Below are 143,412 nucleotides of genomic sequence, written 5' to 3' on the forward strand. Positions count from 1 at the left end.
TCTGATTGGGTGGGTAGGACCTTCGGGTCCTTTTTGCCAAAGACGAACGGACAATCCTGAGTGTGCAAACCCCCACTCAATCTGGACAGGTCAGTGGGGTGAACAGGACCCAAAGCGTGGTGGGTGTTGGCTTCGGACACCAAAAGCTGTAACGCTTCATCGTGGGCTGGAGCCCATTCCCAAGCTGCTCCTTTTCGCAGCAGGCCATATAAGAGTCGTGCAATTATTGCAAAGTCTGGGATGTGTCTTCTCCAAAAGAACAATAAGCGTGAGGCATGCTGCAGCTCCTTTTGATTTTCTGGAATTTTTACCTGCTCTAGTGTTGAGAGGGTGTCCTGAGGAATACAGGCTGAACCTCCTCTCCACCGTATCCCTCAAAATTTCACTTCATTTGCAGCAGTTTGTATCTTTCCCTCTGGTACCTGGCGTCCCAGAGACTCTAAGTGCTGTATAATCAATCTTTCCTTGTGTCACCTGTACTGGAATAATTTCATCCCCTCCTATCAAAACATCATCGGTGTATTGATAAACTCTAACTCCCTGTTCTGGGAGAATTTGGGCTAATTCTTGTGCCGAAGCGTGACGTGCTAAGGTGGGAGAATGTTTATATCCCTGAGGGAGGCGAGTGAAGCTATACTGCGGTCCCTCCCATGTGAAAGCAAAACGATCACGGTCCTCCCCTTGCTGGGGACCCATGACAAACATCTCTTTCGCATCAGCTGTGGCCATCACCGCATGAGCCTGTTCCTGGACGAGTGAGATGAGCTCAGCTCCCTTAGGCACTGCTGCTGTCAAGGGACCAGTGTCTGCATTAAGTCGACGATAATCTACAGTCAGTCTCCACTTCCCATTTGATTTACCAACTGGCCACACTGGGGAATTGTATGGGGAGTGGGTGAATGTTAAAATGCCCTGGTGTTTAAGATCCTCGGTCACAGGAGCTATCCCCTCCGGGCCCCTAATGGCAAGGGACAGGCTGTCACATTAGTCATCCTGGAAGGGGGGAGGGTAGGTGCTGCTTGCAACAGGCGCTCTTCTGCCCAGGACGTTTCAGCTAATTCTCTGATCTGAGGCGTGCCAAAGGACCATGAATTCCCCTGGGTATCATACCACTGCCTGCCCTTCAGTACATCTATGCCCAAAAGATTTGTCGGGAAAGGGCCTTTTGCAGCCTGGGTGTTACCTGGGTCTGCCTCCCCCGGCATCCATAATGTTACCAAGGCCACAGGTACTGATTGAGTTTTCCCTAAAGCATTTAGGACAATTGGGGTTTTAGACAAAGTCAAAATTCCACATTGCTCTGCCTCACTCTGCGTCAGTGCAGTGATTTGTGCTCCTGTGTCAAGATTGGTTTTTTCTGTGTTCCAACGGCCACTGTAATCATTAAATCTCCTCTCAAATTTAAGGTGAGTTGCCTAATAAACATTCACCCTCCCTTCCCCCCCCACCTTCGGGGGATGGAGGATAGTTTCTTCACTTCATCAGCTTTTTCCCCGATGCCTATTGATGGTGGGGCACTAGGGGTTGGCTTGAAACTAACTTTGTGCCCTGACCATGTCTGTACAGATTTCTCCAGTTTCTGGGTCGGGAGCCCATCCATTAGATCCCAGTGAATACCTCTCTGGAGCCCCAGCTGCCACCATTCCTGTCGGCTCAGGGGTCTCCCTCCCCTAGGATCAGTACATCGGACCGATTTAGAATTCTGACTTCCCTGAGCCTGTGCTAAGCGTCCCTCAGCTTTTCCCGCAGTTCTGCGGCTCTCATTTCAGGTCTTTGCCAGGATCCACCAATGGGACCGTATTTTGTCCCAAAGTTAATTAGCTCTTGAGCAATTTCCCCTCACATAACTCTGCCTGATATGGGGGTATTTTGTATTTTCCCCCGTAGCTGGATCCCAATGGGTTTTAAAGAATCAGGAAGTCCTCGAATTAGAAGAGTCATCCCTTCTGGGTCCACAGGCATCGTCATGGGGGAGCCCTGGTGAGATTCAAGCCTCCTGTCATACATCATCTGCAGACAAGCTGCCTTTTGTACACTTTCTACCAGCTGATCCACCGTACCTGTTATGGCTAGGGGGTCTCCCCTTCCAGAGGGTTCACTCCCCCGGCCCAATACGCTGCCCTCTGCGTTAATGACCATGGGGCCTGATGGTTGCCAGCAGTTAGAAACACACCTGGGCCCCAGTATCCTTCTGCTTCCTTCTCTGACAACAAAATCCCATCCCCTCCTGACAAGGACGCTTTCCAAACATACTCTGTTTCAGATTCTTTTGGAGTCTTTGCAAAATCCTTCCTTAATTTTACTAACTCAGTTGCTGTAAACGGAGGCTCTTTAATAACCATTTGGGCACAATTTGGGCACAAGTGTCGTTGTCTGTCTCATATAAACACTCAGTCTTAACTAGGGGATACATGTGAGGAGGGTTTTCTGCTGCCTCTTTTTCCCCCGGGCATATATTTGTCTAATCCCTTTCTCTGTTAACTTCAACTCCACCTCCCCAAACGAGTCACTTTGTTTCCACAATTCTTCTCTTAATGTGTCTTTTAACAAAGCATTCTGGTTTCTCTCCTGCTCTAATAGCTGTTTGGTCTTTTCTGACTGCTCTGGCGGTGTTTTAACTGCCATTTTCAAGGAATCTACCACGGCATCATCTTGACACAATCTTTGGCTCCTATCTTCTATGGCTGCTGCAAACTTGCCCCTAAAACTGCACAAATTATGGATCTTTCCCTTGCCAGGCCTAACTTTAGCTTCCTTCTGCAATATTGTGATCCTATCCACTATACTCTGCGGTTGGAACCACTGATTTTTTGCCCATTCTCACCCTCAGGCAGCTGGGCGAGCATGATAGGTTCCCAAAAGTCATCCAGTTTATAGAAATCTTCGCCCCATACTTCAGTGGGGGAAACATCATGAACATCTGTAGAAGTGTGGGCACACACTTCACCAAAGAGGGGTTATTTCATCCTGAGAGGGCCTCACTGTAAATTCTCTTACCACTTCCCACCCCTGCCGCCGCCCTTCACTCTCAGGAGGTCACACTTGTAAACTTCTTTAGAGACTCATCTCTTGTTCAATTCTATCGCTTTGTCCTTCGGCTGTTTTCCTCACGGACAAACAGAACCGCGGATCCAGACTCCGCACTCAGTTCGCACCAAGGCACATCTCAGGCGCACACACACACAGACACAGACACAGACACAGACACAGACACACACACACAGACACAGACACAGACACAGACACACACACACACACACACAGACACAGACACAGACACAGACACACACACACACACACACACAGACACACAGACACAGACACAGACACAGACACAGACAGACACAGAGATACACAGACACAGACACACACACACACACAGGTACACACAGAGACACAGACACACACGCATGCGCACTCACACACACACACACACACACACACACACACACACACACAGACACAGACACAGACACAGACACAGACACAGACAGACAGACACAGAGATACACAGACACACACACACACACACGCACAGGTACACACAGACACACAGAGACACAGACACACACACGCATGCGCACTCACACACACACACACACACACACACACACACACAGACAGACACAGAGTCAAGAGCCAAGGAACTTTATTTGCCTAACAATAAATCTGCAAATGCAAAGGGAGAGAGCGCGAGAGCTAAAGTGAGAGAAAGGAAGGAAAGAAATAAGGGAAGAAAGAGTTCACGGCAATAGCTACCACCCCGGAGCTGCAGCGTCCCAACAGCCTGATTCGTTTCCCAGTCCGGTGGGGGAACGTTCTGTCCCATGTTAGTTGGTTCCATTTTTTATGGAGTTGCTATAAGCTGTTCTGCTTAACCACACCTTCCACCCGGCAATGGTGTACGTGCCCAACATTCCTCAGGGGCCTCTGGGCACCCTGACCCCCCTGACCCCAAGTCTGGGCACATGCACAAGGGTTTGGTTTGGTTGTGCAGGATCAGCCTCCCCCGTTGCTCCATGGTGTCCGTCGGTTTCCTCCTTTAACAATGTATAGACCAATCTCTGCGGTGGCAGTGGTGTTACCCTCCTGCCTTAAATCCCTTCTGTGCCAGTGGTGCTATCTTCCTGCCTTAACAATGTATTATAGATCATTCCCTGTGGGGATGGCATGCGTTTCCTGCCATAGCAATGCTGAGACAAAACATCTGCTGTGGCGATGGTGGGTCTCAGCAGCACAGTCTCTTACACCCAGTCAGAAGGGGTATCTTGAAATTTAATCTAGGGCCCAATATGCTTTTAAAAATTATGAAATTAAATTACAGTCTTGTGAATTTACAGTAACTTTTAATCCATAGTGGATAGCTAGATCCCTGTATGTATGTGGTGGAAAGAAAGCACTCAGGAAAAGTATTTGATGCATTATTGAATTATAACCACCCTGAAACTATTTTCATTGAATCAAACCTGTAGTGCAGTCCAGCTAAAAAATAGGTCATCCCTGAAAGTTAATATTTTTTATGTCATTAATTTACTTTGACTCATTTTAATAAAGTAGGAAAAATAAATGGGATTGAAACCAGAATGTGGACATAGAGTGATGGCCTTGTATCAGTGATACTAAACCAGAAAGCTAGAGGATGTTAGTCCCCGGAGGAGGAAGAGCCTAGGGTGGAAGCTCAGCAGGTGTGAAGGCTGCAGATGTATCTTGACTCCAGGTGAACCGACACTGCAGCCAGCGTAGCAAAAGTGTTGAAAGTGGTGAAAAGGTAAAACATAGAGGAAATGAAGCAGAGCTGAATTTTGGGGAGGAAAAGTTATTTCTGGTGCTGAGGAGGTACGAAAGAGGACTGGAATGGAGAAAGAGCACCACAGATTACCATTGTGTGCTGAGTGGGGGAATGCCAGTCAGTGGGTGTCAGCTGGCTGGGGCAAAGGATCTCTGCCGATTCCCACCGATTGTAGAGATGTAGCAAAGCAAATGTCTCCTGGGAGATGAGGAGTAGTATTGTCTACAAAAAGCCTGTGCTTTATGCTTTCTGATGGAAAAGTACCCTCAACAAAAAAAAAATAACTCCCTTTTCAGACTTGAAGGCATTTACAGTGGTTCTGCCCACTGTGGCTGGATGACTGAGCTGGTTCCTTGCGATATGTGAAGAGCCCTGCTGAGGTAGGAAAAGGGTCATCATAGTCCATAGTGCTCTTGGAAACTGTCTTTTCCTGCAAAAAGCCTAGATTAAAGATTCAATCAATAACAGACGATGTTCCCTAAAATCCAATGAGTCCTTGCAGAGTAATAAACCAATTTTACTAAAATGAGTAGGGCAGAGAAAGGTGATGCTAAGGACAAGAAGAAGTAATGCTGAATTGGAGGTAATTGTCATATTCCATTAAGTTTCCTGCATTGCCCTAGGCTGGTCACTTCCTCCTTTTGTTTGTTTAATAGAGATCATGGAGTGAAAGGACGAGTCTTGATGAGTACTGGAAAAGGATGCCTCCAGTGAAATGACTGAGTTGTCTTATAAAAAGATTAGTTACATTCATTTGTTGTGCATGAAGCAATGCAGGAGCCATCTTCTGTGGTCCAAGGGCAACGTCCCTAGTTGCAGTCCATGTGAAGTGCCTCCATGTCCACGTATGTGCTACCAAAGTTCTTCAAATACTGCATGGCCTCTTGGATTGAAAGAACATGGATTCTGTTTTGAGGACTTACTCCAACAGTGGAGAATTTCTGTATGACTCAACCTTTGCTATCAGCTATAGCCTGTCATCCTGAGTTCCTGGAGCATTTATTCTTCAATCCGTTTTATAAGTAAAGCAGCTGAGAGACACACTGAACACACTGTGCTAGAGCTGAAGATACAGTACAGGTGGTTCGTATGATTTCTCATGGCCACTGCTGTACTACTTCCATAGCAAATGTGGTAACATAATTCCACCTCTCAGTCTCTCCTGCAGAAATCTGCGCTCTGCTAAGAATTTTATTCTGCAGATTCATACAGAAATGATCCTAAATGCCAGGGTTGAGTTCTCTGTGCATTGTTAAGAAAGAATTTAATTAATTCCACAGTTAATATGACAAACACCAAGCCATGAGCTGTTGTTCCTTTAGGAATTAAAAGACAACAACAATGAAGGCACTTCTGAAGAAGGTAGAAGCCTTGATTGAAGAGACTTGGAAACTACGAATGTGAGTCACGCCAGTGAAACGTCAGGACGGTTTGTGCTTGCCAGTTACATTTGGTCTGTGGTGCATTTTGGCACCTGTGCATGCAACTCTACTAATTTTTACTAATTGTGTCCTTATTTCTGCTTTCTAGCTGGGGAAACGGCAGTTCCTTGATTAGAATCACAAAAGTAAATCTGTGGATTGTTTTTATTTTAAGTGGAAGAGAGTTCTTCAGTCACGGTAAAGATCCAGTAAAGCTGTGTCACGTAAATCAGTCTTTGCTTCCCTGTTGCTTAAATAATAAGACATACTTCTTATATCGGGTATGCACAGACAAACCGCAAAACCTAGATGTGCCAGAAGGTGCTATCTGTGTGGACCAAGCCTTGAGGGAGGGAGGGAAAACTTGTACCAGGCTTAGGTTAAAAACATATGACAGAAGAGAGCAAAGAGCCAGGCATTTGTCCTGGAAGTCCTGTTCTAACAGCCTCTTCCAGTGTGCTATATTCTGTCTTGGGGACCTTTTCTGGGGCCTTTTTTTTATAGTAGTGTTTAGTTATGGCAGAAATGCTGACATTTCTTCCAGTAGCAATGTTGTCCCTGAAGAAAATAAAAGCTTCACTGACAAAGGTGGAAATGAAAGCTGAAAACACAATAGCATTCAGACTTTTGCCAAGAATTACTTGCTAGCACTAAGGGCCGGACCTCACCCAGGCGGTAATACCTTCCTTCCTGGAGCCTTGCAGAACGTTCCAGAAACTCTGGAACTTGAGTGGAACAACGTGCTGCTGCCGTTCAGCCTTACATCAGGCACGGTGCTGCTGAACGCCAAGAAATTTCACTCGGTGCTGAACTCCTTGTCTGCTACTTGCACTTTTTGATAAAAGGTGTTCATTACTCAAGGGAGCACAAGGGCATGTGCATACGCTGGTTTTGTCCACCAAAACAGCTTTCCTGGTTGTCCCACCACCATCTTTTTGTTTTGTACTTTAGTTTTATCTTTAGTGTCAATTTTCTCAGCAGTGATTACAGTGCTCTGCATAGAAACAAGCGGAGATTATACAGGCGGAGAAATGAAAGAAGCTGGATTTGAAGTAGTGAAATCCACAAAAAGTAGAAGCAAGCAGAACGCAAACCTGTTGAATGTGGACAAAGTTAGGTTTTAGAGCAGTGCCCATTATAGGGAGGTTTTCTCTAACACAGATACAATTATTGTGCATGTCATTCATATTACAAGAAATACTGAGCAATTGTGAGAAAACATTCCCTACCAAGAAATATTTTAGGGCACTAGAATTTCATATGGAAGCTTTCTATCATCAAATGTTATTTTAAAATGTTGGTTCTTGCTTTGGATTTTTGCGCTTAAATCTTTCGGAACTCTCACTTGTATAATTTCAGACTTCAGCTCTGCTTATGATGCAGATGGAAACCTACCTGTGTGCAGATGAATGCTGTGACGTTTCTGTGAAGTGGCCAGAGTTGCAGGTGGCATATGGCAAGAATCTGCAGTATTTGCACTGACGGAACATGCAGGTGACGTAGTGCCCTCAGATACAGGGGACAGATTGTCAAAATTGCATTTAAAACAACATGCATGCAGAAGACCAGGAAAAAACATGCAACAGTGAAAACCTATTTACAACCATTTCAAACTCATTCACAGCATTTCCAATGAATATAAGCAGTTCTTGCCAACTGCCACTTAAATACCACTTCATCTATACCATTTCATGCACACAGACCAGGTTTGGGGGGGTTCTGTTCTGCAGCAAGTTGCAGTGCCGAGCAGAAGCCAGGGCAGGAAGCGATTATGGCTAAAGAGCCGATGCTGATTGAAAGTGTGTGATGCTGCAGAGGGAATGTAACACTGTAGAACCTCAGCTAGTGTGGAAATAGATTTCAAAACCAGGGCACATGAAGATGTAAACAGTCAATAGGACTGGGGCCCACCTTTCTCCTAACAATCAGGTCATTAGCAGGAGGAGTGTGCAGAATGATTTCCATGATTAAACTGCAAGTGCAAAATGCATGGAAGTGCGTGCTCATCAACGCTGAGCGGAAACGGCCTTGCTTTTTGCCATGTTTCTTCTCCTGCTTGTTCTAATTCATCCTGGATACGAGAGTCAGGCGTAAGGGCAGCTTATGTCTAGCAAGTGCAAAGAGGCCTTTGAAAAGGCTTAAGATTCTTCTGTGTAACTATACTGGGGAAGCATTGGGAAGAACTGTGCTTCTGATTTTCAAGGTTGCTTCCCCGAAAAGTCATCAGCTCGCATTCAATTAAAATTGCCAGGATCTGAGTGGAAAGTGCCTCTGATGAGAAATGGAACAGAATTCAAATATTTGGTAGAGTTAGCTATTGTTATAATGTAAGTGATGATTGTTATATGGGTGAAGGGGACAGCTTCCTTTTTATTTTGAGTGTTATCTAACTTCTGATTCCACCATTTTTTAGAAGTCCGGTCAGTGTAGAAAGCAGTAAGAAAGACAAACTTCAACCTGGGAGACCTTACTTTTTTTTTTTTTTTTTTGTAAGATGTGTATGATGCTCTACAATCACATTGTGTACGTCAGCAGCTTTGCTTTTCTGCCAAGTGCACGTGCCAGTAGAATTGCTCATAGCCGAAAGGGAATTGCCAGGCTACCCTACTGCTAATGCCATGCTTCAACACACAGATGTACCCAGGGCAATGCCCTTCATCACCCCGGGCCTTTAAGCAGCTGAGCGCTATTTATGAAAACACTGAAGTTTCCCTGCACTCTTCCATGTACCATCTGAGCCACAGTAACTTATTAAAGTGAAAAACTTCTAGAATGACAAAGGTTCTACTACAGCACCAAGAAAGGCTTAACCAGTGAAGATAACCTAGACATAAGGACGTTTAGGTAAATTGCAAAAGCCAGTGATCCATCGTTTTACCCCTGCACTTCTGGTACCTACTTTTCTCTTGTTTGCTCCTGTCTGTATGCCCGTAACATCTACACATCTTGTCTTCCATGTCCAAAATGAAAGCTGGTCTTTCTCACAGTGGCTCGGGCCCCTCCTATGACAGATGGCAAAATACAGGTGCAGGATTTTGTTGCAGGGATGAAGCTGGAATGTAATACAGCCAGTCATTTATAAGGCGAAGATTAAATTCAGCCCATGTTCAAAGTAATTTCTTCCTTGCCCCAAAATAGATGAGTCAAAAAATCCCCCAAGTATGTCCTTTTCTTGATGGGAGAAAGCTCAGCGCCATTGTGGATGCCAAGAAACAAACCAGGTTTTAAACCCCAGCTTCTCTGAGATATTGATGTATTTCTGGGAAGCAGCCCTGCAACTCCTGAAAATTAGAGGGCAGCACAAAACAATTAGAGTTTATGAACAGTAAATACAAAGACACATTGTTGATTAGATTGGTCTGAAGAATTATGTGGAAAAGGGAGCTGGAATGGGCCTGTGTGATTTAGGATTCCTTGGTAAATAATTTCTACTGTGGCTACCTAGTTGCTGTGAAAGGACTGTTAGCTTTGGACAGGGTTATTTTTGCCTTGATGCTCCAGAAATAGGTAAGCATGATGCTGTTTCATGAAGAGCCATTAAAGAGGAGCATTTGAGCTGGGTAATAACTGTCTATTCATTCTTGCAACAGGGAACGCAGTTTTATGCACAGGATTTTGATAATACAGCCGGAGGTTCAAAGTGAACTTTCTCTAAGGCTATGGCCAATTGGCACTTCACCAGCAAGAAGGTGACTGGCAGTAGTATTCGTGTAGATGCCACGGGTGTTCATAGATGTGAAGGAAGCTTGCTTGCTTGTTTGTTTATAAAGGTGCCTAGAGCTCCATTCTGCATGAAGGTATTGCTGTAGACATCTGGGGGTGGGCCTGTGAGGTGGGAGCAGAACTTGTACTCAGTTTCTACAAATAGAACAGAATTTGCAAGGAAGAAAAAAAGTGAATATTGTCCTTGTTGTTTGTGATACACAGCTGTGCTCAAAAGGCCCAACTAGTGTGTGGTCCAGATTATCCTGAATAAAACATGGACTGTGCTGCTTGTCTTCCTAACAGTCACTGTCCTTGTTGTGCTTCTAGCAGTGATTAATAGTAATAACTAATCATTAATAATTCATCATAGTTAACAGGTAGTACAATGATCAGCTATCACAGTAGCCTCAGTTAAAGTAGCGCTTATGCTTGGGGAAAGGCGGTACTATCAATGAAAAGCAATTTGCAAATTCAAGGTTGACTGTGTCAAGAAATACAATTATAAAATCAACTTCATTTGCAGGTGCAAAGAGCCAACACCATCTGCTACTGGCAATATGTAACCAGCGGGCGAGAGGAGGCATAAATCAAACCGATGGTACAGTAAAAGCTGAAAAACTGGTTGTCCACCCCTTGTCCTAGGGGCCTTCTCTAGGTACCCTGATACCTCCCCGCACCTGCACCTTGTGCTGCCATGCTGCTGGCTGTCATGTAGAGGAGCTCTGTTTGATGGTGGTTTCCATAGTCTTCTCAAACTAGCTGTGCTAGGAAAAGGCATGCAAAGACGTTATAATTATAAGCAGATTAAGAAGTTGTCTTTCACACTGCTATTTCTTTAAGCCTTCTGTGATGTTAACCTGTTTTAGAAGTGAAAAGAAATCAGTTAGCCAACAGCAATGTTAAGTTAACAGACACTGGTATGAGGAGAGATTGGGACAGCCAAAGGTCGTCTTGCCAATTTCTTGGGGGTTTATCGGTAAATAACGGGTACAAGTGACACAGTGTGAGAAATCTGACCCACATGAATGCTGGAAGGTGTTGAGGCACTGAGGAGTTAAGTCTTGGGTTACGTGAGAAAAGCTGTTCTGCTTGCCTTCACAAAAGAGACAGGGAGACCGTGGTGCAGGTGGGGTGGGACACGGAGTAATACCCTGCTCCAGCTGACCCAGGCCCATCAGAGGAGCTGCCAGCTCTTCAGAGGCCCATCTGCACCAGCTCAGGGGAGCAGAGAGGCCCAAGGCTGGGCGGGAACCCAAATGAAGGACTCAGAGGAAGGGGCTTGCCAAATCCAGTAGGCTGCTAGAGAGATCCACGCTGTGTGTACCTGTATCTAGCTAGGTATCTCCGTCTGCAGACACAGCTACAGGCACGTATCTTCGTATATAGAGCTATACATGTTTCTGCACTGTCACATCCTCAACAGCCTGCTGGATTTAGCAGTAGAATGCCTGACACTGTGGTCTGGAGCTGAAGGTGTGATGGATAGGAAAGAAACCAAAGCTCATGTTAGAGAAGAAGCTCCACTAATAGGCATAGTTGAAGAGATGTGGTTTGGTAGTGGGAAACATCTCTTGGCATGCTGTTTGTTCAAAGTCTCATACATTTCTGCCTTGCTTAAGAAAGGCATCCTTTGTCTGAACTCCTTGCTCCAGAGTGCAAGGAACACTGGCAGTGGGGTGCAGGAAAAAGCTGAAATTCCCTTGGTCACATGCAATTTGCCTGCACTGTTTGCATTGTGCGGCGAATGAAGAGACGGGACGCAGCTTGATGCAAGCAAATGTCAATTTATTGTACAGAAGCACGAGTTTCTATGCACTTTCAGAAGCTGCGCGTTTGAAACAGATTGGTTCCTGAAGCTAAGCCTTGCATACTAGGCAATCCCTGATTGGTGGTTAACTACCAGCAATTAACAGCAAGGTGTTACCTTTCCTTGGCGCCATCCGTCTCCCACTCCCCTGTGCTCTGCAAACATGCCTCATCATGTTAATTGCTGTCTAGACAAGCTCGAGCACATTCCCCTCAGCTAACCGATTGCCGCGCATGGTCCTAGCTTCCAGCCCGCTCCTGCAGCATTGTACAGACAAAATGAAAAAAAAGCAAAACAACCAACCCTCAGCATGCACTCGCTGTGTGCGAATAGTGCGTGGCCAGGTACTACGACGCTAGGTAACTGGTCCAGACGCTTAGACAGAAATTATGCAAGACAGACACCTGCACAGAAGATCAGTTCCCTGCTTTATAGAACAGGATACAGCTCTGCTTCAGCATGGTGAGCTCGGGTATTGCCAGATGTGTTAGCAGCACGTCCTGGTTTCAGCTGGGATGGCGTTAGTTATCTTCTTAGGGGCTAGCGCAGTGCTGTCTTTTGGCTTTGATGTGAGGCACTGCAGTTCCTCAGGCCTCGTTAGCAAAAAGGCTGGAGGGGCGCAAGGGCTGGGGAGGGGAGACTGCCAGGTCCGCTGACCCGAACCAACCGAAGAGGTATTCCGTGCCATGGGACGGCACGCCTGCTCTCTGTGTGCCTGGGGGCTGGCTGGGCAGGGGGCTTGTTGCCTGGGGACTGGCTGGGCATCAGCCGGTGGGCGGCCAGCAGTTGCGTTGTGCACCACGTGCTCCTTTCTTCCTTTCCCTCTCCCTTTTCATTATAACTATTACTGTCATTGTTCTTGCTATCCTTCCATTTTTATTCTGTTTCAATTACTAAATTGTTCTTACCTCAGCCTTTGAGTTTTGCGTTCCTTTCCAGCTCTCCCCATCCCTCTGGCTGAGGGGGGAGCGAGCGAGCGGCTGCGTGGCACTGGGTTACCAGCCGGGGTTAAACCACGACACCGCACCACTTGCAGGGTAGCTGGGGCTGTTTCCAACAAGCAGCAAGGAGCAGCCACCCACATTTGAGAGCAGGTTTTTCACTGGCAACCAGGAACAGACACGTCATCACTGCAGTGAATGACTGGACTGGGCTTTCCCTTGCTGCTGTGCTCGATGTTAACGCTGGTTTGCCCAGCAGCCGGTAACCTCCGCTTCTCGCTGGGAGCCAGCAGTAAAGCAGCATTCACCACTGGCTTTTCTAGGCACACAGAACGTGCAGCTTCTTTGTTTTTAGCCACAAGTGCTTTATCTCTATATCCAGGGAAGTGTGGCGAGGGGTACCTCTGAGGTAAAGGCAGGATGAAAACAGGACACAGGTGGTCAGCATGCTTACAGGATAGATACCAGAGTTAGGTTCCCTCTGCAGAGCATCAGCGGAACAGAGTGGCAGCGATCAGCAATGAATTATAAGCAAACGCCTGGATGTTTCAGAAGTCAGGACTCACTGGGAAGACATACTAGTGCTGCAGCAGCACTACTCAACCACTACTCTGCCACTGAGAAACTGAAAAACTCGTGTTTTGTAGCCACCATTCAACATGGTATTTTCAAGACAGCAAAACCTGGGAAACTCCTGACACATTTGCTCATGAGGAAAAAGCAACTGGCATAATAAGATTTTCTGGAACAGGATTGTTTATTCCATACAACTGATTGCAAAGATCTGCAACCTGCTTGGAGCTACTGACCCCAAAGGGTTTCTAATGTACCTGAGCAAAGAAATCAAGAAACACGCTTGCTTTCTCCTTTGGAAAGAGATCAGGAAGCTCCTGAACCTGAACTTGACTGTTAGGGCACAAGCCAGAGAAAGCCTTGCTAAAGCCAAGGTAAGCAGCACGCACTGCTCTTCCTCTGTCCACTCAGTTACTCACACATCGCTAGAAAGGTACCAGGTTAGTGCGGCATGATTTCACCCTGTGCAAACCCATGCTGACTCCTCCCTACCAACTTCTTGTCCCCAGTCTTCGGAAACGGCTTCCAGAGTACGTGCTCCGCCACCTTCCCAGGCAGCACGGTGAGGCTGCAGTTCCCAGCTCCTCGGGCTTGCCCTTCTTGAAGATGGGACAGACATTCCCTGTCTTCCAGGCCTCAGAGCCTCCCCTAAGTGCCATGCCCTCTCCTGCTTCATCAGGAGTGTCCCCACAGTGACACCGGGGACGGACTTTCGAGCGCAGGAATTGCCTGGCCTTCTCTGTACCGCCCTCACGCCTCATCATAACTGCTACCAATGCCGGTTATGGCAGATGCCAACACCGAATTTCTGTTCTGCTGCTCCACCAGCCAAGAGCTCTCCCCTCTCACTAAGAGCTGGCAGCAGAGAGCGGTGAAGAAACTTGAGCACAGGTCACGTCTGAGTTTATCACAGTGACTGACAACACAACGTGAACGTCAACATGTTCTGTCCCTGCTTCCTCTGTGGAGACACACTAGAAAGCGGCAAAAGCTGAACTTCTCTTTGACCACTCTGGTGCAGGCTGGAGAAGTTTTGTTATGCCTTTTCCCTTTGCAGCTACAAATTGGCTGGCTCCCCACGGGATCAAAACCTGTGGGATTTCCCAGCCAGCAGAAGCCCACCTGCTACCTTCTGCCCAAACCACAAGGAGGATTGCTCTAAAATACAGGAAAAGTCTGGGAACTGATCATGAGCAATACCACAACATACAGCATGCTGGCCTTTTGCCTGGCCTCCAGGACAGGCTGAAGGTGCAGCGGCGAACAGAGCTGAAAGGAGCAGAGCGCTCTGGAGAGCTGTACGGTTAGGGAAAGGGGTAGAAAGCAATGTCAAGAAGGGGAACGATAAAACAAAGACATATACTAGATGACAAAGTTTATTAAATTTCAAGTTGAAACAGAATATCTGAATTAAATACAGTGCATTAACTTCACAAATATGTATTCATATAAAAAGGAACAGCGTCACAGCAACATTCATTGCTTTCCTCACTGCCTGTTAACCCAAGTCCTTGAATTAGTGGGTAAAACCCCCAATTTTTTCCAGTCTTAATTGATCTCGGAACAACCATTCTTCCTTTCCCAGAACTGGGACTTTGTTCTATCATCTTCTGATCACTACTGACTTCTGTGGACAGGAAATGACAACGCAGATCTTCAGTAACAGGTAACTCCCTGAAATAAGTAAACCTGCTTCTTTTATTGACACAAATGTCCCAGAACACTGGCTACCATCTGGGCTACAGCCACCACATCATCAGCTGCTAGCAGCAACAAAAAGATTGGCTGCCCTATCATACAAGGTTTGGAAAGTACTGAGGAGACTGGAAGTTAGTATTTTAACATTCATTTTTCCCGCACATGAAGTGTTTCAGGTACAGCGCAGCTGCTGATGTAGTAACTGGGAATGTCTACAGCTGCAGCGGCCTTTAACACAAACCCCAAGATGAATACCGTGAGGGGCCACGGGCACAAACGGAAACACAGAGGGCTGGGGCTGAACGTCAGGAAATGCCTCTTTCCGATCAGGGTGACTGGGCACTGGCACAGGCTGCCCATGGAGGCTCCATCCTGGGAGATACTCAAAAGCCAGCATGGTCCTGGGCAACCAGCTCTGGGCGGCCTTCCCTGAGCAGGGGAGCTAGAACGGATGACCTCCAGAGGTCCCTTCCAACCTCACCCGTTCCGTGGTCCTGTGATCCAAAACAAACATACCAAACCCACCACGTAACTCTCTTGGCACTGCTACACACTCACAGTAATGTTAAACCTAAGGCGCATAAGGTGACAGCAATGTGAAGTGCCCCGTCCTCCAGCATGACCACTGGTAAAGATTTCACTTTATCGGCAGAAGCAGTCACGGCATCTGGACTGAAGCAGCAGGCTCAAATCACATCAAATGATGTCCTAAGCATTAAAGTAACACTGGAAACATTAAAAACACACAGGGTGAAAGGATTAAGCAGAACAAAGGGAATGCTTTTGTTAAAACACAGAACATCAGTGGAGAAAAAATAATGCTTCTACGTTGATAAGAAACATTTTGACAATCCTGTCAAGCTCAAGAATCAAGGTGAGTCATTCTGCTAGTCCGACAAAAACAGGTGTGCTTCTTATGGCGAGTGCAAAATAAAACACCTATGCATCAATAAGCCAACAGGCAAGTGCAATGTGCTTGACATCCATTTGATAGAATTCACATTCGGACTGCAATAAACACATTTGCACATCTGAACTGTGGGAGGAGAAACTATAGACGCACTATGTAAACAAAATCCTTTCCGGAGCTTTTTCCCCAGCATTTTGTTCAAATCAGGTAATTTTTGGTTAAAACATCACGGTACTCCTGTACTGCCCTGCAAAGGGGATCCTGGTCAACGTGGATACTTTTTGAAGATCCATCAGAAAATACCACGGGAGAAGCTCCAGCAGATCCAGCTTCAAGTTCAGCAGTGGCTAGGGAGAAGAGAAACAAGATTCCCGTGTTGCTTTTACCCTAGACAGGGCCAAATCAGTCACTATAAAAACATTATGGATAACTGGAGAGACTACAGTCCAGAAAGAGATTTAAAAACTTCCAAGGGATCGTAACAATCAAAGGGCTAGGCACAAAGGGAGAAACAATCTTTTTCCACATTTGCCTACCAGTCAACAGTATTTCTAAAGCCAGCGAAAGAAATTCTATAGGCTACACATTGAACATCTTCAGGGAATCCACAAATGACTCCTGCTTACACCAGTGCTAAACTGAGCCCCCCTGCAGACCTCTCGAACCTCCAGCATCTGTTTTCCTTGAATGTTCAAAGCAGTGATTTATTGGAACTCTGCTCCTAAAAACCAGCTTCTGCCTTCTCTGTGACAAACTTAAAAAGAATCCGCCGGTGAAAACGCAAACGCCTTTGCAATGCAGTCAGGCCAGGACAAGTCTCCTAGCCTGGCACTTTCTTTGAGGGGCGTCTTTGTAACTCACCCTGGCAAAACCCTCTTTCCTCCACAAAAACACATACTCAATTGATGCAAGCCCACCTTTACTGTTCTTCTCCAGCCACGTTTTTCAGACAAGGTCCTGAAACCAAGCGCACTCTATGACACCTAGCAGACGCACAGTCAGGTTCAAAATGCACACGGATGAAATGCAACGGCTTTGTGTCCATTCGGACACATGGAACGAGCTGTGAAGCTACAGCTGAACACTCTCTGTATTACCAAAAGCATGCAGGAACAGAAGGAAATTCTCGCAGGGGCTACCTGCTTTGAAATAGCACCAGTCACTGCAAAGCAAAGCAGTGACTCTGGAGGAACGACTACCCTGAAATAGGTGGAATTCCTCTTTGGACACCTGGCTTCATCATGCTATGTGTTAAAAGCATTCAACTCATCTTATGTTTGCCTAAGTGCTACTAAATAATTTTTTCCTAAAGAAAGGGTATCTTTCATCACTGATTCTATTTTCCTTGCTTATTCAAAAAAAGACTGCAACATCTAAGCTACAAATACAAGCAATGAATAAGAAACAGCAAAAATCAAGGTCCAACAGCAGAGAATGTGCACGGTATGATTTAGTGCGGAATGCAACTGATGCACATGGAAGAAGCAGTGATGGCTGAAGTCTATAAACATCTTCTCTCAGGGCTTCTTTTACGTTTGATGCTTGTGCTCAAGGATTCACTCTAGAAAAACGTGACTTCAGCTTAAGCCAAGAGCCACCCGTGTAGAGGAAGTGGGTTAGTTTTCTCTGCACTTGTCTTTTTCAGGCAACTGCATAACATTCTACACAATCTTTTGGTAAGCAGGAAGTTTTCACATTCAAGTCTAAACTGGAAAGCTAGCAGAAAAACCTCCCTGTGCTTAGCACAGGAACTTGACAGCTTTCAAGCCATTATGTTCAAGAGTTAGGAACACTCCTCTTTTTCCTTAAAAATGCCCCTAACATAGTGACACATTACCTTGTTTAAGTTCTTTAGCGATTCTTTCATCTAGTTCCTGCCGTACCTAGAATTATACAGAAAATATAGTTAATATTTTAACAGTTACGTTTTTCTAACGTTAAACTTCTAAAACATTCTTAAAACCCACACATAATGAGAGAAAACCTAAAAATATAATTCCAAATAGACACATCTTGGTTTGGGGTTTGATTTCTACTGAAGAGAAACTTTTGGTCAGTCGGGCTGCAGCTGCCTCATTGCTCAGCAACGTTAACAAAACAATTTGTAACTCGCCAGCTGGATTATTACTGGGCATTTAACAAAATACACAGGAAGAAAGCAAGAAAGCCTAGCGCAGTTATTGCGGTGAAGGTATGGCTGAAGTTTATCATCAAACACACGAACAGAATGTCAGCTACACGCCGAGATATGTACAGATGCCACCCACAGGGACAAATCAGCCAGTTGAGGCTGGCTTCTGCAACTTCACAGAGAGAAGGGCTGCACCAGCAGCTGCTGCAGGATTGACATACACCATTTGTATAGAAAAAAGCGTGTGCCAATATTCTTCTTTTCTCCACCTTAAGATGGGAAATTGAAAGAGCTCCTACAGATGATGCCAAAACTTTTATTGTTATTGCAAATACCATGACACACATTTATAAAAATATAAAAGCACACACAATTTTTTCTTGCAAACTGTGTACTAAGACAGACAACCGCAGCTACAGCTTCTACGCAGCGAGTGCTGTGGGGTTTATTATGTAGCTGGAATCAGCCTGGATCACTGCAAAGGAGCACTTACGCCTCTTCTCCCCTAGAAAGTGGGTATTGTTACCAATTAAGTTATTCTCACTTATGATTCTGCCTTCAGAAGCCTTCACAAGAAGGAATCACATCTCTTAAATTAAGAGTCACAGTCCAAGCGCTATATGCTGTTGTTTACATTTGATGATACTTGCTACTCCTACATTTTTCCCATCAAATTTGTGACACACAGGAGTGAATTTCCAAACGGATACCATACAGCTTCCAGGGCTACGATGGCCATGAAGATGCTGCAGGGCTTGGACCTTGTGAGCTCTATGGAGAGGCTGAGAGCTGCAACTGTTTCTTTACTGGAGAACAGGAAAGCTCAGGGGGACCTTATCTATGTGTATAAATACCTGGTGGGGGGAGTACAGAAGATGGAGCCAGACTCTTCTCAGCGGTGCCAAGCAAAAGAACGGGAGGAGAATAGGCACAAATCCAGATAGAGGATATTTTAACATAAGGATTTTTATAATTATTATTTCTTAAAAAATTGTAAGCATGGACAGCCACTGGAACAAGTTGCCTGGAAAAGGTTGTGGCGTGTCCATCCTTGGAGATGTATAACACCTGGCTGGACAGAACAGTGAGAAACCTGCTACGGCTGACCCTGCTTTGAGCAGGGGTGACGCTGGACTAGATCATCGCTAGAGGCCCCTTCCCCTCACTCCTTCTGCGACTCTCTTGATTTTAGTACTGAATTCCTGGGGGAAGAACCATTTATTTTATGAAATGAGCAGACCCACCTAGCAGCGTAACAACAACAAGAAGAACGGAAACACTGCACAGGGTACTCAACAGGACACAGAGAGCAAGAGCCTCAGGAAGGAAACCACTCTGCTGACCCTCACAAGAGGAGCAGTAACAGGCAGTAACTGCAAGGGTCAAAGGAGCGGGGCTGTAAACCAGCGAAGCGGAGGGAAGGGCTCTCTCTCCAGGAACACAGGGAAAGCTGGGACCAAATTCACCGGATCCTGCAGGAGAAGCACCCCTCCGCGATACTTCATTGAAATACTCTGTGCCAACAGAGCCGCATGAACAATGGAAAAGGACCCCCCAAATCTCTAATTGTTTTCCAGCAGGTACAAGCAGAAGCAAAATCCCGGACGAGACACAGGTAACAGAGAAAAGCAGGAAAACTAATGCCTAGACCAAAATACAGCCCAAACCCAGGACCAATCCCAAGCAAATAAGTAGCAGTTGAGGTGTTAGAAGAAACCACTTTCCCTCGTTTCTGGAGTCTTCACAATGACTAAAAGGTCCACAGGACCCTCCGCAACATGTACGAATCAATCAAGAGAAGAAAAAGATCTTGTTTTCCTCTTATTCATTCCATCAACGTCTTTGTGATTCTCATCCGTGTCTGAGGGAAGAGAAACAGGCGGAAATAAAGCCAACACGCTGATTTCTGACAAGGGAATGAATGAAGAGCCAGGCAAAATACACCTCCGAGGACCTTAACTTGCCTCCACTTTTCTCCTTCTCCCCAAACCCCTGGGAAAGGCATCACAGCTGAGTGTCCCAAACCTCCTGAGCAGGTACTTCTCACCTCACTGCACACCTCTTCAGGCGGTAACACACCAGGTGTTCATTTGCAGCAGGCACCTTCTCAACAGTTCTTTTTCAGAAAGTGGTGTTGACTTACTACTTAGCCACACAGGCTGCTTTAGTGCAGAGTAAGCTGGATCCTGTAAGACTCCGTGAGATGATGCTCAACTTCAGAACAGTACTGGTACTCCAGACACAACTGTTGTGACCACCAAGAACTTTTTGAATACCAGAACTGGCAAGGAGGGTAAACCAGCCTACTCCCAGAGCTCAAAGAAGTTCCATTGTAACAGATTAAATCCATAGACTATCATCTCACAGATGGTTAACTACCACAGAAGCCACTGCATTACAAACACATAAAGCAGAGAAGTCCCCTGCAGCAGTCATTCTTTCCCTTGGACAAACTAAAGTTCAAAATATGCGCAGTGTTAGGAAAATGTGAATACATCAGTAAGTTTTAATCAAAACCTAAGAGCATAAATAGACAACATTTCCAGTATAAAAAAATACCACCCAATATTAAACAATGCTGGCTGCAAACCCTGCCATGTATCTGGCTGCAGAGAAGAGAGAGACGGGCAGGTTTTTGATGAAGGAGCTGAAGAAGAAAGAAAAATGGCCTTAAGTTCACAGGTCTTCAGCGAGAAACAAGAACGTGGCCTACATGTAAATGAAGAAAGTAAAAAAGCTAACAACAAAGACTGCTACAAGAGTGCAGAAAGCCAAATCAGAAACGGAACAGAAATTGAAAGATGAAGTAGGAAGCAGACATTTCCCTTCCCACATTAAACTGGTTTCATTTACCCACTGATTCACCCTGGTTGCAGAGTTCACTGCTCTTGTCTGTCAAGACACCCATGTTCATTTTCACCAGCCTTTGGCACAGCTCTTAGGATTTAAGCTTGACATTTGTTAAACCTAACAACAGGACTCCAGTCCCAAAACCTCCTTGCAGCACTTGCAGGAGACGTTCCTTGCCTTAGGACTAAGGGAGCAGGTCTGAAATACTGAATTGCTAGTTGCTACGGTCACTGTCTAATGACATGCACAGAATTTGTCAAGTACTTGTAATTTATTCCACATCACTGAAGCTCTAATAAAAATAAAAACCACCAAAAAAACCTGAAGACATTTGCATGGGATTGGGATTCTGCTGGTTAATAAGCTTGTGCCAATATGAACTTTTTGGTATTTTTAAAGATCCTTTTGCACTTCAAGGTGATTCTTTTCTGTCGCGTATATATTTGATAAAGGGGAAGGGGCTATACTGTAATGGAACACATTTCTTTATGCTTTTTTAAGAATAACATGCTCGGTTTTTGCTGAACTTGCGACATGACCATCTTCAACATGTACGGCTCTATGTGTAATCACTGATAGTCATGCCTCATGTTTAGGAAAACGGTGCAATCTTTCAAGCCTTTGAACACCAAATTCCTTAGTTAAGTCTAAAGAAGAAACTGTGTCCACTTGCTAGTGGAGCACTCCTTCCTCTTGTCAGCATCATTTACCAGTGTTTCTTCCAGCAGCTGCAGGACCAATGAACACCATCATTCTGAATAATAGCAGTGTGAACTATTTTCACCTCTTTGCCCCTGAAGCTATTTCAAAGCTTCTGCACAAACGAAATGTACACAAACATCTTCCTCTTCAGAATGGCTGGCATGTTCCCTACTTCCAATAGCCCTTCTCACCTTGAGGAAGCTACTACAAGGAACACCAAACCTGCAGAGAGCTTTGACTAAAAAAAGCGGTGCAAAAGGACTGCCTGAGGCACACTGCAATTTCAGCTTCTTAACTCCCTGTCATCTAGAGCTTCAGTGGCAGAAGCATTTGTCATCTCCAGCCAAGGCAGCACTGCGCATCCTGAATTTAAAGGCAAGGCAAATTCTGTAGAAGGGAACCAGGTTAGTGGGAAAACAAAGCTGAGGCATAACTGAAGTAAACAGTGAAGTGAAGAAAAGGCTTGGAGTCAGAGAAATTCTTCTGCTTTGAAACAGTCTGGTGAACAGACAGAATACTAGGCAGCACAACCAGCAAAGCATTTCAAAGTAGACTAACACTATAATCTCTGATTTCTTCCCTCATGCTCCAACTTGCCTCCTGAATGGCACGGGACCCCTGTGGAAATGACTGCACAGACTGTGCATCTGGTGATTTTGCATTTGGAAACTGATTGAGATTTGCCACCCATTATTGTATGCAGAGGGATACATGCAGTTTTTCCCCTTTTGTTACTTCCTGACTTCAAAGTCTTACGTTCCAATTCAATCCTCTTTTCTCAGATGCATGCTATGCACGTGACATACTGCACCCGACTGAGAAAAATTAAGCCCGCAGCTCTAAGCGAAATACTCACTTAGATGCACGCCCTCCAGCAACTACTGCACCTCTGAGAACTCAGTTCCTTTCTTCTGAAGGACTCCAGAGAAGATCAGGTTTTAAGACTTCCCTGAATACACTGAACGTCAGGTGACTTGAGGCTACAAGCAGCGCCACTACAATTAGTCTCAGTCGTTCCCTAACTGGTGATTACAGGAAGAAATATCATAAAGAGATGTGCAGCTGGATTTAGTAACAGGGAGGTTATTCTTTTTTTCCTGTTTCTTCTTCAAAAAAAGAAACCACAACTGTTAAACCCTTTTCTTTTAAACTAGGACAGCTTTTTTCCTAGAAGCGGGATGGTTTCCTCCTTTGCCTTTTTCTTCTTGTAACATCTCGCTCCCATCTCTCTCTCATTTTCCCCTGCCCTCACTTGCTCCCTGCTCCCTGTCCCTCTTGTTCCCTTGTCCTGGCTTTCTCCTTACTTCAGTTTTGCAGTGGATCCCTGAATTTTGCCTCCTTTCTGCTGCTTGCGTGCAGAATAATCCCTGCAGATGGTACAGTACTAATTGCCTCCCATGTTCTTTATGCAGCGTTATGTCCACCCCTCTGACACAAAAAACACATTCGCAACGATACAGAAAAGTTCATCTCTAACTGCCGCTGCTACGCACTACCTACACACCGCTTTGTCCATTTTTGTTTTGTTGTTTGGTTTGGTTTTTTCTTTTTCTTAAACCAGGCACAGTATGCAGACACGCTATTTAAATGGATTCTTTCCAGTGTAGGTGGGACGAGCGAACCGAGACAGACTTAAAAGTGAGCGAATGCTTCTCACATCCATTCAACAACAGAATATGCGAGGGACAGACACTGACTGAACAGGCAAGCTTGCCCATGCCTCAGTCCTATGCTAGGTGGGAAACTGATTACAACGACTGACATCTGGTTTCCAACTCTCATGATATCACGTTTACCATTCTGTGAGGGATGTGCTAGCATGCTGACTGCTAATTACAGGGCATACTTTGACCAGAGGTACGCAGAGGTTGCAGCTTTTGTACAAAATCAGAAAGCTCTGTAGACTTCCTGAGGAGCAGTTACATATAACACCACATAGCAGGACCCCCAAAAACAAATGCCTCCTATGCACAGCATACGTCCCGCACTCCAGTGAGAAGTTACGTGTCCTGTTCATGCCATCCTACTTTTGAAGCATCCCTTTGTTGGTATTGCACTAAAACAAGTTCCGGTGAAGAAACTGCTAAAATGAAGATCAGGGAAGAAGGAAAAGGTGTCTCAAACAAAGATGTCTGATGGGATTTTGCACTCATCATGAAGTTAGCTGTTTTAAAAAAGGTCATCCACAGAATGGCTTGGGTTGGAAGGGACCGTAAAGATCATCCAGTTCCAGCCCCCCTGCCATGGGCAGGGACACCTTCCACTAGACCGGGTTGCTCCAAGCGCCACCCAGCCTGGCCTTGAGCACTGCCAGGGATGGGGCATCGGCACTAAATTTTACTGAAGAGCTTATTTGGCAGCTTCCTATGCCACAGTATTCTTTATCACAGTTTCTCTTGCAAAAGAATGCTGTTACACAGTCCATCATTTAGATCTCAGTATTTTTTGGTCTTTGAGCACTTCTGGAAATTTGTATAACCCTGATGACCAAAAGTCTTCGTTTCTACCACCTAGTTGTGTACTGTTTTGATGAGCAATTTGGTTTGGCATATTAGAGCATATGGTTTGGAACTAGAAATGGATTCTAACTTTAGACTGAAAAGCACAACCTTGCTTACAGATACTCTTCAACACTAGTTGAGAACAGTATTTAAAAACGCTTACCTTAGCCACATAGGCTTCAACTCTGTTTCTGGATGGTAACGTATTCCCGGTCGGGGTTAGGAAGCTTCCTCCTAGATTTAGACTTCTATTCAGTGCCGGATTGTTGCTAATATGTCCCAGTTCAGTTGAATACAGAACTGGACCACTGACAGCGCTGCTTGCAATTAAAGGTTTGCTTCTATGGCACTCCTGAAGGAGCTCAGCGTTGGCTTCTGCTAGTCTCTCATTAGCTCTGAAACATTCAGAAGCATACAAAGAATTATCTTTGGTAATAACACTTCCACAAAGTTACCCTCCAGGTCTTTGACTATTATCTGACTTCGGAAAGTGGAAGGGATTAAGAGAGTCCAAAAAAATCTCCATAACTGGATCTGGGGGTTTTCTGGAGAGCCTATTTCTAAGTAGTCACTCTACCTGCAAGAAGCAGCAAGAGTTAACCAATACTTTGGACTTCTCAGCATTAAGGCCTCAAAGCAGTCTGTGCACACCGTGGGTTTACATAGCTTTTTCTGAAAGGTACATCACCTGCGTAAGAACTCTGGGCTACCCTTCCCTTCCCAAAGAAAGCTGAAACCTATGACATGCGGCTAAAATGGAAGCCAAAAGATTTTTGTTGTTCTTCTTCATAGCACCAAATGCCGTTCTCTGAAGGGCCTATCCTTATTCAAGCAGTAAAGGACGTGACATTCTCTTTTCTGCCATACTTAGAAGAAGCAGCGCAGATTAGAGACTGGCAAAAAGGCTGCCTGTTAAAACAAACTCAACTTCAAAAATATCCTATTAACGCCCATGATCGGTGGCGTTACTGCTGGAACACTGAAGAGAAGCGAAGATAGTTCCAATGAACAGGGGGGAGCCTTAAGGTACTTTCATCACAAATATGCTATCTTATGCATAATGCTGACCAGATGTAGAAAAGGTATTTAATGAAGAAAACTGCTTGAGGAAAAAGTAGTATCTTATTATCACCCCAAAAGAGCAGGGACTTACCTTTCCAGTTTTTTTGCTAGGCACCTTCCATTTTTAACTTCCTCCAGATACAGGTCTTTGTACTTTTCCACTTCTGCCTGTGCGGATTCTTTTTGAAAAGTACTGTCTCGCTGGGTATTTTTTATCCTGTCTAATTCACGTTCAAGGTCTCCAATTCTCTGTTCTAGCTGGCTTGTCAGCAAAGCGTGATGACTGGCTCTGATTTGTTCTAATCTGTCCTGGGAGGCTGCCTGCATCTGAAGTAGATACACACTTTCAACCACCGCAAAGAAAAAGAGAACTCCCCTCGCCAGTCAATTGCACGTACCCAGTTTCAAGGGCCCAGCTCTATTCAGCGAGGCAGCTGTGCCTCCTCACTGCCATCAGCGACCAGGGCAGAACCCTGGAACTACCACACTGAATGATTCTTTTCATTCAGAAAGAACCCCCATCTTAGCACTATTACTCATCAAAGCTACTGATGAAGAAACACTATCTCTGTAGGACAGGGCATAGCATTCCTCAAAGAAATTATGGAGATGCCGCACCCCCACCCCGCACCCTGCAGCTTTGGTGACTTCTTTTCTGAGCGTTGCCCCTTGTGCAATGACTAAGGAAGATGCGTATGCCTGGCTGTGACAACTCTAAGTTGCAATACCCATTCAAGGATAAACAATGAGAACAAGACCAGTGGACAGTGATACCCCTCCAAGAACTGCAAAATGAAAATCCACACCTTGGGCAAGTTTTTGATTCAGGGCCTGCAGGCACACTGCACGCACATGAAAGCATCTTGCCCAACCATATTCCCTTCTCCCACTGCCCTTCAGGAAAAACAGAAGTACAGCGTAACACATGGAATCAGGCACCACCACCACCCCTAAAAATGACAACCAAAACAGAAGTCTATAACAGACACACATAAGAAATTAACTTACCTGCAAAATCAGGTTGACTTCTTGCAGTTTTTGTCTTATTTCTTGTGCAGCTCGTTCTTCCACCTCTCTTTTGTATTGTTCTATTTGGCTGCGATCCACCATGTTAGTCTCCATATGGTGTTTGAGATTAGCCACCTCTTCTTTCAGCTGGCTTTTGCTCTTCTCCAGTTCTTCATGGTTCCCACGCATGGTGGACAACTCCTCTCGCAAATCATGATTTTGTGCTTCTAGCTGCATGCCTTTTTTAGACTTTATCTCCAGCTGCTGGGAAAGTTCATCAACCTGTACACAGGAAAGGGGAAAAAACCAGGGAACTCAGAGGGATCTAAAATTAGTCAGATCTGTGAAAATTGGTAAAGGAGTTGGCCATCAACACTGTATTTACCATCTGCTGATTCAGTGTTAAAACAAAAGTGAAACCAGGCTCTTCTTTCAAAACAAGAACAGCTTTCACATAGTTTCTGACAGCATTCCTCAGGTTCCCATCCTTCCTCAGTTCTGCAGTGGGTCACGGACCGAGAGGTACCAAACCAGCGGCATGACACCCGCAGGGCTAGGCTGAAAAGCACCAGGGCTATTCTTCTGCGAGGTGTTCATACGATCATAGGAAATCAAACACACCCATACCCAGTTACATCACAGCCACATTCTGGTTTCATCAGAAAAAAACCATGTGTCACGCTTCAGAGGAGTTGTCACATGCTCTCACACGGTCAAAGCTTCGTCACAGAACTGACAAGACAAGAAACGGATACCCTTTCCTTCCATTACGCTAATGGATCTGGAAACAGTGGTTCAGAACACCGCTTTTACAGCACTGGTGGCAGAAGACAGTCTCTTTAGGTCAAAGCTACGGTTTGTTTTCAAAAGATTTCCAGGAAATATCAGACTTCCCATAGGTCCCAATGGTCAACTACAGCTTCTATCCCCTTCTTTCCCCCTCCAGAAACATCCATTGTCTATACCTATTAACCATAAAACATGATATCCCATCCTCTTTTGTTTTTAAAAAAGTGGGGGAAACCAGCAGAGTCAACACTTGAAAGAGTCTCTAAAACAAGTAGAAACTTTACACTTATTTAAAATTGCCCAAACGTAATTCCATTCCCTGTCATTCAAAATAACTCTTCCAACAGGAACACAAACATGCTGCTAACCTGTGAACTAAAAATGAGCCACTCTCAAGGCAGTTGACTCATTCTACAATATCATCTTCTAAAAAGGAGCATAATTTTGAAACACAGCTACTTTAGCAACAAATCTCAGTAATGAGCAGAGAAGCAGATAAAAGGTTCCATGCTACCAAACAGCCAGAGCAACCTCAAAAGCGTTTCTGGGTCTCCAAGACCAGGAAAGACGGACTGAGTCAGCTACTAGTAAGCAATAAGTTACTGCAGTCATTTTTTCTGCATCACCTCACACTGCATTGTGCCCTGGGAAGCAAAGACACCATTCCGAAAAGCAAACCCCCACCTGCCTCCTGCTCAACTCGTGCCTGAGACAGGCTTCAGGGGGTGACCTTGGGCAAGGCCAACTGCACAGAGCTGTTCCGAGTGATGGTGGCGTTACTCCCCTCTTCCGAGAGGGAATGCATCCGTCGGAGCCCGACGATGCTGCCACGGCCTCAAGCTGCAGCCAGGCCTGCGCTGGGCCTTCACTGCTCTCAGCCCTGACCCTCACCCATGGACGTGACGGCCCAGTAGAACTGCAGACCTGCCCATCCCTATGGACCGGCCTGGTGATCTGCACTCTTGGAGCACTCTGCTTACTGTCCCCAGAACTCTTCTGCTCTTCCTGGTGAGAGCCTGTGGGGCTGATCCCCGGCCTGTGTGGTCACAGACCCTGCCAGCCTTGCTGTGGCTCTTGCTTTGCCCTTCCTCTGCACGACAGCCTGCCCTTGACGTGCCCTCGCAGATACTGCTGTATACGTAACACTTCCATCTTTACCCTTAGGAACTACATCAGTATCACAGCCGTCTACTACTGTGACCATAGAGGGAACATCAAAAACCAGTCAAATCAATTCAGAAATACAGCCAAGAAAACAAAAGTCAAAATCAACAACATGAAAAGAAGTACAAAGAAAGAACAGAGGTTCCAAAAGAAAAACCACCACCACCAAAATAACCCAAACAAAGCAAAGCTCACCTTTGTTCTTAATCTGTCAGCTTCATTGACCATTTCAGAATACCTGTTCTTCATTTCTGCCTGCAAATTAAGCTGGGACAGTCCCCCTCTCTCCTCATACACCCTTAGTTTCTTCGTAGCTCTGCTCAGCAGCCTCTTCAACCTGCACAGCAAATGAGTCACAAAAACAATGAAGCAAAGGAACAAAACTGGACTTTTTCACATACTCTCATGTAAACAGCACAGACACCGCTTGCTTCATCTTTAACGTGCTTGACACACCAGGAATTACCAGGAAAAACCAGTATTCCTGTGCCACATACACTTGGGGAGTCCAGATTTCACCTGAAAAGAGGAATGAAAGACTCCCTTTTTCCCAGGAGAACCGCAGGGCAACCTGCAGCTGCAGTTGTTTTGGCAGCTATTGAAAACTAGGGGCTGATGTACAGAAGTACCTTGCAAGAACTAGCACGAGGCCGGCATCTGCTCACAGTTAGGTACACCTATTTTTACACTAAAGTTTAATAAAACGTGACTTCTACGCAGGGATACCTCTTCACCATGCTAAAAAGCCATACCTCTTACAGTCTTTCTGCAGATCGAGGTTTCTTTTCATTTCTTGGTCCAGACGTAGTTCAACTGGGTGTTTCAACTCTACCAGCTGCTTTCCTTCCTTTCTTTCACTCTCGCACTTTCAAAAGAGAAAAGAAAGATGTATCACACACACAGAGCACAGGAAAAATACCTACGTACAGTCTGTGCATCTAGCGTTCTCCACAGAGAAGCTGCCGGATGTCTCTATCCGTTAGCCACGTTCCACAGAATGGCATGGGACAGAATTCCTGAGGATATTCCATCCCTTCAGGTTTCACATCAAACAGACCAATACGTAACTACAGAAACAGATGCCCTCGCTGAAGCAAAGGCCATCCTCTTCTAGACAAAGAGGTGGAAAAGATGCTGGAGAACACTTTTGGCAGTGCCTCTGCTCACAGTAGGATTACGTAGGAATGCACTTCATGGGACAACGCTGACCCATCTAAAGCTTTCATGGGATCTCCCACCAACCAGCAGGCAGGGGCTTCTAGAGGAATCTGATCTTTTGGAGTTCTTCAACATTTTATGAACTAAGTAAGAAGAATCACCTTTCCTGATCAAAGCTTAGACTTGGATACCTTTTTTCTGTTCTCTGCTTAGATCTGAGGACTAATACCCCGTTTGCCAAAACCTTCCGCAATTCCGAGAGAAACATAACAAACCAGAACAAATCGGTATTCTTTGGTCCCATGCACATAACATACCAGGTGCACTGTAGAAACAAAATAATTTCAAGAACGGACAAACTTTAAATTGTTCTTTCTAAGCATATCCTTTACCTCTCTTTCTACTTTGTCAGTCTCATATTCGAAGACTTGTTTCCTTAAATCAGTACTCTTGGCATTTAAATCCTTGTTCTGCTCTTCTATGAGATAAATTTGCTTTTCCCTATCAGCTCTGAGTTTGTTCAGAGTATCATTCAACCGGTCCTGCACATCATTCACTACTTCTTCTTTCATGATCCTCTTGCTCTGTGCATCTTCCAGCTGCTGACGCAGGAAAAGGTTTTCACTCTGGAGCTGGGCCAATCGCTCCTGCAAGGACTCCTGTTTTATTACAAGTTCGCTTACTGGATCTTTCTCAAGTTGTTGAGCACGATCACATTCCTTTGCCTGACGCTGGGCTTGACTTAACTCTTTTTGTGTCATTTCTACAAGCAAAGTTTTTTCTCTGAGGGTTTGCTCCAACTGGTGAAGCTCATTTTCTAGCCTATTAGCTTTGCTTTCAGCTTTACACAGCTGCTGAGACAAGCTCTTGTTGGTTTCTTGCGTGTCGGAGAGGTCATGATGGAGCTTGCCTTGCAAGCGATGCCATTCATCACGTTCTCTGTGAAATCTTTGTTCAGCATCCTTTTCTGATGACCGATGACGTTCAAGTTCTTGAACAGCAGCATTCAGGCGGGAATGAAATGATTTAATTTCTGCCTCTAGTCTGTCTTTACTTTCGTTTGTCTGCTCAAGTTTGGAAGTCAGCACTGCAGATTCTGTCTTTAGGAAGTCCAGCTGCGCATTGTACTGAAGAACCGTTTGTGTTAATGCTTCCTTGTTCAGTTTAAGTTCCTTTTTGAGAGCTTCATTTTTTTCTTTCAAGGTCTCATTTTCCTCTAAAGATTTTCCTTCTTCCTCCTGGTGCTTAAGTCTTACTTGATTGATTTCTAGCCTTAGCACAGCAATCTCATCTTGTAGTAACTGATTCTTGTACAACAGATCCTTTTCTCTCTCAGTGTTGGATTCCTGAATGACAGGGAACATGAATAAAGAGCCAATTGGGAAACGAATCTACAAAAAAAACTTCAGCAATAAACTGCATTTTAACATTTCTAATACTGAAGGGTGACTTCAAAGATGAAGTTTCAGGCAATAAGCTACTCTGTGAACCCACGCGCATGTACAATGTACGTACACAACGGAAGTGTAACATCTCCTTAAAACCTAAGTGAACATCCCAAACACACAATACCCCCTTAAACCTACAACCAAATAATAAAATTATTTAAAACATCTCAAGTGTAAAGCTTTTAAAATGACAGTGCTTTCTTGTATGTGCATGCCTTTATAATATTGCCTTTAAGGTTGAATTACTTGTGCTACAGATCTGATAAAAACAAGGCTAGAAAGGGTATTTTCCTTCTCAAATGTCTTCTGAACACTTATCCTTTTGTGTTACTGGAAGTTAGCTATAAAACTCAATCACCCCCAGAATGCAATAGTCCTGGATATTTCCTCTTTATTGTATGTGTAACTTTTTTCCACTTGAACACATTCACCCTACATTTATTGGGCAGCACAGCCAGGAACAAACGAGGCTTCCAAGCACTGCACATTCTTAGGAAATTCAGTAAACTCTTTTCAAGATCTTTTTTAATACAGTGTTGATGGTTGCTTTTTCTCCTCCAGTTACTCTAACTCCTACAGAGAGTTGAATTCATTGTTGATATTCGATCATAAAATTTCAGTATGTGGAGGTGGAAAAGAAAGGCATACTTGAAGTAAGTAAGTTCAATAAGGGAATAACTAATTAAAAAAAAAAGCAATGGAAACACAAACACTGTCAAACAACTTTCTTCCTGGTCAACCTTGACATAGGTAGCTAGGTGTCTCGTTGCTAGAAACCCTAAAAAGTGATAATAAAATGTCTGTGAAATGACAAATAACAGATAGGTTACGAAACGGGGTAAATAGTGTGTTCTATTAGTTTCCGACTTGCACAAGTCATTCAGGTCCATACAGGAGTGATGCTGCTTTCCAGAACTTTTAAAGACATAAGAGAAAACAGGAAAGGTATTTACACAGTTAAGTTCCACTGGTAAGTTGTAAATAATCCGTCAAGAAACACGGAAAGTTATATAAGATTTATGATGACTTTAAAACAAACATGGTGAAATCTGACTTATTAGAAAAAAAAATATCTGCTTACCTCTGAATTTTTTCCTATAGATCTCCTTGTCTCTTCTTCTAGTTCCATTTGTCTCCCAAGGTGGTTGTTCAAAATTCCTTCTTGAAGGGCTCCGGCACTCTTTTCCTGAGAGCGCTGTGTCTGTGTTTCATCACGTTCCTCTTCAACCTACAGTAATACAACTGCTTGCATCTCGAGAAAAATCAGAGCTAGCAATACACCTTCCCACTCTCCCCAGAATACTTGAAAAGATTTTTGATTCCCCACAGCTATGATAATCCACCTATAAAGAATAAATTTTAATTTTCTTCTGAAAATATAAGAAGAAGAAATACAGGATGTTTTGTAGTAATTTAGAAAAAAGTCAGGCTTTGCCCGAAATACAAATGAAACCTAAATTCTGAAAAAGAAAAAAAAGGATTAATAAACTGCAAAGCCAAAAAAAAAAAAAAAAAAAAAAAAAAGAACAGACCAATTGTGAACCAACTGTTCTCTACTGCCCTCAAAATTTGGCAATAGTTATCCAATGCCTCTTCCATGAACAAAGCCCCTCCTTCTCTAGGCATACTGGAATACAAGTGAAAAGAAGCAGAAAAGAAAGTGTTTAATTCATTATTTAATATACCCGTTTCAAGAGCTTTCTCAGTGTTCTTATCTCCATTTCTAAATTCCTTGAGTGTAACTCAAGTTTCTGTTTCTCCTCCCTTTCTTTACAATATTGATCTTCTTTCCTTTGGAGTTTTTCTCTCACTTTCTCACAGAGCACTTCTACTCTGAGTCTCTTTGCTTCTTCTTGTTTCAAAGAACACCTGGGATTTAACAGAGTATTTGAGAAACAAAAGCACTGATATAAAAGTAGATGTTCCACATGATGAACTTGCAGAGACAACTCAAACCATAAAAAAACTTAAATGTTTCCAGATTCCATATTTTCACTGTACTTTTCAACTTTTTAAAGAATTCTAACTTCATTCCATTGTCCATGATATCAGTTGTACAAGATACGGAAATAAACCATTGATTGATGTACCAGTTTTCTGTAAGGTTACACAGGGAAACGCACACAGTGTGTACACTTCTATAATAAAAAAATAAATCCTCTTCATATTAAAGCCATTGTGTTGAAAAAGGAGTTTGTTGTCTCATCGGATCAAAGCATCATAAACTTTTACTATGGTTAATATACATTTTCTTGGTATACTGAGGCTACATATTACGGATTCAGTGACTAGAAGCAATACTGGTGAATCAGCACGCCACTTACCTATGGCAGACCCAACAATTTTTCAGCAAGCCTTCTGTAAGGCTGCCCACAGACAGAACAAGCAGCTTCTATTTACTCCAGAAGGATGTCAGTGTTCAAAACCAGATTCAGAAATGCATGGGGTTTAAGCTGGATACGATTAAAACCAGTTTTAAACCTCAGTGGATCTACCTCTGGGAGAAACTACAGCAATTTCATTTTGAAGCTGATCTATAAGGAAAGCCTTATGGAAGGTCAGCTTCTTTACCAACTGAAACAATCAGCAATGAGCACTGACATGGTAAAAAATGGTCCATGGTGTGCCCACGGTACCCAAACAAGAAAGCAGCTTTGTGTTTGATCCTTATTTTGACTATTTTTTCCGATATACTTGCAATGATGAAGAAAAAAATAAAAACCAAGTACCAACGTAAGGAAAGAACTGCCAATTGAAAGCCTGCTTTAGAAATTCTGCAAAACAAGAATCAACCACCACTAAAATTACTTGAAAGACTGACAGAAACATTTGTATTTGAATGGCGTATATTGCAAGGAAAAAGCTTTACATATAATTTCTAGCGTAATTTCACAAAAAGTGTAACTTTTGAAAGTATAAATTTAACGCTGCTTGGAGAATTCACTTAGAATGAAAATACTACTTCTTTATACTTGACAGATGCTTGAGGATTTTGAACACCTGCTGAAGTCAAACCCAGGCCAAGCTGGGACAGGCCTCGTCTTCCTCGTACTCCCCTCCCCCGCGCTGGGAGGCCCAACTCCCCCAGGCCCAGCTCCCGCAGCCTCCCCTCACAGGGCTGGTGCTCCTGCCCCCGCGCCAGCCCGGCATCTCCCTGCCGACCTCACACGGGCTGGGCAAGATCTCCTGGGCTGGGCGGCCAAAAACCGGACCCCGGGCTCGAGACACAGCTCAGCAAGCCCTGAGGAGGGGTGGGCACTCCCTGCCCCCAGTGCCCTGGCACTGCTGCCCCCCAGACAGCCCAGGCCGCTGCGGGCCGCCCCAGCTGCCAGCTCACGGTGGCTCCTGCTGAGCTCGCTCTCTGCCTGGGCCGCCTGGCCCTGCTGGGCCAGCTCCCCAGCCACGCCATCCCACCGGGGATCACCACGAGGAGATCTCCCCTCCCAGGCCAGGGCTCTGCAGTTGTCCTTGCTCAACTGCCTACGGTGCCTGCTGGCCACCCCTGTCTGACGTGATGTCAACAGCGATGAGAAACCTCACACCTCCGGGTCTAGCTCAGGAGTGTGGGGAAAGGGGCGATCCCAAACTTGACCTTTCCAACAAACAAACAGGTAAGCAAACAAATGCTCTAAGCTCTGGTTTGACTTGCACTGGGTGGAGTTACCAGAAATCCTAGTATTATAGGCCAACTGAAGCCGCGAGGACAAAATGAAAAAAAAAACCAAAACCCAACCATCTCTCAGATCTCTCTTATAAATCCGATTTCCCCATACACACTCTCTTGTCCTCTTCTCTTGCTAGAAAACAAAGTTAAAACATCATCCAGAACATTGTACATGGAGCTGATATCCGGCCATTTTTCCCCTCTCACATTATGTACTTCATAGCATAACTGGCCCACGGGATTCAAAAAACCCAAACCCAAAAGACTGGAAACTTCTCACCCTGTTGCCCGCACCATCAGAGCCTTTTGGAATAAAACCACTGACAAGATAATACATTATCAGACCACAAGTTTACATACTTAAGGCTTTGGATGTCACTTTTCCATTCTGCTTCTTGGTGAGCCAATATGGATTTCAAATCTTGAGTCTTCTCCGCTCTGAACCGTGACTCCCTCTTTTCACCTTCCAATTCCCTTACTTCGCGTGAGAGAGCTGTATACCGATTTGTCCCACGTTCTATTCTCTGTTCATATTCAAGAAGTATGTTTTGCAGTTTCAACAAAATAGCAGAACCTGCTTTGAGACAGAAAAGACACAAAGCTGCACAAATACTGCCCAATGTATAAGCTGTTCAACGCTTTGCTGCATTAGGTGCAGGTGGCAGGTCTCGGTAGTGGGAAGGTCCCTCTGAGAAGCAGCCAGGGGTCGCCCCGTGCTGGACATGGACGGTTTCGATGGACCCACCGCAGGGCACAGCTGAGCCTCTCAGCCGTGCTGGCAGCACCTCAGGAAAAACAAATGCAGGAAAGGGCGAAACGGGCAGAGAAGGGGAAAAGCATGTGAAAACCAGCCCCGCAAACGAACACCCAGGTCAGCGAAGGAGGAGGGAGAGGTGCTGCTCCAGGTGCCAGAGCAGAGATTCCCCTGCAGCCCCGGAGAGAACCATGCTGGAGCAGATACCCACAGCGCAGTGCTGCGGAGGACCCCGTGCCAGAGCAGGCGGATCCTTCCCGAAGGACCTGCAACCCATGGAGGGCCCAGGCTGGAGGAGATTTTCCCCAAAGGACTGCAGCCTGGGGGAGGACTCACACTGGAGCAGGGAAAAGGGACGAGGACGGAGCAGCAGAGAAACTGCTACGTCCCGACTGCCGACCGCAGCCTCCCCGCGCTGCCTGGGGAGGTGGCAGGGAAGGAGCGCAGCAGAGCTTGAGCAGGGGGGGTGCCGACGTGTCCTTCTCAGGTTTGGGGTCTTTGTTTCTCACTATCCAAATGTATTTTAATCGGTGGAGTCTGTTTTGCCAGTGACAGTCACTGGGAAGTGACAGCCCTGCCTTCACACTGACCCACAAGCTTTTTCGCCCCATTTTGTCAAGGAGGGGCAGTGGCAGCACTGGGGGGGGAGTTTGGCCTTCAGCCAAGGTTAACACTTGCCTAATGAAATTTTAGCATAGTTTAAGAGCCCTAGTAAGTGATGCTTATGTTTATATAATGCCTTGTGCATATATGCAAGCATCTTGATTCCTGTTATACATGTATTTATTTATTATTTTTAAGCAAAGCCATTATTTTGCTGTACTCTTTGTCATTAGCTGTTGAGGGGTGTGCTGGTTGTGGCTGGGATAGTGTTAATTTTCTTCGCAGTCGCTGGTACGGGGCCATGTTTTGCAGTTGGGCCGCAAACAGGGTTGGTAGCACGGGGATGTGTTCCTTATGGCCCAGCAGCGCCCACACAGAGCCAAGGCCTTTTCTGCTCCTCACCCCACCCCACCAGCCAGCAGGCTGGGGGTACGCAAGGAGCCGGGCCGGGACACAGCTGGGACAGCTGACCCAAGGGATGTGCCATGCCACGCGGCATCATGCTCAGCATATAAAGCTGGGGGAGGACGAAGGAAGGGAGGGACATCCAGAGTGATGGCACTTTGTCTTCCCAAGTATTTGTTATGCGTGACGGAGCCCTGCTGTCCTGGAGATGGCTGAACACCCGCCTGCCCATGGGACGTGCTGGATGAATTCCTTGCTTTGCTTTGCTTGCGTGCGTGGCTTTTGCTTTTGCTATTAAACTGTCCTCATGCCGACCCATGAGTTTTCTCACTTTTCCCTTTCCGATGCTCTCCCCCACCCCACTGGGGTGGAACAAGTGAGTGGCTGTGTGGTGCTTAGGTGTTTTGGTGTGGCTGGGCTTAAACCACATCAAGGGGATATAAAGAAGAAAAAGCTCTTGCTGACTTTTGATGACCCCATTAGAAGGAGCTGAACTGTACTTTGCAAGAAGCTGCTTCTCCAGCTCTGACTAGACAGAGAACCAATGATAACATAAGGGCACATCGGCTGGTAATGCAGGCAACGTCTCAGGTCAGGTGACAGTCTCACAGCTTTTGAGGGGGATCTCTAATCATAAAGAGATATTATATCAAAATACGAAACTAAAATACTTAGGAATGCATACAAAGAAACCATGTTTTAAGGGGAACTTGTAACAGCTGAAGACGGTGACTTGAAAACATACCCGTATGATCCACACGAAGCTGTTCTAACAGCAGCATAGCCTCCTTGTAGGTTGAAGTTCGTAATTCCACATCCTCTGAAGTTGGGTCAGATGAGTGAGTTAAACCAGGGTCATCAGTTACTTCCGTGGGTATGCTGACCTACAAAAAATACAGTACTTTCTGTAATTCCACTGTCTAGGATTACAGACCATTACAAATGCAGGAATGATTCATTCTCTCCTTCACAGCCCACAGATTTGTCTCAAATACAATAAAGCTGCGTACCAGCAGCAATCCGTACATCTGGTTGATCACTACATAAACACTGCTCCCATCTACGTGATTAAAAGTTGACAGAAACTGTTTATCAAGAACTTAGTTTACAGTACCTTGCTCTTTTCACTCCCAGTTGTTGCTGCAGGTCTAGAAAACAGAAATATATTTCAGTACTGGAATGCTTACATTGCAGTATGAATAATACCTGAAGTTTGTTTGAAAACTTCATTTCAGAAGTGAATTAAATGAAAATCTAGTATAGTAACTTCGCTAGATATAGATCAAGACTGAAACAATTATTGTGTACTATTATGTCTATTGGAAGGCTATTTTTTCCGCAAGATATTAAGCAAATAGTTGAAATAACTGTTCTCTCAGCTTCACACAAAGTGACAGAAATCTTACAGCTACAGACATGGAGCTATACGGTTACGTGCATTCCCTGTTTAACACCAGGGGTTTAGCTCTCTTCAGTACCGAGAATCCTTCTCCTACAGGTCAAAGAACTGTAATTTTGGATTCTCTGGTGTCCTGGGTCTGGCTGGGATGCAGCTTATTTTCTTCACAGCAGCCCACACAGCGCTGTGTGTTAGATTTCTGACCAAAACGGCGTTGATAACACACCAGATTTTTAGCTAGTGCTGAACAGTGTCAACAACTTCTCTTTCTCACTTTGCCACAACCCACACAAGTAAGTTCAGGGTGGGCAAGAAGTCAGGAGGGTACACAGCTGCAAGAGAAAAGGTGGAGCGGGGAGCAGGGCAAAAAATCCCGAGACACCTGCAGTGAAAGAGTGATGTTGCTTTTCTGTAAGTCTCGCCTCACCCTTTTTAAACACATAAAATACTTCTATGCCTGTGCACACACTCATGTAATTAATCAGAATTTGTGCACAGTGACCTTATCATTAACTTGGCCAGCATGCTCAAAGCACTCTAAACAAAAGCAAAGTGTTTGTCAAAAGCAAAGTGCACCAGGTAGTGTGGTCACAAGAAAGAACAAGAATCTTCATATGCATCAGGTTTACAAAAAACCTCAACACACAACAAAAACCCAAACTTGCCTCTAGCTCTTAGGTCAACTTACATCATTAAGTAAGTTTTTGTTTTCAGCATTCCTTATATGCATACCTTCCTTCATCCTCAGATGTTTCACTGGAAGTGCTCTCATCCCGTACTTGACCATGATTGCCACTGGAAGAGCTCATCGGCTGATGAGCCTTCTGCTTTGAAGGCTGCCTTCTACTTTTCTTTGCAACTTTGGCATTCAGGGCCATTTTACTGCATTAAACAGAAAGGGGGGGGAAAAAAAAAATCACCAAGTGAGTAGGCTTACAAAAAATATCTCTGTGAAACAGACATAAGATGATGTCCAGAAACGACCGAGACAAAAAATATCTACTATAAAAACACAGACTTGACTGCAAAGATCGTGGAAGATACCCAAGTACTTAAAACACCTGCCCCTAGGAGTGGGGGGGACACGTGGAATCTGAGCTAGATCCAGGTTAAGCTGGAATACCCGTAATATCCATGTTACAGAAAGCATCTAGAGCAGAGATTCCTTTGAAGGACAGACAGGAAGAAACTCCTGCTTTAGGTTTACATAAAAATACGTGTGCCTTCTTTAGGCTTTTGAGATTGGTTTGGTAATATCATCTTTTCCCCTCTCCCGACAAAGGGCATATTAACTTAATGAAAAGGAAAACACCAACTGCACGGAGATCGCTAAAATCACCTAGAAAAGGGAGTAGCAGCAAACCCCAAGTTCCTACTTTTCTTTTCTAGGTGGCCATTTCCTACAAAAATAACTGCTTTTTCCAGTCTTCAGTTCTGGTTTTGAAGATGCATTTTGCCTCAGTATTGACAAGGAAAACACAGCAATTTGGGTGGGGGGTTTATTTTTTTTCCCCTTTTCTTTTTTGTAGAGCAGGCAATAAATTTGAATATCGTGAGCGTCGTGTTTTCTAAAAAGACATTTTCTTCACTTTTTGAGAAGCAGTGGACTACTCACTATGGCTTTCACCACTGAGGAAACTACTTCAACTACTACAATATTAGAAAACCTAAGACACTTACGTAGTACTACAAATAAGAATTAGAGATTATTTCCTTAGCTTACCATTTCATTGGCATTTTAATCAATTTTGAGCTCTCCTCAGATGAAAAACTCTTTTTGTCTTTTTCTTCTAGAGTGTTTTCATTCTCCATTTTCAAACAGTCATTCTTCCTTACAGTAATCTTTTGTTTCATTTGCCGATTAGTGATGTTGTCTGATGGTATATTTAATTTACCAAGACATTCCTGTTTTGCCACCGCCTGCACTTTTGAAATTCTTCGTTTGCTTTTTTCCTTCTCAACCTATAAAAAGAAAGTTAAGCTTCATGTATTTCTTAGTATTTCTAAAAGACAGAAACACCACATCCAAGACTGATTAATTCAGGGTTTACCCCTGAAATAATATAAAATTAGAGAAGCATTTTCACAAAATTACACTACAAAGCATATTATGTCATTGAAAGTACTTTGAATTCACTCATGATTAAAGATAACAAGAATACAGCCCTTAGAAAGAAAACAATGGCGTCTCTTAAAACATGAGAACAACAAAAAAGGGAAAGCATTACTGATGGACAAAGAGTTAGGAGGACTGCACAATGTCAGTTGGAACACCGCCAGAAAAGAATATCAAGTGGAACTGTACTGGGCTACTGCTCCCTGAACAAGGGGAGGAAAGAAAAAAAAAGATCCCAAACCCACAAACACAAATGGTTTCACAGGGAAGAGGAATTTTAGTGAAAGGCAATGAAGACACACCATGCAGATATCACAGCACATGAATTATTAGTCAAGACCCTGTTCAGAAGCTATTTTCATTCTTTGATTCAGAATCAGAACAGACAGAATTGTATGGATTTCTTTTTAAGGCAATGTAGTGATAACTACTTGCACTGGAACCAAGTGCCACCTACTGTTACACTGGAGCAATAATGCATTCCGTTTTCCAAAAATGGGGAAAAAGACAACTCTCCACTGCTCCCTTTGTTCACCAGTCACCTATTTCCATTAGAACAAAACCCAATTTGTAGGAAGCATCCTCCTTCAATGATGAATAGCTAAAGTGAACAGGACCCTTGATCCAGAGCGAGATTAAAGAATAAAGAGCAGCAGGTGAACTACCTCTTCTGGCAGCTGTACCTTCTCTTTCTCCAAAGCCAGGAATACTATTTGCAGCATTCCTACCTCACCCTTTCATCTTCCCGTATCTTGTTTTAGTTCTTCATCAAGATTCCTTTTCAGCATGACGTATGATTGCTGAGCATTTGCAAAAAGACTTCCCATTTCTGCTTCTCCTGTTTTGTTGATAAAGCAGTCCCTGGGAAAAACATCACTAAATCCAGAGTCTTTTCCAAGTTCCCTCTCTGTTACAAAAAGTCCATTTTCACCACGTGGAGAAACTGTCTTATTGTAGGAATAATATTAGAAATGTCATCCAAAAGACTGGGTTTTAAGCTGTATCTCGGGGAGTATTCAGGACCTCCCACTACGTTTCTACTGCTTCCATCTGCTAGAGGCACCTTCGTATCATCCATATTATACGTGCAATCTTCTTCATCTGTACTCCAGGTATCTTCCATGTTTGCATTTCAGTTATCTTGACCAGAAAGGACACCAAGACTCGGATTACAGTTTCCATTTTGGGTACTTTTCCACCTAGCATAAGTTTAATGTCTCCAAATTCACCTTTACTTTCTAAGCTGTTACTTGATTCTGTTGCATGAGATGAAACAACATGAGAACTCTTCAACTCGGCACTGAAGCCATCTTCTGACATTTCTTCCACAAGGGAAGGAGTTTTCCCAGTTTCATTAATTTCACCAAGCAGCTGCTTTAGTTCTGCTGTAACGTTTTTAAAACTTGTTTTCAATTCCCCCTTCTCATTTTCAACCCACATTCTTGCATCTCTTTCTTTCCAAGGTTTTGGACTTAGAACTGCTTGTCAGCACTGGGCAATTCCTCATTTTCTGCTGTGAAATTTCTGCCTTATCAGTGTGATTTTCATGTGCTGTTTTTTCTATCAAGTTGATAGTTTCTAAAATATATTTATCCTTAAGTAAACAGGTACAGACAGAAAGATTATCAAGAAAAAAATATTACAGTTGATCTATGCAACTTCTGTTGCAAACTCATCATATAATAGAAATAAGGCATTTTGAAAGCCATTTTTATAAGAACAATCAAGGGACGCTAAATGAAAGGTTCACTGCATCACCATCTTCTTAACAAGAGAAGGACTCAGAGACAACAGTTTCTTGGGTTAGGTTTGCCTAGGCATTAGGGTTGCTTTTACCTTTTAGCCTGCTGGCTTTCTGTAACTGCCGGCGCTTGTCACAGAGCATGTTTATTTTTCACGGTTTATCGCTGTAATACCGTTTTTCATTAAAACTGCCAACATTTTTCTCACCCACCCTCCTCCCTCCATCGCGCTCTACCGTCTGGCATTGCACAGTCCCCGGCCACCTAAGCTAACCCAACGGGAATGAACATGACAAGCTTCTTACCGTTCACCACACAGAGAACTGGCTAAGGGAGGATTATTTCTTCACCCAAGCTTCAGAAATAATAAATTCCACTCCAAGGTGCAAAGGAAAGGATTTATTAGGGAAACCTGCCTGCTCCTGCCCTCATCCCGGGAATCAGGAACCCAAGCTCGCAGGAAAACCGCACCACGCCTTAACCCTACCCAGCCCCCTCAAGTCCCTGTCCCCACGCTCTGTTTCTGCTTCTGCCCCGTGTCACAGTCCTGCCCACACGCTCCTTCCCCTCACGGTGCCTTCTGAACAGGGCCTGCAGCCTTGGTGTCCCAGCGGGCTGAGACCCTCACGCTCCTCGCGCTCCTCTCTCGTCAGCCAGGCCCTGTTCTCCCGCGGCAAAGACCCCTCCGCTCACAAGAGGGAAGGAGCACCTCAGCCAGACACCACCTGTCTCACCCTCCCCCTTCCCAAGCTCACTGGCCAACTACTACCACCTTGCAACAGGCTTAAGTCCTGCGCTTTGCCTCCTAGAATTAGGCACGTCCCTCTCTCGTGATGCCCGGCTGTGGGGTGGAAATCATTTGCTACGCTGTCCCTTGGGTGTTCCAGAGGACGCCAGACCCCCCTGTGCAGCCCTGCCCCGCACGCCCAACACAAGCAGGACGCCTGCCTTATTCCCCTCTAGGATACCCTCTGAGAAAACCCTTTTCAAACACTTCACGTGGCCAAACAAGAGCGTATTTTGCAGAGGCTGGGGAAGCCTCAGAAAGGTCACCACATTTCAAGGTGCTCTCTTTGATCTTTGTCTTACAAAGAGGAAGACCGGCATGTTTCATCAAACAGATCAGCATATTACAGACAAATCTCCCTCTTCACTTGAATGTGCATTTTGCACAGGCAAAAAAAAACCCCACATGTGGCCGCACATTTGTTTCTCAGCAGTGCACAAGAGGAAAAACACCCCTCAAAATTTAAGCAAACCAACTGAAAACAAATCAGCATAACAGCAAGCATCCGACATAGGGACAAGGACTTTACCCCACCATAAGACGACTGTATCCAACTTTCCTTCAGACTGTAACGCAGCCTTCACCTACAGGACTCTCCCTTCAGCATTATTCACAGACTGGTAAGTTTTCTTTACCTTAGTGTATAATACAACTTACTGAATCAGACTGTAATCCAAAATATTTGGGCTTACATACCTGCACCCCATAATATTCAATGGCATCCTTCACGTTGTCTTTTTCAGCTGATGATGACATATGAAAGGTAGATCCCGAGTTCTCACCTGCAGTGAAAAACCACACATTTTTATAACCAGCACGACTTAATACTACTTATTTACACCTAGAGTGCATCTTGAATCATCCTACTTGTGACAAAAATCTTAACATAAAATAAATCCCCTCAAATTTGTGCACTCCGAGAGAAAATTATCGTAACACAGATTTAAGATGCATCTGGGTGAATTCCTTTCTTCCAAGGCATTCTACCTTTTAATGTATAAGGGAAATGTGCTGAAAATCACTACACATTGTCACAAAGAGGCCATTCCTGTTTCTTAAACATGCACAACAACTCTCTCTCATACGCAGATATACACCTCTGTATCTCTGACACACTGTGCGCCACACAGTATTCCTCCCGCAATTTCAGTTTCCCTATGTGTTGCGCACAGAAAATCACGAACAACAAAGCCACAGGCTTGAAATCTTGAAGACCCCAGCTTTATTCCTTGCACGACACAAATCTGTCTCTAGACATGGATCTAGACAGAGTATTTCAGTCAAACTGCTGCCCCATCTGTCCCAGAAGACATGGACGGGCTGCTGAATGAAAGACAGGCTTGTGAAATGTGGAGAAATCACCCACGATCCGGATGTTTTTACCGTTGAAAACTGGATTCCATCCTTTCCTCTCTCAGAATTTCTACGTAATACTGGACAGGTCACAAACTCCTCGGAAGCAGTCACTCACTCAGTCTGGGCTCCCCATTCTGGGGTGCCTACCTTGAATCTCTGTTATATCTGAGAACTGGACTCCAGATAGTTCCAGACACAATTTAGAAGCAGCAACTCATTGTATTGTTTGTGTGGAAGGCACACGGAACATTTTGAAGGAACAAGTATTCAGAAAGAAACAAGTCCCAGCAGGTCAAGTGTGGCATCTAAAACCAGAGATGGATTCTTTTCACCTTAATCACTCTGCATCTCCTTTCCTGCTCCATCATCCTATGGCTTCTACCTAATAGCCTTTCAATACACAAAGCTTCGCTGCTGGAGAGGGACACAACATTCTTCCCACAAGAAAAGCGAGCAAGACAGGAAGAACATAGATAAAATCACAAAAATACAAAAGGGCCCGCTATTTATGAGTCACAAGGCCAACCTCACTCTTGGCATTTTCTCCTGTAGGTGACTCCTTTTACAAACTTTCATTGTCTACGTGCTACTCCTAGAAGCCTCTCCACCCAAGTACAGCAGCGGGTGGTCAGTCGGTCAGACAGACGGGGCTGCTCCTACTCTGCTTCCATGAAGGTACGCTTACCAGATTTCTTCTGTCACTTCACCAATGTTCACTCAGGTCACAAACAGCAAAAAGCAGGCAGCTTCCTACCATACAATTTGATATGCGCCATCACCCCCATCATGTAACATGGGCACCACAATTTTGCTTAGAAGATAGACTTCAATATTTTGTGGATGCAGGAGAGCTGTGACACCTCTCCGGTCTGCACAACACAGACTGAATAAGCTTTTCTGCTCAACTGTATCTGCCTGAAAACTGGATAAAAGCAGACCTGCGAGCACCCAGAGTTTTGTACTGCCCTTCTAAGGCTGCAAGTCACATTCTCTGTTCAGAGTACGTAGGCGTCTTCGTCTTTTGGATTCTGTTTCAGAGTGCAGTCACTTTCAAATTAGGCACCATGCTGCTAGAATGAAAAGCAACCCTAACTCCTGTTCAGCCTTGCCCATCACAGTCAACAGGAAAGATTTCAGCAGCAGCTATTTGAGTCTGATGTCTCCCTTTTGAGGTAAGATTTTGATAACATTGGAGCCCCTAAGAACCCTTTTCCATAGGGTTTAATCAATCTTGACATTTCTGTATGATGGGTACAGAACAAGGAAGAAGCAGGAAAGGTGAAAGGCTACAGTGTTCTCCTACCTGCAAAATCCCCGTTCTCATCGCGTCAGTAACTCTAGTCAGTAATTATTTTTCCAACCACTGGAAAAATAACTCAAAAAACATCAACTAAAAAGCTAAGGACTCCTCCCATTAGCTGTTGCAAGTAAAATTTCTTCTTTTCTTGGAGCAGTAATTCACGAGTCTATTTTCTGTGTTATTGGCTTCTGTCAACACTGTGAAAGAGGATGACTCCTCATCGTCAAGAGTTCTTCACTTTTAGCACAGGGAGAAATTCTGAGTTAAAACACTGGTAGAACCCTACTCCAAGGCTTCTGAAGAGCCCGTCATTCAAAAAAATGTATATAAAAAATTCACAGGGTAAACCAGATTCCAGTATTTTTGCCTGTCATTCCCCCACCTTTTACTCTGTCTGCTCTCTAGCTAGCACTGAAAGATGACTTCTAGTCATCGCCGTTCTTTCCACTTAGTCTTTACCTCTCCACTCTGTTCTGAGACTTCCCTCTTCATAAATTGTACATAATGTACATAACGACTTTTTGCAGATTACAGTGGACAGCACCTACTTTGCTATACAGAAAACATGAGAACACCGCTATTTTGTTTTGACTCAAAAATAATTTTAAGAATGTATTCCTATGAGTCAGTAACAAAGTAAATAGAATGGGAAATTCCATCTCTCATTGGATATTTAATTATGCAAGATACTGTACCTGTTCTCCAGATTTATCAAATAAAGTTGTCACGGATGGCATTCAAGCCCTTTAGAGTCAGAACTATTTGTGCTGCAGGAATCAGGATGCTTTGCTGAAGCAATCTAAATTGCTTAAACCCAAATCCCAACATAAAATGTTTGAAAGAAAGAAATTTTTACATCTACTTCTTAGCACCTGACCTTCAAGATAACATATGGGTAAAAACCAGCATGACGCAAATGAATAAAGCCACACAGGAAAAACAGCTGACATGAAACGAGCCATGAAAAGGCAACCTTTCCTTTCTGTGTTTGTAAAATTGTAACGTACTGGTCCATTATGGGGCTACACTCCACATTACTGTGGAATACAGACATAACCAAAACTCACGTTTTAACTGAACAACCTCTAACAATATCTGTGTGTCTTACCAGAACACCGTCAGTGCAAAATAAAGGGCAAAAGGGGACCTGTTGCTTACCCATTGCAAACACATGAAAGGGAGAAGAGCGAGAGGAGAAGGAGGGACATACTTCTAGAGAGAAGCTGCACCTCTATTATTGTCAAAAGATCAACAATCCTTTTTTTCTTTCTTCCCCTAAAGCGAAGATGCCAAAGAACTTGGAACTATTTGTATTCTATACTTAGAAGTTACAAGTCCACTTACTTGTCTACATATCTGTTCACCTCTCTCTGGTTTATATTGTCAATAGCCAATTGTAGAAACTCTAAAACCTGAGTGGCAAATTGTTTCTCATCTGATTAACAAGTGTGATTAATACAAAATACAACACAAATCATCAAATATGCAAATTGATAAACATGAGAACAAAGACATTAAAAACCCATTCAGGTTACATATCCTCTCTCCAATACATAGCCGACCAGCTAGCCGCTTCAACTTTGGCCTTGTTTCCGAAGAAAAGAGAATTCCTGAAACACGCTGACACTCATTTCCTCCCGTCTTGTCTCTCTTCCTCACTTCCTTCCCCTGCCTCTGAGCCTGCTGGTCATTTTCCATGAAACAAGAGAGGGAAGCCTCAGAGGAACGTGTTTGTACATGATTCAAAACAACTGCCAGGCAGGTAGAGAAAAGCCAGGCAAGTAATAATTCCTGAAAACTACAGCTACGGCACGAGCCCAAGAATTACCCTTTGTGGCTCACCTGCAGCTCCTGGACAGCCTAGCCTACAGATCCCTAGCCTGGAATCAGCCACAGCACATGCTCAGAGACCCAGGAAAGGCAGGAAGGGGGGGGTTGAGAAACTGAAAGAGAAGCAAACTTCAGGACTGCCTGAAAAGGGGAAATGACAGCAAGTACGGTGTAGGAAGCGTACATCATAGAAGGGTATGGACAGTGCGGAAAAGCAGACGAGAGGAGGGAGCAAACACATACACCGAGGTATATTTCAGTAGACCACCTGCTCCCGGGATGCCTTGCTAGAGCCATTAATTTAGTATTAGAAAGAAAATTGCAAGTACAATGGGTCTGTCCATAAAAGAACACTACAAAGAGATTGTTATGAATACCTTCAACATCTTCTGCATCTCCTAAGCCGAATTCCTCCAAAAGATCTGCAAAACAAATCAGATGCCTTAATAAATACTCCTGTCTAGAAAGATTATGAAGCTAAACCCAGAGCCACATGAAGTGAACATTACCTGATTTCTGTTGCTTTTTGTTAGGAGAGGTTTCACTCCTTTCCAAAACAGATTCAGGGGCCTTCAGCTATGAAAGACAATCCAATGACAAAAAAAAAAAAAAAAAAAATCAATCACACTTAAAGTAACTCCATAATATTTAATGAGCAGAACAAGCAGTCAGTCTGACATGAACAAATACTTACCTGGGAATTGTTGGGTTTCTCCAAAAAGCCTGGAAGTGAAAAATGTTTCAGAAAGTGTTATTTTATTCAATTTTTATTTAATGTATAAACTTTTTACTCCATTCAACATCAGTAGTTTCTACAACTAAGTATTAGTTGCAAGCATTATTTCATCGAGACTGCGATACTTAACACTCAATTTACCTTATCCTCCAGCATTGGTATCGGTATACAAGAAAGGGACAGTGCATGCTTCCCATCATGCACCTTGGATTTAAGAAATAATACTCACAGAACTAGGACAATCCATAGGAAGCAATAAGGATTTGCTTGTTAACAAAACAAGATCAAAATACTTATTTGGAGGAGCTGAATCCTGCTTTCTACAAAGATTATTTCAAAAGCCAACGCTGGTCTGCTGTAATGAATTATCATAAAATAACAGCTCTATGACCCTGATGTTGAGGGATATTTTCCTTTCCATCGATAGGACAGAGAAAACATGGGTGCAGACATAGAAATCTCATACACATCATTCAATGAGGAAGAATCAAACTAGTTCTTATCAGGTTGTTCTGGTTCAGCTTGCAAGAAAAGAAAAAACCCAAATGACAATTGGTTGTAATCTGCATTTATAGCACAGTTCCAAATAGTTTCATTTTTTTTTAAGATTCTTTTCCAACATTAAATCACTTACAAACCCACACAATCTACTGGCCCACCTATATTTTTCAGGTCCTCTGCTTTAGCCATCTTACAGTTTGAGTCCTCTCATGAAAGAAGTGTATGGAACGTTATTAAGAATGGCTCCATAGCAAAACTTTTGTATTTAAAAAAATAATTAAAAAACAAACAGCATTTGATTTCAGGAAACTTGGTGGTCTAGCAGTATGGAAATACCTTAGCAAGATTATCATAATCACCTTTTATCCCCTTTTTACACTGATTTTAAACTCATCTTAGTAGATTCATACAAAGCAGACTTTCATGACAACTACTCGACAAGTAGATTTACAAACTCCCAGGAGCTTTTAAAGTTTTGCTTCCAGCTTACTGGATTAGCTTCTTCAGCTATTCTATTGTACTTACACTACAAGCAGGACTGACCATCTAGTAAAAAAGAAATCCTTCAGATGAGAGTTCTACCCCAACAGCAAAACTTCCCTGCCATTCTACACTCCAGATGCTCAAGAGACAGCATCACAAAGTACAGGCAGAAACCCTGAACTCACATTGTAGCTCCTAGGCAAAGCATAACAGAAAGGTATAAAAAAAAATTAAGGCGGGGGGAAAAAATGCTTGGCCAGATCATAGCTTTCTCCTGCTACATCATCATCCAAGGATGTTTAGGTGTTCAGACAGGTCAGCCCTAAACCACATACACTTTCATCACTATGCCACAAGAACCTGAATCCAAAAAAATAAAAACACATCCAAAGAACACACATCATGCAAACAAGGTAACTTCCTTTACAAACTTGCCAGCAAGCGCCGTGGGAGCTGGTGTTAATTAACAAATACTAAGCACTTCATTGCTATAGCGCGCACCCACACCGTAAGCGCATTCCTAAGGCAGACATCGATAAAAGCTCACTTCAGCCTATACGTGTTTACAGACAAACATTTAGTCCACCAGGAAGTTACCAGTCTGGCGCTCCCCTGAAACAATCCGCGAGCGTGCTCCGTGTCTGTCTGCAGCTGGAAGCAACACACCAGGTGATCCTTCCTCCGGGCTTTCAGAATCCGTCTGTGTAACATAAAACACGGGCGTGAGCATCGGTACAAATTCTCAACTCATTTCTACGCAAAATGTTCCTGCTAAGCCAACTTGCACAGCATGGAATCACAAAAGCCTTTGATAAGCCCCTTGGAAAGGGCACGTCAAGACACAGTCTATTGGAAAATCACAGCAGACTTGTGTGTTTTCAGATCTTAGGCAAAAACCTCACAACTCATCTAAACTATTCTGTCACGTTGGCAAACTGCACAGCCGCAAGAGAGAATTAACACGGTAACTCGAGCTGTGGGTTGTAACTGCAGGTCTGGGGGGGACCCAACTTTCGGACTGAACTGGCACCCGACACTCAAATTTGTGCTGATGTTCCCCAGGCACACATCCTGCAGTGGGGAGCGAACACGTTGCTACTCCCAGTTGCACGGGCTGAACAAAGACGAGCAAGACAAAGCTTACAGAAACCAAAGCTACCTAAACCCCCCCAATAATATTTTAGCCTTGTATTTGTAAGAAGGAGATGGGGAAGAGTTCCTTCTTCCTCACAAGAAAAGTCAGAGGGGGTAAGCTACAGACTCTGCTCGTTTTCTTCTAACCCATTACCACAGACAGGAAGAACTAAAAGGGCCAACACAGCCAGCACGTGTGGTATCTCTGTTGAGCATTACTTTCAAAAAGGGCCAAAACGGTAGAAAGGCTCTTTTCCGAAGCAGCTAATCATCTAGGCTGCAGACCCTAAGGGCAACCACTGAACACGTCAGCGGAACAGAGTTGTGTGGTGAAAAAGCAACAATCCCGCCAGCCCCCGTGAGGAGCTCAAGAGTATTTTAAGCAGCAAGAAACTTCACTGCCGCAATACTGTACTAGAAACCCAACTGCAAGGGCCAGTTGCCATGAGACCCAAATCATTAGCTCGACCTACCAGCATCCCAAGCCTCGCTGAACAGCTAGCACACAGCACAAGTATTTCAAGGGCCCCCAGTTACAAACATACAGCAGAACCAGGAAGAGAGGAAATAAGCCTCAGCCGCGGCCGGGCCCAAGCTCCGAGTGCTTCTGGATCTCACTCCCCACCCCCACCACTGGGAACCCTGGTCTCCTTCACAGGAAATACCTCAGAATCCCAGGGAGATTCAGCATCTTCCTCTTCCTCTGCTCCCACTGCTGTCAGGGCACCTACAAATGCAGGAAGAGGGGAGACACTGAGCCCTTCTATTTCACTCTGCTTTTCCCCATCACCCCTGCGCCCAAAAGGTGCACAGCGGTTCTGTTGCTGAGGACAAACTAAGGAGTGAGTGTTATTCAAGGGTTTCTTCACACCCAGCACACAACATCATGGTATTTCCTTTAGATCGCCACCTCTCTTGCCTCCTCTCCAGCAGAAGATGGCTATGCACAACAGCTGACACAGCTACAAGCAGCACTGAAGACGTGTTTGGGTCACACTCAGGAAAAGGCTCCAGCACGCTGCAGCCCTGTGGCATACGGAGTTTAGGTCACCTGCTCTCCAGTCCACAGCTCCAGAAATTGCCATTGACTACCACCATCCACTGTGCAAGAAGTACCATAGAAACACCACCCGACACATCTTCATGCTAAAATCACCAAGAAACAATGCTCCTTTTGTAGCACTACCAGAAAAGATCTTCCTTGACTAGCAGTTTTTACCCTGCACCTTCCCAGAAGGTAGACACCTAAGCATTGCCATTTAAAAAGAGGAGAGGCTCACAGCCCAAAAACTCACCCCAAACACACAACTTGTCTCTGTCTCAGGGGCTAACATCCCAGTCTCTTCTCTACTAGACACACGCAAGGCTCAGTCTCAGTAGGTTCCTGGCCAGATTAAACTATCTTCATTTCTCTGTTTTAAGCTAGTCCGTTAGGTAAAACTGATTCAGGATTCGCTCTCGTGGAGACATGCGCACAAAAAACGGGAAAGGAGCTAGAGACCAGTGAGGGCACCCGTCCTAGCAGAGGGGAACTGCTGGTTCCAGCCTCAGCTAGGACTACTTACACTGTGCCAAACGCAGGCTTATGCTAAAATGCACAGACAGAAGAGCATGTATAGGCACAACACCTGGAATACAGCAGGTTCTGCCAGGCCCGCTCTGTAGCATTTGATCAGCAGCTACACACGCTCTGGTAACACCTACCACACCACTCTACTCTCTGGAGACAGAGAGTGGAAAGTGTGCCTTCTCCTCCTGCTCCAAGACCTGAGGTGAGCACCAGAGTGCTCAGCCCTGACTGACGGGGCAATGCTTTCAAGCACACTCAAGCGTGGCACTGGAGAGACTTTCTACGTTTTAAAACTGGACAAGGTGAGGCACTGGAACAGAACAGCTTTCTCTCAGATTGACTCAAATCTTTCCCAGGCTTCAGCCAAGAGCAATCACAACTTTTCAGTCTGACAGCACGGGCCAGAAAGGGCAATACTACTGTCACACCAAGACACTCTAATCCTCCTCTTTTTCAACTGTGCATTTTGTTCTGATCGCTTCAGGGAGAACACAGCAACAAAACCAAGAATGACACCTGCTCCATTTAGCATCGTTTGGAATCCAAGGCCACAATTTGTTCTTCAGGAACGAATGATAAGGAACAAAAGCTACTTTCCTCCTTGCCAATGCCCACTAGGGTTCACAGGCAAGGGAAAGACTTACTGTTTCAGAAGTCAATCACCATTTCAGTTCATTTACTGTGCATTAATATTTATAGAGGAAGAACTGGGAGCAGTATTCACTAACTCACTTCTCTCACCAGTGTTGTCTTTGGAAGCACTGTGGACTTGATGGCTATCATTACAAATAGAGTTTTTCACACCCTCAACAACTGCAGTTTGTAGCTCTTCACCAGCGTCTTCCTTTTCCTGCTCCTTCTCCTCTTCTTCCTGTTCAGGTGATTTTTCCTAAAAGAGATTGACCAAACAGCTGGAAATAGCAGAAACAAGCACCTTCTTAGCCACCCATCGACAACAACTTTAAAAATGCTTCTCCTGTGTAAGACAACAGGGAAACTTTGTTGAGCTTTGTTTTACAAGGCCTTCAGTTTTTCTGGGAATCTCTGAGGAGACAGCAATGACATTAGCCCTAAGTCATTAGCCCTGGCTCTGCAAAGCTCCTGAGAAGCAATTCTTCCTGTCAGCCTAACTCTAGCTTTCATTTCAGTTACATTGTTTTGGAACACGCTCCTTTTCCTCTACTTTGCTCCAGGAAAATCACTAACTTCCTGCTCTCAATCTGACTCAAACTTTTTGGTTCCTCATTTTCAGCCATCACACCAGGTATTTTACTAAATGGCAATAAATCTTGACAGATAAAAACTGTACATACAACTGAGAAAAAAATTAATTTATTTCAGAAAAATTATACTGCCTATTTGTTTTCCTGCAAAACCACTGCAACCAATAAAAAAAACCATTGAAAATACTGCCCAATATTATTCTTATACCTAAGAAACTGCTTTGGTTAGGAGTAAAGGCATTTTCTATTATAAAAAAAGGATGATCAAAAGATGGATATACGTGAAATATTAACAGAAATCCAGTTTACCTTTTGGTTCTTACCTTTATCACCCTTAGAAAATACCTTTGTGATTGAATCAACCTTATATAACTTACTTTGGTGCCTGAGTGAAACGCTGCTCTTACATTTTCGTCATGCCTATTCAAGCACAAGTGTTCCCTTTCTTGTTTCAGTGCTTCACAGACTTTATTATCTACTTCACATTGCTCTTCTTCTGTATCTTCATCATCCACTTGTTCAAGACAGACAGAGTTTGGTCTTTGACTTTCAAGCCTTGGGCTTTTTCCTGCTGACAAAGAACTATTATCACTTTCAAAGCCATTACTGAAGCTTGACTTTTTCTCCTTAAGACCACAACTATCTGAGAGAAGCTGAGGTGTCTCTTTTTTCCAGTTTGTCATCTTAGATTCTGCAAAAAGGGAGTCATCATTTCTGTGAAACTTTGCCTGAATCATGCTTTTCTTGTTCCAGCTTTCTTGTTTATCTTGCAAATTATTTAGATTCTGAAAGACAGTTTGCTTTGGTACCGACTTGCAAGATACTTCATTATTCACCGTCTTTGGAGACATGGCACTTATGTCAAAACAACAAAAGGAGTTATGGGAATGGCAACAGGCATGTTACCAGATTAACGGAGTAATCTGGGAATGTCTGGAAAAGGAACCAAGTCAAGGATGGGCAGGATGGAGGAAGGACTTCGCCAGGGACAAAGGCTTAGGAGAGGATTAATACCTTCATTTTAACAACATGACTTGTTTTTTCTGAAATGCCTAAGTGCAGTGTTTTCAAAGTGCTACTTTTCTCATTTACTATAGGAAAAGAATTGTTTAAAAAACTACTTAGCAAATCTACTTTTATATATTAGTATACTATGCAATCTTTTCCAAATAGCTTACTGTTTTTCCTGAACTGCTGGGAAACATTCATTAACAATGTCAAATTTGGCTTCTGCAGCTTCTGTAAATAAATGATTATTTTCTTTTAGAACACTAACGACAACAACAAATCCTTTGGTCACATCAAACCTTGAACACTAAATGTAATCAGGCTGTCCTTTCGACAGCGGTCAGGTGCTGGCTCCATCCTATACTTCTAACTACAAAAACACTCCTCACATATGCAATTCAGTGAGTATTTCACCCCCAAAATACCATGCAGGCACCCTTCTGAAAATTGTTTCCAAACCTATGGTTACATGCATAGCAGTTTGAAAAATCTGGGTTTAATATTTGTAGTACTTCAGTAAAACTCAGTTATATTTAAGATCGCAGCTTCTGGATGCTTACCTGCAAGTGTGCACAAGGGAAGTAACTGTTAAGAACCCTAGGTTTAATGCATTAATTAGTCCCTGCAAGTACACTTACCAGAATATCCTGAAATTTCAAAAACATGCCAAAAAATGCATAATTTGTATTTAAATCGGTGCAAGAAAATGAAATCATGTTAAAACTGAACATGCTTGCACCTCCAGTATTAGAGTAGGTTGAACTAGAACACTGGTTCCTCATCGCTGCAGAATCCCAGAGCAACAGAACAGATGCTCCAGACATCACTGCAGAAGTTAATAATGCTTCAGAACACTAGCAAAAAAAGCAGGCCTGAGAGCTTGTAGCTGACAAAAAGAATACTACCTAAGCATTCAAAAAAAGGAGGGAAAACATGCAGTGTGAGATTGCATGCAAGCACAGAATGCCATCTCAATAGAAAAAAAAAAGATGACCCATTTGAGTAACTCATCGGCTGAGCACTCTTGAGTAACCTGATGAGGAGGAAAGGAGAACTAGGTGATGAAGGATTTCAGTACATCTTCATTAAAAAGTGCCCTTTATCGGTTAGGATTCTATCACGAAATTTACAGGAAACATTAACAGTGTTTGGGGAAGAACAGAACAGGTTATATTAGTAACTTATAAACTTAAAATCTGACTCAAATGACCAAGAACAAATAAAACTGTGGCGATTTATCTCGTCGCCTATTGCTCTTTTGCCTCAAACCACAAATCTACTGCATGATCTGCCACAGCTACAGGTCTTTTAGGAAAAACTCACAGCAGAAGAAAGGCTGGCAGGTCAGAGAGTGCTTCTAAGGAGAAAACAATATTGGCTAGAACTGTAGTTTCTTTCAATCCCCCAGAAAACTTGCCTTCAGATCACTTATTTTTATAGGACATTTACTGTAAATACACCGTACCTCGGGAGTAAAATCGAGTTCTTCCTCAGAAGTATGCCAACTGACATCGCTCCCCTCTTTCTCCAAGCTTCTTAAAAAGTAAAGCAAAATGAGTACCGTGTCTCTCCAATCATTCCTCAGGTATGTGCTGTGTATGTTTAAAGTCTTACCCGATTGAGTCTCCTTGCGACAAGCCGTCTATTGCTGTTCAAACACGAATTGACATGTTGAAATTAGATTTGGCATGCTAAAAATTAACCAGCACATACAAACATTTAACCTGGACAACTCTACATGTCATAACAGAATGAAACTTTGGGGAGTCAACTTAACGTAAGACAGCATGAATGAATGCATGCATTTCCAAACAACTGCTTTTTCAAGCCACACTGAATTGACAAAACAAAAAAGACTAGAGTTTTAGATCCTTTGAACTTTTATACCTAAAAGTTTAAGAACTACCTCTAAACTAAAAAAGCCCAGCATAGCATGAATATGCTGTGTTAATAAACAGTTATAAAATACTGGTGCTTTAGCAAGACGGTAAATAAATGAACTGCTGAAGTACTCATACTGCACACACAAGCACACCCTGTTGACAGAGATTTTACTGGTTTATATACTATACTAGCTGGTGCTCTACCCACTTACACGTTATCCTGAAAAGGTAAAAAACATCAAAAAGCATAACCAAGATCTAAAGCTTATCCTCACGTAGAAGAATCCCCAGCAGTTCTCTACGCTGCACCAAAAAGGGTATTCAACAGGCAAAACAGGCGTACCCAGGGCACTCTATACTACACTCCAAGCTTTCATCCATGTTAAGACAGCAACTGGCACATAGGATCACAGGATAAATCAGGTCACAAGGGACCTCGGCAAGTCTCTCAGCCAACCGCCTCCTCAAAGCAGGCTCGGCTCTGAGGTCAGATGAGGCTGCATAGAGCTTTATCCAGTCTGATCTTGAACCATTCAAGGAGGGAGACTGCACAACCTCTCTGCTTTACTGTTCTCACCATGGTGAAGCTGCCCACATTCCGTTAGAAATTCTCTTCTTTCCATTTATGCCTCTTGTACCTTTGCTTCATGTGACACACCACTGGGAGGCACCTGTCTCTGTCTTCTCCTCACACGTACTGGAAGCTGCTGCTGGGTCCCCTTCAAAGTCATCTCTTCTCTAGACTGAACAAGCCCGGTTCCCCCAGTCTCTCCCCCAAAGGCAAGGAGTCCTGCTCCTGGCAAAGCTTGATGGCCCTCCACTGAACTCGCTCACGGATGAAAGACCACTCTCTCTTGCACTGGGGGCTCAAAATTATACCCAGGGAGCTGGACACAACCCAGGGACTGCCAAGAAGCGGTGTACAATCCCCTCCCTCAGTCTCCTGGCTACGCTGCTCTTCATACAGCCCAGGACACCGTTAACCCTCTCAGCCGGCAGGGCACCCTGCTGGCTCATTCTCAGCTCACTTTCTGCCAAGACCCTCTGGCTATTCCCAGCAAAGCAGCTCTCCAGCCAGGCAGCTCCAGCACGTGCTGTAGCAAATGGTTGTTCCTTTCCATGTGCAGGACTTGGCATCTGCCCTTGCTGAATTCTGTTAAGACAGGCCTGACAGCCCATTTACCCAGCTTGTCAAGATCCCTCTGAACGGCAGCGTGGCCCAGATGCACATGTTGCAAACTCAACCATAGCGCACTCTAGCACACCACTGATGTACTAAAGAAACCTGAACTCTAGGAATCCAGCCTGAAGAGTGCGAAAACCTCTCAATTATCAACACCTAAGATGAAATAAAAGGCTTCTTCAATTCCCAGGACAGAAAGGAAAAAACCAAACAGAGCCTCCACATCGTATCTATTTCAGCATTCCTCAAGTCCTCGATAATTAGTTCTCGTTAACTATCATCACAAAATGAAGTTGCTTATAAAGAGGAGATTGGTGGCCTTCCATAAAGTTGTATGATGACAGCCAAACCGAGGTCTTAGACAAAATCATTAAACGGAAAAGAAAACAAAGGGCATATCATGTTGAGTAAGTTATCTGAACTTTTGCTTTCCATGGATAGTAACTTTAAGCAAGGATCAAAACCAGTTCCCATTCTCCTTTAAAAAAGCAAGAGAGAAAGTTTATGAGCTAGTTTTCAGACAGATCTTGATGCCCTACTGTAGAAACGGGATCTAGAAAAGTAGTATCTAGGGATCACTTGTTTCTACTTTAATTGAAGTCCATTTTCATTTTGGAGTAACAGAAGAGCATATATATTTTTTTTTAATATTATTTACTATCACTAATGACACAAAGCAATCACTCAATTCAGTAATTAAGGACCCGTGCAAAACACGCAAACAAAAAGCACCCAAAGCCTGCTCTCAAACCTAATTTATAAAACCAAAACCATCAGAATAGAGACCTCCAAGATAATAAACATCACAGGTGTGTTAGTATTTGTACATCACACAGCATGTTCCATAGTTGAAATGCTACTGTATAGAATACCTTTCTTTGGTTTTCCCGTTCTTGATGTCTGGCTAGGAGATTGTGGCATTCCTATATCCATTTAGGGAAAGGCGTGTCAAGGACAGACCAAACAAGGGCACCAGAATAAATGTGAATCCCCCGAAATTTGGAAAACATAACCAGTACATTAACAAAGCTATAGCAATGGGAGAATGTACTGTGACCATCAGCCTACTCTACAGTTACAAGAAGTAGAAGCCAAACCTATCACAACCTACAGAACTCTACTCTTAAGGGACAGTGTCAAACACTGTAACTTAATTTACTTGCTCCATTGTAGAATACCTATATTCCAATATTTTGAAACACTGAAACAGATTCGTGGCAGTTTACTGTACTGCCAACTTTGCATTTCTCTCAGCTTGACTAGTCCTTGCCCAGCACTGACTGCCAATGCAATTCCTTCATATTTGTAGAGTGTTTTATACGTACGGCACACGTAAAATCCCTCCGTCTAAGCATCCCAAAAATCTGTAGGTGCCAACAAACTTTGGAGGTACACTAGCCAGTTGTGTCAGATGGTGCCTGATGCAGACACAGCCCCCTCCTACCTCAGTTTGAAGGTAAAAGCCCTGCATATATTGATTTGACCATGCTGAACTGCTCACGTAGAGAAGCTACGCCACCAGCCAGAACGCAGGCTTGACAAGCAGTCGGAGTGAATACCCTGTTCCCCCAGGGCTATAGGGCAGGCCACAACTGGACCAAAACGGGTGCACTGACTGCTGTGAGTGTCATGCATGTGTGCTTGTGTGTGTACGCGTGTCTATGTGCTGTGGAACAGAAGCTTTAGAATACAAATCACCATCCACCTGCTCTACCCATCCTACTTAGTAAAATGTTATTTTTTATATCAATGAATGGTGTGGTTCTGTTATTGCAGCTACCCAACACCAAATGTCTGTGTGACAAGGCCGTAACATTTGCCTCAGAGCAACAGGGCGTCCTGCTTATATTGATGTTACCACAAATACACGGAATGGATGTGGCAAGAGGACTCCTATCAAAAATACACATGTAAGAGTTAAAAAAGGACCTCAAGATTGTTTCTCATTCCTTCTCCATTTCTCAGTTTTCTTAAAAGGTGATACAGCAGATAAAAAGCACACTGAAGCACTCGTTTCTTTTCCAAGAGCTCTATGATGAAAAACCAATGGTTTCTGTAGGAACAACACACCAATACGCAGTGCAGCAGCTAAAAAAAGCTGCCACTGAAGACATACTAGAAATCTGAACCCTCGCTTTTAGAAAAAATACATAATTACTTTTTGCCAAAGAAATTCCAACTTCAAATCTGAAAAGTCTGTCATTCGATATGCTAGAGGTGGAAGCCATTCATTTGGAGGTTTTTGCCAGTCTGTCTGTAATCACAAAAAGGTTCATGTTCTGACAAAAAGTAAACACTCAAATAAGCATGAGCCAACTTCTTAAATGTACCGACTTGCTCACTAGAGGCGAATATTTTGAACAATGTTCAACAAGTGCAAAAGTAGCAGCAAAAGGAGGAAGGACTACATTGAAGATCCCAGAAAAACAGGAATGAAGAGCAAGATTAAAACAAAGAATTCAAAGTGGGTATTCCTCCGTTGTCCCACGATCAGTTGAGCTTCTCCTCTGACAGGGGCTTCAAAGCTTTTACTGCAGCCTGTCAAAGGGACTCATGATGCAGGACCTGCGCTTTGTGTGTGCAAGCAAGAGACTGCAGAATCAATGCCACTAAGCGTTCCCTGCATGCTACTAATCCCTCTCACTCAACAGGCCGGGGTCATTTTCCAGGAAACTGAGCACAAGGAGAAAAAGATTCGTACTACTCAAGAAAAACAAGCCCTACTATAAACAGTTTGAGAACACAGCACACTCTTTCTCCTCCCAAGTCCTTAACCCACATAAATATGCTCTTCACACTTCCTATGCCTCTTCAAGTGAGGATTTCCCATAACGTTGTGGACTTATGCTAGTAGTATTACTGTCTTCAAGGAACTGAGCAAATTACTTGGTTCAAGAACCCATATTTCCCTGAGGGCATATTAATTTTGGAATCACACAACAGTATTATTCTTCAAGCCACATATTTTAAAATAACCCAGGCCTGCCAGTCATCACAATGTGGTACCACAGCAATTATCTATGTGCACAGGAGGCAGCCACAGAGTGCTGCTTGGGTAAAAGCAACATTTTGTTGATTAAACTACCTGTACCAAGCCCTTTCCAAAAATAAAATAAAATATAAAAACCTCCGCATCTTCCTTCAGTCTATCAAGAAACTTTACACATCGCTGACTAGATCAAAATAACTAGTCCTAAGTCAAAGGAACAAAGTTTGGCTCTAAACTAAATTCCCCTACCTGGGAAAAGTGAACTCGGAAAAATATCTCACGTTTTGCTCATATTTCACGACATATTTTAAAAAGGAGTAATAAACTGTGTTTGAACGCTGTCTGCTGCCCATTTGCGGCAAAGTTCTGATGTAACACCCTTAAAAAAAACCAGAAAGGATAGAACTTCCCACTGTAGGGCCTGAGATGTAAAGTACAAGAAGTTCGATCTATATTAAAAGATTAGTTTTCTAAGATTCCTCTACGGCTATATGAGCTCATAAGCACAGACTGGATCTTAAAAATTAAGGAGTTGTTGTTTGGTTTTTTTATTTTAAAATGAACTCACTGAAGGAGCTAATTTTTTGATAACAAGGCAATTCAATTGTTTTTCTGGATCACAAGTTAATATGGACTTTTTAACGTTTATTTCATACAATTACTGGAAGTAGAAGTGTTATTTATTTTTACTGGAATCAAACTATGTCCATGAAGATACAGTACACACAGAAGTTGCATTATTGTTCCTAACCAAGTGACTTTTCCAAGACGATTTTTCCTAAGTATGTCTCTACAGCACCTACACAGAAACAATCGTAACTGATGCTGAGAAATAAGACAACTCACTAAAAGCAGCTTAGTGCAGGTGAAACTATTAATATTAAAACACCACTGCACAAACTCAGTGGCTATCAACAAGACATGTACAGTCCTGCTAACTCATCTGTTGCTTCCCAGCTACAGGAAGATGCACAACTACTCAGGATGAACCTACTGCTTTTGCAATTCATTTTCACAATCTGACTGGCCATCTACAGGTACAAGTACACACCCCAAAACCAAAACCACTCTCACCTAGTTCCTTCCCTGTCCCCCTTCTCTCTCGGTATGAAAACCTATACAGATGGGCAATCTGGCAGGCAGAAGGCAACAACCCGGTACGTGGGCCCGTAGCACACAAACCGCAGCTGCCTTCACCCCTGACAAGAAGCACCTCCAACCAGCAACAAGTCAGCATATTCACAAAGCTTCTTGCGCTACCCCACCTGATGCCTCCACTAAAGTCAACGGTGAACACAGCGAGCGCTGACAACACAAACCCCCTAAAGAAAAGGCCACAGCGATTTTCCTCGTGAGCTCCTGCGTGATTAAAGATCCTACCTCCTCTGTCCACAGCAGGTGCACCCAACGTCAAGCCAGCAGCTCCGGCCCGGTGAGGAATGCCAGGTACTGTGTCGCCTTGTGCACCACCCTCGTCTCTGTCTCCCCGGAATGCGTATGCCACCAGTTGTTTACAAAGACTATATAGGGAAAGAGAAGAAACGTATTTGGTAAAAACAACCACATACTTGCTTATACAGTTTAATAGAACAGTTAACAGCCACTTATCCACCCTACACGTATTCACAGCCGTAGGAATTCATATGCTTGTATGCATTCACCGAGAGTAATACACACAGAACTTACTGCACGGCTACTACCTACTTCAATATTCACTACAGTCACGTTCACTCTAGAGGTGCATATCCACACCTACGAAGCCATTAGCTCCAGCTCGGCACAGTATTTTCAGCCTAGCTGTTAAGCACACATAACCACCTTAGAGAAGGGATACGCACAGGTACAAAGCTATCCATAAGAGGGGTGAAACTGCTTAAGACTTTAACAAAAGGGATATGTTAGATCTCTGAAAGAAAAGGCTGGTAGTTCCTGCTCATTGTAGTGGAAGTCAGTAAGGACAATGGTGCTGGTCTGAGGAGAGGACCGACATGCATTTCAGTTTGCCACGTTCTACCTCTGGGTAACTGTAGGATACAGACGTGTTTTAGAGTTTGTATTGGGCAGGTGCAAGTTTAGCATCAAAACTTGACATCTAACAGACCATTCGGGGCGGAAATTTTCTTCAACATCCAGATTAATACTAGACACAGGGAACGATACGTATCAGAAGACGTCACTGAGCACAGCTTCAGGACAGCTTTCAACACACCATTAAACCTTGCTGCTATTACCAAAACCATTCAAAAGCCACACTGACAACTGACAACCTATTCTAACAATAAAGTCAAAAATTTACCTAGAATATCCATGAGTAACAGCATAATCCTCAGCTGTCCATCCGTTAGTGTCTTTATGGAAAAGATCAGCACCATATCCAAGAAGAACTTTTATTAAATTAAGCTGTCCACCAGATGCTGCAGTCATAAGTGGGGTTCTGAAACACCAAAAATATGTTACGAAGTAGATCATTTGACACAGACACTGTAATTATTTTTATTCCTGTTTGCTCTCAAAAACTACTGTCCTCATTACTGAATGAGCAAAAGAAAAAGCAGTTTTCATTAAATATTAAGAGCAACCATAAAATGCAAGAGGGAGTCAAAACAACCAAACCTTCAATCTTCAGACAAAGCTTCCACATAGACAACACTCACGTACAAACTACGCCACTATGCAGGAGATGTTTTTTTCAAATCGAGGCAGTGCTGCTGAGCTAACAGCATGTTTCCTGCCAGAAGGGACACCACAGGCAATGCCTTCTTGTAATCCTCAACGAGGAAAGCACCCACTGAGGTATGACAACAGCCAAGCGCAGATGTGCTTTCACAAGCCACACAGAAATAGCTGCTATGTGGCTCCCCGGTTTTTTTTTTTCAGAGCTCACTCTCATGCCTCTGATTAATCCAACCTAAAGAATACTAAAGAGACCCATGCAGAGTTTTGACAAACCACTCACCTTTCACAGTGATCTCGAGCATGCACATCAGCTCCTTTCTGCAGAAGAAACTCTGCTATATCTTCATGATGTTCAGAGATAGCAAGAATAAGCGGAGTGTTTCCCTCCTGAAAGGGCAGATAAATAAATTTAAAAATAAAAGTAAAAAAATAAAAAACCCTACAAGAGAAATACTAATACAACTTTTTGAAAGAACTTCTTCAACAAATACAAAAATTTACCTTATTCCGAGCATCAATATTGGCATTATGCTCAAGTAACAGCCCCGCTACGGTTGTATTAGGAGATCGGACAGCAAGGTGAAGGGCAGTGTTGCCGTCAGCATCCGCCAGATGGGGGTTGGCACCGTGCTCTAGCAGAATAGCTACACATTCTTCTTGCTGGCACTGTACTGCCTGGGAACAACACGCAAAAAAGGAAGAACTGCCAGCACTCTGTTACAATTGCCCCGGCTTCCCAATGCTGGAAAATAAGAGCACCTTCAAAGCTGAGCTAACATATGCCTATTCCACGCTGATTACCAGATGCATGCTTCTATGCAGAGCTGTGTAAAGAATCCTTCCAGCCACCTCTCATTTAATGCACAGTTGACAAGCCCCACTTGAAAGAGCATGACATATTCCACATACCTTCATCAGTGGCGATCTGTTATCACTGTCAGTAAGATTTAGCTTACACTTGTTTTCTACGAGATATGTAACAACATGCACATGGCCATTCGCAGAAGCAAGATGCAGCGGTGTCCTAAAAATTAAACATATTAAATTAGCACAGACAACTAGAGAAATAATTTCAGTCTCTGATAAATTGATATGACCACAAGTTTCACTTTGCACAAAGCAAGCTTAAGAAACGATTTCTCATTCTGTTACCAGTAACAGCAGTTGTGCACCAAACACCCGAGACTGGCCAGCAAAACCCCTCCGCAGCATCTGCTTAGTAAGGTGCCATTTCCTTCACTCTAGAACTTAATCTGCACAGATTCCCGTGCCCAGGTGGTGGTCACTGCCTCCAGCAGGACTACACCTGTGACACAGCAAAAAAGACCAAAGCTTGGGAATCTGAGAACTATGGCAAGCAACCCTCTAAGTTCTATAATTATTCATGTGCCAGAAGTATCAGAGATGTAGATGGGCTTTATATAAAGAGTATCAGCGTTTCCCTGCACTTTGAGGATTTCTGCTTTTTCTCTAGCCTGCTTACTACTGCAACAAAACCAAGTACTCACTTGCACCAAAGTGCCCCCCATCACATGCAGCAAACCAGACAGCAGAACACTGTAATCCTGAGTACAGGAAAGTAATACCTGATCCTTCAGATATGTATAACTATGATAGTCATAATAAGCCTACTACAGAGGAAGTCCTCTCCAGGGACGGAATACTGTGTTTCCATAATACACGACCAGCATAAGAAAATGAAACTCTTTTCTTCAAGTTAAAGCCTTGCCAGAGGAAAAAAAAAAAAAAAAAACCCACAAAAAAACACCCCAAAAAACCCCTCCTTCAAACCACAGATCATCTTAGGTCTGATGTCAATTAACCAGCCTACTTATACTGAAAGAAATTGCCCAGAAAGTCCTTGCATGTGTTTCCCCCTAAATCAGAGGCACAAATCAGCACAAGCTTCACTCTGTGCAGAAGCAAAGCACCTGCTGCTCTGCAGGACACCTGTCCCAACAGAGCAGAAGACAAGCTAGAAAACAGCTGGGACCTTCCTCCCTTGAAGGTGATGCAGTAACAATCCCACAGTTCCTCAAGAACTGAGGGGAACACCAGCACTGGTTCTGAACCACATCGCTGCAGGTAGGTCCTTCTCTGTATTTAGGAAAGCTCAACTAGCCTTGCAATTGTTTGGGTACCTTGCTGAGACAGGAGCACAACAGCTCCCTGGCTAAGTGGGAATGGAAAGGGAGAGGTACACAAATGCAGTGGCAGGTGATGCAGAAACACAGTAATCTGTAACACAGATACTTGCTACAGGGCAGCTGACATCCTCCTCCACTGCAACAAAGATGAGGATGAGAGAAATACAGAAAACTTCAAAGAATTTGTAATGTCTTGCTACAGACAGGGAACAGACTGGAGCACTGACAGAGGAGTAGCTCAAGAGCAACTACCACCACTTTTTGAGAAATTCCCATGGAAACATGCGGGATTCTTCATCTCTGAAGAAATGACTGACTCAGATTATCTGAAAGCTAACCAGGACCGGTTATGAAGGAGTCCACAATCATCTGAAAGCTGCTACTACCAACCGCCAGGAAGCATGACAGACGTGAAGTAGTCACTATCAGCTCTGCAAACAGAAAAGCCTTCAGAAAACTTGTGGACTTGCTGCTGTCCTCCTCATCCAAGCCTCTCAGTCCGTCAACAGGAGACGGCTCTGCTTGGAGCAAGGCCTGCTGTGCTCCACAGAAGATCCACTTCAGGGAACAGGCTGGCAGAGAACACCAGGGCTCAGGGTTGCCTGTCCCTGCAAGAGGCCTCCAGTAACACCGAAGTTCTTCTGCCACCCAGCCCTGGGGACACTGCCCAGATTCTGTTCCTGCTCCTGCAATGCTACGCTGATCACCTACAGAGTAGAGGAGAACTGCTGATGCCTGAGCAGCCACGAAACAACCCCACTGGGAAACAGCAGGTTGGCAGTACGCACTTTGAATGGCCCTTGAGCCGACAACCCAGCAGCTACAAGCCAAGCAATGAAAGCGCTGGAGTTCAGTCTGACAGGCAGCTGACAGGGTCAATCTCCCTTAGCGATGAGCTCTGACCCAGGATCCATGACTAGCCGGCATTGTGCCTGCAGTGCTTCCAACTCTGTGCTGACTTTTGCCCGTCTCTGTCAGTGAGGCTGAAGGTTTTGCTAGACCACCTCTGAAAGCTGCCTGCTCCTAACTGATGCTGTATCAGGCACACTTTCGGGAGGTCTTATGGGCTACAGGACCCACTTTATGGAAGGAACCTGTTGGTGTGATCCTTGCCATGCTCCTGGTGCAGGATTTTGCTTTTGGAAATCCTGAGCAGCAAAACTGAGATATTCATACAACCAACGCACACATTGTTGCCGTTACTTTGCATTATTTCCTACTCTTCACCTCTATTTCCAATGATACCAAGTCTTCCAACACGAAGCCCTGAAACGCAACTGCATCTGGTGGTCACTCACAACACACATCACACCCACAAGCACTAAGAGGGCACAGGTGGCCTTGCAACCCTATGGCTGGTACAGAGGGCAGTGGCTGCAGCAAGTAGGCAGGCTCTGGCCACCAAATTGCTCTCAGCGTCGCTTTTCAGCACTGGGCATTATCACGGCAAAACCACCACCGTGCTCATCATAGTATGCTGCCTTTTCTTTCTTCCCTCCCTCTCCCCCCCCGCCCCCAGCTTGTTTTTTTACAGTTTGTGACTGTATTTGTCCTCTTATAACACTGATAATTGCCTGGCACACAGAAGGAAACCCTTCAGAGGAAAAAAAGCTTTCTAGACAAGATGAACTTGAAACGCAAAAACTAGCGAAAATTCATACCAGGGTCTGCTAAGAGCTGGTGACTGACTGCTGACTGAATCAGAAAGCAGTAAGAAGAAAGAGAGAAAGGTTCCAAACTATTTCCATAAATGCCATCGGGCACCTCGACTCTGGCAGCTGAATTATGCACAAAAGTGCACTCAAGCCACCTTAAATGGCACCCCCCACCTCCAGCTGCATAAACAAATACTGGCTGGCAACACTCAGGCACACAGCCCACATGCTGACTGACTGCACTCTTCATTGCCTTCCTACAAATCTAGACAGTTTCAGGTGTTTTCAGGGCAATAAGCTAGCTGGCTGGCAAAAGTCCAGTCTTCAGAAAAGACAGCCCAGGATGCTGAAGTACTCTGATTAAACCAGCATCTCCTCTGAATGTCATGGATGTTTTGACTCAGTCTTTTCAGAAAAGGCATTAACAGCTCGACACATCCAAGACCCAAAAACCTCAGCTGATTCCCTTATGCTTACGGTGGACCATGAGGAGCTATGCTGCAGCCCAGGGCTTCTCCCTAAGATATAACTGCCAAGTACTTGCTGTGCTTGACTCAAAAGCACACATCCTACCACCTGCCAGAAGCAGCAGCTTCCTCTGCATGGCACTGCCCAGATCTTCCAAACCAAGGCACTAATTAGCTGTACCAAGGCCACAGAGCAAACAGCAAAGTAACTGCCACCTAAAATCAGACTGATGTTGCTTTGGCTGCAACATCACAGTCACAAAAGGCACATCAGGCAACCGTCCACACAGCACCAATACACAGCACACTTACCCTTTCCTAAACACAGCGCTTACCCCTCTTTTACTCCCAGCTGAGGCAGTGCAGCTTGCTCAGCTCAACTACTAACCCCGCACGCCGAGGCCTCCGAGGTGCATGCACTCTGCCTTCCAAGCCTGCCTGGAGAATGGCCCTGAGGCTCCTTCTGCAACCCCCCTGGCCAGGCTGCTGCCGGCCCCCTGCTGCTCCTGCGCCCCCAGGCAAGGCAGCACCCCCGGGAACGAGGGCACGGAGGGGGCCGGGGCAAGACGGGGGATGCTCGGCCGACTCCAAGGGCTCCTGGCAGCACAGGCCTGGCTCCCCGCCCAGGCTGAGGCTCCCCGCAGCGATGCTGCCGTTCGCTCCCAGCGCCCTTGAGCTGCCGGCGGCTGCAGCTGCACCTGCGGGTCCCGGCGCTGCCCGCAACCCCCCCGCACCCCGCCCCAGCACCGCCCGGCGCTGCTGCCCCCCCGCCGCTTACCGCTCCGCCGTGTCCCGCTCGTCGATGCCGCATTTCTTCAGTCTCTGCCGCACCTGACCCAGGTCGCCACGGGCGGCCGCACGGTGCAGCTTGCCCAGCTCCTGCAGCCGGAGCTCGTAGGCACCGGTGGGGAAGGGCTTGGCGGCGCTGCCGGACGCTGCCGGCCGCCCCTTCTTCTTCCTCCCGAACCCGAAAAACCTCTTCATCCCGCGGCACGGTCCCGCCTCAGGGAAGAGATGGCGGGAGGCACGCGGCGGGCTGCGGCAGGCCCCGGGCAGGGCCGGGGGATGGGGGGTCCCGGGCAGGGCCGGGGGGTCGGGGGGCCCGGGGCTGGGCATCGGGGGGTCGGGGGGCCCCCGGGGCAGGGGCATCGGGGGGCCCGGCGCTGGGCATCGGGGGGTCGGGGGGCCCCCGGGGCAGGGGGCCGGGGGATCGGGGGTCCCGGGCAGGGCATCGGGGCTCTCGGGGCAGGGCATCGGGGGATCGGAGGGCCCCCGGGGCAGGGGGATCGGGGGGGCCCCCGGGGCAGGGGGATCGGGGGGGCCCCCGGGGCAGGGACGGGGGGTCGGGGCCCCGGGCAGCGGCCCGGTACGGCTGTCTACGGAGCGAACCACCAGAGGGCGGGAAGCCGAGCGCACAGGCTGCTCCTCAGCGCGGCAGCGGCGGACAGCGCCTCCCTCAGCGGCGAGCGCGGCGGTTAAACGGCCGGCGGGCTCTGCTGGCGGGGGCGGGGTCTGCTCCGGCGCGTGTCCCGCGCGAGTGACGTCACTTCCTGCCCCGCGGTGCCCGGCGGCTCCTGCGCGGTGCCCGGCCGCGGCGCTGCCGAGCGGGGCCGGGGGCAGCGAGAGGCGCGGCGGGTGGCGGCGGCGCTGCGCCCCCCGCAGAGCACTCGGGCCGCTGCCGGGAAGCCCGGGGGGTGCCGGCGTACCGGGCAGCAGCAGCTCCCCGCTGGCCCCGGCGGGGCCCGCGCTGCGAGCTCGCGGGGCGGCTCGGGCGAGTCGGTTTTAAAAGCAAATGGCTCAAACTGGGAAAGCGCTTGTCGTTCAGGGCAAGGGCATCTCGTCGGGGAGTTATGGCCAATACAGTTCTCCGACAAGTCTTAGGGTTAAGTCTTAAATTTAAGACCTAGGGTGAATTCTTAGGGTTAAAATCTTTAAGTCTCAGGGTTAAGTCTTAGGGTTAAGTTTTAAAGTGAAGTCTAAACGTTCAGTATCAGGGTTATGTCTTTGGGTTAAGTCTTAGGGTGAAGTCTTAAATTTAAGTCCTAGGGTTAAAGTCTTAGGGATAAGCCTTATAAGGTTAAGTCTCAGGGTTAAGTCTTAAATTTAAGTTTTAGTGTTAAAGTTTTAAGGTTAAGTTTCAGGGTTAAAGTCCTAGGGTTACTTCTTAAGGCTAAGTCTTAGGGTTGAGTCTTTCTTAGGGTTGAGTCTTAGGGTTTATTTTAAAGGTGAAGTCTCGGGGTGAAGTCTCGGGGTTCAGTTTTAAGGTTAAGTCTTAGGGTTAAGTTTTAAGGTTAAGTCTTAAATTTAAGACCTAGGGTCAATTCTTAGTGTTAAAAACTTTAAGTTTCAGCTTTACTTCTTAAGTTTAAGTCTCAGGGGTCTTAAGGTTAAGTCTTAAGGTAGGATTAAGTCTAAGGGTTAAGCCTTAGGGTAACAGTCCTCAAATGCATGAAGAACACGAGAACGGTGGTGCTGGGTCAATGGGTCTGTGCTTTCCTCTAGTGCTCTTGCTACCACCTAGCACTCAGCTGGCAAGTTCATGGCCACAGCCAGGACCAGCCCAGCCTCTTGTTTTCCAGGGAGCCGATCACCACACATATGGGAAACAGACAGTAGACAAGACATAGTTCTTCATATCCTTTCCGTTGTTTTGCTAGAGAATCTAAAGTTTGATATACCTTCTTTTGTTTATATTTACATTGGCACTTCAGTGGGTCCAGACTAAATGGCAACTCTCTACCTGACTGCTCCAAAAATTGGTTTGAGCCCTCGGTTAGTAACCAGCCGTTGGTTAACTTTGTCTTTGAAATACAGCAACCTATGGTGGAATAGGAAACTGAGACAGTTAGGGACATCGGTTGTATTTACTCGAAGGAGGTGAAAAATTTTCTAGGGAAATTTTTCAATAGTGTTAGCATAAAAATCCTGTATGTGGCACATGAGTGACTGCTCTAGGCAAATGGCTTTTTAGAATAAGAAGCCATCCCTGCCTTAAGTGACACATCTAGAAAAATGTGTCACTATGTGAATAATAAGCTCACACAGCAAAGCTGCAGCTACCTGATAGCACAGTATTTTTCCTGGTTTGGAGGATTTTTTTATTCATCTAAAACTTTCCAACGGTCGTCACTGCTAGTTTACTCCCTGTATGACAAATAAGTAGTAAATGAAGGTGTTTTCATACAATGGAACAATCTGTCTGTTTGCATATTTTTAACAGCTGTTGCAAAGATATACTTGAAACCCTGAAGAGCTTTTGCTTTTTATACTACTGAAAACCACGCTACACAGCTTTTTGCAAATTTCCAGTTTGGAGAATCGCACAGTAATTGTTGGTTTGTTTCCATGAAAGAAAAAAACCCAACACATCTTCCTTTAGAGGCAATATTTTGCTGCAGATTTTAGATCTATCTTTTCTATTTCATCTACCTCTTCTCCAGCTCAGAAAGGTCTACTTCTTTAGAAATTCTTTTCGTTTGATATGTTAGAACATCTCTGTGTATTAGTGAAAAAGGAACTGGACCTGCCCTTTGTCTCACTAAATTCTCATTTCCATAATACATGCAGTTTTCCTTTCCTTATTAAAGAAAATTACCAAATCCCATACAGCTGCCTGGGATCATGGATCAATCTGAATATGCGTGGCCCAGAATTACTTTTTGCAACTGATCTAAAATTCTGTGCCAAATTCGATCATAACCCAGGAATGGAAATAATAGGGATGGCGTACTTTGCATATCTTCTCTGCAGGTTGTTATGACCCACTGCAAGTAAATAAGAAAAAATACACGTAGTGGACATTTCTAAACAAACCTCTGACATCTGAAGAAGTCATTTTGATATCAGATTTATTCTCACCATACTTTCTGCATGGAAGACCAGAAGAATCTATGCTTTTAATACAATTTGTGCAGGAAAGCATTGGCAAAAATACTAGAGTACTTGTTACGTTTGTTCCTACATCAAACATGCTGAGGTGAGGCTTAAAAGCCCACCAGTGAATTCACATTTGCCGCAGTGCTGTTAGTAAAAGCTGTAATTATCCGTATTTTTTTGAGAATGCTTAAAATGAAAACACAACCTAACTCTCAGTTATAGAACAGTGTAGCACAGCAAAGATGTTATCATCTAATTTTTTCATTATAAGATGTGGGTGCATAACCAAGAAGAACACTAACAATTATTTCTTAGTAAACCTTTGCAGCATAAAACCATTTAGTGGGGCAGTGCAAATCAGAACATACTCTGCCTTTAACACGAAAGAACACTTCTGCTGTATAGGTAGACAAAAAAATTGACTTAGTGGGATATTTTCATTCTCCCAGTGCTGTTTCCTCTCCTTTCGTTGTCAGTAACCTAGCTACCCAGTGATTTTTGTGGGACACTAGGGTTAGCATAGATGTTAGGTTACCTTTAGATGCTTTACATGTTAGAGATGCATTCCTCGTGATTCTGCTCCACGCACAAGAAAAAGCCCGGTTTGCTTTTGCCTGGAGCGGGACTCAGTATGTTTTCAAACAGTTTTCTGCAAGGATACAAACACTGCCCCGCTATCGCTCACAATGCTCTGGCCACAGCCTTAGCACAGATCACCATTCCACCTGGCCTCACAGTGTATCGATACATTGATGGCATCCTCAGCGGGGCAGAAGGGCCACAAAGCATTACAGATGCAATGAAAAACATTTGGGCAACACTAATCAAGTTGGGACTGGAAGTCCCAGAGTCAAAGTGCCAAGGGCCAGCACGAGAAGTTAAATCCCAAGAAGTCTGGCGGGTTGCAGGAGCTGCCTCTCTTCCACCAGACTCACTAGAAAAGAAAGAATCTGGGCACAGTCCATCCAGTACGCTGGAACTACAAGAAGTTCAAGGGACTGTGAAGTACTGGCGTAACCATATTCCTGCCTTTTCTGCCATTGCTTGTCCCTGGTAGAATTTGTTATAAAAGGGAAAATCATGGCAGTGGACATCTCATCAGCTCTGTGGTACCGTCCAGTTCCCCTTCCTGCAGGAGCATAACAGAGCCTGGCCGCGGGGTCTCCACTCCGCTCCAGCCTCCGTTACTCCTGTCAGCACGTGCTGAGGTTGCAGGCTGCGTTGCTTAGGGAGCCGTGGCAACACACATTTAGGATGGTGAATGCCGGCCATCCTGAAAGCGACAGCTGTCTTTTACCCTAAAAAGCTTCCTGTAATACTATGCTTCTCTGAGGTCCCAGGTTTCTCGAATTGCCCCCACCCCAAAGCAATTTCCCCACAGGGTCCCTAAGCAAGGCAGTGGCTCTCTCAAACTCCCTCCCAGCCCTGCCCTGGCTGAAAGAAGGCAGAAAGAAGCCTTCAAATGAGGGAAGTTCTGGCTGCAAGAGAACACAAGCTGATCAGGTCTTGGGATCCACTGACATCAACAGAAAATGAATTTAAAATAGGACAGAGATAACTGTGGCAGTGGGAGATGGTGACCTCTAACTGAAATAGTTCTGCCCCAAAGAGGCCAAAATCCCGCTTGGGGAGCACGCGTAGTCCGTAAAACACTTCAGCAGTGCTACTGAGGATGCGTACACATTTGCATTAGAAGCCAGAAACCAGTCACCAAACCTGTGTATGACACATGACTATGCAACGTGTGGCGCTCTGAGAAAGGCCCTGAACCCCTTCTCAGTGTTCCAATTGGACCTAAAAACTTTGCATGCACTTTTTAATCGCTGCCCCCAAAGTGATTTCCCCACAGGCTCAGTAAGCAAGGGGGTGGCGGAGTGGCTCTCTCAGACCCCCTGCCAGCCCTGCCCTGGGTGCCGGTGCCTCCGGCCCTGCCCCAGCAGACGTTGCTGTGCTGATGGAGGGGCTCCCTCCCTCTCCACTGCATTTGCAAAGGGAGTGGCTGGCTCACCCTTTGCTGCCCACGCAGCCAGCCCTCACCTTTAGCTGCTGTCATTCCCAGGGGCGCCGGCTCTCTCCCAGCACCCTCACACCTTCTCCCTGCAACACCGCGAGAGAAGCGTTCGCCAGGCACACGGGTGCCGTCACTGCCCTGCGCAGCTGGGCACCCCAGACTGGCACTGCCTGACTGCCTCCCTCACCAAGCACCTCCACCTCCACAGTCTCAAGCTCCATCCCTTTAGACGGAAAGGGGATCACTATTGAGAAGTAACCGTTCCTCATGAGGAACACAGTCTCTTCAGGAGGCAAAATACTTTAACAGCACTTAGAAACAAAGCTGCGGCATTTGGGGGGCCACCTCATCACTACTCCAAACAATGTGACCTTTGTGGAGGAAAACTGAAGAGCTAGAAAGTTTCCAGAGGACAGCAAAACCTGACCTGCTGAGAGCTTAGGACAGTGCACGTCATGTTCTTCTTCACACTTGGTGCACGATTGGCAAGCTGCGAGATGATGGTAAATTACTTCCTTCAGAGAGGACAGCAAGACACTGTTGCCAACTCAGCTTAGTTTTTTTTGGTTTTTTTGTTTTTTTCTGGTTGGCCAAGCAAAGAAACGGAGGCAGTTTCGAAGTGCACAGAAGCACAGCTGCAGACATAATTCCTGCTGTCACGCAGGCAGCAGGAGTGAACTTCATCCCTTTGGGTCCTTTTGAGAACACCAAGCACCCAGATGGTGCTGAAGGATGTTTTTTTTACATAGGGGACCCTCGGAGAGAATCAGACATGTCCAGTTTTATTCCCTGGGAAAATGCCCTGACACTGTCCTGCCCCTCAGGTGGCGCAGGACAATTAAACGTATTAGTAAGCATGGGCTGATTCCTGGCCCACCATGATTCGAACAGCAGCCCACAAATCCCTCAACTAGTTTTGTTCTGCCGGTACTTATGACAGTTACATTGCTCTGTGTTGTGGGGGGAAGAAGATCACACAGCTTGCCCCTTTGATGCGCAGGGCTGCGTTTCAAAGAACTACGACAAGCCCAGAAGAGCACAGCACAGTACGGCTTACGAATCAAGTAAATATTGCATCACAAACCATAATGCATGTGTCTGTCCGAGAAAACAGGGTTTATGTAGGCACGTGGGAAGTGGGTCTCTTGCTCAAAACCCAGCAAATCCTGTTTAGAAAAGTTCATATACTGAAACGATAAGGCAACATACTTCTGGATTTCTCTCTAAATCCCCACGGAGATGTAATTCCCTCACTGCCATCTGAAATCGTACAGCTTGAGGCACTTTTCATGTAAAGCCAAGAAAGCTCAACTCAGAAGGCAAAGATCCTTCTTAAGGGAACGGATCATCTGTAACTACAAGACACCTTCCTGCCCACTGAAACATAGCAGCAGAGTTAAAAGCAGTTTTTAAATTCCAAGTGGAGACATTCAAAGTTTGAAAAGTACAGGACATTCTCTTCCTAGCACAAAATAATCAACTTTTTCCCACTTCTCTGCAAACCTTAACCCCAGTGCTTTGTATTTTTCACGCTACAGCACAGAAAGCCAGTACCCACAGTTGCACAAGGACTTCCACTGCCAGAGTGCAAAGCATTGAGGAGTCTGGGCTCAGTCTTGGCAGTACAGGAGTGATCCACCTCAAATGCACTGCACAGCCTGCATCTGGGGTATCACAGGTCAATAGTTAATCACTGCTTTTCCTCCCAGTGACAATAAAAAGAGAAAAAAAATAAAATCTCCTTACTTCCACGGCTCTTCTTTACAGGCTAGAGGTTTATGGAAGTGATGACCCATTTCATCCAACATACAAGAAACCTTTTGAACAATTTTCAGAGCTGTCCAAAAACCCCCAGATCTTATACAACAATCAGTCCAAAGAAAGTACAGAGGTCTCTGCGCTACTGGACACATGCAGGAACACTTGTGTTTACTGGACACCATTGTAAAAGGGAAAAGGCATTACACCAGCGTACCAGACCCTTGCCCAAAAGACTTTTCAAACCACCTGTTTGTTGATGCAGTCACTGCACTTCAACCCTTCCACCCATGACAACATCCTCTCAGGGGGCAGACTTGCCTGCCCTTGATTACAGAATCAGCCAGCAGAGTTCATACTGAACCAAGCTAAAAACCGGGCCCAACCTCTACGTTCACGGTTGGGATACACGGCTCCTATCACAGGGCACACACGGCGGTCCCACCTGAGTTACGTATCTGAAGTTGCAATTCCCACGGGTCAAATATTCCTCTTCAGATCTGCCTTGAAACTGAGGGCTCATGGTCAGCGAGAGAAGGGAGTTCCTTGCCTCCTGTGCAGTCAGGTCACGTTCCCCTGCTAAAAGCAGCCTGCTCAGGCCTCCCATTTGTGTACAATCTGTTAAAAGAGTAAAACCAAGTCTGAAGGTTATTCATTTGCTTCCTTAAACATCCTACCATTTGCAGCATCCAGCCCGCAGAAGACGACTTCTGACATAGCAACTTCTCCAAGCAACCTGCTATAAAAGGCAGGTCAACAGAATCACCAACAGCCAGGTCTGTACCCTCGGGGACAGACTTTCAAAGCTCTTTGGAGGATTGCACTGGATCTGCGTGCTTTAGACCCCACTGCATGGATTTACTATTTTACTGGCAAAGGTTTGATGTACCACACGTGAACATCTTCAAAACACCTACTGTAATGATCTCATGCATAAACAGACACAATGATTTTCTAATATCACACAGGAAGAACTCAATGGATGCTCCTACCAAGGCAGTGGCTCCCTTCTGTAGCCACTGAACAAGCAAAAGGATGGATCAGAACAACATTATCAAGCTCTGAAGCAATATTTCTCTCTTCCTTTAGCTGTAATTTAGAGCGTCATTGAGTGCTGAAGAGTATCAGCCTGACAGCTCTGAAGCATGAAGCGCTTGATCCTCTGTGCCAGAACCGCACTGGCACTGGCCACACAAGCTGCCTGTGTACTCACAGGGTCAGGGTCAGGGTCCAGGTCCGGGTCTTTACTGCCCTGCCACCAAAACATAGAAGTGAGGAAAGTAAAATGGAGATAGAAGTGTTCTTTCTCCACATAATTGATGCTGGCAGCTTCTTGCCTCCAGCATTCCTGCACCTCAGGAGCTTGGGAAATGACAACAAATATGAAAGTTCCTGAAAATAATTTGCCTGACACACCACAGTGTAGCACTTCCGTATGCCCACACCACACTTCTGGCTCCCAGCTGCTCTCCTGTGCCTCCCTTTAGCTACCTGGGAGGCACCTTTTCCATCTCCTCAGATCTGGCCAGCTGAAGAACACCCAACTCATGGCTCTAACATTCTTCCCCTTCCTCTCAACGTCTTCCTGGTGGTCTCAGCTTTCTGCCCTCTAGATTAGGGGTCTATCATAACAGGACAAGGATAGCACTGGGGTTTTTTTTTTCTGTAAGGAAGCCAAATACTTAAAACTCTTAATTAAAATATAAAAATTAAGAGGAAGGGAATAGCCAAAATGACAGCCAAGTGGAAGTTTCATTTGGTGCTCAAACTACCTGAATACTTATGCTGCAGCTGCAGCCAAGAGCTGGCCCTTAGATGGCTGATCAGGATAAAGCCCCAAATCCTGCCACTAAGGTTTCAAATTACAAAAGAACATCATCTAAGGGAAGGCAAAATGGATAAACACAAACATTGCCGTATGTTTACAGGGCCTTCACAGCACAATGGTTCTCTTATGGCACCGAGAACTTAGCAGTATGAAGAATTACAAAGGTCAAGTGCTATTTATAAGCAACGTACCCTTAAATCAACACTAGTGAGAAAAGAGCCAAGCACTTGACCTGCAGAACGGCAGACGATTCGCGACTTTCTCCACAGCTTCTACTACTGATGAAGCTTATAACTACCTCACCATTTGGGAACGACATCCGTTGCTAGTGTTGCTCTGGGTGGAAACTCAGCAGGTTGGCATGTCCATTCCTTCAGAGCCAGAAGGAATTTGTCATTACAGGAATTCTCATGCCACTGAACTGGCAGCAAGGTACACAAGCCTCTTAATCCCTTTTTATACTTTTACACTTGTGCCATAAAACCATTCTCCACTCTCCATCTCACCACCTCTCCAAGCAGAAAAGTCCCATCTGCCACACACCTGTCACAAACTACACAGGGTATGACACAGGTTTCAAATACATCAGAAAGTATCAAATCAGAAACTTTAAAACATAAAAGAAAAATAAAAAAAGGTGGCAGTGGGACATTATTTTCTACCTTGACTGTTAGGTTCACAAGCTGCTAGTAGTTAACATTAATGGCTCACTATTTCAAGGTCATGATGGCAACAGTTCTGCAATGTGTGGATACCAGAGAGAGAATTCCTGCCTTGCACTAGTTCAGGTGCTCCACCTATACCTCTTCACAGATTTGATTTTTTTTAATTATTTTTTTTTTAAATGCTTGTCAGGGTAGGATCTGCCTACCGAGACCAGATTTTAAGTGAAATTACATTACGCACCTCTTGATTTAAATACAGCAAGATAGCTCCACTGCTACATTCAGCCGCAAGAACGTAAACACCTCCAGCTTCATAGACACCCATACACTATTTTTGTAAGGAACAAATGACTAAACATGGAACAACACTATGAAAAAGCAAAAGAATGCACATAATCAGCATTTCCCTATTTGGACCAAAAAAAGAAAATCTCTAACAGCAGATAAGTCTAAATTAAAAATCAGCCACATCCAGATCCCAAATGGGGGAGGGGTTATTGTATGCCACAGACCTGGACTTGACTGTTGAAGGAAATGACGCACTAAGGAAAATTTGAGGTGGTTCTGCAGAAGTTCCACTACAGCCTTGGCAACTTCACTTGGGACATGAAAGGTACGTGCGCTATAGTATCACCCGCAATAAAGGAAACTAGTCTCGTAGTTTGAGTTCAACACCACATCCGCAAACAAAATGAGGCTGCCACATTTGAGGAACACTGATGAAAACCTCACCTGCCATCCCAAAGTTATGCTATGGCATTTCTTCCCTTTTTGCCATTTTCCTCAGCCTTGGTACATCTTTTGCAGAATCTGAAGCAAGGGCCCATAGCTTTTTCCTGTTTCTAACAGTGAATGTCTGGGTATCACACGTTGGTTTCTTGTGCGGCGCCAATAAGACCCAACACTTGCCTTCATAAATGCATCCGTACACTAGGGAAGAAAAGGAAAATTACCAGTCTTGACATTGTACTGCCCACAGGGCAGCAGAGTGCCCCACTCGTAAGTGGATTTAAGACAGTAAATAACCCTCAAATATCTTGATAAACAAGCACAATTTAATCATGTCCTTTTAAACTAACCACCAACACAATCTAACAAGAAGACACATTAAGGGAAGCAGAGCTGTAGTTAAAAAAGTGGGGTTTCTCTTTCCTCTCCTGAGGGTTTACCACCCAGAGCAGGCTCAAGTTCTGAACCTGCAAACTGCTCCCCCACGCTTCTATGCTCATTCTGGGAAAGAAAGACGGCTGTTTGAATTCTTTTGCAGGTACAGTCTTTCTTTACTTTTGAGTTGGAATGAAATGAAAAGCTGCCATCAGTCCCACTTATGGCACAGAGACACACCCATGTTCCATGCACATGCCTGCACAGAAACGCATGCAGAGGGAAACCATCCCTTGGGTCTCAAATACAGAAACAGCACTGAAAACCTTGACTTCTGAGAGTCCCTGCAGCGTTCTCCCATGTCAATACACAGCATGCTTGTGGCAGGATCACCACCGCATGTGCGTCACTTGCTTTCATTTCCATCTTCATCTCTCACCTGGCACTTGCCACCTCCAGACTGCAGCATGCATAAAAGCAATTCTGTTTACTAGAAGCACAGCACCGTGTGAAACTTCTGCATGAAGTCTGGTATTTAAAGAAATTGCTGTAAAGAACAAAAATCTGCCGGCACCACTGACACACATACACGCTGTGTTTTCTGAACAGGGACAATACATTAAACCTGCAAACTAAGGACTGCGACAACTCGCTCCTTGCCCCTCTTCTTTTGCCCTCAGGCTGGTGCAGGAGCTCCTTTCACCAGAGCAGGCACACCACAGACACAGCCTCACCGAGGGGAAGGGTGGGGAGGGGATAAGGGCAGAGGGGGAAAGGAAAGACCCACAGAAGCAGCTTTGCCGCCCACTGCCAAAGCCACAGCCTGCTCATCCTGTCCCCTCGCCCTGCCTGTGCTGGTCTGTGCCTCTGTCCCCCTTCCCGCCCCTCCGCTCCTCTCCCTGTCCCTCTCTCCTGCTGCTGATCCTGCATTCCCTCGGGCACCCCCCTGCCCCTCTGTCTCTGTCCCGCTCCCACCCTTTGCCTGCTCCTCACCAGTCCCTGTCCTTTCTCCATCCCTGCCTAGCCCCTCCCGCTCCCCCTGCCCCTCTGGATGCCTCCTGTCCTTCTCCGGCCACCCCACTGCCTTGACCCACCTCTCCCTGTCGCTCGGTGCCTCTCTCCCCCTCGTCCCTGCCCCACGGGGGCTCCAGGGCCTGGGCCTGTGCTCAAGCAGCCCCGGGCAGTGGCTGTGGGGCCTGCAGGGCAAGGGCTGGGGGCTGGTGTCCCCACAGGGCCCGACTGCAGGGCAGGGGCACCCCAGGGCCTGCTGGGAGAAGGTGTGCCCCGGGGCATGCTGGGAGCTGTAGGCCCGGGGCTGCCACACAGCCAGGTTGTTCCCGGGGCATGCTGGGAGCTGTAGGCCCGGGGCCATCCCACAGCCGGGTTGTTCCCGGGGCATGCTGGGAGCTGCTGTTGCCTACCCTCAGCCTCCTGGCAGCCATGTTGGTCTGGGCAGGCACAGCCTGGGCTGGGCTGTGTCCCAGCTGAGGGGGGCCTGTGGCCGGCCGTGGGGCAAGGGAGGCCCTTAGGCCAGCGCAGGGATGTCTGCTGCCTGCTGGCTGCCTGGGGGTGCGGTGGGGAGGCTCCAACCCCCCGGTGTGCCGGGCCCCCGGAGCAGCTGGAGTCAGGCCCAGCCGGGGCAGCCCTGGGGGTGAGCTGAGAGCTAAGGAGGGAAAGGTGCCGGCACATGCCCTGGGCACAGGCACCAGGCACCCCGACTCGCAGAGCCCCCCGCAGCCGCCCTGGCGTTTGTAGTTCCTGCAGGAATAGGGCTAGCGTGTTTTGCTGCTGACTCCGGCAGGGCCCTGGCTACACCTGCCCTGCTGAGGGACTGGCAATATGCAGCTGCCTGGGAGAGTCACCAGCCGGAGTATGAGTGCTCAAGCCTTGTTTCCCTTGCTGGAAAACACTTCATTTTTAAATACAGCCTGTCAGCGGCGAGATCCAGGCAGTCGGGATTGCTTCCTGTAGGGAGCAGCCTGGTGACTCGAGGCTGCTGCCTTCAGTGGCACAGCTGGACGCTTCTCCTCGCTGATGGGATGAAGTTATAAAGAATCACTAGGAGAGGCTGCAACTAAAGCAATGATTAACTCAACCTATTGCATAAGCTCAGTAAGGGGTGGCAAGCCTTCTGAGGCACCTGGGCTATACCAATAGACGAGGGAAGTGGGGTAACGGTGTGTTGCCACCAAAACCATATAGCACAGAGAAGAAATGAAGTTCTATAACAACAAGTAGGGTGCAGGTGCCCCAGGAAAGTTCAGCTGAAGTTCACCAAGTTGTTGACCACTAACGATCTCTAAAGACCATAAGAAAGGCCCCCAGGATCAAAGTGACATACCCAAGTGCCTTATGCATATGTAAATAATTTTGAGGAAGTAGGTAGTACAAAGTACATCTTCCCATCTGAACATGCTCAGAACGGACCCTGAGGGGCTGGATATCGAACAGTGGAGCGTGTTGATGGGTCGTAGTTTGGTTTTTTTCCTTCCCACACAAAATTCCATTTTGTTTTGTGGGTAAGCAAAACTGCGTATTGCAATGTGTTTCCTTGACTGGTAGTTTTTTCATAACAGGTGGGATCTCCAGGTTTAAACCCTGGTGCCTGAAAACCCCAACAAGGACACATGCTTGGAATAAGGGTTCACAAGTCTGGGGTATGCCATGCTCCATCGTTCTATTCCACGATTCACAGCAAATGGTTCACAAACAATTCCTGAGGGGAGTGTTTTGATGGGGTGGGGGATTTATTCCCATGTTTCAACCCTATTATCTAGATTGGACAAAAATGTTTAAGGCACCAAGCCCATACCCCATTTGTTAGCCATTTGAATATGCCAACCTGGGGATAACATGCCTTTCTATTTGTGGTGTATGGATTCACCGTGGGGTCTCAATACATACCAGTTCCTCCCTTTGCAAGGGGCACAGATCCCCTGCCCAGCAGGCAGCTCATTGAGGAGCCCAGCAGGACCTTCTTTGCCAAGCTGCTTTCCAGCAAGGTGGCCCCCGCCTGTGCCGGGGCCTGGGCTTGTTCATCCCCAGGAGCTGGACTCAGCACTTGTTGGACCTGATAAGGTTCGTGCTGGCCCCTTTCTCTAGCCCAGCCTGGTCCCCCCATTCTAGCACAGCCACTGTGGTACCAGACACCCCCATGTCCCATTTTGTGGGTGCCAGCAGCGCCCACATCTCCACTGGGTTCAGGCACTGAGGGTGACACAGCCCCAGATGCGGGATGGATGGATGAGCCCCAGCACCAAGATAGAGGAAAGATTTTGTGGCGAATGAAGAGACGGGACGCAGCTTGATGCAAGCAAATGTCCATTTATTGTACACAATCACAAGTTTATATATGTTTTCAGAAGCTGCGTGCTTTAAACAGATTGGTTCTTTAAGCTAAGAATTACAGACTAGGCAATCCCTGATTGGTGGTTAACGACAAAGGACACTTTCATCAATTAACAGCAAGGTGTTACCTTTCCATGGTGCCATCCTTGGCGCCATCTGTCTCCCACTCCCCTGTGCTCTGCAAACATGCCTCATCATGTTAATTGTTGTCTAGACAAGCTCGAGCACATTCCCCTCAGCTAACTGATTGCCACGCATGGTCCTAGTTTGCAGCCCGCTCCTGCAAGATTTAACATTTCAGATGGGGGTGCACCCCAGAGGGTTCCCAGCCCTGCACCCTGCAAGCTGCCCACTGGCAGGGGAACCCATTGCTCTTGTGGGAGCAGCGCTGCCACCACGGGGGCTTGCAGAAACAGACACAGTGGTGCCGGCAGTCGCATCTCCACCAAGCCTTTGGGCAGCCCCACAGCTGGGAGCAGCCCTCCTGCAGGCACAATCCTGCCCAGCACGGTCCTGAGGCTGCCTGCCCACGTGCCCTGCCCATGGGGACATGGTGCTGGGGCCTGGGCTCTGCTGGGGTGCTGCTGCCTGGCCCCACGTGGATGGTGCTGCCCAGGCCCATGGAGCTGATTCTGTCTGGAGTCATGGGGCTCCTCTTCCTCATCCCCATTGGGCTCCTTCTGCCCACCTGCACAGGGCTGCTTCTGCTTGGCCCCATGTCCTCCCCTTGGCCTTTGTCCCCATCTGCCATCTTCTCCATGTGCGCATCTGCCCCCAGCAGCTCTACTCGAAGGCCCTGGAAAAACCCTCTGGGCTCCAGCAGCCCTGGATAGAGCTGATCCTCTTTCCTGCTGCTCCTCTTTCCTGGTGGCGGGGAAGGGAGAGAACTGTGGGGTGGTGGTGAGCGTGGTGTGTGTCCCGCTACAGACCGCCTCTTGCCACTTGGCCATCATTACTTGCAGAAACTTTTGGTACTGCCTGGTTACTATGAGGGTGTCCTGGACGATATGGATGAGCTCCTCGGTGAGGTTCTGTGTGACCGTGGCCATGGCTGAGGGGCTGCTGGGCTTGGCTTCAAATCGATGGGGCTCTACGCACTGTCCCTGCCGTCCAATGGGGAATTCCTCATGCTTTGGCATCCCTGCCATCCACAAGGAATTCCTCCTCTGGCAACTCCAGGGAGAGGGCCTGGCCAAGGGCAATTCCCAGCTTCCTCACTGGCACCCAGGTTGCCCTGATGGACCGGGAAGGTGCAGACCGGGCAGGGCCCCTGGCTCTGCCATCACACCAGGCCAGTGGTGTGGGACACAGTAGCGGGAGCCCGGGGTAGAAGAGCCGCTGCATGACAGCGACAGCAGCAGGGCCTGTGCAGACTGGTGCTCCCTTGGCAGAACATCTGCGCTCGCCCTGCAGTAGAGGACGGGGAAGAGAGAGAAGGCTGTTGCCCTGCAGTGCTCATGCACATGTGCAAGCCCACGTGTGCAGGTCCAACTTCTGTTAGTGAGGACTGGCAGGTTTCTTGGACAGACACTGGGAAGGCAGTCAGGTGTCGGGTGGCCTGAGGATCCTGACCTCTTCTTCCTCAGCCAAAGTGCCACGAGTCCCAGAATCACACAATGGTCGTTGTTGGAGGGAACCTCTGGAGATTATCGAGTCCAACGCCCTGCAAAAGCAGGCTGTGCTAGAGCAGGTTGCACAAAATCATGTGCAGGTGGTGCTGGAATGTTTCCAGGGCCTCTCTGGGCAGCCGGTGCCAGTGATCTTAAGCTGGAGTGCTGTGCAAGGGTCCCGGTGCTGGTGGGGGGCAGTGCCTGGGCTAGCTGCAACATCAAGGCACCGCAAAGGGGCAAGGAGATGATGAGCACAACAAGCCCATGCCACGCTCCCTGCCTCCCCACATGACAGTGCCTGTGCCCAGGTCCCTGATGGCTGTGGAGGCCACCTGGCACTGGGCACCCTTTCCCCTGGCTACCCGGAGGCTGCCTTAGGCTCTCTCTAGTCCACTCAGGCCCCCTTCTGAGGCCTTCGTTGCACCCCAGACCCCTCTGCAGAGCCTCAAGCCCTCAAAAAGACACCGGACTGGGGGCCCGGTCCCCTAGTCTCGACCATTCCACTCGAGTCCCCGCGGCACCCCTCCATAGGGGTCTGGTATGCCCCAGGCCTCCGGTTGCTCCTCTAGCGTGGCCGCTACTACAGCCAGAAGGCAGCCAGGGAGGGGGGCAACTGCCGAGCAGCAGCAGCAGCAGCAGCCTCTTTGCTCCCACTCAAAGCTCATGGCGCTCCCGGCAGCCACTGCAGCCGTAGGCCTGGGCTTGGAAACATGGTGCAGCTGTGAAAGCAGAGCAGCCTGGGGAAGCCCAGGAACTCCGTGGCGTGAGCAAAGGCCCCAGCTCGTGGATTTCCCCTGAAGCCCAGCTGGCCCTGAGAGGCCACTTTCAAGCTGGCTTGCGCCTCGTACAGAAGCCCACAGGGATGCCAGCAGGAGCCAGCCTAAGGCATTCTCTGCTTCCAACTGCCACCCCCAAGGCCCTGAGCCCTCCTATGACCTGCCTTCCTTCCTTCCACTGTTCCCTCATGCTTCTCTCGGAGCAGGCAGAGCTTCAGCCCTTTGCGGTGACCCTTTGTGCCCGACTTGGCAGCCTGCCTCCTTCGGCAGGTGCCGGCTCTGGAAGTCCTTGCCTCGCACAGGAGACTGCAGTGCACTGGCGCGTGGTTAGCCATGCCAACGGAAACACTTTATTGCAAGAAGGCAGCCTGCTGGGTTCTGCCGTTGCGAGGAGCGTGGGCAGGACAGAGCAGGCCTTTGTCACTGAGGCTGCCTTTCGTCAGCAGGCATTGCCCCAGCAGGAAACGGTCGTTGTGCGCTGCAGCCTGCCCTGGATGCTCCTCATGGTGCTGCTCCAAGCTATTTCGCTCTTAGGTACTGCAGGAGCTCCTGCAGCCGAGTAAAGAAGTCCAGCAGCTTCTGGACTGGAAACGGGCAGGGTGGAAACCGGCTCGATTCTGTTGGCCTTGGCCTTGGCCTCGGCCTCTGAACGGGGGTGTAGGTGAAGACTGGCTGTGGCCTTGCAGTAGTGGTTACTGCTGGGCGCAGGCCCATCTGCGCCAGGATCCAGTCGTAGAAGTGCTGGGTGGAGGTGTAGACTCCGGGCTTCCTTGCTCTCGCACAGCCCGTCCCCCAGCTGGTCACGCCAACAAGCCAGAAGTAGTCGGCGCTCTTGTCTTGGCACACGAGAGGCCCACCGCTGTCCCCCTGCAGCACAGGAGAGAGGACGAAGGGGTTGTTGGGTGGCCACCGTCAGCCCGGTGGCTGGCTCCTTCTCTCTCACGGCACCTGCCAGAGCTGCATTCAGTGGCCAGCCAAGCTCTGTAGAAGCTTGCCTGGCAGGGGGCGGTGGGCCTGTAAGGCAGGGCTCGCTCTCACCGCTCTTCACGGTGGTGGTGAAGGTGTGTCAGACGGCTGGGATGGTGGAGCTGTGGGCTGCCAGGGGCACCGGGCGGGCCTTCTGGGCAGCGTGCCAGGCCTCTGGGACAAGGCGGGCAGGCCCTGGGCAAGGGCTTGCCCATGGGGAGGGGCGGGTAAGGCCCTCAGCGGTGGGGACCCAGCCATGGGAGTGTGAGTGGCCGGCAAAAGGCCGTGATGGCGCACGTTTGGGCGGTTGTGGCGGGGCTGCCTGCGCTGCCAGGGCTTGGCTTGTAGCACGCTCCTACCTGGCAGGTGTCGATGCCGCCCTGCGGATAGCCAGCACAGATGTTGTGGCTGTGGATGGCCCCCCTGTACCAGCCGCTGCTGTTACAGACCCTGGCATCAATGAGGTGGACCTGGGCCTCCTGCAGCGCGTATGCCGATCCTCCAGCTGTGAAGAGCACAGAAAGGAATGAACACCCAGCAGCTCATTGCCAGTTCTCCTCCCCCGTCTGGCTGAAGCCCTCCCCCGGGGCTTGGCTTTGCATGCGGACAGGCGCTGGACCGCTCTTGCCTTTCTGCCTTGCTCTGGGTCAATGGCGCCGGCCCCTCTCTCGAAGAGAGGGGCTTACGCCCCCACAGCCTGACTCTGGCTTTCGCCTCTGCCGTCAGGAAGCGCATCCTGCTTCCCCAAGCTGGCCAAGCTTGCACTGGCGCCGCCACTGCGTTTGGGCCACTCACCTCTTGCTTTCCTGGCACCCCAGCCACTGACGTAGCAGGCTGTCAGCTCTGAGACTCTCAGCGAGGCGTCGGGCACACAGGCAAGCTGTACGTAGCTGTTGCACTGGACAGGCTGGTCCAGCTCCAGCAAGGCAATGTCGTTCCTCTGTGTGACGTTCCAGTAGTGCTGGTGAACCAGCAGCCGCCTGACGGCGCGCACCTGAGCCTCAGGGCCCAGCTGAGTCAGCTGGGTAGCACCGAGCACCACGCGCAAGACGGTGATGTGCCTGGAAGGCAGATGGAGAGAGGGCTCAGAGGGAGCGCAGCCACGTGCTGCAGCAGCCCGGCACTTGCCCTGCCTTCTGCTCGACGAGGGAGAGAGGCAAGCAGCGCTAGGGAGGCTGCGACTGCCCTCGCGTGCCTTGGGCTCAAGCAGTGTCGAGCGGGAGGCTGCTGGGAAGCAGTGGCACGAGCCCAGCCTTCTCCTGAGCAGCCTCTCGGCGGGGCTCCGGAGTGCCCAGGCACTGGGCGTACTGCAGGGCAACGGGACGGCAGTAGCACGTGCTGCTGCGCTCAGGGCACTTGCTAGTGTTGTGGGGCTAGCCCCGACCCCTGGTCCTCCTTACCTGACCTCGATGAAGCAGTGGGCTGCTGTGAGGACCCACTGTGGGCTGATGAGGGAGCCCCCGCAGATGTGCGCCGTGCCTCCTTCCACGAGAGCCTGGATGCTGACGATCCAGGGCCAGGCCCCTGGCTGGGCATCTGTGCCACCCACGACGCGCGACATGCCGTAGTGCAAAGCCATGGGACAAAGCCCGCAGCTCCCTCTGTAACCAGAAACTCCTTACTGTGCTGCTGGATGGCTTGCGCCGTTGCGGCTGAAGGCCAGCCGTCTTCCCTCCCCACAAGGCATGGCCAGACAGGCCGAGGAAACCCGTGGGGCCAAAACCCGCTCCCCTCGCCCCGCTTTCTGCTTCAGCCCGTAGACGAGTTGTGCCGGCAGCCTGGCTGCTGTCAAGGCACTGAGCCTCCCACATGGCTTTCAGGAACCTGGGGGGTGGCCATGGGGGACAAGCAGGCCCCCTCCAGTGAAGCCCACAAGGCTTGCCCAACTCCCTCCCAGAGCCTCGGGCCACTTACCCACAGCTGTCCCATGTGCCGTGCACAGGACAGCACACGGCCAGCAGGACAACGAGGAGACGCAGAAAACCCATCGCTGCCAGCGACATGTGGCAGCTGCAAGGACGAGGGCTTGTCGCCACCAGTACGGCTGCTGACGTACTGCCCGCAGGATTCCCGTTGCCCGGGGTTCCCTTGGACGTGGGACTGATGTCACAGAGTGCCTGGTTCCGGGTGCTGGGCGTGGTGGTGTCGGGGGGGCGGGGGGGGAGGGGAGGGAGGGGAGGCAATAGGAGGGGTCCCAAGCAGGAGTGGAGGCAGAAGCTGGGATCGCGCACCCCGACAGAGCCTTGTGGAATGCCCTGCTTGCGCCATCAGGGTGGGCAGGCCCCATGGCAGGCAGCGGCGCCTGGCTCCCAGCTCTGCCTTCTAACAGCTCACAGGACAAAAGCGAGCATGGCCTCACAGCCTCTTTGGGAAGTTCCCTGCCGCCCTGCTCTCCGCAGCCCCATGCCACCAGCTCCTTCCCAATAAAGAGACGCCAGAGAACGGGGCTACTACAGGCAGCACGCGCATGCCTGGGTGTCCAAGAGCCAATGTCTCTTACGGCTGCGGCTGGCAACGGTGCTGGGCAAGCCAAATAAGCCAAGCGTAGCCCAGCAGTGTCAACCTTGCTGCACAAAGAACAGTGAAATGCAGGTGCAGCACAGTCCTCGCTGGCTATGTCAGTGACAGCAACGCCCTCTGGCAGGCCTCGTGTCCTCCTTGCTATCCATGAGTCTGATTGCAGTTCTGGGCGCACACTGAGCAGGGCATTTGTGGCAAGGACAAGCAAGGTGAAGCTCTCGAGAGACAAGGATGCTCCTGCTCTTAGCCGTACGTGCCATTGCTGTCCATGGCTTTGGTAAATCCTGCATCAGCCTTGTCTCAGGAGTCTGCCTTCTGCCACTGCCTGGGGGAGCCTTGCTCACTCACATGCTGGAGTGCAGCAGAGAAGCAGGATCCAGGCACGTGCACTGCATTTAAAGCGCAGCAGGGCTAGGTCCGTGGGGGGCGAGGGCAGTGGCTTGAAGCATGGCAGCCTCAAAGCTTGTGAAAGGTGCGGCAGCTCCCTGCTGCCACCCTGGCTTGTGTGGCGAGGCATAAGGAACACAGCGGAGGGAGCAACTGGGTCCCAAGGAGGAGGAGCGGGCAGGCTCTGCCTGAAAGTTGAAGAGCTGCTCTCAAGGCGCTTGAGGCGCACAGGGCTTCCTAGGCCCCAGAACTGGGCCTCCAAGCCAGCGGGCTCAAGGCTGCTTTGTGTTTTGACAAGGGACCTGCTGCCGGTTCCCGTGGGTCTGCGGAGAGCAGGCAGAAGGCGTCCTTGGAGAAGACAACTTGTCTGCTGGGGATACGCTGCTCTTCCAGCACCACATTTGGCAGGTGGTTAGCGGGGAATGGCGTCAGAGGTGGCCACGCTTCACAGCTGCTTGACCTTCAAGAGCTTGGGGTCATTTTGCAGAGAGGACTCTGGCAGGGACAGCAGTTCCCAGGCAAGCCCGTCAGCAATGGCACGCAAGTGCAAGGGGACCTAGCTAAGAGCACCCAAAGGCCACATCTGTGTGTTGACAGATGGGGCAAACCTGGGAGCACGGTGGGGCAAAATAAGCGGGGTTGGCCTTGTCTTGGCCAAGGAGAGCAGGGCTGAGAAAGGGAGGAGCCAGGGAAGATGAGGGGCACGTATAAGCACGGCAAACGGAGAGAAGGGGGGATCAAGGAGCCAGGCACACAGAAGCAAAGCGCTGGCTGCTTTACTTGCTTAGCCCTGTGCCTGATCACCACAGGACCCGCTGGCCTCTTCTGGAGAGCCACCCCAAAGCCCCTCCTGTGTGGGCCCACTCTGCACCCGCTGCGCGGTGGGTCCCCTGGCCTGGCTGCTAGCAAAGGCTGACGGCAACACAGGCCATAGGCAGCCAGCGCTTGGAAAGCCCCAGTGTCTCGGGCCAGCTACTGCTGGGAGCCCTGTGTGTGCGCGCAACTCACTAGTGAACCTGAAGCTGGACTAGGTGACCAGCAAGAGGGGTGAGAGAGCCTTTCAGGCATGTGGATGGCCTGTGGCTGCAGCCCACGTGCTTGCTCATCCCCAGCATCCCCACCTTGCAAGAGGACCAGGCCTGCCAACCACTGGCCACCTCTCCACCTCCTGGAGGCAGGAAGGACTTGGAGGTGCTTGAGCACGCATGCCCTCAGCTGCTGCCCACCTAGGCACGCCCCCTCTGCGGGAGCATTTGCGTGTGTCTTGGCTTCATTTGCAGTAACACACTTCACAGTGGACAAGTGTGGATTCAGTGTTGTCCAAGTCTGGAGGTCAGTCTCGTTCCAAGGAGCGTATCCTGGTCTTAGCCACAAGTTATTCCCGTTAGTCCCAAACGGAACGGGGATACCAGCTAGAGGAATTCCTGCCTGAGTATATTCAGGGAAATGGGTACGTACACAACAATCACTCTTCTTAACATACATTATCAATGTTCCCACCGGTTTCAAATGAGCATTCCGTGTCCGTGAGTCCTCCTGATCCCACCAGAGTTGAGAATGTAGCACACCACATCACAGGTCAAATCCTATACACTTGTAAAACATGTTTCAACAAAGAAGAACAAAAGAGTTCAGGGACGAGTTGTCTGGACTGTATGAGTAGTTTATTTTGAAAATGTTGTGATGATTGTTAAATACCTGTTAAATACGTAAATAAATACAATGAAATGTTAAGAAGAACAAGAAAAAAGAAAAGAAAAAACCGGGGGAGAATTGTAGAGGAATTATAGAGGAATGAAGGCAGGTTAATTATATTGATAATATACAGCTGTGGGCATGCCTCAGGGGTGGTGTGTTGGCGGCTGACGTGGATAATGTGCAGCTGTGGCTGCTTCCTGCACCCGCTCCCCACCCCCCCACCCCCTCCCTCCCCTCCCAAGATGGCGGAGAGACAAGGAGAGGCCCCGGGAGAAGCAGGGTAGACTGGCTTGAAGAGGCTGAAGAAACAGCATGGCCCGTAGATGAACTTCTGAAACCTTGTAGGGGACTGGTGGCTGTGCCGGGGCAAGGCGTGGGAACTACTTATTGAAGTTAACCTGGCATATGATGGTAAAAGCCTTGTAGCAGCCAGCTAGTTTTTATAGTGCTTTGACAGTGTTGGAGCAGTGTGACAAGCTGCCCAAAGAGGCTGTGGAGTCTGCTTCTCTGGAGACATTCAAAACCTGCCTGGACGCGATGCACAGCTTCTCCCCGCATCTCTGTGGGGAGCCCCCCGGCAGGCTGAGAGCTGCCCCTGGCAGGTGGCAGAGCCCCTGCCCCAGCACACAGCCCCCTGGGCTGCAGGGACCCTGCTGGCAAGGACAGCGCTGGGCACCCCTGCCTGCACAGCCACCTTCGCAGCCCTGCAGCCGGCCCTGGGAGGAGGGGTCCACCATGCTCTGTCCTTCCCGTGGTGCAGCAGGCCAGTCCTGCCCTGGAGCACGTCTTCTGCCCCACACCAGAAAATGCAGGAGAGCCATCAGGACAGGTCCTCTCAGCTGTGACATGTTCCAGGACCTCCTCTGCATTGCCCTGCTGGCCGAGACTTACCCTGTCAAGGGCTGTGACGATTCCTGCCCTGGTCAGCTCGCACCTATCTTCCCACCCCAGACTGACTGTAACACCTTGCTCCTGTCCCCTTGTCTGCCTTTGGTGCTACTGGCAGTGCAACGTTGTGGGCTCGGTGCCGAGCAGGGCGGGGACCGGAGGAAGCTTCTGGGGAGGAAACACGGCAGTTTGCTACAGCCCCCGGGCAAAGAGAGCTGCTTCCTTGGTCCAAAGCTTGCTGCCTCTCCGTTTCTGCCATGCAATTTCATGTAGCCGTCTCAAAGGAAGGTTTCACTGCCAGCTCCTTTGATTTTCTGGTGAGCACCGAGATGTTGAGGTTTGTTCCTGTCAAGCCCCTGGACCTTGGAGTCATGTGGCTACATCAGCATCTCCGCTGCTGTGCAAAACCAGTGACCTTGCCAGGTCCTCGACATAACAGACTCGAAAGGCAAATGAATATGTGTGGTTTGATACACTCTTCCAGAAATCTCCCTGCAGTGTTGCCTGTGAAAAGCCACACTTGTGCTGGCATTCGAGACACCTGTGAACGTCGACCCTACAGCCCTGTGGCAGCCTGTAGCCGTGGGAGAAACCTGCATGAGGAGGAAATCGGCGTTTCATCCTCGGCGTAAGCTTGGGGTGTTGTTCTGTAGAAGGAGGAGTGCTGCCTTATTGCCCCAGCATGGGGTAGGGGAGCGCGGAGGTGGCGGCTCCTGAGCCTGGGACAGTGCGCTCCAGCCTGGAGGCAAAAGCCATCGGTGGGAGTCTTCCCTCCAGCCTCCTGCCTGATCTCTGCAGGGGGCAGGGGACGTGTGCTGGGGCTGCAAACACTGCCATAAAGCCAAGAGATGTCGCCAGGGGCTGCTCCCAGCTCTGCCTGGGCGCTGCTGCTGTCAGATTCAAGCACTCGCAAGTGATTCCTGGCCCAGGAGTACATGAAAACGTCTCCATTACTTCCACCACCAACCTGTGTCCACCTTGACAACACAGAACCTTTTGCATCAGCAGTACCTTGCCAAAAATGTTGGGAGGAGGAAAACAACTCCTGGTTTCTCATGAAGGTCTCTCACATCGGCTGAGCAGGTTTGATGTGAACTTTTCTTCTCCACAGGAGTTTGCATCGTGCCCAAAAGCCATTTTCTGTCAAAAGGGTTTTTGATGGGAAATGTTTTACTAAACCTCTTTGAAGCCCATCCTAAGCATTGCCAAGAAAGAGGGAATGACTAAAGCCTGTGTCAGCTACTTGGCGCAGTAAAGGAAATATCACCCGCCTTCCCAGAGCCTCAAGAGGGTGGCTGGGTGGTCCTGGTGCTGGGATGGTGGGGCCGGGCACATCACAGCCCCCGGCAAAGGTGAAGCTAACAAACCAACCTGCTTCCCTCAGCAGCCAGAGCGTAGCCTCCAAAGTGGCCTGAAGCTTTCTAGTGTTTGGCGTGTTTCCTTGCAAGGAAGGCAGGCTCTGAAGTCCATCATTCCAACCCAAAAGAGACATCTCTAAGAAGAGCCCTTCCGCATGGTGGGACAGGATGCCGTCAGGAGGAGGAAGGCTTGGAGGAAACAAGAAGTGCTTCCCCTGAAGAGGCAGGCTGTAATTGCCAAGCGATGGGTTTCAGTTCTGCCTCTGGGTGATCGCCCCTGGAGTCTCCAAGCCCATGGAGGTGGCTTGGAGCTGCCGATGGCTGGGGACCTGAGTGGCTCACTGGCTCCTTGGATTGACGGATCCCTTCCTTAGGGACCTGCTGGCCAGCCTGCAGTGGAGCTTTGGCTCTGCACAGGTTCAGAGATATTTATTACCCACCTGGCGGTCCCAGCCCTGGGCTTTTCCTGGTGTCACCCTTCTCCGTACTAGCCCCACTTAGAATGGACCACCAAAGCGTGCAGATACACTCATGCCCAAGGACGCCACGTCTGAAGTCCCCTTTCCAGCAGCCCATCTGCACAGAAGCCCTTGCGCTTGCCTGCTAGATTTCCCTTCCCCTTACTCTTCGATCATTCAGACACCTTCCAACACTCCACTTGCTTCTTGGAGATTCAGGCAGTTAAAAGCTTGCCTCTCCTTCACTACTGCGTCCAGTTAAGCCTTTAGCCAGCTCTTGCTTGATATGTCTTTATTTTATCGTTTCCTTTTCGTCTGGAAGATTTCCTGCATGGTGATGCCTTGTGCAAGATGAACCTCATTGGTGGCAGCTTGTCCTTGGCATAGGCCTGAGGAGTGTGTTTTGTTTTAATGGTGTGTGTTTTTAACCAGTTGCGGAGATGTTAGCCATGCCCGCAGGGATCTGGTCCACTCTCTCTGCCTGAGCAGGGCTTGCTCCAGAAGAGCCCTGGGTGCGGGAGCCAAGTGGGAGCTACTGTGGGAAGGCCATTGCGTTCTGTTGTTGCTGGGAGCACGGTCCTGTGTTGGAGGACCAGTTCTCATCCCCGCTGCTGAGGGGTGGTACTCTGTGAACTGCCTGTGGAGATCATAGCGGTGCCACAGGGATCGGCTCCGCGCTCTCTGCGTTGGCAGGGTTTGCTCCCTGGGAGCAGCCCTGGGTGCAGGAGTATACTGGCAGCTGCGTTTGGAGGGCCCTGGAGCTGTGTTATCCCTGGGAGTGTGGTGACAACTTGGAGGACTAGGTCTCCTCCTCCTCCCTGTGGAGCGCTTGCAGTCTGTGGTTTCCACGAAGCAGCTGTGGAGATCATTTCTGCGCTGCGGGGATCTGCTCCGGGTTCTCTTCCTGGCACCATTCCTCTGGCAGCGGGAAGAAGGGCTGAATCTGTGCTCCTCTTGGTGGCTGTCTTCTCGCGCAGTGTGCAGCACATGGTCAAATGGTGGATGGCAGTGTGGGCATGCAGCTCTAGTGCAGGACTCCAGCCTCCTACAGACGCAGGAGTGATGCAAGGGCATGTCCACATGGGAGGTGATGCTGAGCCCGCCTGGCCAGGAGCTGCTGTCCTCTGCAGAGTCCTCCATGCCCATCGCCATATCCTGCCAAGAGAGCTGTGAAAAGGTCCTGTCCTTTCCTCCTGGAGGGGATGGAGCAGTGGGAAACCTCCAGAGCGCTCTGAGGCGACAACTAAAGACCTCCCAGAGGCCCTCCTGGAGGGCTGCAAAGGCAGAGGGGCCGAAGGCACACAAGTAGGTTGGATCTAGGGGCGATGCTTTGAGACGGAGCAGCGTGGTGGCTCTGAAGAAGGCTGCAGTGTGTGGGGGCAAGGAGAGCAATGCCAAGACCCCCGAAAGAAATCCGCTGTCCATCTGCTGCCCTGACCCACCTCCCCAGAGTTACCTTAGTCCAATCAGGCTGATCCCGTGGTCCCACAGGGTCTGCCTGCTGCCTGCCGCCCCGCTGCTGACCAAAGAAGGAGCGGGCATATGATGGTGCTGGTGACATTGACGCCTGTTGACTAGATTTCCCATCAGAGCATCTGGGGAAAATAAGAAAAAAGAGTGATGTCCACTTAGGGCTGCTCTTGCAACCTCCACTGGCCTTCACTCATTGACTTGGAGCGGTTTGTATGACAGAGAGAAGACATGTCAGGCTACAAATGGGGACTTCACTTGGGGTCTTCCCACCAACTCTGCCCCTGTCACAGCAAGACCTCCTCTTCATACCCGCTATGGCCTCCATTTCGTGGAATCGTAAAATCACAGAACAGTTTGCGTTGGAAGGGACCTCGGCGAGCATTTAGGTCATGTCCCTTGCCACAGGCAGGGACACCTTCCACTAGACCGACTTGCTCAAAGCCCTGTCCAAGCGCGCCTGGAACACTTCCAGGGAGGGGGCATCCACAGCTTCTCTGGGCAACCACTTCCACGGTCACCCCACCCCTGCCATAAAGTAATTCTTCCTAACATTAAATCTAAATTTACATTCCTTAAGTTGAAAACTAATGGCCCTCGCCCTATCACTACGCTCCCTGAGCAGGAGTCCTGTCCTCCTCCCCCCCCCCCCCCATCTTCCCTGTAGGCCCCTTTAGGGACTCTGCTCTCTATCAGCCACCTACAGAGAGCAGACAAATAGCAGTTTACATGGGGGCAGCAGCCTAAAGCCCAGCAAGGGAAGGGAAGGACTGGCGGCAGGTAGGTCACCTTCGACAGCCCTGAGTGGTGCGGGTAGTAATTGCCTCCTGGGACGGAACAACTCAGGAGGATCAGAAGAGAAATAGCAAAACCCTGAAAAGGAAACGTGTTCTGAACAGCTGTTAGTCCTGGCTGTTACCTGATATAAAACAGTAAGTAGGCTTGCTGCCCGAGAGCTGTGTTGCGGTCACAGTAAGCCACAGACGTATCATCCATCTGGTACCAGAGTCCATTGCTGGCCTGTCAAAGAAAGGCAAGGACGTGTGGAGATGAACTGCATGGTTTCTCTCGAACGACACAGGCAGAAAACTACACAAGCAAGAGTCCGACAACGCAAATCCCACCCAGCTGGTCAGGAGACCTTCTCCCCCAGAACCTTGGCTGCCAGAAAGAGCGCCGCCAAAGTTTGCCTTCCCCAGCACACATAGTCCCCGAGATGAAGGAAGTGGCTCTTTACCTTTGTGTAGCAGAAATAGTGTCCTGCCAAGGAGCTGCCACCGCTGTGCACCAGGACAGCGTATAAGGTGTAGAGGGGCGGTGCTGCTGCTCCCTGAGACATGTATGGCTGGAGATCCAAGTACTGGGGATACTGCACAAACTGTGGAGAGACCAAGAGGGCTCATAAGGGATCCTGGCATACGACGTGAAAGAGCCTGGCAAGACCGGGGCCCAGCTGTGTAGAAATACATCTCTGGGGCTCGTCAACACTCGCTTGTCCCTGAAGCAGCAGGTGACGCCTTGGGTGGCAGGAAACTGCTCTCGGCCAGAGCAGCTCTGTCGCAGCAGAGCATGTGCTTGCCTTGCCACAGGAGCTCTCCTCTCCCCAGAAGGGAACACCAAAAGCTCCACCTGAACAGCTTGTGACAGAGCGTGCTGCTTTGGGAAATCTCCTGCTCCAGGACGAGAAAGAAAGTGGCCCTCCAATTGCGTACACACCTTGCCGATCTTCTTGCCGGAGAAATCAAAGCGTTTCAGGCACAGCGTGAGAACCCTGGGCGTGCGCTCGATTGTAAACCTCTTGAGGGCGGTAACCTTCTTGCCACAGCTTGAAAGCAAGCAGAGAGAAAAGCGCTGAAATGCACCCTAGCTTGCCCCACGGCGGCCAGACAACCTTTTCCACCTCACACGTCCTCACGCCATTTCATGGCTCTTCAGAACCATTAGGCTGGAAGAAAGAAAAGCTGTGCCTCCTGATTGTGCATCGAACCTCCTGAGGCTCGATGACACGCAGCATCTCCACACAGCTACAAGTCTTAATCTGGTGTTAGTCATCCTCTTACCTGTTACATCGAAAGCTGTTTTCACCAGCCAGCTGCTCGGGTTTGACAAAGTCCTCCAGAGCTGCGGTGACAGATGAGGCTGCCTGGAGGGGTGAGAAAGGAGAGCTCTGAGCTGGTGGAAATGCCCTCGCCCAAGCACTCAGGAGGAGTTGCCCACAAGACCCAGGGAGCTGCCGCTGAGGAGATCCACTGTGACCCTGCAAACCTTGGCCAGAGGGAGGCAGAAAGAGGGTATGATGCCGAACATTTCCCTCCCTTCCCAGAGATTCCCGGCCGGCACTATTAAGAGCTACCTCACCGTGCCACCGCTCAGTTCAGCTACCGATGGTGTGCAGGGTCATCAGGAATGAAAACAACACGAGCCATCAGCCTAGGAGCCAGTTGGGTGTTGAGGGAGGGCAAAGAGAAGGTGGCTGAGAGTCCCTCAGGGGTGCAGAGAGGATAATGCGTGCTTGTCCAGCTTTAAAGCCAGCATCTACAAGGAGTCCACTGCCACGGCCGTTGCAGGAAGACACCACCCATACCACTTCCCACCACCCCCACAGCTCTCCTGTGTTCACAGCGCACTTTTCAAAGCCAGCTGCGCAGATTCTGGGAAGCCACAAGGAGCTTGGGACGACTTGAAGCACAGTGAGAAACCCTCTTACTTGGATATCCAAAGGCACATCCAGGAAGGCCTCGTAGGAATCGGAAACTGCTTTGCAGCTGCAGCACGTGACTGGAAGGCAAACGGAAACGATCAGCGACAGGCGAAGTCGATTGACCGTGCCCGTTTATGCTCTTCATCCCTACTCGAGCCAGCCCCACGCTCAGCTGTCTCTCACAGACACACAGCAGGGCACAGGCAAGTGTAAGGAGAGCAACAGTTGTGGAAACATACCTCTGGACCTCAGGAAGCCCCCAAATATTTGATGGACGATGGTAGTATATTGAGAAGAGATGTCCCAGCTGGAAGGAAATGGTAAGGCAGAGAGTTATCTCCTCCAAGAGTTTTCCTGTGCCTGAAAGCCCTGGGCATAGGCTTTCCTTGATGGGGTACGTCAAGGAGGCCAAAGCGCTGGGCAACATTGAAAGGTCGTTTGCTTGTGCTTACGCGCTGCTTCCAGCCAGACAAGCTCTCTGCATGGCAGTGACAGTACAGCGTAAGAAGTCGTGGGCGTCTTCCTGCATGCCAAGCGTGAAATGCCCTCCTATTCCTAATCAAGAGGAAGGTAGTACTTCAGTCCTCTGCCAACAGAGGATAGCAAGTCAAAGCAGCTGAGATGACTTACGTGAGAGGGCATTGATGACGGCCCTGGGCTGGATGGCACAGTCTGAGGTGGACAAGGCATCGTTAACGTGCGCTTCCATGATGCACATCATGCAGAAGCCTTCCTGCTGACCTGAAGAGGGAGGGAGGGAAGGAGGGAGGGAAGGAAGCAAGCTGGTCAGGTCAGTCAAAGAGCCATTGTGATGGGAAACCTCATGAGACCTTGGAGTTCTGCTAGGACAGTCTCCTAGTCGTCCCCAGGTGCCAATGGCCCAGCAAGCCCACGACATCTCAGCACACAGAAAACATTCTTGAGAGGGATGCCTCGCTGACAGAAGTTTTCTGTGCAACCAGCAAATATGTAGGTTAGATGCAGGAATAGGGAACGGCAGGCAGCACTAGAAAGAGGCATCTTTGTGACAGCAAACACGCCTCGATAGGCCAAGCGGCTTGTAGGCTTGAGCGTCCCAAGAGCACCACCTTGGCGGTGGCTGAGAAAGAAGGGCTGCTTTTCTCCTGCATCCAGCGGCAGGTTCTGGGGGTCCTTGGGAAGTGCCCAACAGACTGACAAGGAGATCTTCCAAAAAGTACTCACAGGAGTCGCTGTGCTCACAAGAGAGCAGGTAGTTGGCAAGAGGTGGGGTGTACGTCAGGCACTGCAGCACGGAGTTGAGGAAGCACGTATTGCCCAGGTTGTAGAGGCCTGCTCCAGCTCTCTGCCTTTGCTGCCAGCCCATGCAAATCTTCTCCGGGGGAAAGAGGATCCTTTGTGGTGGAGCCATTCCCTTGGCAACGACTGCAGGGAAATGATGGTTTTGTTGCACAAAACCCCTGGGTAGGCCTGGCTGCTCTCAGGAAAAGCCCCAGAATTCCCTTGAGGTTGTCCCCCACAGCAACGTTGCGGGATGGAACACCAGCCGTGCCCATTGCATTTGGGGATTCACCAAGGCCAAGCCTGCTGGTGAAACCGTTACTCACAGGAGTTGCTCCCCATTGCGGCCATCGCTCCTCTCAGCAGCACAGCGGGAAGCTTTGGCTGACAAAGGATGTCCGGACGCAGTCCAGAAAAAGAAGATCAGCTCCAATCCCGTCACCTGGTTGCAATGAAAGAAGCGGAGCTCAAGAAAATCATTCAAGCACCGAAAAACCCAGAGGCCAGCAGTCACCATCAAACGTGTTCCAGTGGTCGTTTTAACTGTCTGTAGCGCCTGTTGGCAGCAGAGCCCTCTGGCTCTCCAGCCCACATTTGCCCACCCTGTCTGCAGGAGTGACTGCCTTTTGGCCGCTCCTTTAACGGTTGCCATTGCTGGGCTGTGTTTCTGGTCTCCCTTCCTGACCCATCAGTCAAGGTGGGCTTCGGGTCAGGCTATGCTGAAGCTCAATGCCTCGGGCTGCCCCCTCCCCACTTTCCTAGCCTAGGCGATGGGAAAGACATAGGAATTAGCCAAGAGGAACGCTCCCCATAGCGCCTGTCTGGCCAGCCTAGAAGGGTGGAAGAGCTCAGCCTAGAGGTTGGGAGGCAGAGAGCGGCCTCCACTTTTATTCCCGATTTACCTCCTGTAGGATCTGTGCCAAAAGTCAAAGCCAACTTACCTTTGAAAGAGGGTGGAAGGTGAGGAGGGGTCAGCAGGAAAGGAGAAATGTTTAGAAAGAGGTAGCCACGCAAGTAGCTCAAGAAGGAGTTATCCCAACGGGCAGCTCGGCCCAACTGGCCCGCTGCTCAGGATGTCCAGCCCTGGCCAGGTGAGGTCACAAGTTCCGGGTGGGTGCCGCATCACTGCCCCTTTGTGACACGAGGCTGCACGGCGACACACGGTGGCCACGCAGCCACCACCTCCCCTGCAGCCAGCAGGCGGCTGCCGCTGGGCTTCCCCACGTGCTGCTGGTGAAGGGCTGTTTGGCCGCCGGCACAGCTCCCACCTCTTCCCTGCGCCGCACAGCCAGAGGAGGAAACTCCTGCCCAGGGCTGGAAGCTGCCCGTGCACAGCTGTGGCTGGCACCGGCCATTGTGCAGGGTTTCTTTGTCACTCTTCTCAGCGACAGGACTGTGCACGTGAGACTCGTGGAACAAAGCACCTGGGCTCGGACAGGTGCGCTGCCAAGGAATTTCACCTACCCGCCGAGACAAACCCTGACCTTGAGGCATCCAGTTTGGCCACCAACTCGCTTGGGTGGCTTTTGTTGACCCCTGCCCCTGGGGACGGCTGGTGTTTCCCCTCTCTTGCCTGGGGAGGCTGCTAGGAGAAGGCGTGCCCCGGGGCATGCTGGGAGCTGTAGGCCTGGGACAGCCCCATGGCCATGTTGTCCCCAGGGCATGCAGGGAGCTGTAGGCCTGGGACAGCCCCATGGCCATGTTGTCCCCGGGGCATGCTGGGAGCTGTAGGCCTGGGACAGCCCCATGGCCATGTTGTTCCCAGGGCATGCTGGGAGCTGTAGGCCTGGGACAGCCCCATGGCCAGGTTGTTCCCAGGGCATGCTGGGAGCTGTAGGCCCGGTGCTGCAGGGCAGCCATGTTGTTCCCGTGGCATGCTGGGAGCTGCCATTGCCCACCCTCAGCCTCCCAGCAGCCATGTTGAGCTGGGCAGGCGCAGCCTGGGCTGGGCTGGGGCCCTGCTGGGGCTCTGCCCTTCAGCGGCAGAGCTGGGCGCTTCTCCTCGCTGATGGGATGAAGTTATAAAGAATCACTAGGAGAGGCTGCAGCTACGGCAGTGATTAACTCCACCTATTGAATTAGCTCACCAAGGGGTGGCAAGCCTTCTGAGGCAGCTGGGCTATAACAGTAGCCAAGGGAAGTGGGGTAACGCAGCGTTGCCTTCCAAAGCATAGAGCACACAGAAGAGATGAAGTTCTATAAGAACAAGTAGAGTGCAGGTGCCCCAGGAAAGTTCATCTGAAGTTCACCAAGTTGTTGACCACCAGCGCTCTCCAAAGACCCCATTAAAGACCCCCCAGGAGCAAAGGGCCATAGGCAAGTGCCTTATGCATATGTAAATAATTTTGAGGAAGTAGTTAGTGCAAAGTACATCTTCCCATCTGAACATGCCCAGAACGGACCCTGAGGGGCTGGATATTGACCGGTGGAGCGTGCTGATGGGTGGTAGCTTGTTTGTTTTCCCTTCCCACACAAAATTCCATTTTGTTTTGTGAGTAAGCAAAACTACATATTTCAATGCGTTTTCTGGATTGGTAGTTTTTGCATAACACATACGATCTCCAGGTTTAAACACTGGTGCCAGAAAACCCCAACAAGAACACGTGCCTGGAATAAGGCTTCGCGCTTCTGGGGTAGACCGTGGTTCTATTTCACAACTCACATCAAACTGTTCAGGAACAATTCCTGAGGGGAGTATTCGGATAGGGTAGGGGATTTATTTCCCATGTTTCAACCCTATTATCTGGTTTGGACGAGAAGCATTCAAGGGACCAAGGCCATACCCCATTTGTTAGGCATTTGAAATGCCAGCCTGGGGATAACATGCCTTCCTATTTGTGGTGCACAGATTCACCGTGGGGTCTCAATACATACTGGATCCCCCCTTTGCCAGGGGTCCAGATCCCCTGACCAGTAGGCAGCTGCCTGAGGGGCCCACCAAGACTCCTCTGCTAAGCTGCTTTCCAGCAAGGTGGCCCCCGCCTGTGCCGGGGCCTGGGCTTGTTCCTCCCCAGGGGCTGGACTCAGCACTTGTTGGACCTGATGGGGTCCCTGCTGCGCCCTTTCTCCAGCCAGACTCGGTCCCCAGCTGCCAGCACACCCACTGTGGTACCAGACACCCCTACCCCCCATTTTGTGGGTGCCAACGGTGCCCAATGCCAGACCATCCCCGCTGGGTTCAGGCACTGAGGGTGATGCAGCCCCAGCTGCAGGATGGATGGATGAGCTCCATAGATAGAACCATGGATAGAGAAAAGATTGAACATTTCAGATGAAGGGGCACGCCAGGGGTGTCCCAGCCCTGCACCCTGCAAGCTGCTCACTGGCAGGGCAACCCATTGCTCTTGTGGGAGCAGCGCTGCCACCACGGGGGCTTGCAGAAACAGACACAGTGGTGCCGGCAGTCGCATCTCCACCAAGCCTTTGGGCAGCCCCACAGCTGGGAGCAGCCCTCCTGCAGGCACAATCCTGCCCAGCACGGTCCTGAGGCTGCCTGCCCACGTGCCCTGCCCATGGGGACATGGTGCTGGGGCCTGGGCTCTGCTGGGGTGCTGCTGCCTGGCCCCACGTGGATGGTGCTGCCCAGGCCCATGGAGCTGATTCTGTCTGGAGTCATGGGGCTCCTCTTCCTCATCCCCATTGGGCTCCTTCTGCCCACCTGCACAGGGCTGCTTCTGCTTGGCCCCATGTCCTCCCCTTGGCCTTTGTCCCCATCTGCCATCTTCTCCATGTGCGCATCTGCCCCCAGCAGCTCTACTCGAAGGCCCTGGAAAAACCCTCTGGGCTCCAGCAGCCCTGGATAGAGCTGATCCTCTTTCCTGCTGCTCCTCTTTCCTAGCGGCGGGGGAGGGAGAGAACTGTGGGGTGGTGGTGAGCGTGGTGTGTGTCCCACTACAGACCGCCTCTTGCCACTTGGCCATCATTACTTGCAGAAACTTTTGGTACTGCCTGGTTACTATGAGGGTGTCCTGGACGATATGGATGAGCTCCTCGGTGAGGTTCTGTGTGACCGTGGCCATGGCTGAGGGGCTGCTGGGCTTGGCTTCAAATCGATGGGGCTCTACGCACTGTCCCTGCCGTCCAATGGGGAATTCCTCATGCTTTGGCATCCCTGCCATCCACAAGGAATTCCTCCTCTGGCAACTCCAGGGAGAGGGCCTGGCCAAGGGCAATTCCCAGCTTCCTCACTGGCACCCAGGTTGCCCTGATGGACCGGGAAGGTGCAGAGCCGGGTAGTGCCCCTGGCTCTGCCATCACACCAGGCCAGTGGTGTGGGACACAGTAGCGGGAGCCCAGGGTAGAAGAGCCGCTGCATGACAGCGACAGCAGCAGGGCCTGTGCAGACTGGTGCTCCCTTGGCAGAACATCTGCGCTCGCCCTGCAGTAGAGGACGGGGAAGAGAGAGAAGGCTGTTGCCCTGCAGTGCTCATGCACATGTGCAAGCCCACGTGTGCAGGTCCAACTTCTGTTAGTGAGGACTGGCAGGTTTCTTGGACAGACACTGGGAAGGCAGTCAGGTGTCGGGTGGCCTGAGGATCCTGACCTCTTCTTCCTCAGCCAAAGTGCCACGAGTCCCAGAATCACACAATGGTCGTTGTTGGAGGGAACCTCTGGAGATTATCGAGTCCAACGCCCTGCAAAAGCAGGCTGTGCTAGAGCAGGTTGCACAAAATCATGTGCAGGTGGTGCTGGAATGTTTCCAGGGCCTCTCTGGGCAGCCGGTGCCAGTGATCTTAAGCTGGAGTGCTGTGCAAGGGTCCCGGTGCTGGTGGGGGGCAGTGCCTGGGCTAGCTGCAACATCAAGGCACCGCAAAGGGGCAAGGAGATGATGAGCACAACAAGCCCATGCCACGCTCCCTGCCTCCCCACATGACAGTGCCTGTGCCCAGGTCCCTGATGGCTGTGGAGGCCACCTGGCACTGGGCACCCTTTCCCCTGGCTACCCGGAGGCTGCCTTAGGCTCTCTCTAGTCCACTCAGGCCCCCTTCTGAGGCCTTCGTTGCACCCCAGACCCCTCTGCAGAGCCTCAAGCCCTCAAAAAGACACCGGACTGGGGGCCCGGTCCCCTAGTCTCGACCATTCCACTCGAGTCCCCGCGGCACCCCTCCATAGGGGTCTGGTATGCCCCAGGCCTCCGGTTGCTCCTCTAGCGTGGCCGCTACTACAGCCAGAAGGCAGCCAGGGAGGGGGGCAACTGCCGAGCAGCAGCAGCAGCAGCAGCCTCTTTGCTCCCACTCAAAGCTCATGGCGCTCCCGGCAGCCACTGCAGCCGTAGGCCTGGCCTTGGAAACATGGTGCAGCTGCGAAAGCAGAGCAGCCTGGGGAAGCCCAGGAACTCCGTGGCGTGAGCAAAGGCCCCAGCTCGTGGATTTCCCCTGAAGCCCAGCTGGCCCTGAGAGGCCACTTTCAAGCTGGCTTGCGCCTCGTACAGAAGCCCACAGGGATGCCAGCAGGAGCCAGCCTAAGGCATTCTCTGCTTCCAACTGCCACCCCCAAGGCCCTGAGCCCTCCTATGACCTGCCTTCCTTCCTTCCACTGTTCCCTCATGCTTCTCTCGGAGCAGGCAGAGCTTCAGCCCTTTGCGGTGACCCTTTGTGCCCGACTTGGCAGCCTGCCTCCTTCGGCAGGTGCCGGCTCTGGAAGTCCTTGCCTCGCACAGGAGACTGCAGTGCACTGGCGCGTGGTTAGCCATGCCAACGGAAACACTTTATTGCAAGAAGGCAGCCTGCTGGGTTCTGCCGTTGCGAGGAGCGTGGGCAGGACAGAGCAGGCCTTTGTCACTGAGGCTGCCTTTCGTCAGCAGGCATTGCCCCAGCAGGAAATGGTCGTTGTGCGCTGCAGCCTGCCCTGGATGCTCCTCATCGTGCTGCTCCAGGCTATTTCGCTCTTAGGTACTGCAGGAGCTCCTGCAGCCGAGTAAAGAAGTCCAGCAGCTTCTGGACTGGAAACGGGCAGGGTGGAAACCGGCTCGATTCTGTTGGCCTTGGCCTTGGCCTCGGCCTCTGAACGGGGGTGTAGGTGAAGACTGGCTGTGGCCTTGCAGTAGTGGTTACTGCTGGGCGCAGGCCCATCTGCGCCAGGATCCAGTCGTAGAAGTGCTGGGTGGAGGTGTAGACTCCGGGCTTCCTTGCTCTCGCACAGCCCGTCCCCCAGCTGGTCACGCCAACAAGCCAGAAGTAGTCGGCGCTCTTGTCTTGGCACACGAGAGGCCCACCGCTGTCCCCCTGCAGCACAGGAGAGAGGACGAAGGGGTTGTTGGGTGGCCACCGTCAGCCCGGTGGCTGGCTCCTTCTCTCTCACGGCACCTGCCAGAGCTGCATTCAGTGGCCAGCCAAGCTCTGTAGAAGCTTGCCTGGCAGGGGGCGGTGGGCCTGTAAGGCAGGGCTCGCTCTCACCGCTCTTCACGGTGGTGGTGAAGGTGTGTCAGACGGCTGGGATGGTGAAGCTGTGGGCTGCCAGGGGCACCGGGCGGGCCTTCTGGGCAGCGTGCCAGGCCTCTGGGACAAGGCGGGCAGGCCCTGGGCAAGGGCTTGCCCATGGGGAGGGGCGGGTAAGGCCCTCAGCGGTGGGGACCCAGCCATGGGAGTGTGAGTGGCCAGCAAAAGGCCGTGATGGCGCACGTTTGGGCGGTTGTGGCGGGGCTGCCTGCGCTGCCAGGGCTTGGCTTGTAGCACGCTCCTACCTGGCAGGTGTCGATGCCGCCCTGCGGATAGCCAGCACAGATGTTGTGGCTGTGGATGGCCCCCCTGTACCAGCCGCTGCTGTTACAGACCCTGGCATCAATGAGGTGGACCTGGGCCTCCTGCAGCGCGTATGCCGATCCTCCAGCTGTGAAGAGCACAGAAAGGAATGAACACCCAGCAGCTCATTGCCAGTTCTCCTCCCCCGTCTGGCTGAAGCCCTCCCCCGGGGCTTGGCTTTGCATGCGGACAGGCGCTGGACCGCTCTTGCCTTTCTGCCTTGCTCTGGGTCAATGGCGCCGGCCCCTCTCTCGAAGAGAGAGGCTTACGCCCCCACAGCCTGACTCTGGCTTTCGCCTCTGCCGTCAGGAAGCGCATCCTGCTTCCCCAAGCTGGCCAAGCTTGCACTGGCGCCGCCACTGCGTTTGGGCCACTCACCTCTTGCTTTCCTGGCACCCCAGCCACTGACGTAGCAGGCTGTCAGCTCTGAGACTCTCAGCGAGGCGTCGGGCACACAGGCAAGCTGTACGTAGCTGTTGCACTGGACAGGCTGGTCCAGTTCCAGCAAGGCAATGTCGTTCCTCTGTGTGACGTTCCAGTAGTGCTGGTGAACCAGCAGCCGCCTGACGGCGCGCACCTGAGCCTCAGGGCCCAGCTGAGTCAGCTGGGTAGCACCGAGCACCACGCGCAAGACGGTGATGTGCCTGGAAGGCAGATGGAGAGAGGGCTCAGAGGGAGCGCAGCCACGTGCTGCAGCAGCCCGGCACTTGCCCTGCCTTCTGCTCGACGAGGGAGAGAGGCAAGCAGCGCTAGGGAGGCTGCGACTGCCCTCGCGTGCCTTGGGCTCAAGCAGTGTCGAGCGGGAGGCTGCTGGGAAGCAGTGGCACGAGCCCAGCCTTCTCCTGAGCAGCCTCTCGGCGGGGCTCCGGAGTGCCCAGGCACTGGGCGTGCTGCAGGGCAAGGGGACGGCAGTAGCACGTGCCGCTGCGCTCAGGGCACCTGCTAGTGTTGTGGGGCTAGCCCCGACCCCTGGTCCTCCTTACCTGACCTCGATGAAGCAGTGGGCTGCTGTGAGGACCCACTGTGGGCTGATGAGGGAGCCCCCGCAGATGTGCGCCGTGCCTCCTTCCACGAGAGCCTGGATGCTGACGATCCAGGGCCAGGCCCCTGGCTGGGCATCTGTGCCACCCACGACGCGCGACATGCCGTAGTGCAAAGCCATGGGACGAAGCCCGCAGCTCCCTCTGTAACCAGAAACTCCTTACTGTGCTGCTGGATGGCTTGCGCCGTTGCGGCTGAAGGCCAGCCGTCTTCCCTCCCCACAAGGCATGGCCAGACGGGCCGAGGAAACCCGTGGGGCCAAAACCCGCTCCCCTCGCCCCGCTTTCTGCTTCAGCCCGTAGACGAGTTGTGCCGGCAGCCTGGCTGCTGTCAAGGCACTGAGCCTCCCACATGGCTTTCAGGAACCTGGGGGGTGGCCATGGGGGACAAGCAGGCCCCCTCCAGTGAAGCCCACAAGGCTTGCCCAAGCTCCCTCCCAGAGCCTCGGGCCACTTACCCACAGCTGTCCCATGTGCCGTGCACAGGACAGCACACGGCCAGCAGGACAACGAGGAGACGCAGAAAACCCATCGCTGCCAGCGACATGTGGCAGCTGCAAGGACGAGGGCTTGTCGCCACCAGTACGGCTGCTGACGTACTGCCCGCAGGATTCCCGTTGCCCGGGGTTCCCTTGGACGTGGGACTGATGTCACAGAGTGCCTGGTTCCGGGTGCTGGGCGTGGTGGTGTCGGGGGGGCGGGGGGGGAGGGGAGGGAGGGCAGGCAATAGGAGGGGTCCCAAGCAGGAGTGGAGGCAGAAGCTGGGATCGCGCACCCCGACAGAGCCTTGTGGAATGCCCTGCTTGCGCCATCAGGGTGGGCAGGCCCCATGGCAGGCAGCGGCGCCTGGCTCCCAGCTCTGCCTTCTAACAGCTCACAGGACAAAAGCGAGCATGGCCTCACAGCCTCTTTGGGAAGTTCCCTGCCGCCCTGCTCTCCGCAGCCCCATGCCACCAGCTCCTTCCCAATAAAGAGACGCCAGAGAACGGGGCTACTACAGGCAGCACGCGCATGCCTGGGTGTCCAAGAGCCAATGTCTCTTACGGCTGCGGCTGGCAACGGTGCTGGGCAAGCCAAATAAGCCAAGCGTAGCCCAGCAGTGTCAACCTTGCTGCACAAAGAACAGTGAAATGCAGGTGCAGCACAGTCCTCGCTGGCTATGTCAGTGACAGCAACGCCCTCTGGCAGGCCTCGTGTCCTCCTTGCTATCCATGAGTCTGATTGCAGTTCTGGGCGCACACTGAGCAGGGCATTTGTGGCAAGGACAAGCAAGGTGAAGCTCTCGAGAGACAAGGATGCTCCTGCTCTTAGCCGTACGTGCCATTGCTGTCCATGGCTTTGGTAAATCCTGCATCAGCCTTGTCTCAGGAGTCTGCCTTCTGCCACTGCCTGGGGGAGCCTTGCTCACTCACATGCTGGAGTGCAGCAGAGAAGCAGGATCCAGGCACGTGCACTGCATTTAAAGCGCAGCAGGGCTAGGTCCGTGGGGGGCGAGGGCAGTGGCTTGAAGCATGGCAGCCTCAAAGCTTGTGAAAGGTGCGGCAGCTCCCTGCTGCCACCCTGGCTTGTGTGGCGAGGCATAAGGAACACAGCGGAGGGAGCAACTGGGTCCCAAGGAGGAGGAGCGGGCAGGCTCTGCCTGAAAGTTGAAGAGCTGCTCTCAAGGCGCTTGAGGTGCACAGGGCTTCCTAGGCCCCAGAACTGGGCCTCCAAGCCAGCGGGCTCAAGGCTGCTTTGTGTTTTGACAAGGGACCTGCTGCCGGTTCCCGTGGGTCTGCGGAGAGCAGGCAGAAGGCGTCCTTGGAGAAGACAACTTGTCTGCTGGGGATACGCTGCTCTTCCAGCACCACATTTGGCAGGTGGTTAGCGGGGAATGGCGTCAGAGGTGGCCACGCTTCACAGCTGCTTGACCTTCAAGAGCTTGGGGTCATTTTGCAGAGAGGACTCTGGCAGGGACAGCAGTTCCCAGGCAAGCCCGTCAGCAATGGCACGCAAGTGCAAGGGGACCTAGCTAAGAGCACCCAAAGGCCACATCTGTGTGTTGACAGATGGGGCAAACCTGGGAGCACGGTGGGGCAAAATAAGCGGGGTTGGCCTTGTCTTGGCCAAGGAGAGCAGGGCTGAGAAAGGGAGGAGCCAGGGAAGATGAGGGGCACGTATAAGCACGGCAAACGGAGAGAAGGGGGGATCAAGGAGCCAGGCACACAGAAGCAAAGCGCTGGCTGCTTTACTTGCTTAGCCCTGTGCCTGATCACCACAGGACCCGCTGGCCTCTTCTGGAGAGCCACCCCAAAGCCCCTCCTGTGTGGGCCCACTCTGCACCCGCTGCGCGGTGGGTCCCCTGGCCTGGCTGCTAGCAAAGGCTGACGGCAACACAGGCCATAGGCAGCCAGCGCTTGGAAAGCCCCAGTGTCTCGGGCCAGCTACTGCTGGGAGCCCTGTGTGTGCGCGCAACTCACTAGTGAACCTGAAGCTGGACTAGGTGACCAGCAAGAGGGGTGAGAGAGCCTTTCAGGCATGTGGATGGCCTGTGGCTGCAGCCCACGTGCTTGCTCATCCCCAGCATCCCCACCTTGCAAGAGGACCAGGCCTGCCAACCACTGGCCACCTCTCCACCTCCTGGAGGCAGGAAGGACTTGGAGGTGCTTGAGCACGCATGCCCTCAGCTGCTGCCCACCTAGGCACGCCCCCTCTGCGGGAGCATTTGCGTGTGTCTTGGCTTCATTTGCAGTAACACACTTCACAGTGGACAAGTGTGGATTCAGTGTTGTCCAAGTCTGGAGGTCAGTCTCGTTCCAAGGAGCGTATCCTGGTCTTAGCCACAAGTTATTCCCGTTAGTCCCAAACGGAACGGGGATACCAGCTAGAGGAATTCCTGCCTGAGTATATTCAGGGAAATGGGTACGTACACAACAATCACTCTTCTTAACATACATTATCAATGTTCCCACCGGTTTCAAATGAGCATTCCGTGTCCGTGAGTCCTCCTGATCCCACCAGAGTTGAGAATGTAGCACACCACATCACAGGTCAAATCCTATACACTTGTAAAACATGTTTCAACAAAGAAGAACAAAAGAGTTCAGGGACGAGTTGTCTGGACTGTATGAGTAGTTTATTTTGAAAATGTTGTGATGATTGTTAAATACCTGTTAAATACGTAAATAAATACAATGAAATGTTAAGAAGAACAAGAAAAAAGAAAAGAAAAAACCGGGGGAGAATTGTAGAGGAATTATAGAGGAATGAAGGCAGGTTAATTATATTGATAATATACAGCTGTGGGCATGCCTCAGGGGTGGTGTGTTGGCGGCTGACGTGGATAATGTGCAGCTGTGGCTGCTTCCTGCACCCGCTCCCCACCCCCCCACCCCCTCCCTCCCCTCCCAAGATGGCGGAGAGACAAGGAGAGGCCCCGGGAGAAGCAGGGTAGACTGGCTTGAAGAGGCTGAAGAAACAGCATGGCCCGTAGATGAACTTCTGAAACCTTGTAGGGGACTGGTGGCTGTGCCGGGGCAAGGCGTGGGAACTACTTATTGAAGTTAACCTGGCATATGATGGTAAAAGCCTTGTAGCAGCCAGCTAGTTTTTATAGTGCTTTGACAGTGTTGGAGCAGTGTGACAAGCTGCCCAAAGAGGCTGTGGAGTCTGCTTCTCTGGAGACATTCAAAACCTGCCTGGACGCGATGCACAGCTTCTCCCCGCATCTCTGTGGGGAGCCCCCCGGCAGGCTGAGAGCTGCCCCTGGCAGGTGGCAGAGCCCCTGCCCCAGCACACAGCCCCCTGGGCTGCAGGGACCCTGCTGGCAAGGACAGCGCTGGGCACCCCTGCCTGCACAGCCACCTTCGCAGCCCTGCAGCCGGCCCTGGGAGGAGGGGTCCACCATGCTCTGTCCTTCCCGTGGTGCAGCAGGCCAGTCCTGCCCTGGAGCACGTCTTCTGCCCCACACCAGAAAATGCAGGAGAGCCATCAGGACAGGTCCTCTCAGCTGTGACATGTTCCAGGACCTCCTCTGCATTGCCCTGCTGGCCGAGACTTACCCTGTCAAGGGCTGTGACGATTCCTGCCCTGGTCAGCTCGCACCTATCTTCCCACCCCAGACTGACTGTAACACCTTGCTCCTGTCCCCTTGTCTGCCTTTGGTGCTACTGGCAGTGCAACGTTGTGGGCTCGGTGCCGAGCAGGGCGGGGACCGGAGGAAGCTTCTGGGGAGGAAACACGGCAGTTTGCTACAGCCCCCGGGCAAAGAGAGCTGCTTCCTTGGTCCAAAGCTTGCTGCCTCTCCGTTTCTGCCATGCAATTTCATGTAGCCGTCTCAAAGGAAGGTTTCACTGCCAGCTCCTTTGATTTTCTGGTGAGCACCGAGATGTTGAGGTTTGTTCCTGTCAAGCCCCTGGACCTTGGAGTCATGTGGCTACATCAGCATCTCCGCTGCTGTGCAAAACCAGTGACCTTGCCAGGTCCTCGACATAACAGACTCGAAAGGCAAATGAATATGTGTGGTTTGATACACTCTTCCAGAAATCTCCCTGCAGTGTTGCCTGTGAAAAGCCACACTTGTGCTGGCATTCGAGACACCTGTGAACGTCGACCCTACAGCCCTGTGGCAGCCTGTAGCCGTGGGAGAAACCTGCATGAGGAGGAAATCGGCGTTTCATCCTCGGCGTAAGCTTGGGGTGTTGTTCTGTAGAAGGAGGAGTGCTGCCTTATTGCCCCAGCATGGGGTAGGGGAGCGCGGAGGTGGCGGCTCCTGAGCCTGGGACAGTGCGCTCCAGCCTGGAGGCAAAAGCCATCGGTGGGAGTCTTCCCTCCAGCCTCCTGCCTGATCTCTGCAGGGGGCAGGGGACGTGTGCTGGGGCTGCAAACACTGCCATAAAGCCAAGAGATGTCGCCAGGGGCTGCTCCCAGCTCTGCCTGGGCGCTGCTGCTGTCAGATTCAAGCACTCGCAAGTGATTCCTGGCCCAGGAGTACATGAAAACGTCTCCATTACTTCCACCACCAACCTGTGTCCACCTTGACAACACAGAACCTTTTGCATCAGCAGTACCTTGCCAAAAATGTTGGGAGGAGGAAAACAACTCCTGGTTTCTCATGAAGGTCTCTCACATCGGCTGAGCAGGTTTGATGTGAACTTTTCTTCTCCACAGGAGTTTGCATCGTGCCCAAAAGCCATTTTCTGTCAAAAGGGTTTTTGATGGGAAATGTTTTACTAAACCTCTTTGAAGCCCATCCTAAGCATTGCCAAGAAAGAGGGAATGACTAAAGCCTGTGTCAGCTACTTGGCGCAGTAAAGGAAATATCACCCGCCTTCCCAGAGCCTCAAGAGGGTGGCTGGGTGGTCCTGGTGCTGGGATGGTGGGGCCGGGCACATCACAGCCCCCGGCAAAGGTGAAGCTAACAAACCAACCTGCTTCCCTCAGCAGCCAGAGCGTAGCCTCCAAAGTGGCCTGAAGCTTTCTAGTGTTTGGCGTGTTTCCTTGCAAGGAAGGCAGGCTCTGAAGTCCATCATTCCAACCCAAAAGAGACATCTCTAAGAAGAGCCCTTCCGCATGGTGGGACAGGATGCCGTCAGGAGGAGGAAGGCTTGGAGGAAACAAGAAGTGCTTCCCCTGAAGAGGCAGGCTGTAATTGCCAAGCGATGGGTTTCAGTTCTGCCTCTGGGTGATCGCCCCTGGAGTCTCCAAGCCCATGGAGGTGGCTTGGAGCTGCCGATGGCTGGGGACCTGAGTGGCTCACTGGCTCCTTGGATTGACGGATCCCTTCCTTAGGGACCTGCTGGCCAGCCTGCAGTGGAGCTTTGGCTCTGCACAGGTTCAGAGATATTTATTACCCACCTGGCGGTCCCAGCCCTGGGCTTTTCCTGGTGTCACCCTTCTCCGTACTAGCCCCACTTAGAATGGACCACCAAAGCGTGCAGATACACTCATGCCCAAGGACGCCACGTCTGAAGTCCCCTTTCCAGCAGCCCATCTGCACAGAAGCCCTTGCGCTTGCCTGCTAGATTTCCCTTCCCCTTACTCTTCGATCATTCAGACACCTTCCAACACTCCACTTGCTTCTTGGAGATTCAGGCAGTTAAAAGCTTGCCTCTCCTTCACTACTGCGTCCAGTTAAGCCTTTAGCCAGCTCTTGCTTGATATGTCTTTATTTTATCGTTTCCTTTTCGTCTGGAAGATTTCCTGCATGGTGATGCCTTGTGCAAGATGAACCTCATTGGTGGCAGCTTGTCCTTGGCATAGGCCTGAGGAGTGTGTTTTGTTTTAATGGTGTGTGTTTTTAACCAGTTGCGGAGATGTTAGCCATGCCCGCAGGGATCTGGTCCACTCTCTCTGCCTGAGCAGGGCTTGCTCCAGAAGAGCCCTGGGTGCGGGAGCCAAGTGGGAGCTACTGTGGGAAGGCCATTGCGTTCTGTTGTTGCTGGGAGCACGGTCCTGTGTTGGAGGACCAGTTCTCATCCCCGCTGCTGAGGGGTGGTACTCTGTGAACTGCCTGTGGAGATCATAGCGGTGCCACAGGGATCGGCTCCGCGCTCTCTGCGTTGGCAGGGTTTGCTCCCTGGGAGCAGCCCTGGGTGCAGGAGTATACTGGCAGCTGCGTTTGGAGGGCCCTGGAGCTGTGTTATCCCTGGGAGTGTGGTGACAACTTGGAGGACTAGGTCTCCTCCTCCTCCCTGTGGAGCGCTTGCAGTCTGTGGTTTCCACGAAGCAGCTGTGGAGATCATTTCTGCGCTGCGGGGATCTGCTCCGGGTTCTCTTCCTGGCACCATTCCTCTGGCAGCGGGAAGAAGGGCTGAATCTGTGCTCCTCTTGGTGGCTGTCTTCTCGCGCAGTGTGCAGCACATGGTCAAATGGTGGATGGCAGTGTGGGCATGCAGCTCTAGTGCAGGACTCCAGCCTCCTACAGACGCAGGAGTGATGCAAGGGCATGTCCACATGGGAGGTGATGCTGAGCCCGCCTGGCCAGGAGCTGCTGTCCTCTGCAGAGTCCTCCATGCCCATCGCCATATCCTGCCAAGAGAGCTGTGAAAAGGTCCTGTCCTTTCCTCCTGGAGGGGATGGAGCAGTGGGAAACCTCCAGAGCGCTCTGAGGCGACAACTAAAGACCTCCCAGAGGCCCTCCTGGAGGGCTGCAAAGGCAGAGGGGCCGAAGGCACACAAGTAGGTTGGATCTAGGGGCGATGCTTTGAGACGGAGCAGCGTGGTGGCTCTGAAGAAGGCTGCAGTGTGTGGGGGCAAGGAGAGCAATGCCAAGACCCCCGAAAGAAATCCGCTGTCCATCTGCTGCCCTGACCCACCTCCCCAGAGTTACCTTAGTCCAATCAGGCTGATCCCGTGGTCCCACAGGGTCTGCCTGCTGCCTGCCGCCCCGCTGCTGACCAAAGAAGGAGCGGGCATATGATGGTGCTGGTGACATTGACGCCTGTTGACTAGATTTCCCATCAGAGCATCTGGGGAAAATAAGAAAAAAGAGTGATGTCCACTTAGGGCTGCTCTTGCAACCTCCACTGGCCTTCACTCATTGACTTGGAGCGGTTTGTATGACAGAGAGAAGACATGTCAGGCTACAAATGGGGACTTCACTTGGGGTCTTCCCACCAACTCTGCCCCTGTCACAGCAAGACCTCCTCTTCATACCCGCTATGGCCTCCATTTCGTGGAATCGTAAAATCACAGAACAGTTTGCGTTGGAAGGGACCTCGGCGAGCATTTAGGTCATGTCCCTTGCCACAGGCAGGGACACCTTCCACTAGACCGACTTGCTCAAAGCCCTGTCCAAGCGCGCCTGGAACACTTCCAGGGAGGGGGCATCCACAGCTTCTCTGGGCAACCACTTCCACGGTCACCCCACCCCTGCCATAAAGTAATTCTTCCTAACATTAAATCTAAATTTACATTCCTTAAGTTGAAAACTAATGGCCCTCGCCCTATCACTACGCTCCCTGAGCAGGAGTCCTGTCCTCCTCCCCCCCCCCCCCCCATCTTCCCTGTAGGCCCCTTTAGGGACTCTGCTCTCTATCAGCCACCTACAGAGAGCAGACAAATAGCAGTTTACATGGGGGCAGCAGCCTAAAGCCCAGCAAGGGAAGGGAAGGACTGGCGGCAGGTAGGTCACCTTCGACAGCCCTGAGTGGTGCGGGTAGTAATTGCCTCCTGGGACGGAACAACTCAGGAGGATCAGAAGAGAAATAGCAAAACCCTGAAAAGGAAACGTGTTCTGAACAGCTGTTAGTCCTGGCTGTTACCTGATATAAAACAGTAAGTAGGCTTGCTGCCCGAGAGCTGTGTTGCGGTCACAGTAAGCCACAGACGTATCATCCATCTGGTACCAGAGTCCATTGCTGGCCTGTCAAAGAAAGGCAAGGACGTGTGGAGATGAACTGCATGGTTTCTCTCGAACGACACAGGCAGAAAACTACACAAGCAAGAGTCCGACAACGCAAATCCCACCCAGCTGGTCAGGAGACCTTCTCCCCCAGAACCTTGGCTGCCAGAAAGAGCGCCGCCAAAGTTTGCCTTCCCCAGCACACATAGTCCCCGAGATGAAGGAAGTGGCTCTTTACCTTTGTGTAGCAGAAATAGTGTCCTGCCAAGGAGCTGCCACCGCTGTGCACCAGGACAGCGTATAAGGTGTAGAGGGGCGGTGCTGCTGCTCCCTGAGACATGTATGGCTGGAGATCCAAGTACTGGGGATACTGCACAAACTGTGGAGAGACCAAGAGGGCTCATAAGGGATCCTGGCATACGACGTGAAAGAGCCTGGCAAGACCGGGGCCCAGCTGTGTAGAAATACATCTCTGGGGCTCGTCAACACTCGCTTGTCCCTGAAGCAGCAGGTGACGCCTTGGGTGGCAGGAAACTGCTCTCGGCCAGAGCAGCTCTGTCGCAGCAGAGCATGTGCTTGCCTTGCCACAGGAGCTCTCCTCTCCCCAGAAGGGAACACCAAAAGCTCCACCTGAACAGCTTGTGACAGAGCGTGCTGCTTTGGGAAATCTCCTGCTCCAGGACGAGAAAGAAAGTGGCCCTCCAATTGCGTACACACCTTGCCGATCTTCTTGCCGGAGAAATCAAAGCGTTTCAGGCACAGCGTGAGAACCCTGGGCGCGCGCTCGATTGTAAACCTCTTGAGGGCGGTAACCTTCTTGCCACAGCTTGAAAGCAAGCAGAGAGAAAAGCGCTGAAATGCACCCTAGCTTGCCCCACGGCGGCCAGACAACCTTTTCCACCTCACACGTCCTCACGCCATTTCATGGCTCTTCAGAACCATTAGGCTGGAAGAAAGAAAAGCTGTGCCTCCTGATTGTGCATCGAACCTCCTGAGGCTCGATGACACGCAGCATCTCCACACAGCTGCAAGTCTTAATCTGGTGTTAGTCATCCTCTTACCTGTTACATCGAAAGCTGTTTTCACCAGCCAGCTGCTCGGGTTTGACAAAGTCCTCCAGAGCTGCGGTGACAGATGAGGCTGCCTGGAGGGGTGAGAAAGGAGAGCTCTGAGCTGGTGGAAATGCCCTCGCCCAAGCACTCAGGAGGAGTTGCCCACAAGACCCAGGGAGCTGCCGCTGAGGAGATCCACTGTGACCCTGCAAACCTTGGCCAGAGGGAGGCAGAAAGAGGGTATGATGCCGAACATTTCCCTCCCTTCCCAGAGATTCCCGGCCGGCACTATTAAGAGCTACCTCACCGTGCCACCGCTCAGTTCAGCTACCGATGGTGTGCAGGGTCATCAGGAATGAAAACAACACGAGCCATCAGCCTAGGAGCCAGTTGGGTGTTGAGGGAGGGCAAAGAGAAGGTGGCTGAGAGTCCCTCAGGGGTGCAGAGAGGATAATGCGTGCTTGTCCAGCTTTAAAGCCAGCATCTACAAGGAGTCCACTGCCACGGCCGTTGCAGGAAGACACCACCCATACCACTTCCCACCACCCCCACAGCTCTCCTGTGTTCACAGCGCACTTTTCAAAGCCAGCTGCGCAGATTCTGGGAAGCCACAAGGAGCTTGGGACGACTTGAAGCACAGTGAGAAACCCTCTTACTTGGATATCCAAAGGCACATCCAGGAAGGCCTCGTAGGAATCGGAAACTGCTTTGCAGCTGCAGCACGTGACTGGAAGGCAAACGGAAACGATCAGCGACAGGCGAAGTCGATTGACCGTGCCCGTTTATGCTCTTCATCCCTACTCGAGCCAGCCCCACGCTCAGCTGTCTCTCACAGACACACAGCAGGGCACAGGCAAGTGTAAGGAGAGCAACAGTTGTGGAAACATACCTCTGGACCTCAGGAAGCCCCCAAATATTTGATGGACGATGGTAGTATATTGAGAAGAGATGTCCCAGCTGGAAGGAAATGGTAAGGCAGAGAGTTATCTCCTCCAAGAGTTTTCCTGTGCCTGAAAGCCCTGGGCATAGGCTTTCCTTGATGGGGTACGTCAAGGAGGCCAAAGCGCTGGGCAACATTGAAAGGTCGTTTGCTTGTGCTTACGCGCTGCTTCCAGCCAGACAAGCTCTCTGCATGGCAGTGACAGTACAGCGTAAGAAGTCGTGGGCGTCTTCCTGCATGCCAAGCGTGAAATGCCCTCCTATTCCTAATCAAGAGGAAGGTAGTACTTCAGTCCTCTGCCAACAGAGGATAGCAAGTCAAAGCAGCTGAGATGACTTACGTGAGAGGGCATTGATGACGGCCCTGGGCTGGATGGCACAGTCTGAGGTGGACAAGGCATCGTTAACGTGCGCTTCCATGATGCACATCATGCAGAAGCCTTCCTGCTGACCTGAAGAGGGAGGGAGGGAAGGAGGGAGGGAAGGAAGCAAGCTGGTCAGGTCAGTCAAAGAGCCATTGTGATGGGAAACCTCATGGAGACCTTGGAGTTCTGCTAGGACAGTCTCCTAGTCGTCCCCAGGTGCCAATGGCCCAGCAAGCCCACGACATCTCAGCACACAGAAAACATTCTTGAGAGGGATGCCTCGCTGACAGAAGTTTTCTGTGCAACCAGCAAATATGTAGGTTAGATGCAGGAATAGGGAACGGCAGGCAGCACTAGAAAGAGGCATCTTTGTGACAGCAAACACGCCTCGATAGGCCAAGCGGCTTGTAGGCTTGAGCGTCCCAAGAGCACCACCTTGGCGGTGGCTGAGAAAGAAGGGCTGCTTTTCTCCTGCATCCAGCGGCAGGTTCTGGGGGTCCTTGGGAAGTGCCCAACAGACTGACAAGGAGATCTTCCAAAAAGTACTCACAGGAGTCGCTGTGCTCACAAGAGAGCAGGTAGTTGGCAAGAGGTGGGGTGTACGTCAGGCACTGCAGCACGGAGTTGAGGAAGCACGTATTGCCCAGGTTGTAGAGGCCTGCTCCAGCTCTCTGCCTTTGCTGCCAGCCCATGCAAATCTTCTCCGGGGGAAAGAGGATCCTTTGTGGTGGAGCCATTCCCTTGGCAACGACTGCAGGGAAATGATGGTTTTGTTGCACAAAACCCCTGGGTAGGCCTGGCTGCTCTCAGGAAAAGCCCCAGAATTCCCTTGAGGTTGTCCCCACAGCAACGTTGCGGGATGGAACACCAGCCGTGCCCATTGCATTTGGGGATTCACCAAGGCCAAGCCTGCTGGTGAAACCGTTACTCACAGGAGTTGCTCCCCATTGCGGCCATCGCTCCTCTCAGCAGCACAGCGGGAAGCTTTGGCTGACAAAGGATGTCCGGACGCAGTCCAGAAAAAGAAGATCAGCTCCAATCCCGTCACCTGGTTGCAATGAAAGAAGCGGAGCTCAAGAAAATCATTCAAGCACCGAAAAACCCAGAGGCCAGCAGTCACCATCAAACGTGTTCCAGTGGTCGTTTTAACTGTCTGTAGCGCCTGTTGGCAGCAGAGCCCTCTGGCTCTCCAGCCCACATTTGCCCACCCTGTCTGCAGGAGTGACTGCCTTTTGGCCGCTCCTTTAACGGTTGCCATTGCTGGGCTGTGTTTCTGGTCTCCCTTCCTGACCCATCAGTCAAGGTGGGCTTCGGGTCAGGCTATGCTGAAGCTCAATGCCTCGGGCTGCCCCCTCCCCACTTTCCTAGCCTAGGCGATGGGAAAGACATAGGAATTAGCCAAGAGGAACGCTCCCCATAGCGCCTGTCTGGCCAGCCTAGAAGGGTGGAAGAGCTCAGCCTAGAGGTTGGGAGGCAGAGAGCGGCCTCCACTTTTATTCCCGATTTACCTCCTGTAGGATCTGTGCCAAAAGTCAAAGCCAACTTACCTTTGAAAGAGGGTGGAAGGTGAGGAGGGGTCAGCAGGAAAGGAGAAATGTTTAGAAAGAGGTAGCCACGCAAGTAGCTCAAGAAGGAGTTATCCCAACGGGCAGCTCGGCCCAACTGGCCCGCTGCTCAGGATGTCCAGCCCTGGCCAGGTGAGGTCACAAGTTCCGGGTGGGTGCCGCATCACTGCCCCTTTGTGACACGAGGCTGCACGGCGACACACGGTGGCCACGCAGCCACCACCTCCCCTGCAGCCAGCAGGCGGCTGCCGCTGGGCTTCCCCACGTGCTGCTGGTGAAGGGCTGTTTGGCCGCCGGCACAGCTCCCACCTCTTCCCTGCGCCGCACAGCCAGAGGAGGAAACTCCTGCCCAGGGCTGGAAGCTGCCCGTGCACAGCTGTGGCTGGCACCGGCCATTGTGCAGGGTTTCTTTGTCACTCTTCTCAGCGACAGGACTGTGCACGTGAGACTCGTGGAACAAAGCACCTGGGCTCGGACAGGTGCGCTGCCAAGGAATTTCACCTACCCGCCGAGACAAACCCTGACCTTGAGGCATCCAGTTTGGCCACCAACTCGCTTGGGTGGCTTTTGTTGACCCCTGCCCCTGGGGACGGCTGGTGTTTCCCCTCTCTTGCCTGGGGAGGCTGCTAGGAGAAGGCGTGCCCCGGGGCATGCTGGGAGCTGTAGGCCTGGGACAGCCCCATGGCCATGTTGTCCCCAGGGCATGCAGGGAGCTGTAGGCCTGGGACAGCCCCATGGCCATGTTGTCCCCGGGGCATGCTGGGAGCTGTAGGCCTGGGACAGCCCCATGGCCATGTTGTTCCCAGGGCATGCTGGGAGCTGTAGGCCTGGGACAGCCCCATGGCCAGGTTGTTCCCAGGGCATGCTGGGAGCTGTAGGCCCGGTGCTGCAGGGCAGCCATGTTGTTCCCGTGGCATGCTGGGAGCTGCCATTGCCCACCCTCAGCCTCCCAGCAGCCATGTTGAGCTGGGCAGGCGCAGCCTGGGCTGGGCTGGGGCCCTGCTGGGGCTCTGCCCTTCAGCGGCAGAGCTGGGCGCTTCTCCTCGCTGATGGGATGAAGTTATAAAGAATCACTAGGAGAGGCTGCAGCTACGGCAGTGATTAACTCCACCTATTGAATTAGCTCACCAAGGGGTGGCAAGCCTTCTGAGGCAGCTGGGCTATAACAGTAGCCAAGGGAAGTGGGGTAACGCAGCGTTGCCTTCCAAAGCATAGAGCACACAGAAGAGATGAAGTTCTATAAGAACAAGTAGAGTGCAGGTGCCCCAGGAAAGTTCATCTGAAGTTCACCAAGTTGTTGACCACCAGCGCTCTCCAAAGACCCCATTAAAGACCCCCCAGGAGCAAAGGGCCATAGGCAAGTGCCTTATGCATATGTAAATAATTTTGAGGAAGTAGTTAGTGCAAAGTACATCTTCCCATCTGAACATGCCCAGAACGGACCCTGAGGGGCTGGATATTGACCGGTGGAGCGTGCTGATGGGTGGTAGCTTGTTTGTTTTCCCTTCCCACACAAAATTCCATTTTGTTTTGTGAGTAAGCAAAACTACATATTTCAATGCGTTTTCTGGATTGGTAGTTTTTGCATAACACATACGATCTCCAGGTTTAAACACTGGTGCCAGAAAACCCCAACAAGAACACGTGCCTGGAATAAGGCTTCGCGCTTCTGGGGTAGACCGTGGTTCTATTTCACAACTCACATCAAACTGTTCAGGAACAATTCCTGAGGGGAGTATTTGGATAGGGTAGGGGATTTATTTCCCATGTTTCAACCCTATTATCTGGTTTGGACGAGAAGCATTCAAGGGACCAAGGCCATACCCCATTTGTTAGGCATTTGAAATGCCAGCCTGGGGATAACATGCCTTCCTATTTGTGGTGCACAGATTCACCGTGGGGTCTCAATACATACTGGATCCCCCCTTTGCCAGGGGTCCAGATCCCCTGACCAGTAGGCAGCTGCCTGAGGGGCCCACCAAGACTCCTCTGCTAAGCTGCTTTCCAGCAAGGTGGCCCCCGCCTGTGCCGGGGCCTGGGCTTGTTCCTCCCCAGGGGCTGGACTCAGCACTTGTTGGACCTGATGGGGTCCCTGCTGCGCCCTTTCTCCAGCCAGACTCGGTCCCCAGCTGCCAGCACACCCACTGTGGTACCAGACACCCCTACCCCCCATTTTGTGGGTGCCAACGGTGCCCAATGCCAGACCATCCCCGCTGGGTTCAGGCACTGAGGGTGATGCAGCCCCAGCTGCAGGATGGATGGATGAGCTCCATAGATAGAACCATGGATAGAGAAAAGATTGAACATTTCAGATGAAGGGGCACGCCAGGGGTGTCCCAGCCCTGCACCCTGCAAGCTGCTCACTGGCAGGGCAACCCATTGCTCTTGTGGGAGCAGCGCTGCCACCACGGGGGCTTGCAGAAACAGACACAGTGGTGCCGGCAGTCGCATCTCCACCAAGCCTTTGGGCAGCCCCACAGCTGGGAGCAGCCCTCCTGCAGGCACAATCCTGCCCAGCACGGTCCTGAGGCTGCCTGCCCACGTGCCCTGCCCATGGGGACATGGTGCTGGGGCCTGGGCTCTGCTGGGGTGCTGCTGCCTGGCCCCACGTGGATGGTGCTGCCCAGGCCCATGGAGCTGATTCTGTCTGGAGTCATGGGGCTCCTCTTCCTCATCCCCATTGGGCTCCTTCTGCCCACCTGCACAGGGCTGCTTCTGCTTGGCCCCATGTCCTCCCCTTGGCCTTTGTCCCCATCTGCCATCTTCTCCATGTGCGCATCTGCCCCCAGCAGCTCTACTCGAAGGCCCTGGAAAAACCCTCTGGGCTCCAGCAGCCCTGGATAGAGCTGATCCTCTTTCCTGCTGCTCCTCTTTCCTAGCGGCGGGGGAGGGAGAGAACTGTGGGGTGGTGGTGAGCGTGGTGTGTGTCCCACTACAGACCGCCTCTTGCCACTTGGCCATCATTACTTGCAGAAACTTTTGGTACTGCCTGGTTACTATGAGGGTGTCCTGGACGATATGGATGAGCTCCTCGGTGAGGTTCTGTGTGACCGTGGCCATGGCTGAGGGGCTGCTGGGCTTGGCTTCAAATCGATGGGGCTCTACGCACTGTCCCTGCCGTCCAATGGGGAATTCCTCATGCTTTGGCATCCCTGCCATCCACAAGGAATTCCTCCTCTGGCAACTCCAGGGAGAGGGCCTGGCCAAGGGCAATTCCCAGCTTCCTCACTGGCACCCAGGTTGCCCTGATGGACCGGGAAGGTGCAGAGCCGGGTAGTGCCCCTGGCTCTGCCATCACACCAGGCCAGTGGTGTGGGACACAGTAGCGGGAGCCCAGGGTAGAAGAGCCGCTGCATGACAGCGACAGCAGCAGGGCCTGTGCAGACTGGTGCTCCCTTGGCAGAACATCTGCGCTCGCCCTGCAGTAGAGGACGGGGAAGAGAGAGAAGGCTGTTGCCCTGCAGTGCTCATGCACATGTGCAAGCCCACGTGTGCAGGTCCAACTTCTGTTAGTGAGGACTGGCAGGTTTCTTGGACAGACACTGGGAAGGCAGTCAGGTGTCGGGTGGCCTGAGGATCCTGACCTCTTCTTCCTCAGCCAAAGTGCCACGAGTCCCAGAATCACACAATGGTCGTTGTTGGAGGGAACCTCTGGAGATTATCGAGTCCAACGCCCTGCAAAAGCAGGCTGTGCTAGAGCAGGTTGCACAAAATCATGTGCAGGTGGTGCTGGAATGTTTCCAGGGCCTCTCTGGGCAGCCGGTGCCAGTGATCTTAAGCTGGAGTGCTGTGCAAGGGTCCCGGTGCTGGTGGGGGGCAGTGCCTGGGCTAGCTGCAACATCAAGGCACCGCAAAGGGGCAAGGAGATGATGAGCACAACAAGCCCATGCCACGCTCCCTGCCTCCCCACATGACAGTGCCTGTGCCCAGGTCCCTGATGGCTGTGGAGGCCACCTGGCACTGGGCACCCTTTCCCCTGGCTACCCGGAGGCTGCCTTAGGCTCTCTCTAGTCCACTCAGGCCCCCTTCTGAGGCCTTCGTTGCACCCCAGACCCCTCTGCAGAGCCTCAAGCCCTCAAAAAGACACCGGACTGGGGGCCCGGTCCCCTAGTCTCGACCATTCCACTCGAGTCCCCGCGGCACCCCTCCATAGGGGTCTGGTATGCCCCAGGCCTCCGGTTGCTCCTCTAGCGTGGCCGCTACTACAGCCAGAAGGCAGCCAGGGAGGGGGGCAACTGCCGAGCAGCAGCAGCAGCAGCAGCCTCTTTGCTCCCACTCAAAGCTCATGGCGCTCCCGGCAGCCACTGCAGCCGTAGGCCTGGCCTTGGAAACATGGTGCAGCTGCGAAAGCAGAGCAGCCTGGGGAAGCCCAGGAACTCCGTGGCGTGAGCAAAGGCCCCAGCTCGTGGATTTCCCCTGAAGCCCAGCTGGCCCTGAGAGGCCACTTTCAAGCTGGCTTGCGCCTCGTACAGAAGCCCACAGGGATGCCAGCAGGAGCCAGCCTAAGGCATTCTCTGCTTCCAACTGCCACCCCCAAGGCCCTGAGCCCTCCTATGACCTGCCTTCCTTCCTTCCACTGTTCCCTCATGCTTCTCTCGGAGCAGGCAGAGCTTCAGCCCTTTGCGGTGACCCTTTGTGCCCGACTTGGCAGCCTGCCTCCTTCGGCAGGTGCCGGCTCTGGAAGTCCTTGCCTCGCACAGGAGACTGCAGTGCACTGGCGCGTGGTTAGCCATGCCAACGGAAACACTTTATTGCAAGAAGGCAGCCTGCTGGGTTCTGCCGTTGCGAGGAGCGTGGGCAGGACAGAGCAGGCCTTTGTCACTGAGGCTGCCTTTCGTCAGCAGGCATTGCCCCAGCAGGAAATGGTCGTTGTGCGCTGCAGCCTGCCCTGGATGCTCCTCATCGTGCTGCTCCAGGCTATTTCGCTCTTAGGTACTGCAGGAGCTCCTGCAGCCGAGTAAAGAAGTCCAGCAGCTTCTGGACTGGAAACGGGCAGGGTGGAAACCGGCTCGATTCTGTTGGCCTTGGCCTTGGCCTCGGCCTCTGAACGGGGGTGTAGGTGAAGACTGGCTGTGGCCTTGCAGTAGTGGTTACTGCTGGGCGCAGGCCCATCTGCGCCAGGATCCAGTCGTAGAAGTGCTGGGTGGAGGTGTAGACTCCGGGCTTCCTTGCTCTCGCACAGCCCGTCCCCCAGCTGGTCACGCCAACAAGCCAGAAGTAGTCGGCGCTCTTGTCTTGGCACACGAGAGGCCCACCGCTGTCCCCCTGCAGCACAGGAGAGAGGACGAAGGGGTTGTTGGGTGGCCACCGTCAGCCCGGTGGCTGGCTCCTTCTCTCTCACGGCACCTGCCAGAGCTGCATTCAGTGGCCAGCCAAGCTCTGTAGAAGCTTGCCTGGCAGGGGGCGGTGGGCCTGTAAGGCAGGGCTCGCTCTCACCGCTCTTCACGGTGGTGGTGAAGGTGTGTCAGACGGCTGGGATGGTGAAGCTCTGGGCTGCCAGGGGCACCGGGCGGGCCTTCTGGGCAGCGTGCCAGGCCTCTGGGACAAGGCGGGCAGGCCCTGGGCAAGGGCTTGCCCATGGGGAGGGGCGGGTAAGGCCCTCAGCGGTGGGGACCCAGCCATGGGAGTGTGAGTGGCCAGCAAAAGGCCGTGATGGCGCACGTTTGGGCGGTTGTGGCGGGGCTGCCTGCGCTGCCAGGGCTTGGCTTGTAGCACGCTCCTACCTGGCAGGTGTCGATGCCGCCCTGCGGATAGCCAGCACAGATGTTGTGGCTGTGGATGGCCCCCCTGTACCAGCCGCTGCTGTTACAGACCCTGGCATCAATGAGGTGGACCTGGGCCTCCTGCAGCGCGTATGCCGATCCTCCAGCTGTGAAGAGCACAGAAAGGAATGAACACCCAGCAGCTCATTGCCAGTTCTCCTCCCCCGTCTGGCTGAAGCCCTCCCCCGGGGCTTGGCTTTGCATGCGGACAGGCGCTGGACCGCTCTTGCCTTTCTGCCTTGCTCTGGGTCAATGGCGCCGGCCCCTCTCTCGAAGAGAGAGGCTTACGCCCCCACAGCCTGACTCTGGCTTTCGCCTCTGCCGTCAGGAAGCGCATCCTGCTTCCCCAAGCTGGCCAAGCTTGCACTGGCGCCGCCACTGCGTTTGGGCCACTCACCTCTTGCTTTCCTGGCACCCCAGCCACTGACGTAGCAGGCTGTCAGCTCTGAGACTCTCAGCGAGGCGTCGGGCACACAGGCAAGCTGTACGTAGCTGTTGCACTGGACAGGCTGGTCCAGTTCCAGCAAGGCAATGTCGTTCCTCTGTGTGACGTTCCAGTAGTGCTGGTGAACCAGCAGCCGCCTGACGGCGCGCACCTGAGCCTCAGGGCCCAGCTGAGTCAGCTGGGTAGCACCGAGCACCACGCGCAAGACGGTGATGTGCCTGGAAGGCAGATGGAGAGAGGGCTCAGAGGGAGCGCAGCCACGTGCTGCAGCAGCCCGGCACTTGCCCTGCCTTCTGCTCGACGAGGGAGAGAGGCAAGCAGCGCTAGGGAGGCTGCGACTGCCCTCGCGTGCCTTGGGCTCAAGCAGTGTCGAGCGGGAGGCTGCTGGGAAGCAGTGGCACGAGCCCAGCCTTCTCCTGAGCAGCCTCTCGGCGGGGCTCCGGAGTGCCCAGGCACTGGGCGTGCTGCAGGGCAAGGGGACGGCAGTAGCACGTGCCGCTGCGCTCAGGGCACCTGCTAGTGTTGTGGGGCTAGCCCCGACCCCTGGTCCTCCTTACCTGACCTCGATGAAGCAGTGGGCTGCTGTGAGGACCCACTGTGGGCTGATGAGGGAGCCCCCGCAGATGTGCGCCGTGCCTCCTTCCACGAGAGCCTGGATGCTGACGATCCAGGGCCAGGCCCCTGGCTGGGCATCTGTGCCACCCACGACGCGCGACATGCCGTAGTGCAAAGCCATGGGACGAAGCCCGCAGCTCCCTCTGTAACCAGAAACTCCTTACTGTGCTGCTGGATGGCTTGCGCCGTTGCGGCTGAAGGCCAGCCGTCTTCCCTCCCCACAAGGCATGGCCAGACGGGCCGAGGAAACCCGTGGGGCCAAAACCCGCTCCCCTCGCCCCGCTTTCTGCTTCAGCCCGTAGACGAGTTGTGCCGGCAGCCTGGCTGCTGTCAAGGCACTGAGCCTCCCACATGGCTTTCAGGAACCTGGGGGGTGGCCATGGGGGACAAGCAGGCCCCCTCCAGTGAAGCCCACAAGGCTTGCCCAAGCTCCCTCCCAGAGCCTCGGGCCACTTACCCACAGCTGTCCCATGTGCCGTGCACAGGACAGCACACGGCCAGCAGGACAACGAGGAGACGCAGAAAACCCATCGCTGCCAGCGACATGTGGCAGCTGCAAGGACGAGGGCTTGTCGCCACCAGTACGGCTGCTGACGTACTGCCCGCAGGATTCCCGTTGCCCGGGGTTCCCTTGGACGTGGGACTGATGTCACAGAGTGCCTGGTTCCGGGTGCTGGGCGTGGTGGTGTCGGGGGGGCGGGGGGGGAGGGGAGGGAGGGCAGGCAATAGGAGGGGTCCCAAGCAGGAGTGGAGGCAGAAGCTGGGATCGCGCACCCCGACAGAGCCTTGTGGAATGCCCTGCTTGCGCCATCAGGGTGGGCAGGCCCCATGGCAGGCAGCGGCGCCTGGCTCCCAGCTCTGCCTTCTAACAGCTCACAGGACAAAAGCGAGCATGGCCTCACAGCCTCTTTGGGAAGTTCCCTGCCGCCCTGCTCTCCGCAGCCCCATGCCACCAGCTCCTTCCCAATAAAGAGACGCCAGAGAACGGGGCTACTACAGGCAGCACGCGCATGCCTGGGTGTCCAAGAGCCAATGTCTCTTACGGCTGCGGCTGGCAACGGTGCTGGGCAAGCCAAATAAGCCAAGCGTAGCCCAGCAGTGTCAACCTTGCTGCACAAAGAACAGTGAAATGCAGGTGCAGCACAGTCCTCGCTGGCTATGTCAGTGACAGCAACGCCCTCTGGCAGGCCTCGTGTCCTCCTTGCTATCCATGAGTCTGATTGCAGTTCTGGGCGCACACTGAGCAGGGCATTTGTGGCAAGGACAAGCAAGGTGAAGCTCTCGAGAGACAAGGATGCTCCTGCTCTTAGCCGTACGTGCCATTGCTGTCCATGGCTTTGGTAAATCCTGCATCAGCCTTGTCTCAGGAGTCTGCCTTCTGCCACTGCCTGGGGGAGCCTTGCTCACTCACATGCTGGAGTGCAGCAGAGAAGCAGGATCCAGGCACGTGCACTGCATTTAAAGCGCAGCAGGGCTAGGTCCGTGGGGGGCGAGGGCAGTGGCTTGAAGCATGGCAGCCTCAAAGCTTGTGAAAGGTGCGGCAGCTCCCTGCTGCCACCCTGGCTTGTGTGGCGAGGCATAAGGAACACAGCGGAGGGAGCAACTGGGTCCCAAGGAGGAGGAGCGGGCAGGCTCTGCCTGAAAGTTGAAGAGCTGCTCTCAAGGCGCTTGAGGTGCACAGGGCTTCCTAGGCCCCAGAACTGGGCCTCCAAGCCAGCGGGCTCAAGGCTGCTTTGTGTTTTGACAAGGGACCTGCTGCCGGTTCCCGTGGGTCTGCGGAGAGCAGGCAGAAGGCGTCCTTGGAGAAGACAACTTGTCTGCTGGGGATACGCTGCTCTTCCAGCACCACATTTGGCAGGTGGTTAGCGGGGAATGGCGTCAGAGGTGGCCACGCTTCACAGCTGCTTGACCTTCAAGAGCTTGGGGTCATTTTGCAGAGAGGACTCTGGCAGGGACAGCAGTTCCCAGGCAAGCCCGTCAGCAATGGCACGCAAGTGCAAGGGGACCTAGCTAAGAGCACCCAAAGGCCACATCTGTGTGTTGACAGATGGGGCAAACCTGGGAGCACGGTGGGGCAAAATAAGCGGGGTTGGCCTTGTCTTGGCCAAGGAGAGCAGGGCTGAGAAAGGGAGGAGCCAGGGAAGATGAGGGGCACGTATAAGCACGGCAAACGGAGAGAAGGGGGGATCAAGGAGCCAGGCACACAGAAGCAAAGCGCTGGCTGCTTTACTTGCTTAGCCCTGTGCCTGATCACCACAGGACCCGCTGGCCTCTTCTGGAGAGCCACCCCAAAGCCCCTCCTGTGTGGGCCCACCCTGCACCCGCTGCGCGGTGGGTCCCCTGGCCTGGCTGCTAGCAAAGGCTGACGGCAACACAGGCCATAGGCAGCCAGCGCTTGGAAAGCCCCAGTGTCTCGGGCCAGCTACTGCTGGGAGCCCTGTGTGTGCACGCAACTCACTAGTGAACCTGAAGCTGGACTAGGTGACCAGCAAGAGGGGTGAGAGAGCCTTTCAGGCATGTGGATTGCCTGTGGCTGCAGCCCACGTGCTTGCTCATCCCCAGCATCCCCACCTTGCAAGAGGACCAGGCCTGCCAGCCACTGGCCACCTCTCCACCTCCTGGAGGCAGGAAGGACTTGGAGGTGCTTGAGCACGCATGCCCTCAGCTGCTGCCCACCTAGGCACGCCCCCTCTGCGGGAGCATTTGCGTGTGTCTTGGCTTCATTTGCAGTAACACACTTCACAGTGGACAAGTGTGGATTCAGTGTTGTCCAAGTCTGGAGGTCAGTCTCGTTCCAAGGAGCGTATCCTGGTCTTAGCCACAAGTTATTCCCGTTAGTCCCAAACGGAACGGGGATACCAGCTAGAGGAATTCCTGCCTGAGTATATTCAGGGAAATGGGTACGTACACAACAATCACTCTTCTTAACATACATTATCAATGTTCCCACCGGTTTCAAATGAGCATTCCGTGTCCGTGAGTCCTCCTGATCCCACCAGAGTTGAGAATGTAGCACACCACATCACAGGTCAAATCCTATACACTTGTAAAACATGTTTCAACAAAGAAGAACAAAAGAGTTCAGGGACGAGTTGTCTGGACTGTATGAGTAGTTTATTTTGAAAATGTTGTGATGATTGTTAAATACCTGTTAAATACGTAAATAAATACAATGAAATGTTAAGAAGAACAAGAAAAAAGAAAAGAAAAAACCGGGGGAGAATTGTAGAGGAATTATAGAGGAATGAAGGCAGGTTAATTATATTGATAATATACAGCTGTGGGCATGCCTCAGGGGTGGTGTGTTGGCGGCTGACGTGGATAATGTGCAGCTGTGGCTGCTTCCTGCACCCGCTCCCCACCCCCCCACCCCCTCCCTCCCCTCCCAAGATGGCGGAGAGACAAGGAGAGGCCCCGGGAGAAGCAGGGTAGACTGGCTTGAAGAGGCTGAAGAAACAGCATGGCCCGTAGATGAACTTCTGAAACCTTGTAGGGGACTGGTGGCTGTGCCGGGGCAAGGCGTGGGAACTACTTATTGAAGTTAACCTGGCATATGATGGTAAAAGCCTTGTAGCAGCCAGCTAGTTTTTATAGTGCTTTGACAGTGTTGGAGCAGTGTGACAAGCTGCCCAAAGAGGCTGTGGAGTCTGCTTCTCTGGAGACATTCAAAACCTGCCTGGACGCGATGCACAGCTTCTCCCCGCATCTCTGTGGGGAGCCCCCCGGCAGGCTGAGAGCTGCCCCTGGCAGGTGGCAGAGCCCCTGCCCCAGCACACAGCCCCCTGGGCTGCAGGGACCCTGCTGGCAAGGACAGCGCTGGGCACCCCTGCCTGCACAGCCACCTTCGCAGCCCTGCAGCCGGCCCTGGGAGGAGGGGTCCACCATGCTCTGTCCTTCCCGTGGTGCAGCAGGCCAGTCCTGCCCTGGAGCACGTCTTCTGCCCCACACCAGAAAATGCAGGAGAGCCATCAGGACAGGTCCTCTCAGCTGTGACATGTTCCAGGACCTCCTCTGCATTGCCCTGCTGGCCGAGACTTACCCTGTCAAGGGCTGTGACGATTCCTGCCCTGGTCAGCTCGCACCTATCTTCCCACCCCAGACTGACTGTAACACCTTGCTCCTGTCCCCTTGTCTGCCTTTGGTGCTACTGGCAGTGCAACGTTGTGGGCTCGGTGCCGAGCAGGGCGGGGACCGGAGGAAGCTTCTGGGGAGGAAACACGGCAGTTTGCTACAGCCCCCGGGCAAAGAGAGCTGCTTCCTTGGTCCAAAGCTTGCTGCCTCTCCGTTTCTGCCATGCAATTTCATGTAGCCGTCTCAAAGGAAGGTTTCACTGCCAGCTCCTTTGACTTTCTGGTGAGCACCGAGATGTTGAGGTTTGTTCCTGTCAAGCCCCTGGACCTTGGAGTCATGTGGCTACATCAGCATCTCCGCTGCTGTGCAAAACCAGTGACCTTGCCAGGTCCTCGGCATAACAGACTCGAAAGGCAAATGAATATGTGTGGTTTGATACACTCTTCCAGAAATCTCCCTGCAGTGTTGCCTGTGAAAAGCCACACTTGTGCTGGCATTCGAGACACCTGTGAACGTCGACCCTACAGCCCTGTGGCAGCCTGTAGCCGTGGGAGAAACCTGCATGAGGAGGAAATCGGCGTTTCATCCTCGGCGTAAGCTTGGGGTGTTGTTCTGTAGAAGGAGGAGTGCTGCCTTATTGCCCCAGCATGGGGTAGGGGAGCGCGGAGGTGGCGGCTCCTGAGCCTGGGACAGTGCGCTCCAGCCTGGAGGCAAAAGCCATCGGTGGGAGTCTTCCCTCCAGCCTCCTGCCTGATCTCTGCAGGGGGCAGGGGACGTGTGCTGGGGCTGCAAACACTGCCATAAAGCCAAGAGATGTCGCCAGGGGCTGCTCCCAGCTCTGCCTGGGCGCTGCTGCTGTCAGATTCAAGCACTCGCAAGTGATTCCTGGCCCAGGAGTACATGAAAACGTCTCCATTACTTCCACCACCAACCTGTGTCCACCTTGACAACACAGAACCTTTTGCATCAGCAGTACCTTGCCAAAAATGTTGGGAGGAGGAAAACAACTCCTGGTTTCTCATGAAGGTCTCTCACATCGGCTGAGCAGGTTTGATGTGAACTTTTCTTCTCCACAGGAGTTTGCATCGTGCCCAAAAGCCATTTTCTGTCAAAAGAGTTTTTGATGGGAAATGTTTTACTAAACCTCTTTGAAGCCCATCCTAAGCATTGCCAAGAAAGAGGGAATGACTAAAGCCTGTGTCAGCTACTTGGCGCAGTAAAGGAAATATCACCCGCCTTCCCAGAGCCTCAAGAGGGTGGCTGGGTGGTCCTGGTGCTGGGATGGTGGGGCCGGGCACATCACAGCCCCCGGCAAAGGTGAAGCTAACAAACCAACCTGCTTCCCTCAGCAGCCAGAGCGTAGCCTCCAAAGTGGCCTGAAGCTTTCTAGTGTTTGGCGTGTTTCCTTGCAAGGAAGGCAGGCTCTGAAGTCCAGCATTCCAACCCAAAAGAGACATCTCTAAGAAGAGCCCTTCCGCATGGTGGGACAGGATGCCGTCAGGAGGAGGAAGGCTTGGAGGAAACAAGAAGTGCTTCCCCTGAAGAGGCAGGCTGTAATTGCCAAGCGATGGGTTTCAGTTCTGCCTCTGGGTGATCGCCCCTGGAGTCTCCAAGCCCATGGAGGTGGCTTGGAGCTGCCGATGGCTGGGGACCTGAGTGGCTCACTGGCTCCTTGGATTGACGGATCCCTTCCTTAGGGACCTGCTGGCCAGCCTGCAGTGGAGCTTTGGCTCTGCACAGGTTCAGAGATATTTATTACCCACCTGGCGGTCCCAGCCCTGGGCTTTTCCTGGTGTCACCCTTCTCCGTACTAGCCCCACTTAGAATGGACCACCAAAGCGTGCAGATACACTCATGCCCAAGGACACCACGTCTGAAGTCCCCTTTCCAGCAGCCCATCTGCACAGAAGCCCTTGCGCTTGCCTGCTAGATTTCCCTTCCCCTTACTCTTCGATCATTCAGACACCTTCCAACACTCCACTTGCTTCTTGGAGATTCAGGCAGTTAAAAGCTTGCCTCTCCTTCACTACTGCGTCCAGTTAAGCCTTTAGCCAGCTCTTGCTTGATATGTCTTTATTTTATCGTTTCCTTTTCGTCTGGAAGATTTCCTGCATGGTGATGCCTTGTGCAAGATGAACCTCATTGGTGGCAGCTTGTCCTTGGCATAGGCCTGAGGAGTGTGTTTTGTTTTAATGGTGTGTGTTTTTAACCAGTTGCGGAGATGTTAGCCATGCCCGCAGGGATCTGGTCCACTCTCTCTGCCTGAGCAGGGCTTGCTCCAGAAGAGCCCTGGGTGCGGGAGCCAAGTGGGAGCTACTGTGGGAAGGCCATTGCGTTCTGTTGTTGCTGGGAGCACGGTCCTGTGTTGGAGGACCAGTTCTCATCCCCGCTGCTGAGGGGTGGTACTCTGTGAACTGCCTGTGGAGATCATAGCGGTGCCACAGGGATCGGCTCCGCGCTCTCTGCGTTGGCAGGGTTTGCTCCCTGGGAGCAGCCCTGGGTGCAGGAGTATACTGGCAGCTGCGTTTGGAGGGCCCTGGAGCTGTGTTATCCCTGGGAGTGTGGTGACAACTTGGAGGACTAGGTCTCCTCCTCCTCCCTGTGGAGCGCTTGCAGTCTGTGGTTTCCACGAAGCAGCTGTGGAGATCATTTCTGCGCTGCGGGGATCTGCTCCGGGTTCTCTTCCTGGCACCATTCCTCTGGCAGCGGGAAGAAGGGCTGAATCTGTGCTCCTCTTGGTGGCTGTCTTCTCGCGCAGTGTGCAGCACATGGTCAAATGGTGGATGGCAGTGTGGGCATGCAGCTCTAGTGCAGGACTCCAGCCTCCTACAGACGCAGGAGTGATGCAAGGGCATGTCCACATGGGAGGTGATGCTGAGCCCGCCTGGCCAGGAGCTGCTGTCCTCTGCAGAGTCCTCCATGCCCATCGCCATATCCTGCCAAGAGAGCTGTGAAAAGGTCCTGTCCTTTCCTCCTGGAGGGGATGGAGCAGTGGGAAACCTCCAGAGCGCTCTGAGGCGACAACTAAAGACCTCCCAGAGGCCCTCCTGGAGGGCTGCAAAGGCAGAGGGGCCAAAGGCACACAAGTAGGTTGGATCTAGGGGCGATGCTTTGAGACGGAGCAGCGTGGTGGCTCTGAAGAAGGCTGCAGTGTGTGGGGGCAAGGAGAGCAATGCCAAGACCCCCGAAAGAAACCCGCTGTCCATCTGCTGCCCTGACCCACCTCCCCAGAGTTACCTTAGTCCAATCAGGCTGATCCCGTGGTCCCACAGGGTCTGCCTGCTGCCTGCCGCCCCGCTGCTGACCAAAGAAGGAGCGGGCATATGATGGTGCTGGTGACATTGACGCCTGTTGACTAGATTTCCCATCAGAGCATCTGGGGAAAATAAGAAAAAAGAGTGATGTCCACTTAGGGCTGCTCTTGCAACCTCCACTGGCCTTCACTCATTGACTTGGAGCGGTTTGTATGACAGAGAGAAGACATGTCAGGCTACAAATGGGGACTTCACTTGGGGTCTTCCCACCAACTCTGCCCCTGTCACAGCAAGACCTCCTCTTCATACCCGCTATGGCCTCCATTTCGTGGAATCGTAAAATCACAGAACAGTTTGCGTTGGAAGGGACCTCGGCGAGCATTTAGGTCATGTCCCTTGCCACAGGCAGGGACACCTTCCACTAGACCGACTTGCTCAAAGCCCTGTCCAAGCGCGCCTGGAACACTTCCAGGGAGGGGGCATCCACAGCTTCTCTGGGCAACCACTTCCACGGTCACCCCACCCCTGCCATAAAGTAATTCTTCCTAACATTAAATCTAAATTTACATTCCTTAAGTTGAAAACTAATGGCCCTCGCCCTATCACTACGCTCCCTGAGCAGGAGTCCTGTCCTCCTCCCCCCCCCCCCCATCTTCCCTGTAGGCCCCTTTAGGGACTCTGCTCTCTATCAGCCACCTACAGAGAGCAGACAAATAGCAGTTTACATGGGGGCAGCAGCCTAAAGCCCAGCAAGGGAAGGGAAGGACTGGCGGCAGGTAGGTCACCTTCGACAGCCCTGAGTGGTGCGGGTAGTAATTGCCTCCTGGGACGGAACAACTCAGGAGGATCAGAAGAGAAATAGCAAAACCCTGAAAAGGAAACGTGTTCTGAACAGCTGTTAGTCCTGGCTGTTACCTGATATAAAACAGTAAGTAGGCTTGCTGCCCGAGAGCTGTGTTGCGGTCACAGTAAGCCACAGACGTATCATCCATCTGGTACCAGAGTCCATTGCTGGCCTGTCAAAGAAAGGCAAGGACGTGTGGAGATGAACTGCATGGTTTCTCTCGAACGACACAGGCAGAAAACTACACAAGCAAGAGTCCGACAACGCAAATCCCACCCAGCTGGTCAGGAGACCTTCTCCCCCAGAACCTTGGCTGCCAGAAAGAGCGCCGCCAAAGTTTGCCTTCCCCAGCACACATAGTCCCCGAGATGAAGGAAGTGGCTCTTTACCTTTGTGTAGCAGAAATAGTGTCCTGCCAAGGAGCTGCCACCGCTGTGCACCAGGACAGCGTATAAGGTGTAGAGGGGCGGTGCTGCTGCTCCCTGAGACATGTATGGCTGGAGATCCAAGTACTGGGGATACTGCACAAACTGTGGAGAGACCAAGAGGGCTCATAAGGGATCCTGGCATACGACGTGAAAGAGCCTGGCAAGACCGGGGCCCAGCTGTGTAGAAATACATCTCTGGGGCTCGTCAACACTCGCTTGTCCCTGAAGCAGCAGGTGACGCCTTGGGTGGCAGGAAACTGCTCTCGGCCAGAGCAGCTCTGTCGCAGCAGAGCATGTGCTTGCCTTGCCACAGGAGCTCTCCTCTCCCCAGAAGGGAACACCAAAAGCTCCACCTGAACAGCTTGTGACAGAGCGTGCTGCTTTGGGAAATCTCCTGCTCCAGGACGAGAAAGAAAGTGGCCCTCCAATTGCGTACACACCTTGCCGATCTTCTTGCCGGAGAAATCAAAGCGTTTCAGGCACAGCGTGAGAACCCTGGGCGCGCGCTCGATTGTAAACCTCTTGAGGGCGGTAACCTTCTTGCCACAGCTTGAAAGCAAGCAGAGAGAAAAGCGCTGAAATGCACCCTAGCTTGCCCCACGGCGGCCAGACAACCTTTTCCACCTCACACGTCCTCACGCCATTTCATGGCTCTTCAGAACCATTAGGCTGGAAGAAAGAAAAGCTGTGCCTCCTGATTGTGCATCGAACCTCCTGAGGCTCGATGACACGCAGCATCTCCACACAGCTACAAGTCTTAATCTGGTGTTAGTCATCCTCTTACCTGTTACATCGAAAGCTGTTTTCACCAGCCAGCTGCTCGGGTTTGACAAAGTCCTCCAGAGCTGCGGTGACAGATGAGGCTGCCTGGAGGGGTGAGAAAGGAGAGCTCTGAGCTGGTGGAAATGCCCTCGCCCAAGCACTCAGGAGGAGTTGCCCACAAGACCCAGGGAGCTGCCGCTGAGGAGATCCACTGTGACCCTGCAAACCTTGGCCAGAGGGAGGCAGAAAGAGGGTATGATGCCGAACATTTCCCTCCCTTCCCAGAGATTCCCGGCCGGCACTATTAAGAGCTACCTCACCGTGCCACCGCTCAGTTCAGCTACCGATGGTGTGCAGGGTCATCAGGAATGAAAACAACACGAGCCATCAGCCTAGGAGCCAGTTGGGTGTTGAGGGAGGGCAAAGAGAAGGTGGCTGAGAGTCCCTCAGGGGTGCAGAGAGGATAATGCGTGCTTGTCCAGCTTTAAAGCCAGCATCTACAAGGAGTCCACTGCCACGGCCGTTGCAGGAAGACACCACCCATACCACTTCCCACCACCCCCACAGCTCTCCTGTGTTCACAGCGCACTTTTCAAAGCCAGCTGCGCAGATTCTGGGAAGCCACAAGGAGCTTGGGACGACTTGAAGCACAGTGAGAAACCCTCTTACTTGGATATCCAAAGGCACATCCAGGAAGGCCTCGTAGGAATCGGAAACTGCTTTGCAGCTGCAGCACGTGACTGGAAGGCAAACGGAAATGATCAGCGACAGGCGAAGTCGATTGACCGTGCCCGTTTATGCTCTTCATCCCTACTCGAGCCAGCCCCACGCTCAGCTGTCTCTCACAGACACACAGCAGGGCACAGGCAAGTGTAAGGAGAGCAACAGTTGTGGAAACATACCTCTGGACCTCAGGAAGCCCCCAAATATTTGATGGACGATGGTAGTATATTGAGAAGAGATGTCCCAGCTGGAAGGAAATGGTAAGGCAGAGAGTTATCTCCTCCAAGAGTTTTCCTGTGCCTGAAAGCCCTGGGCATAGGCTTTCCTTGATGGGGTACGTCAAGGAGGCCAAAGCGCTGGGCAACATTGAAAGGTCGTTTGCTTGTGCTTACGCGCTGCTTCCAGCCAGACAAGCTCTCTGCATGGCAGTGACAGTACAGCGTAAGAAGTCGTGGGCGTCTTCCTGCATGCCAAGCGTGAAATGCCCTCCTATTCCTAATCAAGAGGAAGGTAGTACTTCAGTCCTCTGCCAACAGAGGATAGCAAGTCAAAGCAGCTGAGATGACTTACGTGAGAGGGCATTGATGACGGCCCTGGGCTGGATGGCACAGTCTGAGGTGGACAAGGCATCGTTAACGTGCGCTTCCATGATGCACATCATGCAGAAGCCTTCCTGCTGACCTGAAGAGGGAGGGAGGGAAGGAGGGAGGGAAGGAAGCAAGCTGGTCAGGTCAGTCAAAGAGCCATTGTGATGGGAAACCTCATGGAGACCTTGGAGTTCTGCTAGGACAGTCTCCTAGTCGTCCCCAGGTGCCAATGGCCCAGCAAGCCCACGACATCTCAGCACACAGAAAACATTCTTGAGAGGGATGCCTCGCTGACAGAAGTTTTCTGTGCAACCAGCAAATATGTAGGTTAGATGCAGGAATAGGGAACGGCAGGCAGCACTAGAAAGAGGCATCTTTGTGACAGCAAACACGCCTCGATAGGCCAAGCGGCTTGTAGGCTTGAGCGTCCCAAGAGCACCACCTTGGCGGTGGCTGAGAAAGAAGGGCTGCTTTTCTCCTGCATCCAGCGGCAGGTTCTGGGGGTCCTTGGGAAGTGCCCAACAGACTGACAAGGAGATCTTCCAAAAAGTACTCACAGGAGTCGCTGTGCTCACAAGAGAGCAGGTAGTTGGCAAGAGGTGGGGTGTACGTCAGGCACTGCAGCACGGAGTTGAGGAAGCACGTATTGCCCAGGTTGTAGAGGCCTGCTCCAGCTCTCTGCCTTTGCTGCCAGCCCATGCAAATCTTCTCCGGGGGAAAGAGGATCCTTTGTGGTGGAGCCATTCCCTTGGCAACGACTGCAGGGAAATGATGGTTTTGTTGCACAAAACCCCTGGGTAGGCCTGGCTGCTCTCAGGAAAAGCCCCAGAATTCCCTTGAGGTTGTCCCCACAGCAACGTTGCGGGATGGAACACCAGCCGTGCCCATTGCATTTGGGGATTCACCAAGGCCAAGCCTGCTGGTGAAACCGTTACTCACAGGAGTTGCTCCCCATTGCGGCCATCGCTCCTCTCAGCAGCACAGCGGGAAGCTTTGGCTGACAAAGGATGTCCGGACGCAGTCCAGAAAAAGAAGATCAGCTCCAATCCCGTCACCTGGTTGCAATGAAAGAAGCGGAGCTCAAGAAAATCATTCAAGCACCGAAAAACCCAGAGGCCAGCAGTCACCATCAAACGTGTTCCAGTGGTCGTTTTAACTGTCTGTAGCGCCTGTTGGCAGCAGAGCCCTCTGGCTCTCCAGCCCACATTTGCCCACCCTGTCTGCAGGAGTGACTGCCTTTTGGCCGCTCCTTTAACGGTTGCCATTGCTGGGCTGTGTTTCTGGTCTCCCTTCCTGACCCATCAGTCAAGGTGGGCTTCGGGTCAGGCTATGCTGAAGCTCAATGCGTCAGGCTGCCCCCTCCCTACTTTCCTAGCCTAGGCGATGGGAAAGACATAGGAATTAGCCAAGAGGAACGCTCCCCATAGCGCCTGTCTGGCCAGCCTAGAAGGGTGGAAGAGCTCAGCCTAGAGGTTGGGAGGCAGAGAGCGGCCTCCACTTTTATTCCCGATTTACCTCCTGTAGGATCTGTGCCAAAAGTCAAAGCCAACTTACCTTTGAAAGAGGGTGGAAGGTGAGGAGGGGTCAGCAGGAAAGGAGAAATGTTTAGAAAGAGGTAGCCACGCAAGTAGCTCAAGAAGGAGTTATCCCAACGGGCAGCTCGGCCCAACTGGCCCGCTGCTCAGGATGTCCAGCCCTGGCCAGGTGAGGTCACAAGTTCCGGGTGGGTGCCGCATCACTGCCCCTTTGTGACACGAGGCTGCACGGCGACACACGGTGGCCACGCAGCCACCACCTCCCCTGCAGCCAGCAGGCGGCTGCCGCTGGGCTTCCCCACGTGCTGCTGGTGAAGGGCTGTTTGGCCGCCGGCACAGCTCCCACCTCTTCCCTGCGCCGCACAGCCAGAGGAGGAAACTCCTGCCCAGGGCTGGAAGCTGCCCGTGCACAGCTGTGGCTGGCACCGGCCATTGTGCAGGGTTTCTTTGTCACTCTTCTCAGCGACAGGACTGTGCACGTGAGACTCGTGGAACAAAGCACCTGGGCTCGGACAGGTGCGCTGCCAAGGAATTTCACCTACCCGCCGAGACAAACCCTGACCTTGAGGCATCCAGTTTGGCCACCAACTCGCTTGGGTGGCTTTTGTTGACCCCTGCCCCTGGGGACGGCTGGTGTTTCCCCTCTCTTGCCTGGGGAGGCTGCTAGGAGAAGGCGTGCCCCGGGGCATGCTGGGAGCTGTAGGCCTGGGACAGCCCCATGGCCATGTTGTTCCCAGGGCATGCTGGGAGCTGTAGGCCTGGGACAGCCCCATGGCCATGTTGTCCCCGGGGCATGCTGGGAGCTGTAGGCCTGGGACAGCCCCATGGCCATGTTGTCCCCAGGGCATGCAGGGAGCTGTAGGCCTGGGACAGCCCCATGGCCATGTTGTCCCCGGGGCATGCTGGGAGCTGTAGGCCTGGGACAGCCCCATGGCCAGGTTGTTCCCAGGGCATGCTGGGAGCTGTAGGCCCGGTGCTGCAGGGCAGCCATGTTGTTCCCGTGGCATGCTGGGAGCTGCCATTGCCCACCCTCAGCCTCCCAGCAGCCATGTTGAGCTGGGCAGGCGCAGCCTGGGCTGGGCTGGGGCCCTGCTGGGGCTCTGCCCTTCAGCGGCAGAGCTGGGCGCTTCTCCTCGCTGATGGGATGAAGTTATAAAGAATCACTAGGAGAGGCTGCAGCTACGGCAGTGATTAACTCCACCTATTGAATTAGCTCACCAAGGGGTGGCAAGCCTTCTGAGGCAGCTGGGCTATAACAGTAGCCAAGGGAAGTGGGGTAACGCAGCGTTGCCTTCCAAAGCATAGAGCACAGAGAAGAGATGAAGTTCTATAAGAACAAGTAGAGTGCAGGTGCCCCAGGAAAGTTCATCTGAAGTTCACCAAGTTGTTGACCACCAGCGCTCTCCAAAGACCCCATTAAAGACCCCCCAGGAGCAAAGGGCCATAGGCAAGTGCCTTATGCATATGTAAATAATTTTGAGGAAGTAGTTAGTGCAAAGTACATCTTCCCATCTGAACATGCCCAGAACGGACCCTGAGGGGCTGGATATTGACCGGTGGAGCGTGCTGATGGGTGGTAGCTTGTTTGTTTTCCCTTCCCACACAAAATTCCATTTTGTTTTGTGAGTAAGCAAAACTACATATTTCAATGCGTTTTCTGGATTGGTAGTTTTTGCATAACACATACGATCTCCAGGTTTAAACACTGGTGCCAGAAAACCCCAACAAGAACACGTGCCTGGAATAAGGCTTCGCGCTTCTGGGGTAGACCGTGGTTCTATTTCACAACTCACATCAAACTGTTCAGGAACAATTCCTGAGGGGAGTATTCGGATAGGGTAGGGGATTTATTTCCCATGTTTCAACCCTATTATCTGGTTTGGACGAGAAGCATTCAAGGGACCAAGGCCATACCCCATTTGTTAGGCATTTGAAATGCCAGCCTGGGGATAACATGCCTTCCTATTTGTGGTGCACGGATTCACCGTGGGGTCTCAATACATACTGGATCCCCCCTTTGCCAGGGGTCCAGATCCCCTGACCAGTAGGCAGCTGCCTGAGGGGCCCACCAAGACTCCTCTGCTAAGCTGCTTTCCAGCAAGGTGGCCCCCGCCTGTGCCGGGGCCTGGGCTTGTTCCTCCCCAGGGGCTGGACTCAGCACTTGTTGGACCTGATGGGGTCCCTGCTGCGCCCTTTCTCCAGCCAGACTCGGTCCCCAGCTGCCAGCACACCCACTGTGGTACCAGACACCCCTACCCCCCATTTTGTGGGTGCCAACGGTGCCCAATGCCAGACCATCCCCGCTGGGTTCAGGCACTGAGGGTGATGCAGCCCCAGCTGCAGGATGGATGGATGAGCTCCATAGATAGAACCATGGATAGAGAAAAGATTGAACATTTCAGATGAAGGGGCACGCCAGGGGTGTCCCAGCCCTGCACCCTGCAAGCTGCTCACTGGCAGGGCAACCCATTGCTCTTGTGGGAGCAGCGCTGCCACCACGGGGGCTTGCAGAAACAGACACAGTGGTGCCGGCAGTCACATCTCCACCAAGCCTTTGGGCAGCCCCACAGCTGGGAGCAGCCCTCCTGCAGGCACAATCCTGCCCAGCACGGTCCTGAGGCTGCCTGCCCACGTGCCCTGCCCATGGGGACATGGTGCTGGGGCCTGGGCTCTGCTGGGGTGCTGCTGCCTGGCCCCACGTGGATGGTGCTGCCCAGGCCCATGGAGCTGATTCTGTCTGGAGTCATGGGGCTCCTCTTCCTCATCCCCATTGGGCTCCTTCTGCCCACCTGCACAGGGCTGCTTCTGCTTGGCCCCATGTCCTCCCCTTGGCCTTTGTCCCCATCTGCCATCTTCTCCATGTGCGCATCTGCCCCCAGCAGCTCTACTCGAAGGCCCTGGAAAAACCCTCTGGGCTCCAGCAGCCCTGGATAGAGCTGATCCTCTTTCCTGCTGCTCCTCTTTCCTAGCGGCGGGGGAGGGAGAGAACTGTGGGGTGGTGGTGAGCGTGGTGTGTGTCCCACTACAGACCGCCTCTTGCCACTTGGCCATCATTACTTGCAGAAACTTTTGGTACTGCCTGGTTACTATGAGGGTGTCCTGGACGATATGGATGAGCTCCTCGGTGAGGTTCTGTGTGACCGTGGCCATGGCTGAGGGGCTGCTGGGCTTGGCTTCAAATCGATGGGGCTCTACGCACTGTCCCTGCCGTCCAATGGGGAATTCCTCATGCTTTGGCATCCCTGCCATCCACAAGGAATTCCTCCTCTGGCAACTCCAGGGAGAGGGCCTGGCCAAGGGCAATTCCCAGCTTCCTCACTGGCACCCAGGTTGCCCTGATGGACCGGGAAGGTGCAGAGCCGGGTAGTGCCCCTGGCTCTGCCATCACACCAGGCCAGTGGTGTGGGACACAGTAGCGGGAGCCCAGGGTAGAAGAGCCGCTGCATGACAGCGACAGCAGCAGGGCCTGTGCAGACTGGTGCTCCCTTGGCAGAACATCTGCGCTCGCCCTGCAGTAGAGGACGGGGAAGAGAGAGAAGGCTGTTGCCCTGCAGTGCTCATGCACATGTGCAAGCCCACGTGTGCAGGTCCAACTTCTGTTAGTGAGGACTGGCAGGTTTCTTGGACAGACACTGGGAAGGCAGTCAGGTGTCGGGTGGCCTGAGGATCCTGACCTCTTCTTCCTCAGCCAAAGTGCCACGAGTCCCAGAATCACACAATGGTCGTTGTTGGAGGGAACCTCTGGAGATTATCGAGTCCAACGCCCTGCAAAAGCAGGCTGTGCTAGAGCAGGTTGCACAAAATCATGTGCAGGTGGTGCTGGAATGTTTCCAGGGCCTCTCTGGGCAGCCGGTGCCAGTGATCTTAAGCTGGAGTGCTGTGCAAGGGTCCCGGTGCTGGTGGGGGGCAGTGCCTGGGCTAGCTGCAACATCAAGGCACCGCAAAGGGGCAAGGAGATGATGAGCACAACAAGCCCATGCCACGCTCCCTGCCTCCCCACATGACAGTGCCTGTGCCCAGGTCCCTGATGGCTGTGGAGGCCACCTGGCACTGGGCACCCTTTCCCCTGGCTACCCGGAGGCTGCCTTAGGCTCTCTCTAGTCCACTCAGGCCCCCTTCTGAGGCCTTCGTTGCACCCCAGACCCCTCTGCAGAGCCTCAAGCCCTCAAAAAGACACCGGACTGGGGGCCCGGTCCCCTAGTCTCGACCATTCCACTCGAGTCCCCGCGGCACCCCTCCATAGGGGTCTGGTATGCCCCAGGCCTCCGGTTGCTCCTCTAGCGTGGCCGCTACTACAGCCAGAAGGCAGCCAGGGAGGGGGGCAACTGCCGAGCAGCAGCAGCAGCAGCAGCCTCTTTGCTCCCACTCAAAGCTCATGGCGCTCCCGGCAGCCACTGCAGCCGTAGGCCTGGGCTTGGAAACATGGTGCAGCTGCGAAAGCAGAGCAGCCTGGGGAAGCCCAGGAACTCCGTGGCGTGAGCAAAGGCCCCAGCTCGTGGATTTCCCCTGAAGCCCAGCTGGCCCTGAGAGGCCACTTTCAAGCTGGCTTGCGCCTCGTACAGAAGCCCACAGGGATGCCAGCAGGAGCCAGCCTAAGGCATTCTCTGCTTCCAACTGCCACCCCCAAGGCCCTGAGCCCTCCTATGACCTGCCTTCCTTCCTTCCACTGTTCCCTCATGCTTCTCTCGGAGCAGGCAGAGCTTCAGCCCTTTGCGGTGACCCTTTGTGCCCGACTTGGCAGCCTGCCTCCTTCGGCAGGTGCCGGCTCTGGAAGTCCTTGCCTCGCACAGGAGACTGCAGTGCACTGGCGCGTGGTTAGCCATGCCAACGGAAACACTTTATTGCAAGAAGGCAGCCTGCTGGGTTCTGCCGTTGCGAGGAGCGTGGGCAGGACAGAGCAGGCCTTTGTCACTGAGGCTGCCTTTCGTCAGCAGGCATTGCCCCAGCAGGAAATGGTCGTTGTGCGCTGCAGCCTGCCCTGGATGCTCCTCATCGTGCTGCTCCAGGCTATTTCGCTCTTAGGTACTGCAGGAGCTCCTGCAGCCGAGTAAAGAAGTCCAGCAGCTTCTGGACTGGAAACGGGCAGGGTGGAAACCGGCTCGATTCTGTTGGCCTTGGCCTTGGCCTCGGCCTCTGAACGGGGGTGTAGGTGAAGACTGGCTGTGGCCTTGCAGTAGTGGTTACTGCTGGGCGCAGGCCCATCTGCGCCAGGATCCAGTCGTAGAAGTGCTGGGTGGAGGTGTAGACTCCGGGCTTCCTTGCTCTCGCACAGCCCGTCCCCCAGCTGGTCACGCCAACAAGCCAGAAGTAGTCGGCGCTCTTGTCTTGGCACACGAGAGGCCCACCGCTGTCCCCCTGCAGCACAGGAGAGAGGACGAAGGGGTTGTTGGGTGGCCACCGTCAGCCCGGTGGCTGGCTCCTTCTCTCTCACGGCACCTGCCAGAGCTGCATTCAGTGGCCAGCCAAGCTCTGTAGAAGCTTGCCTGGCAGGGGGCGGTGGGCCTGTAAGGCAGGGCTCGCTCTCACCGCTCTTCACGGTGGTGGTGAAGGTGTGTCAGACGGCTGGGATGGTGAAGCTGTGGGCTGCCAGGGGCACCGGGCGGGCCTTCTGGGCAGCGTGCCAGGCCTCTGGGACAAGGCGGGCAGGCCCTGGGCAAGGGCTTGCCCATGGGGAGGGGCGGGTAAGGCCCTCAGCGGTGGGGACCCAGCCATGGGAGTGTGAGTGGCCAGCAAAAGGCCGTGATGGCGCACGTTTGGGCGGTTGTGGCGGGGCTGCCTGCGCTGCCAGGGCTTGGCTTGTAGCACGCTCCTACCTGGCAGGTGTCGATGCCGCCCTGCGGATAGCCAGCACAGATGTTGTGGCTGTGGATGGCCCCCCTGTACCAGCCGCTGCTGTTACAGACCCTGGCATCAATGAGGTGGACCTGGGCCTCCTGCAGCGCGTATGCCGATCCTCCAGCTGTGAAGAGCACAGAAAGGAATGAACACCCAGCAGCTCATTGCCAGTTCTCCTCCCCCGTCTGGCTGAAGCCCTCCCCCGGGGCTTGGCTTTGCATGCGGACAGGCGCTGGACCGCTCTTGCCTTTCTGCCTTGCTCTGGGTCAATGGCGCCGGCCCCTCTCTCGAAGAGAGAGGCTTACGCCCCCACAGCCTGACTCTGGCTTTCGCCTCTGCCGTCAGGAAGCGCATCCTGCTTCCCCAAGCTGGCCAAGCTTGCACTGGCGCCGCCACTGCGTTTGGGCCACTCACCTCTTGCTTTCCTGGCACCCCAGCCACTGACGTAGCAGGCTGTCAGCTCTGAGACTCTCAGCGAGGCGTCGGGCACACAGGCAAGCTGTACGTAGCTGTTGCACTGGACAGGCTGGTCCAGTTCCAGCAAGGCAATGTCGTTCCTCTGTGTGACGTTCCAGTAGTGCTGGTGAACCAGCAGCCGCCTGACGGCGCGCACCTGAGCCTCAGGGCCCAGCTGAGTCAGCTGGGTAGCACCGAGCACCACGCGCAAGACGGTGATGTGCCTGGAAGGCAGATGGAGAGAGGGCTCAGAGGGAGCGCAGCCACGTGCTGCAGCAGCCCGGCACTTGCCCTGCCTTCTGCTCGACGAGGGAGAGAGGCAAGCAGCGCTAGGGAGGCTGCGACTGCCCTCGCGTGCCTTGGGCTCAAGCAGTGTCGAGCGGGAGGCTGCTGGGAAGCAGTGGCACGAGCCCAGCCTTCTCCTGAGCAGCCTCTCGGCGGGGCTCCGGAGTGCCCAGGCACTGGGCGTGCTGCAGGGCAAGGGGACGGCAGTAGCACGTGCCGCTGCGCTCAGGGCACCTGCTAGTGTTGTGGGGCTAGCCCCGACCCCTGGTCCTCCTTACCTGACCTCGATGAAGCAGTGGGCTGCTGTGAGGACCCACTGTGGGCTGATGAGGGAGCCCCCGCAGATGTGCGCCGTGCCTCCTTCCACGAGAGCCTGGATGCTGACGATCCAGGGCCAGGCCCCTGGCTGGGCATCTGTGCCACCCACGACGCGCGACATGCCGTAGTGCAAAGCCATGGGACGAAGCCCGCAGCTCCCTCTGTAACCAGAAACTCCTTACTGTGCTGCTGGATGGCTTGCGCCGTTGCGGCTGAAGGCCAGCCGTCTTCCCTCCCCACAAGGCATGGCCAGACGGGCCGAGGAAACCCGTGGGGCCAAAACCCGCTCCCCTCGCCCCGCTTTCTGCTTCAGCCCGTAGACGAGTTGTGCCGGCAGCCTGGCTGCTGTCAAGGCACTGAGCCTCCCACATGGCTTTCAGGAACCTGGGGGGTGGCCATGGGGGACAAGCAGGCCCCCTCCAGTGAAGCCCACAAGGCTTGCCCAAGCTCCCTCCCAGAGCCTCGGGCCACTTACCCACAGCTGTCCCATGTGCCGTGCACAGGACAGCACACGGCCA

At 50.9% G+C, this 143,412-nt stretch overlaps 1 long non-coding RNA gene and 1 pseudogene across 1 annotated transcript; both read right to left on the minus strand.

Annotated features, from left to right (window-relative positions):
* Window positions 1–14,594: 14,594 nt before the first annotated feature.
* On the minus strand, window positions 14,595–67,398 carry LOC129783322 (ankyrin repeat domain-containing protein 26-like; annotated as a pseudogene).
* A 6,886-nt stretch (window positions 67,399–74,284) lies between these two features.
* Window positions 74,285–78,768, minus strand: LOC129783339 (uncharacterized). The gene is made up of 3 exons (XR_008745252.1): window positions 78,605–78,768; window positions 77,139–77,336; window positions 74,285–74,531 (listed from the first exon to the last, which is right to left on the minus strand). It is a non-coding gene; the product is annotated as an uncharacterized LOC129783339 (long non-coding RNA).
* Window positions 78,769–143,412: the final 64,644 nt, after the last annotated feature.

The sequence above is a fragment of the Falco peregrinus genome, unplaced genomic scaffold (assembly GCF_023634155.1).
Source record: "Falco peregrinus isolate bFalPer1 unplaced genomic scaffold, bFalPer1.pri scaffold_29, whole genome shotgun sequence".
In the NCBI taxonomy this organism is placed as follows: Eukaryota; Metazoa; Chordata; class Aves; order Falconiformes; family Falconidae; genus Falco; species Falco peregrinus.